The sequence below is a fragment of the Prosopis cineraria genome, unplaced genomic scaffold (assembly GCF_029017545.1).
Source record: "Prosopis cineraria cultivar Desert tree isolate PC_DT_omini unplaced genomic scaffold, ASM2901754v1 PC7, whole genome shotgun sequence".
NCBI lineage: Eukaryota > Viridiplantae > Streptophyta > Magnoliopsida > Fabales > Fabaceae > Prosopis > Prosopis cineraria.
In genome coordinates, this window is record NW_026555338.1 from 35,168,947 (window position 1) to 35,299,909 (window position 130,963).

At 34.0% G+C, this 130,963-nt stretch overlaps 11 protein-coding genes across 15 annotated transcripts; 6 read left to right on the forward strand and 5 right to left on the reverse strand.

Annotated features, from left to right (window-relative positions):
* The first annotated feature begins 9,695 nt into the window (after positions 1–9,695).
* Positions 9,696–10,481, forward strand: LOC129316796 (E3 ubiquitin-protein ligase RMA1H1-like). The gene has a single exon (XM_054961168.1). The coding sequence runs from the start codon at positions 9,696–9,698 to the stop codon at positions 10,479–10,481; it is 786 nt and encodes a 261-aa protein (XP_054817143.1).
* LOC129314975 (isoamylase 2, chloroplastic-like) lies at positions 10,479–19,903 on the forward strand. Its single transcript, XM_054958466.1, has 4 exons — positions 10,479–11,140; positions 11,240–12,568; positions 16,365–16,506; positions 16,976–19,903. The coding sequence occupies exon 4, from the start codon at positions 17,151–17,153 to the stop codon at positions 19,791–19,793; it is 2,643 nt and encodes an 880-aa protein (XP_054814441.1). The 5' UTR covers positions 10,479–11,140; positions 11,240–12,568; positions 16,365–16,506; positions 16,976–17,150; the 3' UTR covers positions 19,794–19,903.
* Positions 19,904–38,343: 18,440 nt separating this feature from the next.
* On the forward strand, positions 38,344–41,118 carry LOC129316119 (expansin-B3-like). Its single transcript, XM_054960388.1, has 4 exons — positions 38,344–38,675; positions 38,825–39,125; positions 39,585–39,714; positions 40,470–41,118. Exons 1-4 carry the CDS (start codon positions 38,495–38,497, stop codon positions 40,662–40,664), a joined length of 807 nt encoding a protein of 268 aa, XP_054816363.1. The 5' UTR covers positions 38,344–38,494; the 3' UTR covers positions 40,665–41,118.
* An 8,669-nt stretch (positions 41,119–49,787) lies between these two features.
* LOC129314796 (lanC-like protein GCL2) lies at positions 49,788–52,618 on the forward strand. Its single transcript, XM_054958218.1, has 6 exons — positions 49,788–50,104; positions 50,193–50,371; positions 50,453–50,564; positions 50,683–50,799; positions 50,894–51,211; positions 51,875–52,618. The coding sequence occupies exons 1-6, from the start codon at positions 49,919–49,921 to the stop codon at positions 52,211–52,213; spliced, it is 1,251 nt and encodes a 416-aa protein (XP_054814193.1). The 5' UTR covers positions 49,788–49,918; the 3' UTR covers positions 52,214–52,618.
* A 190-nt stretch (positions 52,619–52,808) lies between these two features.
* On the reverse strand, positions 52,809–58,613 carry LOC129314797 (uncharacterized). Of its 3 annotated transcripts, none has more exons than XM_054958219.1 (6): positions 58,198–58,613; positions 54,468–54,608; positions 54,151–54,365; positions 53,794–53,964; positions 53,479–53,714; positions 52,809–53,395 (listed from the first exon to the last, which is right to left on the reverse strand). In XM_054958219.1, the coding sequence occupies exons 1-6, from the start codon at positions 58,331–58,333 to the stop codon at positions 53,146–53,148; spliced, it is 1,149 nt and encodes a 382-aa protein (XP_054814194.1). In that variant the 5' UTR covers positions 58,334–58,613; the 3' UTR covers positions 52,809–53,145. The 3 variants fall into 3 exon arrangements, with proteins under 3 accessions (XP_054814194.1, XP_054814195.1, XP_054814197.1); XM_054958220.1 differs by lacking the exon at positions 58,198–58,613 and adding an exon at positions 56,076–56,103; XM_054958222.1 differs by lacking the exon at positions 54,468–54,608.
* A 13,067-nt stretch (positions 58,614–71,680) lies between these two features.
* Positions 71,681–73,804, reverse strand: LOC129315267 (ethylene-responsive transcription factor ERF053-like). The gene has a single exon (XM_054958855.1). It carries the CDS (start codon positions 73,413–73,415, stop codon positions 72,174–72,176), a length of 1,242 nt encoding a protein of 413 aa, XP_054814830.1. The 5' UTR covers positions 73,416–73,804; the 3' UTR covers positions 71,681–72,173.
* Positions 73,805–78,031: 4,227 nt separating this feature from the next.
* LOC129316797 (uncharacterized) lies at positions 78,032–80,187 on the reverse strand. Its single transcript, XM_054961169.1, has 6 exons — positions 80,147–80,187; positions 79,871–80,003; positions 79,565–79,668; positions 79,315–79,486; positions 79,092–79,226; positions 78,032–78,996 (listed from the first exon to the last, which is right to left on the reverse strand). The coding sequence occupies exons 1-6, from the start codon at positions 80,185–80,187 to the stop codon at positions 78,256–78,258; spliced, it is 1,326 nt and encodes a 441-aa protein (XP_054817144.1). The 3' UTR covers positions 78,032–78,255.
* Positions 80,188–81,822: 1,635 nt separating this feature from the next.
* Positions 81,823–85,117, reverse strand: LOC129314848 (uncharacterized protein At4g04980-like). The gene is made up of 7 exons (XM_054958289.1): positions 84,293–85,117; positions 84,085–84,196; positions 83,102–83,990; positions 82,801–82,966; positions 82,455–82,619; positions 82,207–82,359; positions 81,823–82,115 (listed from the first exon to the last, which is right to left on the reverse strand). Exons 3-7 carry the CDS (start codon positions 83,545–83,547, stop codon positions 81,918–81,920), a joined length of 1,128 nt encoding a protein of 375 aa, XP_054814264.1. The 5' UTR covers positions 83,548–83,990; positions 84,085–84,196; positions 84,293–85,117; the 3' UTR covers positions 81,823–81,917.
* A 7,787-nt stretch (positions 85,118–92,904) lies between these two features.
* LOC129315103 ((R,S)-reticuline 7-O-methyltransferase-like) lies at positions 92,905–99,792 on the forward strand. 2 transcript variants are annotated; one of them, XM_054958641.1, is made up of 4 exons: positions 92,905–93,091; positions 95,521–95,582; positions 98,422–99,198; positions 99,280–99,792. In XM_054958641.1, the coding sequence occupies exons 1-4, from the start codon at positions 92,959–92,961 to the stop codon at positions 99,580–99,582; spliced, it is 1,275 nt and encodes a 424-aa protein (XP_054814616.1). In that variant the 5' UTR covers positions 92,905–92,958; the 3' UTR covers positions 99,583–99,792. The 2 variants fall into 2 exon arrangements, with proteins under 2 accessions (XP_054814616.1, XP_054814617.1); XM_054958642.1 differs by lacking the exon at positions 92,905–93,091 and adding an exon at positions 95,038–95,113.
* Positions 99,793–100,973: 1,181 nt separating this feature from the next.
* On the forward strand, positions 100,974–103,451 carry LOC129315751 (uncharacterized). 2 transcript variants are annotated; one of them, XM_054959759.1, is made up of 9 exons: positions 100,986–101,246; positions 101,399–101,508; positions 101,685–101,753; positions 101,949–102,064; positions 102,303–102,357; positions 102,505–102,625; positions 102,780–102,827; positions 102,965–103,059; positions 103,239–103,451. In XM_054959759.1, the coding sequence occupies exons 1-9, from the start codon at positions 101,204–101,206 to the stop codon at positions 103,338–103,340; spliced, it is 759 nt and encodes a 252-aa protein (XP_054815734.1). In that variant the 5' UTR covers positions 100,986–101,203; the 3' UTR covers positions 103,341–103,451. The 2 variants fall into 2 exon arrangements, with proteins under 2 accessions (XP_054815735.1, XP_054815734.1); XM_054959760.1 differs by lacking the exon at positions 102,965–103,059 and having other exon boundaries at positions 100,974–101,246.
* A 3,344-nt stretch (positions 103,452–106,795) lies between these two features.
* On the reverse strand, positions 106,796–110,170 carry LOC129316317 (uncharacterized). Its single transcript, XM_054960673.1, has 6 exons — positions 109,254–110,170; positions 108,953–109,161; positions 108,495–108,717; positions 107,873–107,958; positions 107,684–107,775; positions 106,796–107,582 (listed from the first exon to the last, which is right to left on the reverse strand). The coding sequence occupies exons 1-6, from the start codon at positions 109,341–109,343 to the stop codon at positions 107,341–107,343; spliced, it is 942 nt and encodes a 313-aa protein (XP_054816648.1). The 5' UTR covers positions 109,344–110,170; the 3' UTR covers positions 106,796–107,340.
* Between the last annotated feature and the right edge of the window lie 20,793 nt (positions 110,171–130,963).

Genomic DNA, 130,963 nt, shown 5'->3' on the forward strand with positions numbered 1-130,963 from the left:
GAGAATAATTGACTGGTTCAACGGAGAGAACACGTCAAATCTAGGACAGCATTTTAATGTGGGCGAGTCACCGTTAATAATCATAGAGCAGACCACCATCAGAAAATAAATTTTCTCCATTTCGATCAATTTTTCCTAGTTTCATACACAACAAGTAATAAACAAATAAATTTCATACTCCATCTTGTTTTAAAATCATAATGCATTAATATGTTTGATTTGTTTATTTAATATACAAAAATTAATCTGCAAGTCTTACTAGTTTTTCTCAATATTAAATTAGATCACTGTAATTTAATTTGTTTTGATCGAGTCTTTATAATTTGATTCATTAAACATCTTAATCCCTTAAGGTCAAAATTAATAAAGAATTATTAACTTTCCCAAAACAAAAATAATTTTGGACTTATAAAAAAGTTGATTTAATGCACTGTTTTCATCTTTATTATTTTTTAGTAAAATTCTATACATAAAAATTATTTAAAGTATAATCTAATTAAATAAATTTTCATTTATAAAAATTTTATCACTAATTCTAGAGCTGTTTAATCTTTGAATAAAAATATAAAGTTCTCAATTTTACTTTTGAAAGAATAAATTCAAGGATCCAGGAATTAAAAAATTTAATGAATCAAACTATAAGAACTTAATTAAAATGAAATAAATTGAGATACTTTGTTTAAAATTGAGAAAAATTATATAGAGACATGTATATATATTTTCCTCTTAAATTATAATTGAACACTGGAATTTCATTTTCACCTGACTAATTACGAACATTGCTGACCTAACATCAATTAGGATTAGATTATCCTTTTTCTTATTCGGATAAAGGGATTAGATTGGAGTTTATATTATTTAATAATTTAAATTATTGTCAGGGTGATAAGTGTTGAGTGAGGGGTAAGCTTAAAACTTGCATTTGAGAAGGCGGCCACTTTAATTTAACTCGAGGAATCAGAAGCACACTGGCATTGAGAATCATGCCGTTTTAACGTAAACACCAAAGAAGCAATAATGTAAGATATTGTTTTTATAATAAACAATAAACCTGTGTTTGGCTTAACAAGAAACAATACAACTATGTTTGTAATCGATATGTAGAAGTGGAAATATAAGCCTGATTTAATGTGCCACCCATCTAAATTCATTTTTATAAAAATTTAAACTTAAAAAATTAAGGATTTTTAGTATAATAAGTTTTATAGGCCTGCTTCTGTGAAAAAAACAGGCTTGAATGGCTTGCCAAGCTTGTATTGATTTAAAAAAAATTGACAATTCATTTCTTGACCTTCCAACAAAGAGGAAAACATAAATGTTTTGTAATTTATTTTCAAATTAGTTTATGAATTAAAACGAGGTTTGTGGCCATCCCATTGAATTTGTTATTTCAAAATTAAATTGTCTCTGTGATAGTGTGATAATGTAAAATAAATTTTGGTTTGGTGCCTTGATCTGTTAAGTCAGCTTACGTGTGCAGTATTTGATTCCTTGACATCTAATTTAAATTTAAATTACCGCGACTCCGTGAGTATATTGGCTGTGCTGGTATTTTTGCAATGAGAGGCTATTGTTTTCAATATATAAGACTGTTTTGATAATTTAAAATTGTTTTTTATTCTCTCATCCTATTTATGTAAGATTTATACATGCATGCATTGAGTATTAGCATGGAAAAACTTGACTTATGACTGTGATATAATTAAAGAAGTGGATTGGTTTTATTTACTCTGGATTTTATAATATTTTAATTAATTTGTAATATTATATAAAAATCTTATTGTTGAAAAAAAAAGGTTTGTGGACTTGTCTCCAGAAGACTTAAGTTTTAGAAAATAGTCAAATTTTAAAAAAAATCAAACTTATGAATTTGAATTCGTAAGAAACGGCGTAATGTCATCTTGGGGGGATGTATGTAGCATGAATTTTCATATTTCATAATCATACTTTCTCACTTTTATACATTGCATCCTTTATTTTAATATTTTAAAATTTAAATTTATTTCAATCTTGCTTTTTTAACTCATATATAAAATTTAACTTTTTAATTCAAAATTTAATAAATATTAGCCCTTAATTTTACTATACTTAGATATTAATATTATCTTTTAAAAAATAGGAACCAAAGCTTAATTTGAGTAAACTAAACTTGCATCATCCTCGTTCTGAATACTAATAAGGTATTAATCAAAAAATAATAAAAAAATAAAAATTCAATGCTCAAGAGTTAACTCATCAAATACCTTTCATTGGCTCACTATATTTGCAAGGTTGAATTAAGAAAGAAATAAAAGAAATAATGAAAGAAGAGTAATGGACTTGAAAGAGATAGCAAAAAAATTTTTTATATCAAGGACCCTAGCTCTACTACTATCCCTTCTGATGTAAGATCTTGATTCTACGACTACATACTAGTGTCATTTTATTCCTACCCTCTTTGATAAATATAATCCAAGTCTCGAGCGATGATATAGATAGGGTGAAATGTAATTTATGCATAAAAAAGGAAAACACACCTGTATTGAAAAGATGAAAATAATTATCTTATTTTTTTTAAGACATTTCTTTTATATCAAAATATAGTTGACAAAGTGTTCCAATTATATCAAGTTTTCCCTAGAGACTATTGTATTTGTAACATATTAAATTTTTTTTAAATAATTTAACTCAACCATAGTTGGGTTGCAGCCATCCAACACATTCTATATCAATAATTTCAATATAAAATATTTTATAATTGGCTTCAACTCACACACTATAACATTTCAGATAAATTTTTACCTCCCACATGCCATTAGGCTGAATCACATTTGTCCATCCTTATACTCCCAACAAGTAAACTAAATCACATTTGTCCATCCTTATACTCCCAACAAGTAAAATAAACAATTTAGTCAATTTTCAACACAAGCCAGTTATTTGGCCTTATAATCATGCCATTTTAACTAATCCAAAGTAAACCAAATATTAAAATTACAGTCATCAAAATTGTACCAAAAATAGAAATAGTTTGAAAGGTATGATTACATTTATATATTCATATAATTGACAATAAACAAAAGCCCTAATATTAGCAATATAACACATTATAAATTATAAATAAATACCCAAAAGAGACAGTGGATCTATACTACTAAGCCTTTGGGACTCCTACGTGTCACCCGTGGTTATTCTCCTGAAAATTGTTAACCACATAATGAGACTCAAAAGTTCCAGTAACCAAAGTCAATTTATGATAGTGTATACAAACAGTTAAGTGTGTGCTTACTAAGTGAGAATTAAAAATAATATAATTCCAACAAATATAAGAAATATTACAATACACACAAACACCATCCTTATATCCCTCCATTAACCTCAAGCCGTAGCCCTCATTCGGTGCTAAATTACTCGGCCAAAGGTAGATTAACCCGAGCCCTTACAAGCCACCTATTGAGCTCCAATAGGGGCGTACCACGTGGCACATAAATATAATAATAATAACAAGTCTCCCAACACCTCCCACAATAATTAAACAAATTCAAATAATATTGCACAATTATACAATATTACAAAATTCATAATTTTCTCAATAATCACCCAATTAACATGAAGTAACACTAATTATAAATTAAAAGTATGGTTACCTTGTGGCTTTTTCAATAATTATTCCTTAAAATTTCTCTCTCACCACAATCTTCACCAGTAATACAATCTATAAATAACATATTATTTATAAATATTAGTTTTAATTTTTGAAACTAATAAAATAATTCTAATAATAGAATTAAAAATATAACATAATTCTTAATCTCAATCTTAATACAATCTATAATTAATACTATTAAGTAAAATTTTTAACTCCTCTTTTAATTATCAATAAACATTAATAATCTAAAATCAACTTCTAAACTAATTTTTATTATTAAAATTTTTTTTTATTTCATAAATTCGTATCTAAAATACCCAAAATTAAAAATTGAGTCTCTAACTTAGAATTATAATCCTATAACCATAATAATTCATTTATCATCCCAAATAATCATCTAAACCTCAATAAATCAATATATTTTCAGATCTAGTTTAGAATTTGATCCATAAGTCACAGATTCAAAGATCATCAATAAATTTATATTCTAGAATATTATTATACTACTGACAACCTAAAAAACCATATTTATTTAACATAAATTCATCCCTCTTCCGGATCTTAAATTTTCTACCACTACAAACTCAGAAATCAAAGAAGAAGGATGACTAAGAAAAATTTTTAGAACACTTACTTAGTCTTGAAAAGCTTAAAATCACACCCTAAATATCCTATTAAAAACTCTTACCTTAAAAATTTAAAGATTTCGCACCGGCGACTCGTGTCTCTCTGTCTCAGCACGCACGAAGGAATGAATGAAGAAACGAAGGAACATGTGAGTTTTTATAAAAAATTCAGTGGGTCCCACATATTTTTTTATTATTTCTTCTTTTCTCTCTCTCCTTCTTTTTTTTATTATTATTATATACATAATGATTGTTGTGGGGCGGCCGAAAGCAATTTTGTTCTTCTTCTTCTTCCCCCCTTTTTTTAATACCTTTTCCCTTTTTTTATTATAATCATAATTTAATAATATTTTTTTATTTTTTTAATTATTTTTTTTTATTTTTTTAGAATTATATCCTGAGTTAGATTTAATAATCATCTCTTACTAATTTTCTTACCTCTGAATATTATTTTTTTAAAATTTCTATTAACCTAAATTAACTATTAAAATTTAAATTGGGATGTTATAGTATTTGCCACATCTTGAACTAAGGGGAACTTAAATTAGAAAGGTTTAACTTATGCCTATTTTAATTGATCCGATTCCATCCTTAACCCCCACAACTTCCCCTTCTTTTCTTTCGTTATTGATGTTTTCACCTACTTCATTATCACTTCTTAGAGTTATAGCATTAATAGGTGTTTTTGGGTTAACAACTATGTTGCTCGGAAGTGTAGATGCTTACACATTAAATGAACTAATATAACTAAAAAACATGCTCATTTGAGAAGCTAAAGCATCAAGTTTATTATTCAAATTAGCTCTCCTAAACATGTTATTCATCTCTATTTTGCAGGAAGGAATGAGATATAGAATTGCTTTCAGGATACCTTATCTTATCTCATCCTGAATATTATATATATATATATATTATTTTTTATTTTAAAAATATGAATTGAATAATTGAATATATTAATATAATTTATATTTATATTAATTTCCATTTGAATACATGCTATTCTTATTTTAAAATAAAAATCTTTTATATTGATAATTTTAATGATAAAAGGTATACCTTATAAGGCAATATTTAGATATCATTTATAACTGTTATCATAGTATGTTATGTCTCATATATATTTAACTTTAAGTTACACACTTATAGTTGTGATTGATGCGCAATAATTGTTGTGATTTATATACTTACATTGTTTTAGTTTTACACTCAATAAGTTACGTGATTTAAAATTATAATTAATGAATGTTATTATTCAAGCTTTTTTTTTATGTTGCTTGATTTATTGGGATGGCAGAATGTTTTGATTTTGTCTCGGTCTCATCTCGATTTCTGACAGGATGAGACGACTTTCATGGCAGGATAAAACATGGAATAAAAATTTGGTTTCAATTATTTTTTGATACGGGACATAAAATAAAGGTGTATTGATCCCATCCCGTTCCATAAATATCCCTACTTAAAACTACAGTCTATTGATATTGAGCCTATAAGATTAATTTAATATAAATCCAGTATTAAAAATAATATGACTTTTTGTTTATAAATTTTCTATCAATCATCGATATAATTTAAAAACTTTGATTAAGTATAATTTAAATTTTACAATTTATCAAATTAATTAAAGAATTATATAAATTAAGTTATATGAAATCAATATATTGTAAAAAATGAATTTTTTTGAGTCAGGAAACTATAAATATTGGATAGGTTTTAATTAAATTTTAGAAATTGAATTAATAATTAAAAAAATATGAACAACTACGTAGTATTTGGGGGAAAAAACGAAGAATGAAAAAGAAGGGAAAGTTAAAGCTATGGACCCATGGCCCATTGATGGAGAAGTGCGTCAATATACTCTTCCACACCTATACGGCTAGTTGTCTGCAAGAATACGAAATTCTTTTGTACTTCTTTAAAGCGAACTGTATTACGAATTATTCAATGCCTGCTCATCCACCATTCTTTGATCACGCCTTCTGTGAAAGCAGTTACAAAACATTAAACCACTTAATTAAAACGATAACTTGATTATCAATAGGGATTAAGTCTGATATAAGAAGCTAATTTTTTATAATATAGTAAATTAAAATTTAAATTTTTGTTGTAAGAGCCTGAGAGATGCCTTTATTTAATATTAATTAATCTACTTTGAACAAGATGTTTTTTAATGCAATAAAAAAAAAAGTTGATAACTTGATTGGTGTTTAATTTACTGCATTTTTATTTAAAGTTTGATAATGCACAGTAATACTATTTTAGTTTGTCAAAATCTGATTAAAAAGATCAAATAAACAGCTTTTGATTTGATGAAATTTACAGTTAATAACCTTGTCACGTTTAAGTTTTGCTTAATCATGAACAATTGTTTTATTTTTTTTTTTTTATAAGTTGAAGTCCCGGGATTTAATTATCTAAAACAGAGAGGGAGGGGGGGGGGGGGGCACAATTCTCAAGCCACATGCCACAGGCATACATGAGAATGAGAACAATTTTGCTGATTAGAAAATTCAACACGGTGAACCGAAGGCCTGGAACTTGCATCAGCACTAAAATTTACAGGCAATGTTTAACAACTAGCACAAAAGTTTAGCCAGTATTGCAGTAATTTTTTTTAAATAAGCAGCACTTTATAAAAATAAAAAAATGACAAATAAAAATCTCATAAAAAAGATTAATATTAAATTAAGATCTTTTCACAATTAAAATTTTTGAATTTAATACTCTTTCTTCCACGTTTAAATACTAAAATTCTTTTAAAAAAATAATCTGAAATTAATATTTTCACTGTCTTTACTTTTTATTCTCCCTAAAAAAAAATCTTAAGGAAAAGCAATTGAATTACAAAGAACTTTGCCAAAAACTTAAGGTGCGAACGGGGGGCATAGTAACTCCTGAATAATCCAATCTGGTTCATTGCGCCCAGTTTTAAGGAATGATGTAAAAGGAGAACTAGGATAACATCAAAATTCAAAAAGATAACTTGTTGCAATTTTTATTTTATTTACTCTTAATATTCAATACTGTTTTTATGAACAGGGGTATAAGGTTATCAGTCATCTACAACTTTTTTCACTATTTTCATTTTTAATTGGATTGCTCTCTTCTCATTAACCCAGTAAACTTGGACGAATATAACATACATTTTAGTAAAAAAAAAAAAATACATTTTTGTTAGGAAATAACTATTTTTCGCTTCCTTTACGTGACGTTTTTTATTTATTTAATAAAAATTGCTTGATATTAAAAATAAAAAATTATACTATATATAGATCATCCATTGAGTAGGTTTTGGTTTTGATATCTCTCTTTCAACTTTTTCTTAAAATATATAACTCGATAAACAATAAACATTAATATTAAAATTTTATGAAGCCGTAATTCGTCAGGTTATTTCCTCATCAGGCTTCATATTACTATAAACCAATTAAAACTAATTCAATTTACTCTAAAAATTTGATTTCAAGTTTATATAAGTAAATTAATCAGAGTGCAACTTGCAATCTGTGGGTGCCACGTCACGATATGTATATCCGGGTGCGTGGAGAGAGGGTTTGAAACCGCAGAGTCAGTCTTCATTATCATCGTATATAAAGCTCCCTCCCTCGTCTCTGTTTTGCCTCGCCCTCTGTATTTCTCACTGCTCTCTTTTCGTTTAGTCCACTGTATTTCGCGCTTCCTGGTCTTTCTGCCTCGCCCCTTCTTTCTAATTGCTGCCATAGCCACAGGTCTTTCATTATTTCTCTTTGTAAGTATCAAATCATTTCGCTTTCTTCTCTCTTCACTCTCCTGCGCTCATTAGATTCAGCTTTTTTTTTTCCTGAACCTTGTGGAATGAGTCTGTCGATGCATCTGGGTGCATGAAGTTTCTATAAAAGCTTTGTTTTTTCTATTCCTATCATCGGAAAGAGTTAAACTGTGCCTTTTTTTTCCCGGAAAATTCGTTTGAGAAGTATCTTTAATATATATAGGATCATGGACGAGTGTGTGTGTGTTTTGAGGACATACAAGCCATGTCCCCTTCCCCCTCCCTTTGTTTTCTTCGGCATGCCTTCCTGTACCGTAATCAACGGATTCAATGTTCTTTTAATTGGACTCAATTTATCCGAATCTCGCTTCTACTTGAGAAAAGCAAAAAAAAAGGATTTTTTGTTGCTGACTGGTTTATGTTCAAACCATGTATTCTCATACCAATGTTAACCCCTTCTTCTCTGTCACATTCGTTCAGCACACGATAATTTGAAAAACATTTTTCGTATTCAGAGTATAAGGGATCTTGGCGCTCTTTTCTGTCTGATAAACTTCAATTCTTCTAAACTAATCTATTTCCATACAAAGAAGACTTTGCTGGTCTTTTGATGGCGGGTTGATTTAAAGATAAAAGATGCTTTGATATTATTTATGCCTAGCATTATTCGAGTATCAGTGTGCCAGTTCCTTCCTTTAAGATTTAGATGGACGATTGGCCAAAAAAAAAAAAAACAAAAGAAAAGAAAAAACAGATTTAGGTGGACGAGGAAGTTAACAGTCATATCAGGGCCTTGTGAACTTTGCTTTGATTATATAGGGATCCACTTTTGCAGTTGATTAAATAATCAGATTAATTGGTTAATCGTTTTAAATGATTGGTTCAATGAATGGCTTTCGATATTTGGGAATTGTTTTCTTCCACTGTCTCAATAATATATGTTATTTCTTGGATTGCTTCCCTAACATATGTGGTCGTGTAGTTCTGTTAGCCAAGTATTGAAATGCAACCAAATGAGGACAGCTCTGACTTGCTACCTAATTTTTAATGTTCTCCTTCCAATAAACACTAAACATATTATGCACCCTACAGAGAAGTGTTTGTTCTGAACAAATGAGAATGGTAGACAAGTCAATTGAGACGACCTATTTTGACGAAAATTAAATCAATTTTCTCAGAATTGCCATTGGGACCTGTATTGGGTGGTAGTTTGATTTTGATGGACTGATGGAGATGAAATATAAACTTGTGATTAAAACAGCTTCAAAATTAGTTTGGTGAACACCTACCACAAGAAATGGCCATGCTCTCTTAAGTTCTCAAAGAAACGAAGAAAATATATTCCTCTTCTGTCACAAAAAAGCTGGTACTGTTCTAGCTTTCCTTAGGAGGTTTAAAAGATTAAGGAATAAAGATGGCTAGACAAAATTTGCACCATGACCATCTCAGTGTTTATTTGAGTTCTTAGGAGGGCTTTAGAAAGTCTTTTCTCAAAGCATGGCTAATTGTAGATGTCCTCTTGTCCTAATCTGAAATTGGGAAGAATTAGCTACTATATATGATTGATTCAACAGTTTCCTTAGTTTGTTCAGATCTCTGTTATCTGACGTTTGTATAGTTAATCATGATTCTCACATTGAATGTTCATACTTGTCAGATTCTGGCATTCGAGCTAACACACAGTGAAACAAAAAGAATGGCCTTAGATCATCACTTTGAGGATTCTGGACAGCCAGCTGGTGCCTCTGGAGATAAATCTTATTTGGAAAAGTGGAATTCTGCCACTGAAGCCATTGCAGATGGTGATAGGGATGCTTCTGGCGACTTTGAATGCAATATCTGCCTGGATTCCTTGCATGATCCAGTGTTAACTCTTTGCGGTCATCTCTACTGCTGGCCTTGCATTTACGAATGGCTCCATATTCATAGCGTTTCTTCTCAGAACATAGAGCAGAAGAGGACATCCTGCCCAGTTTGCAAATCAGAAATCTCTCAATCCTCCCTCATTCCAGTATATGGCCGTATCCAAACGGCAACACCTTCCAAATGCAAGTCTCACCATGTAGGGACTGGCATACCTCCAAGACCTCACCGTCCTGTCTCAGTTCATGATTTTCCAAGATCATGTAATGCTGCAACTGCTTTTCGTCACTCACCAATATCACATAACAGTGTAGCTGCAGCTCATGACTCACGAAGATCATATAATACCACAACTGCTTCCCAACCAGCTTCTCATTTTCATCAGCCCCTTTATCCTTATCACAGTCAACAGTTCAATACACATGGAGTTTTTGGTCAGATGATATATGCTAGAGTCTTTGGTAATCAGTTGACAAACACGTACCCTTCTAATTCATATGGTCTCGTGGGGATCAGCAATCCGAGGGTGAGAAGGCATTTGATGCAAGTGGACAAGTCACTCAGCAGAGTCTGTATTTTCTTCTTCTGCTGCGCGGTTTTTTGTTTCCTCTTGTTCTGATATCCAATTGCTATTTCGTTTTTCTTTATGCCAATACATCCCTGTAAAGGAAATACAAGCAAGTGCATTTAGTGAGACTATGTACATACGTAAAAAAAGCTGTATATATGTTAATGCATATATATTTAATTATCAAATCACCTTGAGCTCTAGGAAGTAGTTTGTAGTTTTCTTTTTAAAATGAAACATCCGTTATATGCATGTTCCTAGCCTCACTGTTATCAGCATCAGAAAGAAAAAGATGGAAGCTTCTTGAAGGTTGCTCGAGTGCTAAGCCTTATCAATTGTGATAAGGTTCTGCTTTACTGCAAAGAATAATAATTAGGGTTAGGATAGTGTGTTTTAATTTAGGAGTGAGGGCCCATTTAAACTAGGAAGAATACTCGTGTTATTGAATAAGATCTCACAATTGGCGGTGGATGTAATAGCATTCAGGCAAACTGTGACATGACTGAAGATGATAATATTTTTAAAGCTCTAGCCTCTGGTTTTGTGTTACAAGGGAAAATGATAGGAATAAGGAGGGTATGTATGGGGTCGTTGTCTAGCTATGGCATTGGAGGTGAGGGAATCGCAAGTTGCTGCACGGCTTAACTTATTACAGATGACGACAGTAAGGGCGGGCCTGCCATTGCCAGCTGCACACCGTGAGCCACACGGTATCTTTATTCTTCACTACAGAAGGCGTCAATTTGTTTTGATGGATTCATTTTGACATTTATATCTGATTATACTTCCATTTCCAATTTCCGATACAGGTGTTGGTGTCGCCAAAAGAGGCCTATGTGCAATACTCATTTCAGCGTTGTTCCGGAAAGAAATGGAGGGTCTTTATTATAAATTATTTGGTGATATATTAATTAAATTGTTTTATCGCCATACTCCCTCCCATCTCATTTATAAGGTACATTTTAAAATATTCATTTGATTCTATTTATAAGTCAGAGTATGATTTTTTAGGTAATATTTAAAAGGTATTTTTGAAATTACTTTTTATAAAAAAAAATAATATGACATTACTTTTTAAATTTATTATATAAGAGTATATTTAAAATTTTACACACTTTTATTTTTTATATTTTTTTGTTTACTTTGATAGTAATTAGATTGGTAGCAATGAGATATAAAAAAGGCCGGAGGAGTACTTGTTTAAAGTTATTAATTATCAGAAAGAATGTAATGTGAATATAAATTATTGAACTTAATCAAATCTTCTTAATTTGGTCAATTTGATTTGGTTTTGCTTATCTTTGTTTGGTTCCTCGTTACTTTATTTACTCTGTTATTGGCATTTCAATTGTGGTTGGAGCAGGAATTTAGGTTGGCCAACCTGAATAATTTCCATAAACACTCCTGACAAACCAAAAACCAAAACTTGGGTGAAGTTCTGAACTATTGTTTTTAAGCTCGAAAAGGACTGACCGGTGGGCTGGTGAGCCTTTTGACTCGGTTTGAGACATTGGGCTGTTTCGCCATTTGACCCGGGTTAGACCACTTGAACTGGTAATTGGGCCGGAAACCAAAATCAGAGAGCAAACTGGGGGTGGTTTTGCAAACCGGATGGGTGAACTATCACCCTAAAAAAAAAAAAAGATAAATATAATTTTTGATTCATGTATTTTACTCGTATTTTGCTTTTAATCTCTATATTTTTTTTTAATATTTTAAGTCTTAACACTTTTATTTTTCATTGTTTTAAATCCTTTCAAGGTCCCTATATTTTAATTATAGAAGGACTAAAAATAATAAAAAATAAAAATATAGCGATTTAAAATACTGAAAAAAAATATAAAGATCAAAAGTAAGATGTGAGTAAAGTATAAGGATCAAAAGTTATATTTATAAAAAAAAAAAATTAATTTCTGCCGCCTGCACTCTATCACCGTCACTCGCTCAACCTCTTTGTGCCGTCCAGTCTCTCGACTAGGACAAATTGTAGGACCTTCAATGCCTCCATCCCACACTTCCAAACCCCCATTCGCGTTGATTCCCCTTCTTTAACTATCCAGCATAGCTGTGCCATTCCATCGCTCTGCGACTTCTAGATTTCTTCACATCACTGTCGACTTCAATTGCTGGTGTGTGAGGTAATTTATGCTTATTAGCTTTTCTGGTGGATTGCTTTTTCGTTTCTTTTTTGTATAGGGCGAGTTCATATACTAAATAATCTGGTGTTTGCAAAATCTTCTCTGTTCAAGTTTGAAATTTTGGCTGTTTATGTTTCGTTGAGGTTTATCATTTTAAGTTGGGGTTTTGCTTATTGTTTGAGATGTCTATTCATGTGAACAATGAGGAAGATTTAATATCTATAGATATTGGAGAAATATGAATTAAGCTTCACATTCATGCTATATGCCGAGATCCTTTGTTCTCCCTTTCTTCCAACTGTGCTTGAACAAGTCAAAAGCTGATACTATCTGTACAATATACATAGTTCTTTGTATTAGGTTGCTTGATATTTTTGTGTCTCTTTTCGATAGGTGATACTTGACTGTATACTCTTGTATTTTAATTTTTAAGTTGGAATTTTGCTAATATATATTCATTGTTACATGTGACTTGTTAACTCATTGAAATTTTTGGTTTTAGTTTTGTAGTAATGTCATATATAATTTTTATGTTTATATAATTACCCACATTATCTAGGACCCATTTGTTTTAGCTAATTTTATGAAAAAGTCACTTATTTTTTGAAAAAAATTTATTTTGTGAGTTTTTATTATGTTTATTTAAATTTTTACAAGTAATTAGAATCCAAAAAAAAATAAATTTTTGATTATTTTAAGAAATTACTTTGAGTAACTTATGAAAATAAATGAAAGAGAGAGTTTTAAAGATGTTGGATACCCAAAGATATCATACAATTTTAAAATAATATAATGATAAATTGTTTTTATAAAAAATATTAAGGAAGATATGATAAAATTTAAAAATAACTAATTAACAATCATTTTTTATTATTGTAACCAAATATAAAATATTTGTTTTTTTATGAAATCTCTATAAAATAAATATCTTTTTATAAAATCTCTAAACTACTTAAAAATAACTTAATCTTACATAAACAGTTGATTATTACATTACTAGTTTTACCTTAAGAATCATGTTCCATTGACTTCTCGTTTGGTTGCTGGTGTGATTTTAAAACATTGTTCTAGACTGTTCATTGCCTCTCCATGTTGTTTGCTCACCACCTCTCTTGGTCTTTGGTTGTCTTCTCTTCTCGTTTGTTGTTCAAGTCTTTTTGATTCGTGTTCGCCATCGTTGCCTATGCTATTGGGTGCTTCTTGTTCTCGCCATCATCGTTCTCATCAACGCTGCACCACAAGCTTCTTTCACGTTCTTGATCTTATCGACATGCAACTCTATTTGTCACTTCTTCCTAAAAGTCAGTTCTTTCTTCTCCTTCACCATCTCTTTCTCTCAATTGCTCACTGTCACAAGTCTCACATCAAGGAGCCTTACAAGTGGTATAGAGTTTATAAGTTTAATGGACTTTCCCTTATATTCGACTAGTCTTTTAGGATGGGTTTTTCTTTTGGATGTGTGCTCGTCACATTCGGACGCTGGCTCTTGAGGGGTGGGCCATGTTATGAGTCCTAAAATGAGAGGCCACATTAGTGAAATGTGGTTTATAAGTCAATTGCACACCCTCCTCTACGAGGCATCTTTTGGGGGTGAGTTTTACTTGAAAGACTTGTGGATATAACATTTATGTTATGAGCCCTGCATCGAGAGACCACATTAGTAAAGTATAGTTTATAAGTTAATTGGGCATCCTCCTCTTACAAGGTGTCTTTTGGGGGTGAATTTTACTTAAAGGGTTTGTGGTCGTGACATTGATACTCTTGTTGAGAGTTGCTGTTTACAGAAAAGGCCCCCTTAGAGGGATTGACTGACCAAAGGTCAAATGAAGTGTTGTGGAGCAATGTCATGACCACAAGCCCTCCGAGTAGAACTCAACCCTTAAAAGACACCTTGTAAGGAGAGGGTGCTCAATTGACTTACAAATCACAATCCACCAATATGGCCTCTCGATATAGAACTCATGACATAGCCTGCCTCTTAAGAGGGGCATCCCTACAACTCACACCCTATAATGCTTCACTTGGCCTTTAGTCGATCAACCCCTCCATAGGAGGCCTTTTTCGTAAATGATGACTCTTAATAAGAGCATCAATATGATGAGTACTAGTTTAAAGGGAGGGCTTATTTTAAAAGAGTGATCTAGCAGGAGGGAGAGCCTCTTAAACTTGTAAACCTTATATCACTTATGAGGCTTCTCGATATGAGATTTGTGACACTCACCATTCTCGTTGTTGCTTCTCTCATCTTTCTGGTTCAATCAAGCTACAATTTGCTCTTGGCATTTTATTTAATGGCGTAAATTTGTGGTGAATGATGTACTTGGATCAATTTAATTGTTCCTTTGAGATGATGGGGTTTCATACAAAGATTGGAGTTTGGGTTGCTCTGCTAAAATTCACTAAAAATTTGTCTTTTAGTTGCGTTTGATGCTTGGAGTTAGTATATCAAGGTTGTAATTTGAAACAACATGCTCTCTCCGATCTTATTTATAAAGCATCTTCTAAAAAGTTTATTTTATCCTATTTATAAATTATGGTATAATTTTTTAGGTAATATTTAAAAAGTATTTTCAAAATACTTTTTACAAGAAAAAAAAACATAATATTATTTTTTTTATTTTTATATAAAGATATATTTAAAATTTTTTATATATATTTTTTATATTGATATTGAAAAAGTTGTTAGAAGTAAATTATAAAGAGAGTCGAAAAAGTATTTATCTTAAAGCAATCAAATATGTAGTCTTCCGTCCTTGTCAGGTACGCCCTCCCCATGCCTGGCGACTGGCGGTTTTCATGTACCCCACAGTCGACTCCATAGTCCACACCCTGCCTACTTGTACTCCCCAATCGCTGGCGACTTAAATAACTCCGTGCCTTCTGTTTTGTCTTGTTTTGTTTTGTTTTGTTTTTTGTTTTTTAATAAGGGATTTGCGTTGTTAAGGTGTAATGGGTCCTTTTCAACTAGCCTCGTCACCCCATGAGGTAGGCTTGCTTTTTTTTTTTTTTTTAAATATTGTTGGATCAAGGAAAAAAAAAAAAAGAAAACCTATTAAACGCACTCCTCTCTATGTACCTCCATTTTTATGGCCTCCATCGCGGTTAGCTTTGATCTCTCCCACTCTGCGCTGAATCCCTCCGTTTCCATGGCCACCAACTTCTACTTCCCCACTTCACTGATCTCTTAGTCACCTGTTATCAATGCAATTTGAGCCAAATCCTATAAAAAATTTTACCAAATATATTACACTATGACTAGTTTTCTTCACTTCAAATGACACACTTATTCCTCATCTCAATTTGCAAGTGCTTGGTCCTTAATTCCTTATATTCCCTGTTTTTGTTCTTTTTTTTTGAAGCTAAAAAAGGTAGTTGACCTAGTTCGGTCTACTTTTCACGCAGCCCGTCGTTATGATTTTCTTTTTTTTTTAAATACCCTCTCTTGTTAAGAATTATTAAAAAGAAAAAAGGAAAAAAGGGTGGGGTTGAAGCTAATTTTCAGCAATCAGTTCACGTTTGCGAGCCAGCGACACCATATCCGCATGAAAAGGATTTTAAGATAAAAGAAAGCGAAGTGGTGCTATAGAATATAGTGCTCTTGCACTCTCCCAAGATTACGAAGGAGTGACGCTCGTAAACCAAGCCATGAACTGTTGTGCGAGAATGAATCGCGGGACAGCCTTCAATTGTTCTGCTCGAGAATTCCATCTGTTCTATGTGTGGCTCTAAAGATAATTGCTTTGCACATCTTTCTTATGTCCGGGGAACCCGAACTCACTAAATTTTTTCGATCTAGTTCCCCCGTTATTGCAGGCAGGATTTAAAAAGACTGGCTTATGCCCGATTTTGACTCATCACTGAGTGCTCGTTGCATTTTGGACCAAGCAAGCATTTAACTAAGTGACCCGCTCCTGTGGACATATATATGCCAACAGAATGTAAGTTCTGTTCACATGGTTGCTTAGCACTACTACTAATATCGATGCTATAAGCTCTATCCATTAATTTCATGAGGCCTTGAACTTGATCATCGAAGATCTCTACAGTTCGACTCTCTCTCTCTCTCTCTCTCGGATATTGTTATTATTTATTCATGTTCATTGCTGTGTTGGGTTGGGTTGTTCCCAAGTTTTTGGTTTTAGGAGTCAGTGTCTAAATCCAGGAAGATTATTTGTTGGAAACTGATTATAATCAATATCATCCCATCAGATCTTTCTTCATTAATTATGTGCGGCATACAATTTGATTTTCTTCTGTCATTGTTGAATGGTATACTTTTTGCAACTCAACTTTCTCTTCTTAGGTACTTTCTGTTATATTTTCATTGAAAAATTTTGATCAATGACGGTTGTACGATTTTCATTTTTCGATCAGATTGTAACACTGGCTGTATATGTGATTGTGTAGTTGAGTTCCTCTTGATTCTTGTGGGAAAGATTGGCTATCATGTCTTGCCCACGCAATGCTATAATTCCTATTATCAAGAGCAAAATGCTTCCTAAACCAATTGAGGACCCCCCTCCAGGCTTTTGAAGTTATTTCCTGCGTGCTTGTCTGGGTTCATTGCTCTCTAGCACCAAAAATGGCAAATATTCCTCTGTCATTTTCAATTCAAGCATGCCTTCAAAAACCAAAGGCCATCGAAGTATCTCAGCTAAGTGAGTGTAAATATGGAAGTAGATTGTCTGGATTTGAAATTCCAGGTACAAAAAGAAAGAAAGTTCGTACAGCAATGCAAAGTATCATTAGCCCCTTTTACCAGAATTCCACTGCAAGATTGTATGCTTTATCCCAAGTATCCATCGAGAAAAGTAAAAAGCAAGTCGCTACGTTTACTGAAGTTGAAGATTTAGGCAGGGCATTGAATTTTTTGTTCAGGACAGAAATTGGTGGTCGGGTGAAAGTTTATGTTATCAAGAAAAATGTCAAGTATTCTGTGTCTATTGAGGTCTCTTCCTTACAAGTACGTGGTGAAGGGCTGGTGCTGTGTTGGGGTGTGTCCAGGGTCAATTCATCATGTTTTGTGCTTCCAGATTTTAAAAATTCAGCTACAGATACAAGAATAGGGATGAATCTAAGCCCATTCCAACGGTCATTGTCAGGCAACTTTACAATTGAGCTGGAATTTGATGCAAAAAAAGTTCCCTTTTATTTCTCATTTATCTTGAGATCATCATTGAATGCTGAGTCAAGTGCATCTGATATTAGAAGTCACAGAAAAACAAATTTCTGTGTGCCAGTTGGTTCTCTTCCCGGGCATCCAACTCCTCTGGGTCTCACTTTTTCTCCTGATGGTTCTATGAATTTTGCTATTTTCTCAAGGCAAGCTGAAGGTATGGTTTTATGCTTGTATGATGGTACCAATCTTGAGAAACCTGCCTTGGAGCTTGATCTAGATCCTTATGTCAATCGATCCGGTGACATATGGCATATTTCATTTGAAAGTGCTTGGACATTTGTGAGCTATGGTTATCGTTGCAAAGGGGCTCTTGTTCAGCAAAACAAGGATGATAATTGTAATAAGCATGTTCTTCTAGATCCATATGCAAAAATTATTGGGAATTCTTTTCCTAATGGTTATAAATCTAGTTTAACTGCAAAGTTTCTTGGAAGGCTGTGCAAGGAACCAGATTTTGATTGGGGTGATGATTTTTATCCAAATTTACCAATTGAAAAACTAGTGGTCTATAGATTGAATATCGGGCACTTTACTCAGCATAAATCTAGCCAACTACCTGCTGGTTTAGCTGGGACCTTTTCTGGTTTGGCTGAGAAGGTGCAGCATTTTAAGGACCTTGGCATCAATGCAATTCTTTTGGAGCCAATCGTCACATTTGATGAACAAAAAGGACCATATTTTCCTTGTCACTTCTTTTCTCCAATCCATATTTTTGGACCGTCTGGTGGTCCCATATCTACAATTAACTCTATGAAAGAGATGGTGAAATATTTGCATGCTAATGGGATTGAAGTTCTTATGGAAGTTGTTGTGACCCATACCACTGAGGTGGGAGCACTGCAAGGAATTGATGACTTATCCTACTATTATGCAAATGGAGTTGGTGATTCGAAGATTCAGAGTTCCCTGAACTGTAACTATCCTGTAGTGCAACAATTGATTTTGGATAGCCTTCGGTATTGGGTTACTGAGTTTCACATCGATGGCTTCACTTTCGTAAATGCTTCACATCTGTCGAGGGGGTTTCATGGAGAAAACTTGTCTCGACCTCCATTGGTTGAAGCAATTACTTTTGATCCATTACTATCCAAGACCAAGATCATCGCAGATAGCTCGGATTCTTATGACATGGTTGTTAGGCGAACTCGGTTTCCTCATTGGATGAGATGGGCAGAAATGAATGCTAATTTCTGTAACGATGTGAGGAATTTTTTGAGGGGTGAAAGTCTTGTTAGCGACCTCGCAACTAGAATTTGTGGGAGCGGGGACTTGTTTTTAGATGGGCGAGGCCCTGCATTTTCTTTTAATTATGTCGCCAGGAACCTTGGACTCTCTCTTGTGGACTTGGTCAGCTTCAGCAGTGGGGAACTAGCTTCAGAATTAAGTTGGAATTGTGGAGAAGAAGGGCCCACTAATAATAGGAGTGTCCTTGAAAGAAGACTTAAACAAATCCGTAATTTCCTTTTCATCTTGTTTGTGTCATTGGGAGTACCTGTTCTGAACATGGGAGATGAATGTGGTCTGTCTTGTGGGGGTTCTCCTGCATATGGAGACAGAAAGCCTTTAGATTGGAGTGGTTTAAATTCAGGCTTTGGTAAGCAAACCTCGCAATTCATTTTGTTTTTGACTACACTTAGAAATAGACGAAGTGATCTTTTCCAGAGACGAAGCTTCTGGAAGGAAGAAAACGTAGAATGGCGAGGAAGTGATCTATCTCCACCAAAATGGGACGACCCATCCTGCAAGTTTTTGGCCATGACTTTGAAGGTTGAAAGAGGCTCCATCCCAGTCAGTTCTGAAACCTCTAATTTATCAGCGGGTGATTTATTTATGGCTTTCAATGCAGCTGATCAATCAGAAACTGTAGTTTTATCCCCACCTCCAGAAGGGATGTCATGGTGTCGTTTAGTTGATACATCTCTTCCATTTCCTGGGTTTTTCTCTTCCGACGGGGTCCCTGTCCCTGAGCAGGCCGCAGGATTGTTCACTTACGAAGTGAGGTCTCACAGCTGTATTTTGCTTGAGGCAACCTATCTCAATAGCTAAAAATTGTTTTGTTGTTTAATGAGATAAATAAGTTTTATGACTTATCTGTAAATAGTCAATAATTTGTTTACGGTGATTTTCATGCATTGAAGTGGTAATTCTTTGTCCTCTCTCCTGGCCCCTCAATGGCTGTAAATAATAATTAGGATCCTGATCCCTTATACAATATATGGAATCCAAGACTGAAAATCACAGTTATTAGTAGTAACTTTGTGAACAATGTGATTTTTTTAATAGCTTTTATATAAATATTCATATTGACTTCTCCGTGTTTCAAACCTGCTAGTCATTCCCGCAAGCCTATTGTAGGTCTAATCTTCATTGTCAATAGGCAACTGAGCAAACTTGAGCAGCAATTTGATCAAACATTACCAAAACATTTTTCTGTTCCATGCGAAAGCAACCATCCTGCGCACAGTAAGAGTCATGAAAGTATTATTGTATTTTGATCATATACTCAAGCTGCACAGGTGAATTAATAAACCTTCGCTGACCATAACAGTACAGAACCCACGTGCCGCTCAAATCCAAATAAATGACGAATAATAATATATTATGGTTTCGGTTTCTATAAATTTAAAATTATATTATATATATATATTATTTAAAAACATAAAGGAGAATTTTATTCAGAAGATCAGCTTTTTATTTCAATACCATAAAATAGTCATTTTTCAAACTCTTAGTATTATACAAAAAATGTTAAAATTTATGCATGACAAATATCTGATTTGGGAGAATTATAGGAAAGCGGTTTATTAAAAAGAAAAAAAGAAAAAGAATCGTAGGTAAGCGCTGTTTAATTGGCTAGGCAATTATGCTTGTTCTATCTGTACAAGTAGGCATTTGTTTTTATAAATAAGGAGATGATCAAATAAATAGGCAGGCCTGGATACAAACATGCTGAAAGGATAAAAGACGAAAAACAATCCAAAATGTGAAAGGTTTACAAAATGAATGAATGGACATTAATGGTGGACTGGTACGAGTTTGAAAGAGAGAATAAAGCTCAGACCGCAAGTATGGATGAATGAATGGAAGAAGGGAATGATGAGAGTGAGGCAGACTAAGAATGGATGAATCGGTTGATGCCAGGACTTGGGCTAGAGGATGGAACAGAGACTTTGGGAAGCATGGATGCAGGGGAGGTTCTGGGTTGGTGAAACTGAACCTGCCTTGCTTCTGCCACTGCACATTCCATTATCACACAAACAACACTCATGAGAATCACCAACCACCATATCATCCTCGGGCTTTCCTCTGAACAATAATGTGCCTTTCCCTTTTTGATCGCTGCTTTCGGCCTGCGAGGCCCAGTTCATTGGTTGTGTATATAAATAGATGGGCAGATAGATATGGTGACCGCAGGAGCGTGACACATGCTTACTGGCGCTTTCTTAACTGGGATTCTGGAATTCCATCATTCTCTTCAATTTGCCGGCAGGTTCGTAATCAAGTCAATATTTACTGTTTACAGTTGTTCAAGTTTTCATGTGTCGGCTTAACCCCCCTCCCCTAATTTCTTTTAATTTTTCTTCAGCTGTAGCTTCATCGGTCATAGCTTCTTGATCATTCGGTCTTGCCCTTTTCACTCTAGATATTTCTTTCTTCCTCTATACTTGTCAGACAGATTTTGTGTGTGCCGACTGCTTAGGTCGACTGTTGCTTGTCCTAGCATCTTCTCTCCCATGGCCGTTAGTTTCTTGCTCCAGATCAGCTAATACGTCGAATCGCGTCACAGATGTAAGTTGCTTGACGTAACATTTCAATTTAAATTTTAATAATTAATTTAAATTAATTTTAAAAAATATAAAGATTAAATTAATAAAAGAAAGGATTAGAAAAGGTATAAAAAAAAAAAAAAACAAAATGAGAAGAACAAGAAAACTTTCAGCGTGCGCGTGTAATCATTATATTTATATAATAATAATAAAAATAAAAAAAAAGAAGAGAGAGGAAAGAGGAAAATAATTAAAAAAATTATGGGACCCACATTCATTTTTAAAAACCACCTTTCTCTTCTCATTTTTTCTTCATTTCTCTTCTCTTTCGTGCGATCAGAGAGAGCGTCTGAGCCAAGTTCACGGTGCTGGGTTTTAAGGTAAGAATTTTTAATAGGATATTTAAGGTGTGATTTTAAGATTTTCAAGACTAAGTAAGTATTCTAAAAATTTTTCTTAGTCATCCTTCTTCTTTGGTTTCTGAGTTTGTAGTGGTAGAAAATTTAAGATCTGGAAGAGGAATAAATTTATGTTGAATAAATATGGTTTTTGAGGTTGTCAGTAGTGTAATAAATATTCTAGAGTATAAATTTATTGATGATCTTTGAATTTGTGGCTTATGGATCAAATTCTAAACTAGATCTGAAAATATATGTTGATTTATTGAGGTTTAGATAATTATTTGGGATGAGAAATGAATTATTATGGTTATAGGATTATGATTCTAAGCTAGAGACTTAATTTTTAATTTTTAATATTTTAGGTACGAATTTATGAAATAAAAAGAAAATTTTGATAATAGAAATTAGTTTAGAAGTTTATTTTTAGATTATTAATGTTTATTGATAATTAAAAGAGGAGTTAAAAAAATTTTACTTAATAGTATTAATTCTAGATTGAGATTAGGAATTATGTTATATTTTTAATTCTATTATTAAAATTATTTTATTAGTTTCAAAATTGAAACTAATATTTATAAATAATATGTTATTTGTAGATTGTATTACTGTGAAGATTGTGATGAGAGAGAAATTTTAAGGAATAATTTATTTAAAAAGTCACAAGGTAACCATGCTTTTAATTTGTGATTAGTGTTACTTCATGTTAATTGGGTGATTATTGAGAAAATTATGAATTTTGTAATATTGTATAATTGTGCAATATTATTATGAATTTGTTTAATTATTGTGGGAGATGTTGGGAGACTTGCTATTATTGTTGTATTTATGTGCCACGTGGTACGCCCCTATTGGAGCTCAATAGGTGGCTTGTAAGGGTTCGGGCTAATCTACCTTTGGCCGGATAATTTAGCACCGAGTGAGGGCTACGGCTTTAGGTTAATGGAGGGATATAAGGATGGTTGTTTGTGTGTATTGTAATATTTTTTATATTTGTTGGAATTATATTATTTTTAATTTTCACTTAGTAAGCACACACTTAACTGTTTGTATACACTATCATAAATTGGCTTTGGTTACTGGGACTTTTGAGTCTTATTATGTGGTTAACAATTTTCAGGAGAAGAGCCACGAGTGACACGTGGAGGAGTCCCAGAGGCTTAGTGGTATTGATCACTGTCTCTTTTGGGTATTTAATTTATGATTTATAATGTGTTATATTGCCAATATTAAGGCTTTTTGTTTATTGTCAATTATATGAATATATAAATGTAATCATGCCTTTCAAACTATTTCTATTTTTGGTACAATTTGGATGACTGTAATTTTAATATTTGGTTTACTTTGGATTGGTTAAAATGGCATGATTATAAGGCCAAATAACTAGCTTGTGTTGAAAATTGACTAAATTGCTTATTTTACTTGTTGGGAGTATAAGGATGGACAAATGTGATTTAGTTTACTTGTTGGGAGTATAAGAATGGACAAATGTGATTTAGCCTAATGGCATGTGGGAGGTAAAAATTTATCTGAAATGTTATAGTGTGTGAGTTGAAGCCAATTATAAAATATTTTATATTGAAATTATTGATATAAGAATGTGTTGGGTGGCTGTAACCTAATTATGGTTGAGTTAAATTATTTAAAAAAAATTTGGTGTGTTATAGCTTAGGTCCTCGATCGTGACGCATTGGGCGGCTATCAGTCAGGTTTCTTGGATTTTGTGAACATCTCGCGTCTCGCCGGAATCTTATGAACTCTCCGAACTCCTCCTCTAGCAAGTTATTGGTAGTGTCCGACTCACTCGTATGTTTTTTCTGATTTCCTTTCTCTTCCTCAAAGATTCTTGGAGTGGCTATACCTTGGTCATAATTTGGTCGAATTTGTGCCCTTGTTTCTTATAGGCTGCTTAGAGGTTTGATTCTAAGGATTTTGAGGGCAATTATTTTATTATGTCCATAACATCTGTATCCGAAACAGATTAGTTTTAGACTCTCATACTCCACTTTGTAAAGCTCATCTCTAATTAAGATTCTGGGTACAAGTTTCATTTACAGATCCACCTTAACCCTTATTCTCACAAATTTTCCCTATTCAGTTTTGCTATTCTTGTCTGTTGATTTTGCTTCTGATAAAGAATTCGAGTCCACCTTTAAAGTTCTGCTTATGCAATTGTCTAACCTCCAAAGGATTTCTTTGTCATAGCATTGAATGGGTATATTCGTTAATTTAACCCATAAAGCAATTTTGCTTAATATATTTGAGTTTGGGTTGAAGCTGGGAGACCATCTTTGAACTAATATGCAATAATCAAATATTATTCGGGGTCTTCCATTGAGAATTTCATTATAGGCAAAATTGTCTTTTATTCCAACAATATAGTAACAGTTAACTAGATCAATCAATTCAAAATCCTTAAGTTGTTACATTTTTGCTAACCTGGGCTTGAGTAATCTTGGGTTGAGTTGTAGACCCAATGTGTTAATAACAATAGCATCCATCCAAGGCATGCATATTTTCTTCCATTCTCCATCAAAAATCTGTAGTGCAGGATATTGGTCCATCAATTTCTTAGTACTTTCAGATAGTGTCCATTCTTGCTTTAATTCTTTAGTAAGAGATTCGTTTCAGTGTTTAATTTCTCTTCCTGGGTGGATTCCATAATCGCCATTGTAGCCTATTAGTGATTCTTTGTAGGAGATGGGTATTTTGGCTCCTTGTATCGATGTTGTTGGTTTGAATTGTTGAGCCTGATTTTCTAGATTTTCATCTAGTTGAACTTCCATAGGCTGTTCTTGTTGTGGATTACATTGTTGATTTTGCGTTTTTAGTAGAGGATGACAATTTGAGCCTTTGTCTATCAATTCATCATTTAGTTTGAAATGTTCCTATTGAGCAGATCTATTTCTTCTTTAGATGCAGGAGGATTCATAATTTCCATTTGGGAAGCGGAGAAGATGAAATTTGGATCAAGAGCATGGCTAGGATTCATGATGATCAACAAGGGAAAACAAGGCAGAAGAAGAAGAAGAAGAAGATGAACCTTCTCTCTAGGAAACTAGAGAGAAGATGGAGCTTTTAACTCAAGAACTTTTTATTTTTTTTTACTTGTTGATTTTCATTTTTTGCTTAATAATCATTCAACGGAGGGCGATATGGCTTCCATTCAAGAGGATGAGGGATTTCCATTGGCGGAGGGAAGAGTGACGAACGGAGTCCCAAGCTCCTTGACCTTCTAAAGCTTCCTTATGAAAACCAAATTTGCTGTGAACCAAATGAAATAATTTATTCATTTCCTTCTCATTTTCTCGTGCACAGTCCAAATTCCTCACTACTAAATGAGCCTTAAGGCCGATCACCGCTTAGTGATTTGGTAGAAATGGAAAATTATAATCAAAGCAACCTTTGAATATTATGATACATTGCGAGTTTTATTTTCATTACTATTTATTTTTTATAAATATCTCGAACAATTATATTCGAGATACAGTTGAGCATTATATATTACTACCTTTTCTAATAAGGATTTAATCCTTATGCTACGTTCGGATACAGATGAATATTAATTTGAATTTGAGTTAAATTCATTGTTTGAATAATTAAAAATGTATGGATTTAGATTTGACCTAAATTTAAATCTAAGTTCTACCTCCATCTCTTTTTAATTTGAAATTTTTTCTAAACCTCTATTATTTCAAATCCTAACTCAATTTCTTTTGTAATTTGATTCAAATTTACAAAGGCTTGATTGGCTTGCCAACGATAATTGGACTGAACCATCAAAGCTGAAGGAACAAAGCTGCCATTGCTGGCTGAGATTGGACTGCTGTTGCCAATGCCAACTGAGACTAGATGGCTGATCAAATTGCTTGAGCTGGTAAGGACCATAATATAAGAGACAATTAGAAAGCCAAGGCCAGACTGTTGGTATAATTAGGATCAGATGGCAAACTTTCATCAAGAATAGTCCATCAATGATGACCTGAACAAGGCCCCAACTTTTATTGGGCCGACTTCTATTGAGACTGCACCTAACGACAACCGAAATTAGACAGCTGACTTCCATTAAGATTGCACCATCGACGATAACCAGGACGAATGACTAACTTACAACAACAATTGGGAAGGGATGACAGACATCCATTGGGACAGAACCGAGAACAATGACAAATTCAAGTGGAAGTCAGTTGCCCTATCTTAGTCATCATCGTTGGTCTGATTTAGGTGAAAGTTGGCTATTCAGTCTTGATTTTCACCCTCAGTTTGATCTTTGTGGACCGAACGATCGAATTTCATCAGGACCCAGCGGCATGTGTTGACTGGGATCGGACGACCTCTTGCGATAGGGATTAGACTGCCAGTGTTGATCGTGATCGAACCATCAACGATCCAATCCTGATCCTAATCAAAGTCGTCTCACGTTGGGATCCAGTTATTCGATCCTGGTTGCAAGCACAATCCCAATCGACAACAGTGATCCAATCCCGATCTCTTTCCGATTAAAGTTAACCTTTCGACCCCAATCGTTTTTGTCAGTTTTGTTACAGTAAAAGTTGACCATCTAATTCCAATCATAATCGGTGCTACAGTTCCAATTAACATTGACAATCCAATCTTGATGAAAATTAACCATTCGAACTATCAACTTTGACTAGGAACTGATTGTTGATGTCATCAAAATTAAATTTAAATATAAAATTTTAAATTTCACTTTATATCCAAACAAATAATTTTAATATTATAATTTAAGATATTTTATATTATCAAAACAAATAATTTAAAACCTATGAATTTCAAGTGTAAAATTTTTAATATAAAATTTAAAATTTCAACTTAAATCCACTCATCCAATTAATTTATTATATTATAATATACTAATTTTTTTTACACTAGATTCAACCTTAAAAAAATATAGGGAAAATGAGGGCTCACTGAACCCATCTAGGTGGACCAAGGCCCAGTGCTCAGTGGATCAAAGGCTAGAAATCACAATCTCCCAATGTTAAAGCAACTTACAAGCTTTGCCATTGGCAAAAATAGCTGAATATAGTATTCTTCCTTGACTACTTGCGCCACATCACATAATCATACCTTCCACCTACTTTGAATAAAGACATGAGATACATCTCTTCATCTTCATTACGATTGGCTCTAAATGATTCATAATTTATATTTGTAAATAATATGCTTCAATATAACTTTTATTTAATTATTATTAACATTATTAATAATATGTTCACCAGTGTGGTGTGCTAAGCCCAGTGATGTCAATCCAATTGTAAGGATAGGATGGGAATAAAAAATTAAACATGACTGTATTGAAGCCTTGCCTCTAAATATGGATTCAGATCTCCGGTGTTGGAGAACCTTTTTTCTCTTCAACATACCATGCCCAAAGTTCCAGTTTGAATTCAATATTCTTAATCATGTTGCTCCAAATTAAATCCTCTATTTTTCAGTTTAAGTTGCCCCAGCTTTATCTTCATATAATGGAGAGCAAGAAGGGGAAAAGCAAATCAAAGCACAGATTAGATTATACATATTTCTGAATCAGTTCAACAGTAAAAGGAATGGATAACCCAGGAAAAAGCAATTACATAAATAAATTCAACAGAATCAGTAAGCTTGTTCAACTAATCATTTTAAACAAAACTAAACACCACACATGAAATCTATGATTAAACCGAAAAAAGAGGACCAAAACGGAAGCACTCTGAAAGGATGAAAACTATGTCACAAAACCTTCGAGGAAGACAGATTCACAATTTTTACATGGAAAGCAAAAGTATGATGAGGAAAGCTAATGGTACAAAATTAGAGACTAGTAAGGTAGACCACAAAGGACTCCAATCAACGTTTCATATGCTTGACTTTGTTCCATCCTTTCTTGCATGAATCGCCGACGATCTTCACTCCCTTCTGGAAAAAGATCTTGAGCTCCTTGGCCCTCTCCTTCACCTGCTGCTCGAATCCAGCCATAACCTGATTCAGAAATAAGCTTTGTCTGCAAATGACAAGTTGAGAAGGTGCTAGAAGCGGAGAGAATGCAGTCGATGGCGCGGCGTGGGCGAGTTGCCTAACCTTTTAAAGATCGAAGGAGGCTCGTGGGATCCAACGCATCACGCGACACGTGGCACATATCTACAAGTGGCCCCGGACCCAATTAATCAGGGCCGTCCCTTCTTGACAACGTTGATTGCGGCAGAAGCATGGAGCCCACGTGCTAGATTTTGATTGGCTATAAATGGATGGGGTCCAATGAACCTTGATAGTCTGGGTCTCTGGGACCCATCGTCCCTAACCTCGTTGCTGGCGGTGACGAGGACCCTTCAGTCTCGGCAAAAGCTAAAACATGTGCTCCCTCCTTCATTTTCCCGTTCTATTTGATGTATTAATTATATATATATATATATATATATTTCTTTGAATATTTATAAAGCTTGATAAATGGGCAATATTATTTATAAATTATTAGTAATAAATCATAATTTATTTTATTTTATGCATATATATATATTGTGTGTATACATATTTTAATATGCTTTACAAGAAAAAAAAATGCATCGTACTATTTATGATTTATAACTTATAAATGATATTGCTCGTTGCAATTTATAGAATATATTAAAATATGGATACCTCATAATGATGATTGCATTTAGCATTTATTATTAGATGAATTGTGGCGAAGAAGCCCAAAGGGCTCGCATGAAAAATGAGTTGGTGAGGTTGATATGGGAATTAAATAAAACAGAGAACATGATTAAAGGGAGCGATCGAATGGAAAGAACAGCTGGAACGGGGATAAAGAAGCAATTTTTAAATGCACTGGCGTTGCGAGAAAGGAGGCATGAATAGTGTGGAAAGTACGTCAAAAGCAAGAAAATTATGTGAGCCCGTCAAGCATTCTCATCAACTAGAATTTAAATAGCCAATGAGAGTATACAAACAGCCAAAGCCATTTTTCAATTAGCTCTGGACTCGTGTCATTTTTTTAAAACACTCAATTATTTTGTTGACAGCGTTAACTCATCTGCTAAATCAACACCTTCTTTCTCCAAAGTTATCTCTTAGGGAGTACTGAAAATAATGGGTTGATTATTTGCAATTCCGTTATTACATTGATTCAAATTTCCAGTTACTTGTTTAATCCACGAAAGCCAATCCCTGTTACTCACACCATCTTGAGTTGCTAGAATCTTTAGCAATTTAATGTCCACAATTTGAAATCTCCACAGTTAAAAAGGGTTCAATAATGCTTTGAAAACTAGAGTGATAATCTGACCAAATAATTCTTTTAGCACAGTGTAAAATCAACCGCATATTAAAGCTTTTCTTTTATGGAGACTGGTTGAGATGCAAGGGAACATGCCCTTACATTCTCACTAAAATTTTAAAATAAACTTTTAAACATTAACAAACATTTTTAAACATTAACATATTAAATTTAATTTTTTAATCATTTAAAATTAATGATATTAAAGTTAAAAAATAAAAAAATACTTTATAAAATTAATGAATCAAATTAAAACTTTACATAAAGTTAGAATATTAAAAATATATTTTATCTAAAAAAATATATACATACACACACATATATTGCCAGGGGCAAATCAATTCATCAAATTTTCAAAATATATTTAATAATTCGTGCTTTCAATTAATTTAGGTGGGGTAAGTCAATGACTTTTTGAGGGGGAGAGACAGAGTGGCTTTGCCCTGACCCAGTTTGATGAGAATTGATAAACAATGATGATAGTATGTAGATATAATATAATTATGTTTCCTTAAAGTCACCCATGGCTCCTGAGTAAAACCAACTTACTTTCACATATTTATACGTGATCTTTTGATAAACTGAAAATTGAGGGATATCTTGATTATTTAATTATGCTATTTAGGTCTATCAGATTTTCTTGTTTTAATTTAATAAATTGAAGGCAAAAACTAATTTTAAAATTTTAATTAACAACTATTTCTTTGAATTGCAAAATGATTTAATATATTCATCTAAACAGGTAATTTCTTTAATTGAGAGAAGATTTGTTTCAATAACTTAATAGTAAACTGTGATAATATCAATAAAAAGGTTATAAAACAGACAATAGTTGTGAATTGAGATAGATACATAACATTGATCTTGTCTCACATAAAAATGAAACACTGGTTATATTTTTATTCACTATATCATACACATATAACCATTGTAGAACACAATAGAAGATCAAGATCTTTAATTCAGGTGACAGCGGATGCATTCCCTTAATTAATGTTGATTTTTGATTACTGGTCTGGTTTGGAACCTCATCTTACTTGTCCATTTGCTCCTCTCATATATATATATATATATATATCTCTATTTTTTTTATAATAAACAAAGGAAAACTAAGGCATGCTAATGCCTAACATCTACTACCACTATACTACAATCAGATTATAGGAAAGAAATGAGCCTACGAGGAACCTAACTGATAACGTGAAACCCAAGATGAGTTGAGAGACCCTCATTTGCAATGAAGTATGCTGGTTGATTGAGTTCACAAGATACATGATGCATCTTCACCTCATACGTCCGATGTAAAAGATCTCGTGTCATTTCAATGGTGACATGATCTTCGTGCTCAACAGTAGAGCCCACTTTCATCGATTCCAACATCTTCATAGAATCTGTTTCAAGAATCACTTTTCTGTAACCCAAGTCCCAAGCTAATTAAGCCTGTGTACACACGTAGTAATCTTTGTTGATAGGCTGTCTCCCTTAACCAAACGTTAAATAAAACTAGAAATGAATTGACCCATACAATTGTGGAGTAGACCTCCACACGCAACCAGTTGTCCCTCTATTGCAAATACTCCATCACATTAGCTTTTATCCACTTATCAGGTGGGCATTCCCATCTTAGCACAAGGTGTGTTATGATCTCCTCGCTCGATTTTGACCTTATGATGTGCTTTTTTCAAGTTTCGAATAGTTGCTTGAGCTCAAGTTATGATGCTTGAATTGGTGTACTTGTATTTTAAAAAATAAAAAGGTTCTATCATTTTAATAAATCCTAACATACAATGGTGAAGAGAGTGCTCTAATCCTTGAACTCTCTCATTTCCTTGATCATAATGTTCTATCTCAGCCACTCAACAAGCTGTATGGTAAAGAAATAATTCCACAGTGTAGGTTAGATTAGTTTATGCCACAGCGAACGGGTTTGCGCACAATCATGCAATATATGAAGGATATCTTCACAACCATTTGTGCAGGTTGCACAAGTGTTTTCATTACAGAGTTTCTTCTTCTTTCATGAGATATTTGTTAATAGAACATTCCTAGCATCTATCCACAAGAAGGCTTTACATCATTGCAGAGCCTCATTTTCCAAAGCTTTTCCCAAAACTTATCTACTAAAGAGTTGGTACATGAAACCACGTCATGAGTAGATTTAACAAGGAACATACCATTCTTGTTCCATCTCCATCGCACATCTGATCCATGGTTCATCTATTCTACCCCATCTTGTACTTTGTTCCATGTGGATTTAATACCAAGCCAGATATTAGACTTAGGTCATTTGAGATCAATATAAGGTAGAATGTCTTCTTAATAGTCATACTTATTTCGAATGACTTTCACCTATAAATTATCTCTTCATTTCACAAGACCCCAACCAAGCTTCATAAGCAAAGCTTGATTTTGATATTTAGTATGTTGCACACCTAGGCCACCATTCATCTTTTTCTTACACAGTTTATCCCATGCAACTAAATGTATCTTCTTTTAATATGCTGGGCTACCCTAGATAAAGTCTCTATTGCATTTATTAAGCTTTTCACAAGTGCTCACTAGTAGTTGTACAGTTTGCATAACATGATTTGGGATAGCAGATATCACCGACACAGCTAAAGTCATACAGCTAGCAAGAGAAAACATGTTAGACTTCTAGTTCATGAGTCTACCTTTTACTTTATTCATGGTTTCCTGGAAGGTCATTTTATTGTCACTTTATGAAGAAGAGGGGCTCCCAAATATTTCCCCATGTTAATCGATTATGTGAAATCTAAAAACTGGCTAATCTCATTATGCTTAGTAATTATAGTATTAGTTGAAAAAACACATGCATATTTTTAGTAATTATAGTATTAGCTGAAAAAAACATGCACATTTTAGATGAGTTAGCTTTCATGCTTGAAGCATCATAGAAATTCTCAAGAGTTTTCTTGATAATCTGTGCTTGCTGCATAGTAGCTTCAAAGAACAAAATAATTTCATATGCAAAAAATAAGTGACATTAAAGGACCAGTCTTAATGAGATGAATAGGTTGCCAATCTCCCAAATTCATCTATTCCTAAATTAAATGGGCAAGCTGTTCTGTGAAAATAACAAACAAGTATGGTGACATAAGATCTCCCTGTCTTACTCCCCTTGAAAGGCTAAATTTATCTACCTTAAACCCATTTCATAGTAATTGCACATGTGGCTAGTTGAAATAGTAGCATAGAAGAACTCTATAAAAGAGCTAGGTAGTTCTAATTCATTCAAGCAATTACGCATGAACTCTCAATTAACACGATTATACGCCTTTTCTAAATTAATCTTGATGGCTATAAAACCTATTTTCCTCCTTATATTGTGTATAGAATCCACGATCTCTTGAGCTACAATGATATTATCAAAGTTATGGCAGCTAGGAATGAAACTATATTGGTTAAGAGAAATAATCTTGAGGAAGAAATGAATAAATCCTCTTAGCAACTTCCTTTGTAATAATTTTACTCCTTTCACCTTTGTCTTTGTGAAAGGAAGGATTTAAACAAACATTGATAGGGAATCGATGCTTTCTTTTTTTTGCTAAAAGGGTAAAACTATCATATATGAGAAAACCAAGTCAAAAACAGTGAGCCATCATCATTCACAAAATAGAGAGCATAAAGCAAGACAAGAACAAATAATAAAACTAATGCAAAAATAAAGGTCTAAATGAATAAAAAACAAACAAATTTTTTGATTTTAGACATAAAATTAGCTAGGATATTTGCTCGGGAAGAAAGGGGTTGCAACACCTACTCTTTCGAGCACTTCTCTCTAAGAGTAGTCTAAGCACACCAAAAAATAGCTGCAGTTTGAGATCTTGGAATTCACTCATAGCAGTTAGAGCCAAGAGTTTTACTAAGATTAAAAGAATCCACTAGCAAAGCAAATCCCTCCATAACAAAACATAGCATTGAACATAGCTTGCCTTAGTAGAAAACATACACATTCCTCCATAGCCTAAAAAAACTTTCAAAAAGGTCAAAATTGAACTAATTATTTCCAAGGGAACCTGCCTCATATTCTCCTTAATTTTGCTACCAATAATACTGAGAAGACTAACACAAATACTCGTAAGATGTCTCTAAACTAGATTATTAGCAATACCTCATTCAAGAAAACAATCAAACACATACTAGTATATAAAATCAACAATCCCCAAGTATTAAACTACCATATATAGATATACCTAGCCAGAGGAAAGTAACTTATGAAATAAAAAATCCTCTTCCAAATTGAATTCAACAACTATACCAAGCAAAGTGAATGCCCTCTTCTATAAAGCCAAATTAAAACTCACACCATAGAATGAATCAAAATTTCCATCTAGATCAATAGTACTTTCCCAGAGTAGGTGCACAAAGGTTACAAAATAAATGAAGGTAAGGAAAATACCTACACTAGATTTAAATTTAAGCATCATCGACCACAATACTTTCTTCAATGTCAGTGAGCCAGGAGGTACCTATCGTAAATCACTCATAATATTGACATAACATAAGAGATGAAACCCAGAAAAGATTTACCATATTCAGAAGCCCAGACTTTAGACTCTAAGGATGATTGATCAATAATGCTTCAAACTCTAGCATATCAATTAACAAACCTTCAATTCTTCCCTAAAGAGCCATCACCAATCCAATAGCGAAATTCATTGTCTACTTTGCCCCTTTCCTTGATTTCATCACATAAATTAGGGTCTCTAAATCTTGCAACTCTATTGTTTGTAATCCCAAGCCTGCCATTAATCTGATACTCTTAGACATCCAAAATAGCAATGGCAACCCCAGTCTTGGAGGAACTCACCTTAGATCAACAGCCCCAACAATTGATGTGAAATCATACCAGATTTGCATGGTTAGATTGTTTACCCTAACAAACACTCTCCTCTACTCATGATTTGCATTAGAGAAAACACATACCAAACCTGTGCACACACCAACCCACTTAGCCAACATGAACCCCTACTCATTCCCAGTACAACCCAAGAAAAGAGGATCGATGATCATAATGCAACCTCTAGGTGAACCCTCTAGTGATGAGGGAAAGGGAAAGGGAAAATTGACAACCCACTTACATTAAGGAAACTCCAGGAGAGAAAAGGGAAATTTGTTGGAGATGATGAGAATTGATACTTCCTTAAGTAAGGGGATAAGTCTCACATTGTTGAAGGATGTGATTCTTTTATTTTTTATTTTTGGTAAGAAAAGAGATGTGAATTTTGAAATAGCTAATACTACTTCCAACATTGGATTCACTATTTTGGCCCATAAACCTTTAGTTCATATTTTCTATTTCCAAGAATAATGTTGCAATCCTAAAGAGAAATAACAAGGAATATTAGACTCTGGGTCCAAATTACTTAGATGGTTTACTTCAAAAATTTTGAAAAGTTATAATCATTTTTTTAAGTTTTAAAAATTTCTTTTCCTCCCCCTTCAAACAAAATTCATAGAAATTTAGGATCATCAGAAATCACCCTATATTTATTTAATTTTTTAAATTCCTATTGAACTACTATGTATTTTCTTAAATCATAACAAGTAATCATTGGAAAAGGGTGAACATGATGAAAGCGAGGCCGTTGTGTTTATTTGTTTTCTTGAATAAAGTATTGTTCGTAATGGAAGAAACAAGAGATAGAGCATTCATGTAGTTAATGGTAGTGTCCTTCTGTTTGATTTCATGTTTAGTACCTTATTTAGGCTAAAATTGAAACGGCACCTATTCAAAAGGTCACTACGATCATAGCAAGAATTAGCTAATTGAGTGAAGCGTCAAGCCTAATAAAGAATCCAATAATGATAGGTTTGGTGCACAATATAATAAAATGGTTTGACTAAGCAAGCATAGGTCCTTGAATTTCTTAAGACTCAGAACTACTAGCTGGACCGTTGCCTTATATGAGATTTTGATCTAAACTAGCCTTGAATCTTGCAAGATTGTGACCCTCACCCACAAATATTTTGAAAACGTGGGCTGGCAGTTACAAACAACCAACACGGCTTGTGCACACTATAAATAGAATAACAGGAAGAGAGAAGGAGGACATGCAAAAATACTTTGAAACTCTAAGGAGCTTTATTAATCATTAACTTTTAGCATTAGTTTACCTTTTTATTTAGTTTATCTTATCAATTTATCCATTGTAATTTTATGCTCATGTACTATGTTTAATCAGACTTGTTCCATCTGTTTCAAATTGTTCCATTCTAGCACACTTGGTACTTCGATTGTTTGGTAGATTTGCTTTCTAAACGCGAACACACTCCTACATATGAAATGCATATTCATCCAGCCCCGATAATCAAGGAAGGATAGTTGAATACGATAATTATCGCATATAGATATCAAGCCTTCAGCTCTGCACCAGGAATTCAGGCCTTTTGCGCAGATGAATGATTTAGGCTTTTAAAAAAGCGGCAGTGTTTGCTGCATAAAGTGAAGAGAACTTGCATCGAGTGAACATTCAGTCTAGTTAGAGTAGTATTAAATAATTCGAGTCCCGGACATGATGAAAAAGTTGCACTGTGATTATGCCATAAATTCCTCTACTTCATGCTCTCAAAATCTGGACGCACAATGCCATTAGATTATCAGTCCAAGGACATTCAAGTATCTCGGGCAGGTTTCCTGTCGGCAATTTGTCTCATGTTCTTTCCCCCCATGTTTGCTCATAACAAATTTAATAGGTCCCCTGCTGGAGAGAGTGTGCCTGGGTGTACTAACGGAATTTGTTATCAACACTAAAACAAGAGTAGAAATAGAAATTATAATTTTAGTGCTGATTTTCGCCTAAAAAGATTCCACAATGGATGACCTCGGATCTATCACAGCACCCAGTGGCGGGATCTCTGGCAGACCAAAAACTATAGCTTTCAGGATAAAAATTAATCAATAATGTCTTTTATAATATATTATCAGTACACGTAAACAGCCACCAGTCGGTTTTTTGGTGGATTCAATTGAATTTTAAATTTTTAATATACTATATCATCGTGTAATGGAAGAAAAACGAGCTCAGTGCAGACTTAATAGAATATTGATCACGCGGACGTAATTCGAAAAATTGAGGGGAAACCGGGAATTATATGTTGTGTACAAGCCTACATGCGCGCAGGAGTATCTCTTCATACATTACAATCAAACCAAGACTAAAATGAAAAGTATGTGCAAATTGATATGAATAGCACAGTCACCAATGTAAAAGCTAATTATTGATATTAGTGATGAAAATCGAAAAATTAATAATATATACTCACTTTATTAAAAAATATAAGACATGTTTAACTAAATTTCACTTTCAATAAAGTAGTTACCTAATTTCAAATTAATTTTTTTTTTTTATATTTATCTCTATTAAACACCTTACAATAAATATAAAGTTCTTATAAATAGAGGTACTTTAAAAAAAATAATGATTACAGTTCAAAAATTAAAAATAACTTATATTTTTTAACATTTAATTTTTTAAAAAATATTTTATATTTTTTAACGAGCAACATTGAAGTGGAATAATTCGTGCGATAGAAGAAATTAAATTCGTCAATGGCCGTGTTCTTGCTGTCGGACCAATCAAGGTTCGTGCACTCATGGCATAACAATGGCCTACTAATGGAGGACGAGGGCGGAGGACCATGATTCACCGGATGATGAGAATCTTGACTAAGAAAAAAAAAAATATCACATCCCCATCTATTATACAAGCCACTTTTAATTAATAAAATAAAATTAAATTATTGATAAGGAAACACATAAAGATTGATTCCTATATTTTTAAAGTTATTTAGTAATCCCTCTAGTTTATTTTGTTTGTAATATTAAACTTTTTATTTTTGAATATGCTTAAAAGGATGATAAAGATATGTATAACAATGTTAAATATACTAACCTATGAGTTGTTGAGATGAAATTATAATTCAATAGATTAGCAATATTGTCCACTAGTTCTGTTTTATATTTCATGTTCCAGTTTGTTAAAACATAATTCCATTTCAACATAAAAATAAACAACATTAATCACAGTTTAACATATTTAACGACATCAGTGTCATCTTATATTCCTTTTGGGTATATTAAAAAAATAGAGACATTAATGTTATGGGCAGGATAAACTAAATAAATTCGAAGCAACAGAAAAAAAATACAAAACCTATATAAAATATTTTTTTATTCTATTTATAAGTCATTTTAAGTATATTTCATTGAAAGTAAGAAAAAATTTAAATTTTATTAATTTTATTTTAATATTTAATAAGTTTTTACCACTACTTCTAACAGAGATAAAAGTAATTATTCTAATAATTTTTTATATCATTTAATTAAAAACAAAAAAGTAAAGATGAAGATGTGAAATAATAAAATGCTTTATAAATAAAATTAAAATTAATATTCTCCCACAACCATTTAAACATGACTCATGGTTGTGTTTTCCTTGCCGGTATTATCTGAAAATTTTATTAATTAATTAATTTTATTAAATTGAGCGCGAATGATAACTGTAACAATTTTAAAAATACGTACTGTAATAAGTCAACACAATCCAGTCCGTCTTTCACAACATTGAGGGAGGGGGAGGACAGCGATTTAGCCAATGACGTACTACAGTAAAAAGGCCGCGGAATCTCGGGAGATGGTAGAGCGCCACACATGGCTGGGTCGGTCGGCCATATTTAATTTACTATGATGTTCTAATATTCATTTTTTCACCCCCAAAATAAGAAGAATTCGAATCTGTTATAAAAACATATGAATCATGATGCTTAGTTTTGCCCCCTTCAATCTCTCCCTCTTTTTCAACCAAAATATCTTTTATTGAGTAACGATACTATTTTTCTATGTTTTTAATAGATTTAGTCATTTAGCTAAGCAAACGCGCCCAGCAGCAAGTGCAAGGAATGGTAGGAATGGAGATTATAGAAGAGAGTAATGAATGAACCACTTTCCACGTCAAATGATCCGGTCACATGCAGAACCTCAACCGCGAGTGGGACCCAGTCAGTGGTAGCTCCTGTGAATAAACACACAGCCTCTGGCTAATGAAGTCAAGGACCTAATTATATACCGGGAGTGGGACCCACCCTCCCCCTCCTTTCGATTAATAAAACCACCAAAAGCCCTCCTTACCTTGCCGCCATCATTTTATAACAGTCTCTACACTCTACCCATCAGCTTCTGCCGCCACCAAACTGTCGGCAGTTCCCAACTGTTTTCCCGCCTCCAGCGCTCAACGGAGCTCAGTTTTAGAACTTTCAGCTGTGGCGCCTTCCCTTTATTATACAATGCACCCCTGCCGTAGATCTGCCGTACAGTTTTTACGCTGCTGCTTTTACTTGGCGCTGAAAGCTTCCCTGGTATGCTCGTTGGAACAGCTTCAGCACCACCGCATCCCGCTCCCCGACCCGCATTGGTACCAGGGCACCGCCACCTGGTATGGAGACCCCGAAGGCGATGGTAGTACCGGTAATTCCCTTGCCCGCAACTGCATTATAGTTAATTTCAAGATATTAAGTTTTAGAGTATGCTACATTAGCTATAGATTCGAATTTCGTTGATTTTTGCTATTACATTTTCTTTACAAGATTTCATTGAGTGAATGAGTTTGTGTGAAGGGGGAGCATGTGGGTACGGTACCTTAGTGGACGTGAGGCCATTGAGAGCAAGGGTAGGGGCTGTGGGGCCCCTGCTGTTCAAGAACGGCCAAGGGTGTGGAGCGTGTTATAAAGTGAAGTGCTTGGACGACAGCATCTGCTCGAGGCGAGCCGTGACGGTGATAATAACGGACGAGTGTCCGGGGTGCCCCTCCGACCAAACCCACTTCGACCTCAGCGGCGCCGCCTTTGGGCGTTTGGCTTTAGCCGGCGAACATGGTCAACTCAGGGACCGAGGTCAAATCCCCGTCATTTACAGGCGGTACGTATATATACTATGCCCAGCGGTGTAGACTGGTTGACTTTTCTCCACTAGGTAGAACCGTAAATATTGACATGTCACAGTGTCTCTTTTGTCTTTTGCTTCTTCTGGTCCCTCTGACCTCAGGGTAATTTGCCTCGGGGTAATTCTTCAGATATGATGAGCATGCCATTGAAATTTCTTTCCTATCTCTGAGGAATCAAAACTGCAAAACATACATTATTAAAAAAAGGACGGATAGGACTATTTGACTAGTTCATTTATTTTTAATTTCTTCATTGGCACAGCTTGCTTTAAAAGGAAAAAGTTGATCTCTAGTTTCATTCCCCTGTTTCCTCCTGTTTGTGCACCGCTGAGTTCTAGATGTTAAATTCACATTGTAACATTTTCAATTTCAAATTCACAAGATTGAGAAAAAATCTGAATGAATAATGTCCTTTTGGGATTGTATGCTTGCAGAACACCATGTAAATATCGAGGCAAAAACATTGCCTTCCATGTCAACGAAGGTTCTACGCCTTTTTGGCTTTCACTTTTGGTGGAATTTGAGGATGGAGAGGGAGATATAGGCTCTATGCATATTCAAGAAGTAAGCATCTTTCCTCTATTATTCACAATTCTTTGTCTAATTTTTGGCCCCGTGTAGTTTTTCATTTACCATCTTATAAGATTACGAGGTTGAAAAAGACAGGAAAGTGAACAACCCTGAATTTCTGGAGCCTAAAATCAGATGCCATTGCAACTAATAGCTTCTTGCTTTATTTAATTGAAGCGCGACCCACGAACACTGCATGTTAGGAACACTGCTTCTTGATAACTGTTGCGGATTTGACCAAAAAGTACTGCTTAAACGTGCACTAAAAGGCTTTTGTGGGGGATGAAGGCACTAAAGCGTTATGGACATTCACCTTAATGATTAATTACAACTTTAATGGCGATAGCAGGGAGCACCCTTGTTTTAGGTAACAATGGCAGGAGATTTTGTTATTTCATATTGGGGATGGACAAATCCATATAGTGAGGACGTGTCTCCTTAAGATCATGCGCAAGCTTACCCTATAACTCAATCCTTCAGTAAAAGAGAATCGCATAGTAAAAATTGAGATTTATGAGGTGATTGTCTTGCTGCTTTTTCCTGTAGAGCAAGTGACCAGGGATCTGTACTGAAAATCATATTCCCTCCTCTTCTCCCCCGTTTATGTAATACCTGTTATGTGGGTCCTGGAGATTGCATAAATACTTGAAACCAAAGCCTCAATCTTGTCATACCTGCAAATCTTACTTATCAAGTAATGCGAGTGACTAACTTTCTATTTTGGTGGTTTGTGATTTTGGGAATGACAGGCAGGGTCTCTAGAGTGGCTAGAGATGAATCATCTGTGGGGCGCAAATTGGTGCATTATTGGTGGACCTTTGAGGGGACCTTTTTCAGTGAAACTAAGCACATCCACTGGGAGATCTCTGTCTGCCAGAGAAGTTATTCCAGGCAGTTGGACTCCAAAAGCTACTTACACATCTCGTCTCAATTTCTACCCTTAGCAATGTTACAAGAAGAAGCACCGACAAGTTGCAACCAAAGGGTTTGATAAGCAAGCAGTCAATCACCTTTTTCCTAGTCATAGCTAGCCAAGTTCCATAATGCAAAGGCAGTCTTTTGGGCTTGAGCTTCCCATCTTTGTTTCCCACTCTTACTGTAATATCTTTTCTTCCATTCGGTTTTTTAGTAAGAAAAACAAGAGCTCGAGTGCGCAAGGGCATCCAATGTTTCTTCCTTTTCTCATTTTTAAAAGCAATACCTGCTTTTATGGCGTGCAACTCTTGGTAGCAGATTCATGTAGCCCTCTCCAAAGCGGAGAGAGAGCGTTTAGTAGAAACCAGTATGTACCTCTTTCCCTTGCAAAGCAAATGCATTGTGACTCGTGATGTGAGTTTGGGTTATTATAAAAAGCAAATGTATTGCAAAACAATGTCATTAGACTTATTGCCTTGTTAATCTGAGGAAGAAACTTCCGTTCTGGGTCCCTGCCCCTGGTTTGCTTTATTTGTACTAGTTAACCCACATTTGCAACCTTAATTAATTCAGTTCAATCAAAGCAAAAACAGGGCCACGCAATCAGTCTATCCTGCAATTACTCGAGCTGGTGGATTGTAACCAACTAAACCAAAAAAAGTGCAGAAAGCAATTACAGCTGAGATTATAGATTATTATGTGGTTCCTTCAGGTAACACAACAATCAACACGGTGGAAAGAGGCCATGGTATTCCCCAGCAAAAATAGCAGCACAGTTAGAACAAGAATTGGGTGATTGGCAGAATTTAATAGAGGGTTCCATATATAGCACGAACGTTGACAAACTTGTTGCTGGATTTAAGAGGGGAGTCCTTGAGTCATCTATCCGAAGATTCTAACGTGAGGAATGTATGAAGGTGGAGTGATGAGTTGCTTATATTCCAAAAAAAGCTAAGTTAATACTAATATAGTATTAATGATAATCTAGGTCATTCTTTAATGAGGAGGCTAACTAAAGTTACTTACATGTGAGCAAAACTAATCAGGAATTGGTTGATTTTTACCAATTACACTAAGTGGACAAATTTAATTAAAAACCTAATTAACTTGTGAAATAGAAATAGAAGTGTTTTAAACCTTTCTAAAGTGGAGTTTTAGGAGTTATGAGATGTCAAATTCCTTGTCTATTTTTTTCAATTAAGCTTAGGTTAATTTTCATTCTCTTGATCGAATTAAACCCTTATACAATTTTGCATAAGTGTGCCTTCCTAACCAATTCAATTAATTAAGTCATTGCATAATTTTATACAAGTTCCCAATCAATTTCTTAGCTAGGTGTAAAGTGATCAAAATTTTCCTTAAGTTCCCTTTAAGTGCAGCTTGACCTATGGTAATTATAATGCATAATTTTACACATAAGACATTTTATCAAACACTAATCAAACACATTTATGTATAGTCAATGTAAAATACATTCAACACACATAAAAAATATATTTATATGAATTACAATTTATTGAAAAAAAATTTTAGCAACTCTACAAAAAATAATCAAGTGAAAAAATAATAAACTGTCAAGTTAAATATCAATTTTGATCAATAGAGACAAGATATAACAATTTTCTTAATTTTAAGAACAAGATTACATTAACCTAGTTTTAATGGAGAGTGGCCACGACCTTCATCCTTCCTTGAGACATTTCAAGACTCTTTTAGCATCCTTCCCTCCTGGTACTCCTCATACTCCTTATATATTTAGTCTCTAATCATCTTGAAATTCATTTGAGCATAATCCTTTTACCATGGTTGAACTATACTCATGAATACCTTGAGAAAAAACCAAACCAGAAAACAAAACATTAAGGTTTGATGTGTGATATAAGAGAAGAAGAATGATAGAGTTGGATTAGAATTTTGATGGTTAGATCATGAGTGATGGAGGAGAGAAGGTGAGATAGGGATAGAGAGAGAATGGAGAAAGGTAGAGGTTGCAAAAATGTTGAATGGAGGCGGAATGAGTGCTGAAAATGAATTAGGATAGTTTGATTTTAGTTTAGAGTGAAAGGACCCAACTCTAATATTAAGTAAATGGGTGAAAAATGAGTTAGAATAACTTTATTATTTATTAAGGTAAAATAGACGAAAATTTAGAGTAAAAACGGTCTAAAAATTGAATTAAATAAAGATAAAGGTAATGAAAAATTAAGAGAGAGAGTAACTGAAATTAAAGTGTGGTACAATGTGTGCAAAATCATGTAAGACTTACACTTACACCCCAAAACTTAAGTATTTTGCTTCTTGACTCGTCTAGTATTTCAATCTAATGGTTCTCATGTGTCAAATTCAAAGTGTGTAACTCTATCCAAATAGATGTGACGCACAAAATTAAAGTTTAAAGGATATGAATAATATTTATATTTTTCAGTTAAAAATGATTCTTAAATATGTGAGAAAATACAATTAAATAATAAAAATCAACTATGACATCATAAAAAAATCTTTGGAGCGTGCAAAATAGCTTAAAAATTATAAGTCCACATATGCACAAACATAACCTAACCCAAGTGCAAGAAAATAAGTCAACCTGAAAACTTTAACTTTTTAAAATTGTCAACTTATAAAATTAATTACTCTCAATCAAAAATGAGTTTGAGAAATCTAATTGGACCATTATTATTTTGGACTAAAATTCATGTTGACTAATTTTATCAAACATTTTCTCAAAAGTTTAATTTTATTACTAAAATGCCCCTAATGCACATGATCCTACATTGTGGTGATTTTTCACAATCAATGTAATAAGTGTGCAATTTGAGTAAATATAATATAATTTTTGGTTAATAATAATAAGAAAAAATGTGTAATAAATGTGACTTATCAAAAGGCCATGGGGATTCAATCTCAAAGCTGTTTAGTGTATCATCAAGCACTTAGAAGCTCACATGAAAGCTGCTTGATAAAAGTCCCAAGCCATCAAGGGTGGAGCCAAAAAAATTTTACTAGGAGGGCTGTAATGAAAAAATATACTCTTTTTGTTTCTATATATAAGAGAAAAAAAATTATATCACATAATTTTAAAAAGTCAGTTATAATAATTATGTTTAAAAATGAAAAAGTGGGCTAAAATGCCCTGTATTAATCAACATAAGCAGATATTAGTTGTCTCTCATTAATGTAAATTATGAAAGGTGATTTAAAAACTGTGTAATAGATACTTATTGAAATAGACTATTTTCCTTAAAAAAATACAAGTTAAAAGTGGTACTTTCTCTAACAATAAAAAATATATCATAAATATTTCAACTGTACATTCTTATATTCAATTTTATAAAAATATAACAAAAATAAATATGTACCTTCACTTTTTATGTTTCACGCATCCATTTTTCATGGTATAAAAGTCATTAATTATCACATTTATGATAAAAATTTAAACAGTTTCCTTCTTAATATAAATTATTATTAAATTGATAAAAATATTATCTTTATTACGAGCACTGAATGATTTAAATGTATCATTGAAATCTATTACTTGCTTAATAAATTTACTTTTAATTCTTTTAATTGATAATCATGATAAATAAATATATCAATGCAATAATGATCTTGCTCAATTGTCACAAAGTCTTCACATTGATGAGATCAAATTATATAAGAACAAAAGCCATTTACATCATAAGTTTCATTACAAAAAAAAAAAATTAAAGAACATCCTAACTATAACCTCTTAAGCTTTTGGATAAGTAATTTTAAGATAGGTATCAAGCACATAACATTTAATATGTCTTGAAATTTTTGTTGCAATACTTTAAAAAATTTGTTGATCAAATGTAAAGTGAAAACAAAATCAAAATAACATCAATACTTTAAAAGAAAATATAGCATTATCTTGTTGAAAATAAATAAATTTTATAAAAACTATATCTCTAAACTATTGAAATAGTTACACTGTATATATATAAAAGATTGTATATAGAATTAAAATAAAAAATTTATTTAATATTTAATGCTTCTGTAATGTGTTAATTTAAAAAGCTAAAAATATATAACCTCTATATTTTATTAAAAAAAATAAAATAAAAAGTTAGAGGCTGTGATTCCTTGTCTCCACGACTCCACCCTTGCAAGCCGCGATCAGGCTGGCCTGAACAGTGACGCAAGAAGCGAATGATGACAGACCTGTGACTTGCGCATGAAAATTTCTGGTAGCTTTGCCAATGGCACCTCGCTATCCACATGGAAAATCATGGTGGGTTTATCCTTTAAGATATCGGGGTACCTTTAGTTGCCCCACCACCATCCATCCGTCCATGTCTTCAGCCTTCCTAGAAAATAAATAATAATAATAATAATAATAGAATGTTTTTCGTTGGTCAATTGACTCATGAAAAAACTGGCTACTCATGGAGATCATAGTTAGCTTTTCTACCTTTTCTATGTGAACAGAGGCCAAAGAGGAAGCAAGAAAAATGGAAATATAATACGTAAAGAGTACACAATTGAAAATGACAAGGCTCAATTATCACATTATTTACTACAACATGCATTATAACAGAAGGTCGAATCTTATATATATATATATATATATTGAATTTATATTCCTGATTATTAGCTACATTTTACACAACTGCATTCAACTGATCAACAGAGCATCTTTTGGTATGAAAGCCTAGTGGTCATGAGTATGATTAGGATTACAATTTGTTTGCTGCAAGAGACAATCACTAAATACTAAGATTCCAATAATGTTGCTGGGAAGCTGAATAAGAAACCCTTACTAAAAGTGATATTAAACAGTTATTGATTGGCGAAGTCAAACTGTAATTATATTACCCTGAGAGCAAGAAGGAAAAATGAGACATGATGAAATCTGTCTTAATGAGACAGAAGAAATTTATCTTAGTTCAGCCTCATTAACCCACATTTCATACAGCAAATGAGAAAATCTCAACAAAATTCAAACATCATGTTTGCTTAGTTTGATTGTGGGTCCTACCCCTATGTTGCGCATCTTGTTGGGGGCAATTATGGGGGTGTGACCCCTAGGCGTGTGTGATTCACACATTCTATGTGGTTACTTTTCAAATGGCTCAATGTAGCTCCTTTGTTCTTTAGATCTTTGCCTTCTATTCATTAAAAACAATTCATCTTATAATTCTGTCATCATAAAAATCAGGAATAGTACATGTTAATATTGGCTTTGGGAATGCGAGAAAAAAAAATCAAGGCAAATGAAAACCAAGATCTTCAAACACTGGGTGCCATCTGAAAACATTATGAATGATAAGGATTCAAAGGGGGTAAAACTAATAAACAAATTAACAAGCTTCTTCATTGGGAGTCAAGGTTCCACATAATGGAATCTTGGGCTTGACGTAGTGTAGAAATTTCCGCTTTCAGTGTCTGCCATCAGCACAAAGCCTCGAAACCTTCCCTCTCAATCCTGTCCAGGTTTGAAGGCCCCAGGCCCCTCCTTTCGAGTCTTCATTGCCCGCCTAAAAAGGAGCGACACAGAAGAAAAGATTGCTTCAACGAAGGGGGAAAAAAAGCATGGGAGCATGCCTCTTGGTCTTGGAATATGCAACAAACAGATTCCGTAGATTTTGGCATTGTTGAATGTCCCCACAATATGAAACAAGCGCCTCAAAAGTTTCTATCTTCATCATCATTAATTGCAGTTCGGAAAAGCAGGTTCTTCCTTCGTTACAAAATAAAGCCAGTAATTTAAATTAAATCTGACAGATCAATTCGAATTTAAATCTGAGCCCAAAAAATAATATTTTTTTAATATTTTATCTTATTTAGATAATTTGAATAGGCTCAAAAAAATTCAAGCCAAACCTAATTCATTTTAAATACTTAAATAAAAAATATTTCTTTAAAAATATAATATAATAAATATTAATTAATTTTTTAAATTTTATATCATTTTATTTTAAAATACTATGTATTTGAGTGTATTATTATAGTTTTTTTAAATAAAAATAGTTCTATTTTCCAATTTTTATTATTTTTAATTAAATAAAATATTTCAAAATAATATTTAAAATATATTTTAATATTTATTTTTATATTTTGAGATTCAATTTTTTTCAAAAAAAAAGTTAAGTCATATACATGATTTTCTTGTCCAAAAAATTATATTTTATATTTTTTATAAAATAAAATAATTAATTTTAAAATAAAAATAATTTTAAAAATAAAATTCGACCATATACGAATTCCCAACTCTACTCCTAAAAAAACATAATAAATAAAATAATATTCTTAAATAATTATTTGATTATCGTACCACGTTAAACTTAGTTAAAAATTAAGAATAAATTAAAGTAAGTAGGGCTTAAACAATATAAAAATTTAAAAAAATTTAAAAAATAATATTTTACTCATAATTAAATAATTTTATTTTTTATAATATAATGATGGCTATTTTTTCATATTTTTAATAATAAAAAGTATAGTTTACCCAATAGTTATTAAAATTTTTGAACTAATCAAGGCCATAATTTTAAGTTAGTGATTTTATTGTGACTGAATTGAAATTAACTTGATTATAATTAAAATATATAAATATTTTTATATGACCATGAAAAGAGTAATATTTAAAAAAATAACACATTAATTTACAAGTAAAGGAAACATTCATGAATAAATTGTATATAATACAAAAAATAATAACAAAGTTACTTAACTACAAAGTTAACAAGTTATTATTTTCTTTTTAAATTTAAAATAATATTTTATGCTGCATATAATTATTTAAAAATTAAAATTAATTAAAAAAATATTTTTCAAAAGTTTTGGGTATTCAGGCTGTTCTAAATAAACCTGAAACCCAAAGGTGTTAGAATTGGGCTTGGTTATATAGACTTTAAAAAAAATAAAATTCTTTAAGCCCGATTCGAATTGAGCCCAATTTGAATAAGTCTGACTCGTCCAAAATACTGGTTCTACTATATGGTCATATATTAGCAAAATGTGAAAAATTGGAGCATTTCAATTGAAAGAAAATGGCAACCAACTGGCAACCTTCCATTACGGCCTCTGTCCTTTGAAGAGATCATCAGCGATGGAAGAACACCAAGAAGTCGCATCTTAAAATGTTGTCCCCAAAAATTAAAATCTGAAAATACATTTGAACTGTAAAACCTTTTATCATGAATGAAGAGACGTTGAGTTGGAGGAGTTGAATTTTTGAACCAATGCATGATTTATGTATGATTTGGCCCAAGAGAGCGGAAAGCACACTTTAAGTTACTTGTATATTTACTCATGAGAGTGACTAAAAAACGGATTCTAAGGTAAAAACAAACATTCAAAACAGAGACCTAAAATTTATGGGCAAAGGTGAGGAAGGGTATCCTTATAGTAAAACCAAGCCACTCTTTTACATTCTCTTGATCAAAGAGCAGTAATCAATTAGACATGCAACAATGTCCTATATGATTGAAGAGGTCACGTAAAGTAAATGATTTTCAGTTTCTTTTTTTATTTTCGATCTCCTATTATTGTTTGAGGTGATTCATCCTGTTTTGGTTGAAGTCTGAATAAGTTATCCCTTATCTTTAAATCTTCAAGCTCTGAGGACTTTGTTGAATCTCTAGTCTTCGTATTAAGTACAGCATACTTCAATAGTTGAATCGGGCAATGATTCCAACTAAAATTTTTTAGTTACACATAGTACGCACATTTTCTCCCATCCTCAATGTAAGGTAAACTTAATCAATTTTATGCTTATTAAGAAATAATTCTTGTGCATCTAATCAAGATGAAATCAATATTTTCAATTAAAAAAATTTGTAACTATTCAATTTTATCTTCTTTATAACTAATAACTATAATGAATTGTTGTTTAGAAATTCAAATCATAATAAATAAAATTGAGGTAAAATTGAAAAATTTTATTATTCTTATTTTACTTTATATATATTAAGGACAATTTTTTTTCTTCCAAAATTTACATTACGCTCAGAATAAGAGAGAATAGAGCAGTGTGTGAGGGAATGGGACACCAAGAGCCACGGCCGTTGATACCAATAGCGTTGTACACTTTGACTCAAAAAAATTCATGGAAATTCGCTCGATGCTTATTGATATTAGAAGAGTTAACCCAAGCTTTAGTAATATGTTAATTAAAAGATAAACATTGGGCCCCATTTAATTATTAGAAAAAAATGAAATAGATTAAAAAATTAAAATAAAAATAAATTAAATCACTAAAACTTATTAATATATACTATAAATATAAAAATTATTGTAACATCAAAAAATTTTATGAATTATAATTTTTAATTTTATGAACAAAATTATTTATCTTTTTATGAATGTGATCACACATTTTTTTATCATCTTATTTTTTGCCTTTATTTTTTTAATGCATTCAATTTTATTTTATTTTTCAATAATCAAACAGGAATTAGATCTTTCAATGTGAACAAATTTTTGAAATAATTTAGAAGTTGGTGAGAATTTATGTTGTTGGACAAATGGAGCTTACTGATGCGTCGTATGGTCAAATCATCACGCTGGAAAGCCTGGGGGATTTTTCTGGTGGCTACTGCCTATTCTCCATGAATTAATCTACTTTTCTTTTTCGGGCCAAAGCATGAATTAATTTACTTAAGAAGAAAGATTGTCTCCCCTAATTCGGATATCGTACGCATGCCTTTTTTTTTTCCTTTTTTTTTCTAGGGGTGAGATCATGCATTTGGATGCTCTCATCATCCTTTCTCTTTTTTTTTTTCCCTCCTCATCTCATCCTCACCCTTAGATTAACAATTGAAATTTAATCAAATTCATTCATTTATTTTAATTATAGTATATAGTTAATTTACAGTTGTGAATTACTCCAGTTAAATTCGAACAGTTTAGATCTATCTATCTATATATTTTTATTATAATAGTTTTATAAAATATTAAATCCTAAGTGTTTAATTTTTGATCAACAAGGATCATAGGATGAGAAGAAGAAAAGGAGAGATAGGAAAAGGAAAGAATCCAGATTTTTGCATGGTTTTATTAGATTATTAACAACGTCTTCGACCCTTGTATTTGGGCCTATGGCCCATTATTGCTTCAGGAAACATAAAAACACTTGTAGCCTGCCACGTAAATGAAGAATCCATGACGTGTAAGTGTACGCGTTCTTTCCTAAATTCCCAGTCCTCTCGCTAAGTCGCTCTTCTCTCCCGTGGCCTTTGCCGTCCTCAGTCTTCAGTCTTCACTCTTCACTCTTCACTCTTCACTCTTCATTGAGAAGTCCGGGAACTGGGAACAGTAACGAATGGCGGATCGGTTCTTCCCAAACGTGTTGGCCGACTTCGTACCCGAATCTTCTCCTTCAACCCCTCAAGAACAACAAGACGCAGGTTCCATCGGTGCCCAAGATTCGCTCACCAAGCTCCTCGCCATGCCTTACGCGCCTCTTTCCGAGCGATTCAAGCGCGCTGCTTTGGACCTCAAAGAAACCGTGCTTATTTCTCATTCACCCTCACAGTTTTTTCTTCCTTGCTCTCAGTTCTTAGATATCACACCAAGTGTTTGTGGTTTTGTGTCAGATAGCTGTAGAGACTTGGGGCCTGACTGGGCAGCACATCCGGGACTTCACCCTTTATTGCGGGGTTCTTGGCACGGCTTTTCTGCTCTTCAAATCTTATCAAGTGACGAACAACAAGAATGATCTCAATCTCTCATCGCAGATTGTCAAGGCTTGTGATTCTGCCTCTCTTGGTTCTAGGTTCTATTAATTCTCTTCCATTTATTGGATAATATGCATTTCGGTAGTTACGGAGATGATTAAGGATTGAATGAATGCCAGGGACGCCACTTTTATCTGTGGACGTGCTGGAGTGTGTGCCCTTGGAGCCGTTGTGGCAAAGCACGTCGGTGATGAGCAGTCCCTGAGGTACTATTTGGCTCAGTTTGAGAAGGTATTCTGTTTGCTTTACTGGGGAAATTTAAAAAATGATGATAATATTGTGGAAGTAGCATCGCTTTCTTTGGAGTTCGGTGAGTGGGATTGGCAGACTAAATATTTGTGTTATGCAGATTAAGCTGCCAAACAATCTTCCTGATGAGTTGCTGTACGGAAGAGTTGGTTTTCTTTGGGCATGTTTGTTCTTAAACAAGCACCTCGGGCAAGGAACAGTTCCTTCCACTTATATTGTGAGCTTGGCCCACGAATACTCCTCCGCCATCATGTTATGTTAGGCTTACAGAATAAGCAAGAGTGGTATAAAATAACTGAAATATGTTTCAGGCTACGGTTGTGGATGAAATTATTAGAAGAGGAAGAGCATTGGGTAGGCAAGGAAGATGCCCGCTTATGTTCGAATGGTATGGAGAAAAGTACTGGGGTTCTGCGCATGGCTTGGCTGGGATTATGCATGTCTTGATGGATATGGAGTTGAAGCCAGATGAACTTGAGGATGTGAAGGGCACTCTTAAATACATGATAAATAATCGCTTCGCGAGTGGAAACTACCCTGCCAGTGAAGAAGATAGAAAACGTGACGTACTTGTGCACTGGTGCCATGGAGCTCCTGGAATTGCCCTTACTCTTGCTAAAGCAGCCAAGGTAAAGTTTGTTGTCTAAGGGTTTATATTGATTATATATGTCATTCAGATGGAATTTTTTCATGGGGACTTGAAATATTTCTGCTCTTTGGTTTCAACCTTCTAATCTCACTACTTTACTACATTTAATAGGTTGTTGTCAATACATTGAATGACTTATTCTTGATCACGTTCAAGGTTCCCTTCAATGTGATGGCAATAGTGCGGATAGTTTGTGAAATTGTCTGATTTACCGTTTGAAGTTTTTAAATACTTTGTTCTGGGAAGCATATTTTGGAGTGTTGAATATATTGCCTGGTCATTTCATTCAGACATGAGTACTGTTCAAACTGGGAATAGTAATATGGAATACAGTACATTGACATATTGGCATATATAAACTATAATCATAATATCATCATCATCATTATCATTATAACTTTAATTATGATTACTGATTTCTGCATGGTTATAGTTAAAGGGACCTCAGGGAAGCCAAATTCTTCTTAATAATTGATTAAGATTGCTCACGTACTCAAAAAGTTAAAACCACTGCACGCTGAATAAATGACTAACGCTAGCTCTCCTGCATAATAAAGCTGGACAAGATTCCTTTCTTGGTGAGTTTTGTTTAATATCTGATTATCTGGAGTACTTCTTCCAACTGCGCTGTGGATATTCTCAGGTTTTTGGAGACACACAATTTATGGATGCAGCTGTGAATGCAGCTGAGGTGGTTTGGAATCGAGGTCTGCTAAGACGAGTTGGGCTCTGCCATGGCATTAGTGGCAATGCTTATGTTTTCCTGTCACTCTACCAGCTAACCGGAAATGTAGTGTATTTATACAGGGGTAAGGCATTTGCTTGCTTTTTACTTGATAGAGCTCACAGGCTGATATCACAAGGCGAGATGCATGGGGGTGATAGGCCATACTCAATGTTTGAAGGGCTTGGAGGCATGGCATATCTCTTTCTAGATATGGTTGATCCTTGCCAAGCTAAATTTCCAGCCTATGACCTCTGACATTCTTGGAACGTACATGATATGGGAGCCACCGAGCCAGGCCTTATCTGTAACTGCTGTACTTACCGAGAAACGTTAGTGAAAATAAAAATGAGAGCCTTGGGTAGGTGACTTTTAATGAGCCCAGAGCATATGAGAGCTAAGATACAAACCTCATGGGCTTATGGCGCTTTCAATCTTTTTTGGCTTGCATATGATAGCAATCCTAACATCCTGTTTTGTCATCTAGTTTAACAAATGACATTTGGAGCTTCACTGCAACTTCATCTAACATAGCTACTTATGAGACCTATAGTGCCACTTTAGGCACAAGCTTGCAGAAACTCAATATTGTTACTTTGTGGAAACTAATTGCCAAAGCAAATCGTGAGGTATGCAAATATGGGATTCTGTCCTTACTGTCAACATTTTTATTTTGTCATAAATTACGCGTTTGCCCTATGTCAAACTAGATAATTCCATCCTTTCACCACGTCTTTTTTTTTTTTTTAAATAATATTAACCCTCTTCGGGTTTTCACCATCTTTGCGTTAATCATCTTACCCGAAAGCAGAGAAGGGGCGGCGCAAGAGCAGATTGCATGTCAGACAGCAAATGTCAAACTTTAACTTGGAAGATATCGAATATTTATTATATGTACACAGTATGAAGAGTATCAACCATTTCATGCTGAACTGCAGCTCAGGTTTTCTTTGTTGTCCGTTCCATCGCCGCGGACAAAATCTCGAACTAGCTTTATTCCCTAGATTTGAACTTTATTATATATAATCACAATGCAAGCACAACCCTGCTACACGCTCATACAAGTTTTACGACTGGATTGAAATTTTAGACAAATCAAACAGCTTAGAAGTGATCCCGACAGAAGAGGAAGAAAGAATCACATCTCATATGAAGCGAAAGCATTGAAGTTTTAGCGTCGAGGTAGATAATCAGCTGCTATGCTTGTTGAGGAACTGGATGATGTGGTGGTTCACCTTCTCTGGGACTTGTTCGTGCACAAAGTGGCTTCCATCCGGCTCGTATATGATCTCCAAATTTGGCACAAAATGCTTAACTGACCCGCTTCGTATATAGTCCTCCATGCCCGGAAACTTCAGAACATAATCTTTCTCACCCACTATCAGCAGTGCAGGGACAGTTACTTTAGGATCAGTTATGCCACAATCCACTGCGAGACTCCTGCACGATCATAAACAATCGGATGCAGCAAATAGAACAACAGAGGCTGCTGTCTGTTCAAGGGATGGTGAGAGCGTAATTACCTGTAAGGAACCTGCAAAGCAAATCTGAAACCAGACTTTTCATAAAGCGAGGCATAAGTTGCGAGGTCTTGCTCTGAGAACCAAGGTGGTAAGGCAGCAGATGGGTCGAACAAGTCCATGATTTCCTGATCATCATCGGCTATTGGGATGTCGGTTTTAGAGAAGAGAGTGTAGATGTTTCTTATGACAGACTTGACGTCAAAGCGGGCAAAGTCTGCTTCTGCCCTCCCAGGCTCCTGAATTCAGTTAACATGTTAGCATCAACCCTAGGAGGAAAATGAAAATGATGATGACAGCGAAAGAACGAATTTGTACCTGCCACCTAGTCATATAGAAGCCTTTGGGGAGAAGGTGGTTCTGGACAGCAGAAGGACCCGGGAGCATGAAAGGAACGCCTAAAGTTACGACACCAATCACTTTTTCTGGGTGCACAACACCTACAAGATATGCTGGGAGGGCACCAAAGTCCTTGCCCACAAGGAAAGCCTGATACAAACCAATGAAATAGCACATACATATGATTTTTTTTTTTTGGCTAATTTGGAATTGAAGCTCACAACTCACACGGAGGGATTCAGTCGTTGGCGATGAAATTTCTGATATATGAAATCGAGAAAGAGAGAAGCAGTTTTGAGCATCAGCAGGAGTTTAGTAAGCTCTAGGACTGCTTACCTTGGTGATGGTCAAGGAATCCAGAAGGCCAGCGACTTCATCAACGAGGTCATACAAGGTTGCTTTTTCTGGGTCGGCCGGATGGTCGGAAAGTCCATAGCCTCTAAAGTCAAAGGCGATCGCTCGATAGCCAGCGCTGGCCGCAGCAATCATCTGGTACCGCCATGTATACCATATTTCCGGGAATCCGTGCAAGAATACCACTGCCTTGGGACCTGCACGAATAAAGATGATCCATAAAAAGAAGTAGGAAGAAACGAATCAACAACATTGCTGTTGCAAACCGACAATAGCCTCGTAGGTTTTCAGGATCTGACCACTTCCAATCTCAGCCACATGCAACTTCACTCCCTTCACATCAACATGACTGTGCTTAATATTTTCCATCGCCGATTGAGAGAGAGCGAGTGTACAGAGTTTGAGGTTGAAAGGAAATGGTGAGAGCAGAGACCAGGAATCTGAAATTTGCAAAGCCCTCAGCCAAGTCAGTCTCTTGCGCCAATTCATTAGTCAATACTAGTCATCCTTCTCTGCTCAGAGTGACAGCGAGTGGGTTGTGGTTTTTCATTTTGATTGTGACTAATAACGATTTGTTTGTGGCTATAATTGTTCTCTCTCTCTCTCTCTCTCTCTATATATATATATATATATTCAACACTGTAATTGATAGTTTATCAATGAAATGAAGAATTGTCCAATACTCTGGTAGGCAGCAAACTCAGAGCCTAGAAATTGCATTGGAGGACTCGAATTATTGCATATGTTTTGACTTTTGAGGGAGATGAAATATCAATTTACTAGACATAATTGTGCCCATCAATCTTCTTTTACTCCCTTACTCAATATTTTTTAAAATTATCCTCATTAATTTTGAACTTTTGCTCATTCTCTTCTTTTACTAATACTCTTATTAAAAGAGGGATATTTTAAAAAGTGGCACATAATTTTTAAACAACAATAACAAATAATCAATTCAACCAATTTTTTTAATCACCTTGAATTAGTTAATAAGAGAGAGTAGCACGTTGGGCATGTGATATTAATATAATGGTACGAGTTGGTTTTTGGTAGAAACGAAAAATAACAATTAAACTAAGGATTAAAAGGTAAAATTATATATGAATTTTTTTTTTCCAAAAGCACCTAATTTATTTAGCTTCTATTTGGTTGGAGAAAGAGAAATTTTTTCCTCCCCTTAGAGGAGCCCCTTCCCTAGAACTGGGAATACGGGCGGGCCCAACCTTTAAGACCTTGAGCCCTAAAGTCTGGTTCTCTATTTTGAACTTTATTTCTCAAATCCGGCCCTTATGTAAAGAGCTCAAGGTCGGGCCCGCAAGCCTCTTTTTTAAAAAAATAAAAAAATAAAAATAAAATTAAACATTATAAATTAATTAAAATATTCTGAAATTAAAAAAATAAAATATTCATAATTTTTTAAAAATTAAATAACACACATTTAGAAGTCTAATAATAAAATTTAAATCTTGGTTAAAACATAATTTATTTTTTATAAATATGCAAACATAATAATTATAGAAAAATAAAAAATATCAGCAATTTTATACTATACACTGATATTTATTAAATTATATTAAATTAATTTTAAAATAAATTAAAATTAATAATAATATAATATGTGTAAAATCAAGTGAGCAAGTCATTAGCTTCAAATACGTGTTTTACTAAAAAAATAAAAATAAAAATAATATAACAGGATTTGAAGAGCTACCCGAACCTGAATCCTTTTTTACAGGACTTATCAGGGCCAAGCCCTTAATTTCAATTATTTTAAAAAAATTTATTTTTAAAATTTAAACCTTTTTAAATAGACCTTTAAATTTAACTCTTCAAATCTAATCTTTATTTTCGGCTCCGCCCTTTTCTTCCCTTTCCCATTCAAACAAGTGAAAAAAGGTGAAAAATACCAGTAACATTCATTAATAGGTGCAATCATGCTGAAATTGTTAGACGAGGAAACGTCCATCACATTCTTTCACAGTTATCGCCATGTGTTGCCAAATTAGCCATTGACTTTTCCTCCCCTTCTAAATCAGCCTTCTCTCTCTTCTCATTCTCTCCCTCGCACCCCCGCACTACTCATTCCCTTTCCGCTTCACCCCCCCGGCGGACCACATCGAGGTTTGGCCTTGGAGTCTACCATTCTAGAGTTCAAGGTCTGTCTTCCTCCCTGATTTATCTCTTCATCTAATTCTTGAACTTGCACAGTTTAGTTCACAATATGGCAAATCTTGACAGACGACAATTCATAACAATATGAAATTCAATTCAATGATTTGAAAGAGAACCGAGACGGCATGAAGGTTTCACGTTTTTGAAGATTATACTGATCGGAAAGACGAAGAAGGGAGAGGAAGCAGTGAGGAGGATAATGGAAGAGCTTGCCAAAGACTACAAAGGGAATGCGTACAATCTTATCACCTATAATTGCAACCATTTTTGCAATGACGCTTGTCCATTAAATTTAGTTGAATTTTGAAGCGCCCACAACATCCCATATACTAAAAGAAATTCCAGCTCCTCGAACAAATAGAGTCTTGCTCCATCTCGCGGATCTAGAATTTGATGATGTAGAATGCTTTAACCAAAGTTGCCATCTTCTTTTCCTCGAATTGAGCCAAAATTAAATTTTGATTAGTTTAGGGATTTGGGGAGTTGAGCATCAATGGAGAAACCAAAGCATTGAGCAGCAAAGACATCAACAGAGAAAATGGTAGACAATCGAAAATGTCACACAGGTAGTGGGAGTAGACCAGAATCTTGTCCTAAATGAACTGGAACAAACGACCAATAAAGAATACCTTTTCAAGGACGCTTAAGTGGACGTTGATCGAAACAATGTTCCTGCAAAGGTAAGTCATTTTCTCAGTGGTATTGTGAATGATTCTGGCCATAAGGGAGAAGAATAAAAGCTTCAAGTACTCTCATAGCTAATTAGCTGCTTACACGTGTGTGTGTTTTGTTTTTGTTTTTTTGTTTTTTGGGTTTCTCCAAAGGATGTTTAAGGGGAAATGAAAGGGAATGAGCAAAGTGAGTGTTGGGGTCAAGAGTCGTTATGAGTGCATCTGTTTGAAACACAATTGCAGCTAAGCCCATTGTCCGTTTCTGCCTATAATATCCGATGTTCTTCCGCCACCTAGACTACCAAGTAGAGAAACTATACTCAGAATACCAATAAGAAATTCTTCCTTTACCTCTGATATCTTCAGGTTTTCTTTGATAAGTATAACAGCTCCACTCGTGACACTGTCACGAACAGGCATGCTAAATTGATGGACCGTATCTATATGGAGGCATTTATTGGGCCTGAGATACTAATTTTGGGCTTAGGGCTTACATTGAAGGAAGTTATGGTATATTGAGGAGGAGAATGCGGCACGGAAAGGTGTGAATTATTTTGTGAAAATCGTCTCCCTCTGTCGCTTCTCTTCTCTCTGATATTTCTTCTCTGTTCCTTCTGCAATTTCTATTGTATCTGGTTCAAAACCTGTCATCAAATCCGCTTAACATCAATGAGAAGTATTTCCATAGCATAATATTTCAGTACCTGTTCTTATTGATTTATTTGAGCAAGAGATTGTGACAGACACCTACGTCTGTAAATTGACAGAATAAACCATATCAGCTTCTCTCTCTCCATTCCAAATAAGCAACAAAGCTAGCCCTCAACACGACTTCTCAATAAATTTCGTAACTCTACAGTTGAACAAGACAAAATCACTATCTGCTCTAATGGTTATTGGGAAATCCAAATACAAGGTAAATCAGATAATCTCTTGGCTATAACGAGCAGTTTTGAATTTCTTGAAAACATGAGTTCGAAGTGTTTTGAATAGTATACAGATAGAAGACAAGATAGTAAATATATTGTCTGAACTTCATTAACAATATGAATACCATGTTGAATGATAAAGGAACCAAAAACCAACGACATCAAGGCAAAAAGTGAAGATGATTGCAGTAAAGAACAGGAAAAAAGTACAAATTTTGAGGAAGCAAAAGGAAAAGGAGGGAATTTATGTGGCGTACCATAACCGAGAAGGACATTGTTGAGAGATGCAAAGACGGCATAGGCAAGGACATATTTCCTGGCTCTTTTGCTCCCAAGTTCTTGGTGGTATTGGTCGAAACCATCATGGAAATCCTCAGTATGGTCAGAGTCCATTCTCCTGTACTTGTTCTTCGTGTCCAAGGGGATTGCAGACAACCCCTAGTTCCCCATTCCCATGTTCTTGAACTCCCATCTCAGGCTCAGCTCATTCTGAATTGCTCTGCTTGATCTGATGGCGGAGAAGGAATTGTTGAGACTTGAGTTTGAGGTTTTAATTTGGACCCCTACATGTCTGGGATTGATAAAGCATGAATTGGGTTTTAGATCTGAAGCAAGAAGAGACCCCTGAATACAGGGGCAGGACTTGGAAGTCAGAGTCAGAACCAAGAAAAATAACCCCTCGGCGCAATATCACACGTCGATTGGGATTATAGGACACATCACAAGGAATTGACCGCCCACTCTGTCAAAGCCAATACCATGGATGACCCAAAAGGAACAAAAAAGGCTCAGTCCATGGAGCAGCTGTAGTAGGTCGTGTCGTTGCTCTTTAAAATATCCGCTTTCTTGGTTTATTCAGCGTATTTATCAAAATTAATAAGATTCAGTGACCACCACGGCAAAGAAAGGCACCATTCTTATCAAGATTTTTAATTTAACTCATCGATTAGAAAATATTATTTTTTTTATAAGTACAACTTATAAGTAGAGATGAAAATTCAAGCGGGTCGAGCCTGTTTAAGTCAGACTCTTTAAAAAGCTCAAGTAGTTAAGTCCAACTTGAATTTCTTTGAGCAGTCAAAATATCTGAATTTTATTTTTAATTAATTTTTTTGCTTTAAAATGAATTATTTATTTTATAAAAAAATATAAAATATATTTTTGGTACTTAAATGATGTATGAGACTCAAATATATGATATTTTAATATAAAATAACCTAAAACTTAAATAATTAATTAATATTCATTATATTTTATATATTTTAAAAAAATAAAATTTTTTATACGAGTATTCGGACGGGCCTGAATAGGCTTGAACATAAAAAAATATGTTTTTTTTAAGTTCAATCTTAAATTTTTTTTAGGTGAATTTAAATTTGACCTAAATTACCGGCTCTACTTATAAGAAGTAGACCTTGCTGGCTAGAAGGAGTATTTCATTGTCTTTTTTGATTATACGTGCGCTGCTGGTAAATATGACAGTCGACTTTTTGAATGCATGGCACGAGTAGCGTTGAGGTTTGTTTCTTGGTCTTTAAACAGTGTTAATAGTTGAATTCTTCTAAATGCAATCAGGAAAGAAAAAAGATGAAAAATAAGTTAAACAGGTTTTTTTCTTCATCACTGAACGAAATTTAAAGTACTGTGGACTGTGGAGTTGTTACATATAGGCAGGCCAGACTGGGGATGGGACTCATAAAAATCTGAGCGAGGGAATCTTTTGCCCTTTCTTTTCGATTGTTTTTCTGGTTTGTGAACCATCCAGCCAGCAACGACGATTTTTTTTGTCATTTAGTCATTTCACCACATTACCGCCATCTAACCTTATTAGATACCTCACCACGGAAAGAGCGTGGTGCACTGATCGTTGGTGGCTTTAGAACAAATTGATAGGGTGATGAAGTTGACCAAATTCGCAACAGTTATTCTTCCGGGGATTTTTGGACCACAAAAGACCACCTCATAAATTAGAATCCACCCCCAGCTGTGAAGTTGTTTTCCTTAATGAATATACGATGAAATTTGGATTGTTGATGATCCAATGATCATTGGAAAACCATGTGCATGTTTGATCCCCATGGGCCATGGCCATATGCTACAAACAGTGTCGGGTCACAACACTTACTATTGAGGAACCATTCTGGGCAGGAGCAAGCTGCTTGTGTCCTCAACTGTAGGAGCCCCATTCCAATTAATACGCTTAACTTTGGAGCGGGCCATAGTTAGAATGACGTGGATGGGTTTGGGCTGCGCCTGACTAATGCGGGATTACGTTGATTTTGGATGAGCTTTTGTTTTGGTGCACTTGACTTGCCAGCTCCCTCCGGCAATTGGGATTCAGGGTACGGCTTCTCTACTCTTCGAATTCATGTCACTCTCACTTTTCATAGTAATTACTTCTACCTGCTTAGTTTTTGTGCATTCAATTCAATTCATGCCCAATTTCATTTGTCCCTTCTCCAATACTTATCCCCCCTTCTTCTTGTCTTTTCTTATTGCATTCACCTAATTCATAAAAAACATTCATAAATCCAAATCATCCTTTTTCCTTCCACTTTATATTCTTTCAAATCACGACATAACTTGAGGCCATTACTTTGAGAGATGACAGAGGACAAATAATCTAACACGAATTTGAATTTTTCAATATCAGCCAGACATCATTTGCTTGAGGACAGATAAAAGGCAGGAAGTGAGGGGAAGAAAGAAAGGAAAGGGAATTTCACATACACACTACTCGTCCCTTTGGGGACATCCGATAAAATTGGAACATACATACTACTTGACATCACTCAACGGAATAACCATAAGTGAGGAACAATTTAAATCAACGCATTTCTCCTATTGTACAGTACATGCAGTTTGAGGTTTTAAAATGGTCCCATGCATTGATTTAAATAAACACAAAATATATATAGAAATTCATATAATTCCACTCAATTTTGAATTAAATTCCTGCAATTTATTTTGTTTTAATCAAACCCTTATAGTTTGATCTATTATATATGTTAATTTCTAAAGATTAAAATTAATAATAAATTATTAAATTTTACAAAGCCAAAATACTCTTGGAATTTACAGAAAATTTAATTTAATACTTTTAGCTAAAATTCAAAAATAAAATTTGATTTAATACACTATTTATATTTTTATAAATTTTTATGAAAATTCTATATGTATAAAAAATATTTAGAAGACAATATAATTATATAAATGTTAAGTTATAAAAATTATGTAATTGGATTTAAAGTCATATAATCATTTAATAAAAATATAAAAGTTCTTAATTTTGATTTTTTAAGGAAAGTTTTAATGATTTTAATTTTTAGGAATTAAAAAAATTAATTGATCAAACTTTAAGGGCTTAATTGAAACAAAATAAATTGTAAGCACCTAATTTAAAATTAAGTGAAATTGTAAGGGCCTAAAAATATATTTTCCCTTTAGAACATGATTTGGACGAAGTGATTGGGGAAAAAGGATAAAGAAGTATGAAAAATATTTTGAAATACCATACTCTTGTTATTGAAGTGAAGAGAATGGGAGCAAATCAAGATAGGCCTCATCACTTTCTAGAGACATCTATATCTCTCTTTTTCTCACTCATTTTGGCTGAAGTATAACTCTTTAGGGCATTCTTAATTTTTTGAATCTTGAAGAAATGGAACCCAGTTCTAGTCTTGCCCATAGTTCTAAGAAGTAATGTGTCTTGTGGGGAAAAAGAATTAAAAACTTTAATCAAACAGCTCCTGCTTAGAATTCATATAACGCAAAAACATTTGAAAAATCAGATTGTCGCCTTCGTCTCAAGTCATTGTTAAACTGCAAAACCATACCAAACGTCGTATGGAGAGGACCATAAACTTGGGATTTGGTAGGATAAGGACACAATTTGACATTTGATTTTCATTTGCAACGCTGTCTTTTGATGACAGAAAAATTGATGGCAGTAGCCGCACCTTGGTATAAAATAATGGGTTTGGTTGAAGTTGAAGAAACAAACATGAGATGCAAAACTTAGCCAAAATGGCTACGTCTCCCGAGCCCTTAGATATTTTTGGATCCATAATTATGACCTTCATTATGCTGAAGTTTAATTAATCACATGATTGTGAATTAACATCGTTATCGTGCCGTCGCGACTAAGAAATGTTGATCATGATCTCACGAGGCCGGTGAGCGGGCCCGCCTCCATCCATCATCCCCTTCAAATTTTTAATTATTATTCCGAACAATCAATTTGGAATAATAACATCCAAAATCACAAGTGCCTATATATGTGTGTGTGTGTGTGTGTGTGTGTTATGACAACTAGAAAATGATACATACTGTCATCAGAGAACGACAGACTAAAATAGCTAAGCACTAAAATAACTAAGCATAGAAACTACCAAATTTTGGAGTAATTAATAATAATAATAATAATAATAATATACACCATCCTTGGAGCAGGAAAAAAAAAGCTCATAACGGATGCACCATAAGCTAGGAAATCACAAAACCCTCTCCTTCAGCCCTGGTTTCAGCATTAAATGCATTAAAGGTTTAAAAGAGACCAAGAGGAAAAGGAAACAAAAAATAAAAATAAAAAAAGGAAAATGACCATGTGAGAGACGTGCTCGTGAATGGTGATTACAAGGCACAGAGGCTGTGTGGTTTAAATATCCACAACCAGTGAGAATTAAGAACCTATGCAGAAAGAATTTTATCACGACCTTTCCAGAAGAAGGGTCTCACGGGACAAGTAGAGGAGGAAGTGGAAGAATCTGGTAGTCCGGTATTATCTTCTTCCTGTCTGCGAGTATCCGCATCCTTAAATTCCCGGTGATTAGGATTGAAAAAGGAAGCTGCGACTGAAACGTGTCCAAATCATCCCACATAGGGCTGCCCGGACCCTAACCTACAACATTCTAGATTTCAATTCTAAGAATTTTAGTTGTTTAGAGGGGTATAATGGTAAAAATTAAGTGAATTTTTTATTAATAATGTTTTTAGGAGACCAATATAGCTAATAGATTATTGGATAACTTTAAAAGAGGATTGGATCGGAGTTTGAGCGGGCCATGGCATAGAGGAAGGTTCAAGTCGTGAAGGAAATTCTCTATGTTGTGTGTCATGGTGAGCAAGCCAATGAGCTGCGATGCACATGCAAAATTTACATTTATCAGACTCGCGAAATCGGATCAAAATGAGAAGTGCAAAAAGATCGATCGTGAGGAGCAAATGACCGATGGGTGTTAAGGCTCAACCTTTGGACTAATTTGGAAGCATTTGGAGCAAGATTTACTATTAGGTAAGCTTCCTACACCTCTCTTTCTCCCTACATTTTGAATTTCTGAAAATTTAGGGTATTTTGGGTTGAGATTTCAGTTGTTCTTGGTCAATGATCGAACCTATTGGCTTAGGTAAGTTCTTAAGAAGTTAAATTAAGCTTTTAATCCTAGGTTTATGGGTTTTGTATGGACTTGGAGTTTTTGGCTATGGGTTGGATGAACCCTAAGTAAGAATGGAAAGATTAAGAGCAATGTAGGTAAGTTTAAGTGTTTAGGTGTTAAATAAAATTAATGAAGTGTATTGGGAGGATTGTTGGGGATAAATCAAGGTTTTGGGCATAATGGGTACCCAAATTTGTGTTATAAATGGGGTAATTAGTATGTGGATTGATGATTAGAAGTTTAATCTTGTAGATTAACCTTTAATTAAGTGTTGTGGTGGTAGTAGACACGTGTAAAGTCATTATTGACCATGGTAACTCTTTTAGTGACAAAATGGTTGAGGTAACCGGATTGTTTAAACTTTCTATTTGCGTGTTCAAATGATTGTGTAATTACGTTTAAAGCTAATGCCATGTTTTGTACTAGTCTAGTATTAATATGAAATAATTATGATTTAGAAAACTTTATGTGAAGTGTAATGGAAATTGTGTTTTGAAAGACTAAACCCTATATTTAAGTATAATTACTTGCACAATTCTAAGGTTTTAATGGAAGCTTACTTTTTATGGTCATATGTGAAAACTATAGGTTATGTCTAAGTGAAATCACGAAATATGTTTGGCATGATCATTGTGAGAGGGTGGGAGTTTACCATAGTGTGTTGTTGAAAACATTGTTTGAAAATACTATGTATGGTAGATTAGGCATTGACACCCCTAGTATTCATGGATAAGGACGTCTGTGGTTCATCGTAGTTGAAGGAGCTCTTAGCTAGGGCTGCCTCCTACTAATGATGAACTTGGGCTAGCTCAATTACAAAAACTTGGTCCCATCGAGTTGTCAACTCATAGACTCAATCAAAAGACATAAAGAGGGTATAAGGTGGTATGTGAATCATGCATATCATATTATAACCATATGTGTGGATATAAGACTTGTTATATACTTTTAATGCCACTCCACATACACATTATCTGTTCTCTCACACGAATAATTTGATTAGACTATTTGGTTATTGAATCCTCAATTCACTCTGTGGTTATATTCTATAGGTGAAAACTCTGACAGGGATAGAGGAAAGAAAGGTACGATCGAGCATTGAGGGGGCTAACTAGTGTTTGTATAGTCCTTCTCATTCATTTTGGGTTTTGTAATGAATTTCTCATACATATGCCAACTTACGATTCATTTATGATTTTGTAATGCACTTGCATGAACTTTACTGTAAAATATAGGTATCACGACTTGAGATGTTATATCTGTGTTTTTATGGCTATAAGAGGTCGAGATACTAGTGTAAGTGTTAGTTGTGTGTTGATCTATGTGTTTGTTTGGCCATTGGAACGATTTTGTATGATTGTTACCCTTATGGAATTTATGTTAATTATGAGATTTTGGTAGCTAAATTTTGTCTGGATTGTTATTGTTGTTGAGGTTTGAATGTATTTACAAGTTTTTATGATCCATTTGAGAGTGTTGCAGTGAGGGAAGAAAGGGAGGGAGGGGTAAAGAGGGATTTATAAGACAGGAGAAGGAGGAGGAAGGGGTCCATTTTCTTAACCCCTCAATGCTGTTGTGCTCTGCTGCACTCATACTACATTTATTAATGTATGATTCATGTTTTCTCTAGAATCCCACATCCATGCTGTCGGCTAAATGAATAGTTTTACTTACTAGAGCCAGTAATTTGGCAGGCTGGGCTTATTAGAGCCTGGCTTAAAGTATCCTACCTTTTTTAAAAAATCTATATAATCAAGTTCGACCCTAACAACTTTGGCCTTCGAGCTTATTCAGATCGGCCCGAATATCTAAAAATTTTTAAAAATGTGTTTTCTTTATTTTTTGAACCAATTTTAATTGTTAAATAATTATGTTAAGTATAAAATATTACTTTAACTTCAAAATAATAAAATAAAAAATAATAACTTATGAACTTTGTACTTAAGTAGTTTTGTTATTGTTTTGTTATATTATGTGTAATTTATTCATGAATGTTTCTTTACTTATAAATTGATGTTTTAGTTATTTAAATATTACTCTTATCACGATCATATATAAATATTTTAATTAAATTATATTATTTAAAATAATTAGATCACTAACTTAAAATTATTGCCCCAATTAGTTTAAATTTTTTAATAACTTTTGGATAAATTATACTTTTTATTGTTAAAAATATGAAAAAATAGCCATGATTATATTATATAAAACAAAATCATTTAATCATGAGTAAAATATTTTTTTTTGGAATTAGTTTTTTTAACTTTTTATATTGTTTAACCCCTACATACAAAGGGTATTTACTTTAGTTTATTCTTAATTTTTAACTAAGTTTGAGATGCATGATAATCAAATAATTATTCAAAAATATTGTTATATTTATTATATCTATCTAATAGTAGAGCCAGAAATTCATACATGCTCAAATTTTATTTTTACTTTAAAATTAATTATGTTATTTTATAAAAAATATAAAATATATATTTTTGAATACGTAAATGATGTATAAGACTCAACTTTTTTAAAAAAATTGGGTCTTAAAATATAAAAATTAATATTAAAATATATTTTAAATATTATTTTAGGATATTTTATTGATTAAAAATAATGAAAATAAAAATATTTTTAATTTTTTTAAAAAATAACTATAATAGTGCACTCAAATATATAGTATTTTAGTATAAAATTACATAAAAATTAAAAAATTAATTAATATTTATTATATTTTATATATTTTTTAAAATTTATTTTTTATTCAGGTATTTAAGCTAAGCTTGAACATTAAATAATATTATTTTTTTTGAATTTGGCTATAAATTTTTCAGTCAAGTTTAGGCTAACTTGTTGGACTTAATCCAAATTACCAGCTCTACTACTTTCATAAATAAAATTTTGGGATTTAGATGCAATCATTCTTAAAATATATAAAATTTTATTTATCAAGTTAAAATTATCATCATAATACACACACGTATATGAATTAATTAAGTACGTAGCCAAGAGCAATGATTGGAATTTATAGAAGATATTAGCGTAGGTTGGGATGAAATGAAATTAATGTTTGGGAAATAAATTATGTATCACTTCATGGGGAACCAGTTAAATGAGAGGTGTAGCACATTCCCACCATCGTATTCCCTCGTAGAGTCCATTCAAAGCTCAGAGAGAAAGGCTATGTGGATGGTGCATGGCGTTGATTGATTTCATGATGTGGCCGTGAGGGAAGGGGCGACACTCACTAATCCCGTACATGTTGGGTTGCCTGCCTGCGTGTCTCTCAGGATCTCGAATGATCGATCTAATCCGAGGCTGCAGGGACAGCACAACCAAGCTCCAAAAAACTCGGGTCGGGACGCAACCTTTGATTGATTAGGTCGGGAACATGCATGTTTGCTTCATGACACTTTCAATTATGGATCCCTCTTGCCGGGACTGCTGCTCCTCATCCTTCGTCCTCCTAGCCTATCAAGGCTTCACGAGCTCACTCATCTTCCCAAATACTCCATTTATGCATAGCCTCCAATAATTCTTACATAACTAAATCCAGTCTTTCTCCATTTATGCATGTTGTAACTTGCGACCACTCCCCCATTCATTTCTTTGTGGAAAAAACTTGCATGCTTAATCATACATATTTTAAGTGTTTTTTTAATTAAATCGACACGTATGATTTTTTTATATATTAATGCTTGTTTTTATATATTATTTCATGACAAAAGTTTACTATTAATGTAATAAAATTTACTTATTGTAATTTAATTTGACAAAATATGCTAAATATATTAGATTAATTAGTGTCTAAATTTTCACTCTTTCATACTCCGTCTACTCCTCCTCCTCTCACGCACGCATAAAAAAAATTTTGTTAAAAAAAATTTATTCTTCTTAATTGTATTATAGATTGATTTTCCCCCTAGGTACTCCTGGTTTAATGTTCAATAATGTTTTAAATTTATTGTTGCTCATTTATAACATCATGAATGAAGGGTACAAATATTATTGTTATTAAACTTTTGAGTTGATTCTCTAAATTTATCATTTTTATATTTATAATTTATAAAATTATGTCAACTCGCTCATAAACTTAAATAGCTAAATGTAAATTCAATTAAACTTGTTAAACTCATCAATTTTTTATTGAGTTAAACAAGTTAAGTATATACCATGTAAAACTTCATTTATGGAAGTGATAAGATTCCATTCAAAGAAAAATAAATCTCAAAAGTCAAAAACTAATATTAAAAAAAAAACAAGAAGTATATACAAAAAATAAGCTGTCCTATTTTAAAAGTTCTTTATCAAGTATAATAATATATCTATATTGATATACTTAATTTTAATTATGTGTATTTAAAATATATTTAAATTAAATTATGGTCATATTTTATATTTTAATTATTTAATTATATATTTTTAATGATTATTTATTAGTATAAGTAAATTCTTGCAAATTTATGATTCAAGTTGACAATCCAAGTTTTTATCACTATCATGAATTTATTTAAATTCACAAGTTTACTACTTATGTAGAGTTGAAATAATCTATTAAATATACATTACGTAGGGTGGCTTTGTTATAATTAAGATCAAGGAACTCCCTTAATGGGCTCATTCGCAAACTCCGCGATTCATGCATGCGATAATCTTATATTCCCTCTAATTTCAGATATAAATAAAAAACAATCAACTCACGTACGTCTATTATTAATAAAAGTTGTTAAAAGTGATTATTCCTTATAATTGTATTGTAAATGGATCTTTTTTTTCTAAAATATCCTTAGCACTATAAGGGTTACTCATTTAACGATGTCAGGGCTATTTAAAATTATTTTTATTTTATTATTTTAAAAATTAATGTTTTGTAAAACATATTCTGAGAATAATAATAATAATAATAATAATAATAATAATAATATGTGTTTTTTTCATTCTCTATTATTTTTTAGAATAATAATTTCAAAACACTTAAAAGTTATTTTCACTTTTTTATTCTCTTGAACAATATTTTATTTTTTTAAATACTTTTTGAAAATACGTTACTAAAATTTTTTTATTTTTTTCTAAAAAATAAAAAACTATTTTTAAAATAAGTTGCCAAACAAGTCCATATACTTTATTTAACTATTTGCTATACATATATACAGGTAGATCCAACTATCCCGGTTGAATGAAGGGCAGTGTAGAAAGGATGTCTTTAATACACACCATAGACATTACTTACTCCGTTTAAAATTATGATGTATTTTTTGAAATATGCCATGCTTGATAACATAAGATATTTTGTTATTGTATACACAGGAATAATTAATGAGGCTTTTTTGGGTCAAAAATCCCTTTATCCTCATATATTTTGCTCTGTTCTATCTTAAATAGGGTAGTTTAGTGTGTGTGTGTGTATATACTAATATTTTAACCTTAAACAACAGTAGATACAAAATGGTGATGTAGTAAGGTTCTAAAAAAGCGAGTTGAGTTCATGTCTTAATGTCGAAAAGCCCAGCCAACTCGCAGTCTGAAACACAAACCACACAGAGCCAAAGTAACTTGATAAATACAATTTTTTATATTAAAAAAAGGAATGGAATACCTGTGTATATATTTTTTAACTTGAAAACATGCTTTTTAAATTTTTAATTGATATCGAGCACTTAATGGAGTATAATATGCATAAATTATGAGATATAAAAATCTATATTCATATTCTCCCTCCACTTAAAAATATATAGTATTTTTTGAGAAGTTGAAGGTTAAAAAATTTAAGATATTTTTAATCTTTTAAGGTGTAATTATTATTTTTTTAAAAAAGTGTCCCTATTGAATAAATTACTTTATATTTATTGTAGGGTGTTTGATAGAAATAATATAAAAAAATTAAGGTTAGTTCAAAAGTAGATAATTACTTTATTAAATGGTGAAATTTGATTAAAATTATTTTATATTTTTTAATAAAAAAATAATAAAATATTCTAAAAAAATCTATATGTATAAAAAGAAGTAAACTCTTACTCGTCTGTTTATTTGATTTAAAAAAGAGGAAGATAGGGAGAAGGGAGGGGGTGGCGTGTAAGAAGAGGAGGGAGGGGGAGGTTAGTGAGGGGGAAGGCATCCACGTTGGAGGCGGTGAGCCACAGCAGAGTGACACTTTCGGTGAAAGGCGTTGTAAGTGAGCAACACAAACACCATTCTGAATCTGCGTTGCTAAAGTCAACACCATAACGGTGTCTGGTCGGTGTTCTTTCGTCACGTGTCGGCGGTCCACCTTCCCCCCTTCCCCCTCCATCATTTTGTCCTTCTTTCACATCTCTCCCTCCCCGTCTTCCTTCCTTTCCTTCTCTTCTATTATTCGATTTTTTTTTTATATTCTCCCTTTTTACTCTACTTTTCATATTCAAACAGCTCCTGCTTAGAATTCATGTACCGCAAAAACATTTGAAAAATCAGATTGTCGCCTTCGTCTCAAGTCATTGTGAAACTGCAAAATCATACCAGACGTCGTATGAAGAGGAACAGAAACTTGGGATTTGGTCGGATGAGGATCCAATTTGACATTTGATTTTCACTTGCAACGCTGTCTTTTAATGACAGAAAAATTGATGGCAGCAGCCGCACCTTGGTATAAAATAATGGGTTTGGTTGAAGTCGAAGAAACAAACAAGATGCAAATTAAACTTAGCTAAAATTGCTACGTCACCCGAGCCCTTAGATATTTTTGGATCCATAATCATGACCTTCATTATGCTTAAGTTTAATTAATCACATGATTGTGAACTAACATCGTTATCGTGCCGTCGCGACTAAGAAATGTTGATCATGATCTCACGGGCCGGTGAGCGGGCCCGCCTCCATCCATCATCCCCTTCAAATTTTTAATTGTTATTCCAAATAATCAATTTGTAAAGTCTGTTTATTAATTTTGTCGTCATTTGTAACTCCCCACTCCTTCCTCTCACGGGAGCGACATTTCCCGGACATGGATACCAGATTTGGTGGGATTCATCAGTCTTGTAATTACGAACTTTTGATTGTTATGATTACAATTAATGCTTCAACGTTAAAACTGCGGGTTTTATTTTATTTTTTATTAAAGGGTTTTAGTTTTAAAAAACTATTCTTGCTTGACTCTTCCCTCTTTAGCAGTCAATCACGTCACATCAACGAAAAAAATATGAATTTACTGACTACTGAAAACAAAAATCTCATAGTACCACAACAAAACAAATAGTGTGAATTACATTTTATTTATTTTCATTTTCTCCTCAATTTTAGTCAATAATAATGTTTGTCAAAAAATTGAATTCATAGCAAATTCAGATAATATATGATACACTGATGATGAGTTTATTCCCTAAATTTCCAAAAAATCAATGCTTCAAATGCAATATTCTTGATTGGCTCATTCCTGGCCGTACAGCGCATCGCATGAGTACAAATGTGACATTCTACATTTCAACTAATTGCACTTCCTCCTCAGGCCGGAGAAGAAAGTAATTATATGGACTTACCCCAAACCAAGCGGGTCAATTACTTCAACTAATAAAATATTTTGTAATCAATATCAGTATTATAATGTAGTATAAAATTTTGATGACTCTGACCTATTAATAAGTCATAAATATTATATGCTAACTCAGCGCAGGAATATTTTGTTTGGCAAAGACATGAAAATTTTCTCAAGAGAGTATTTCCTCTCATCGAGGGATTTCGTATTAATTACTATCCTCAAAAAATTTGGAGAAATAATTCAAAATTGAATTTTATCAAATCTGTTGTTTAAAGAATTATAGTTTATTTGAGGAAAAAAAAAACACTTCTAAACTTAACAAACTTGACTAAGTTAGTCAGAGATATCATCTCTTTTGGGTTTCTGGCAGCGCGCTCTAGTGCCATTCAACTAAACACTAAACAGTTGCTTGGACAAAGAAATCCTGTATACTGTAAATGAATTTCCTTTTCAATCCACAAAATTTAAATGTATTTTGCATGAACTTGGGTTTTTTATTCTTGGCAGTTCAGCCAGATATTTTTAGTTCTCTGACGACAGAAGGTCTTACGATTATTACAATTATAATTCTATTGAAATTATCAGAAATCCAATAATTAGAAATTCATTTACTTTTTTTGTTTATATTTGTTTTTGTGTGATAGTCATGTTTTCTTAATTTTATAGTGAATTGACCCTTTTGGGAATTAATTTTAGATCCAACATTCGAAAATGATAGGCTTCCACGTGTCATGCGAGATGGGAGAATAACCAAAACGGTCGCAACATACATCACAACGGCACAGTCAAAAAGTTAACATCCAATGAACTCACAAATCACAAGTGCCTATATATATATATATATATATATGACAACTAGAAAATGATACATAGTGTCATTAGAGAAGGACAAACTAAAATAACTAAGCATAGAAACTACCAAATTTTGGAGTAATTAATAATTAATAATAATATACACCCATCCTTGGAGCAGAAAAACAAAGCTCATAGCGGATGCACCATAAGGCAAGGAAATCATAAAACCCTCTCCTGCCCTGGTTTCAGCATAAAATGCATTATAAAGGTTTAAAAGAGACTAAGAGGAAAAGGAATAAAAAAAAAAGGAAAATGATCAACTGAGAGACATGCTAGTGAATGGTGATCACAAGGCACAGAAGCTGTGTGGTTCAAATATCCACAACCAGTGAGAATTAAGAACCTATGTAGGAAGAATTTAATCTTGACCTTTCCAGAAGAAGGGTCTCACGGGACGAGTAGAGGAGGAAGTGGAAGAATCTGATGGTTTGGCATTATTTTCTTACTGTCTGTGGGTATCCGCATCCTTAAATTCCTGGTGATTAGGATTGAAAAAAGGAAGCTGCGACTGAAATGTGTCCAAATCATCCCACACAGGGCTGCCCGGACCCCAGCCCGTCGGAATTGCATTGAACCAAGCCGCCATTTCGCCCCAAACCAGTTCTTGCGACGTCGAAGTGCCCTCCCCTGTTCCAGCATTAGATGCCGCCTGTCCTTCGTCGCTCATTGTAGCATCACTCGACCCTATTCCAGAATCATTGTCGGTACTCTCTTCCGGCGGCCGTTGCGGAGGCTTCTCCTCCGCAATTGGAGCTTCTGGGGCAGAGTCAGCGTGTTTGGACGTTGATCCTTGATGGGGAGTGGAGGGAGAAGAAGCAGATGAATCCGGGGCTGCTGAGGATGGCTTATCCTTATTGAGGAAGAGGTCGGGGAAGTTGAGCCTAGCATTCTCTCCCCTCAGCTTAAAGGCCTCGCGATCATAAGCTAAGGCAGCATCTTCCGCCGTGTCAAATGTTCCCAGCCAGAGGCGAGTCCTATTGCGAGGAAGACGGATCTCTGCCACCCATTTCCCCCAATGACGCTGCCTCACCCCTCTGTAGAGCTTCGTAGTATTTATAGGCTGAGGAGGGGGCCTATACATTGGCCTCCCGTCCGGTCCCACGCTGTTCATCATCATCATCCTTCCTCTCGGACTCAGATTCAATGCGTCTCTCCAATACTGAAGAAGCTGCTGCTGCTGCTGCTGATGATGATGATCATGATGATGGTAATGCGGGGGTGCAACTCCAGAGTCTTGGGCCGGGAATTGTGGGTACCCAATGTTTTGCTGCTGGGAACCGAAAGATATCATCTGTTGCCGAGTCTGCATGGCATGAAATGGCGGGCGAAACACGGGCAAATTTGCAGAACCAAATTGTTGAGGGGGAAATTGCATGGGTTGTTGAGAACCATCGAAGGCAAAAGGGAAGACGATTCTGGAAGACGAAGAAGAAGGAAGCGAGGAGGGAATGGAGGAGGAAGGACGCGGTAGAATGGAAACAGAGGATTGATCCTGGTTTGAGCTGTGGCGCTGGGGGCTCCGGATTTTCTTGAGAGGCCTGTTGGTCACGGAAGCATCCTCAAAAACCGGCTTCCATTGCTGCCTCTCACCACTCAAGTCTAAATCTTTACCTCTTTCAATCTCCCAATCTCGACTTTCTGCACCACCGTCGGAGGATTTGCCACCGTTACTAGCTGTGGCCATCCGCACTGATGATCAATATCCGCTCGCTCTCCCAAGCTCAAAAGCGGAGCCTTTGAGTTCTACGCAGAACTAAGAAATGAGATGAGATGGGCACATATGTAGGGTTTGAAGAAGAAAGATTCAAATAAAAACGAACTAAAATCTCAAAAGGGAAGAATCCAAATTCAGATAGGGTCAAAGATTTAAGAAGCTAAAACTGAATTTTAGTTTGGACGGTGGGTTCTGAAATGGAGAGATAATCCGATCAAATAAAAAATAGAATCGGATACCAGGGACCCATCTGAAAAGAGTTTGCGAGAGAGGAGCAAAAAGCGAGGGAGAGAGCGAGCGGGAGAGAGGGGGCGAAAGCAGGGGAGAGAGTGTTGTGGTGAGGGGAGAGGGAGAGGGAAGGGCGGAGAGGGATTTATAAGAGGGGGAGGAGGAGCAGGAAGGGGTTTAAATCAAACTTTTTGCAATGAAAGAGGTCAGTGGTTGGCTGAAGGGGGGCCCACACTGTTGGCCTTTGCTTGGCCTCACCCACTCCCTCTCGTGCCATGGTGTGCCATGCATTTCACAAAGTCAACAGCACAATGCTGTCTGGTCGGTGTTCTTTTGTCACATGTTGGTGGTCCACCTTCCCCCTTCCCTCTCCATCATTTTGCCCTTCTTTCACATCTCTCTCTCCCCATATTCCTTCCTCTCCTCCTCTTCTATTATTTGATCTTTTTTTACTCTTCTTTTCATATTCCTGCAACACTCTTTGCAAAATTCATTTCTAAAAATGCTCATATCTCTTCTCATGTTTCTTTCATTCCCCCTCTCATGAGTTATAGTATACTCCCCCTGTCTTACATATAAGATCTACTTGAGATATTAACCAAGTTGGTTAATTTGGTTAATTGCAATGTTGTATAAAAAAAAATATGCATGAATTTACCTACAATACCCCCGTGTCTAATTTAACGAGTGAGTACGTAGAAAAGGAGAGAGACTATTGAATTGGCATAAGAAAAAGTGCGCGTGAGCGATTATAGAGCCAAAGTACATTTGTCTATCTAACTTTTATATTTAGAACCGGTCAGAGTATCAATCAAAGGATAATATTGAAAAATTCTAAAACATTTTAATATTAAACTAATTTGTGAAAAGGCGATAGGTCGTATTATTATTATATTATATTTTATTTTTTTTTGGTTCCCATCCTGCCCCTAACGCGCTCTGTTGGATGTTCTTTCACAACTTCGTCCACTCAAAAAATATCTCACCCCCCTTCGATTAGATATTCCCCCACGCTTCACCTCCCTACAATCACCAAGAACCTTCTCCCTTAGTTTGTCTCTCACATTACATCCTCACATTTTATTTTCTTTCTAAAAAATATGATTGAAATAATATTATACTCTTTTTTACTTAAAGATATTAGGCATCCTGGGAGCAAAGTTAATTAGTATTTTTGTCTTTTAATTTTTATTTTTTTGGGGCCGGAGACGTCAAGTCAGTGACGAGGAATTTAGTATAACGAGGATCAAATGTTCAAAGTGGGCACTAACAAAGCTTTCCTTTGAAGCAGGACGACTCTTTGATTGGACACGTGGCTTCCGTTCCCTGCAGTTTTGACTTGATCAGATCAACATATATGCGTAGCCATGATAATGGAAGACCCATTATACTTCATAGAGATATAGATAGATATTTGTACACATGACTCCCATTCAACTCATACAAGACAAGTCGGGGGTCTCTTCCGTCCTGAGACGCAAATCACGTATATTCTACCACTCAATTAATTTACCAACTCTGCTCATGCACCACCATGTCACTCAATCCATTATGGGCTCTCTGTTTTTTACAACACCCCTTCACAGTTTTGCCCAGCAAAACTAAAACATGCATGTACAGCTCTCTTACTGTATACATGCATACATGTCACAGGTTATTACAACCCGCATCTTTTATCTTAAATCCTTTTTTCCTTTAATTTTATTTTGATCTCTTATGCCTTTTCTTTCTTAGTTAAAAAAAAAATAGAGAAAACATAATCATTGATCCCTATAATTTTATTAGGTTTATTTTTAATTCTTGTATTTTTTTAGTCTTTATAGTTCTAGCAAGATCTTGAAACTTTTGTTTTTCAGGTTCCTAATGATATTAAATTACAGAGGTTATAAGGATTGAAAGCAAATTATAAAAACTGTAAGGACTGAAAATAAATTACAGGGATATATTAAAAGTAAAATTTGATAAAATTACAGGAATCAATGATTATATTTCTAAAAAAAGTATTTGCCTCTTATTAATGGACAATGAATTATATATAGATTCGAAATGATTTCCAGCTATTGGTAAAATTATGATCACCCTGCATATATCTATTTACCCTAATATGAGCTGATGGAAAATAAAAAAAATGTAGACACGGGCATTAATTGGTACATAAGGCGCACCCTGATGACACGGAGGATGCAGTACTGAAGATGGAAATTTCTTTGAAGCTTGAACAGTGGATGAGTGGACTTTGATTCATGGTGGAGGTGGATCCCTACTCGTTACGTTTCTATGTTATCGGTGCCATTATGGGCATAGGGTACGAAAATAGGCCAGGTCAACTCCCTTATGGGAGTGCCCACAACACGGCGCGCATATAACATAAATATATTCAATAAATATATATATAGAAAGAGTTTCCGTGTGCGAATAGTAATGTATAGTTTAATTAGTTCCTTTATTATAATAAAGTGATCAAAGTACAATCTCTGCATCTTAATTATTATATATCGCCCATTAATTATCCTAATATTCAATATTATCCATCCATTTCACATTTCGGCGTCTCTCTTTCTGATCTTTTATGTGGCAGAATTACTTTAATTACTAGTGATGATTTATAAAACAAATTTAGCGGTTGGTACACGCAATAGTTTTTGTCCGATGAAAGGGACCGTTATTTTGGAGCCCCATTCTTTGCTGCAAATCCACCGGTAGAAAGATCACCACTATATGTCCAATGCAGCCCGGCCACGTGTTCATGTGTTGTGAAGTGGTTGCACAATGAACCTACTTCCTTCTCTATTTGTCCGTCTCATCTAAGACCGCGCTAATCTTCTCCGTATCAAGTGAATCAAACTTCCTTAATTTGCCACATGAGAGGCTTAATATGATGGAGGGATCAAGGGAGTAATTGAGAATTGGCTAGATCGAGGTGTTAGTTAGCCATTGGCACACACATAAATATTTTTTTCAATTTTATTCATAAATTACTTCTAATATTTTATTAAAATTAATGAAAATCTTAAATTTTATTATCTTCATATAAAAATTTAACAAGTTTTTAAACTTTATTTTCATATATACGCACTTTAAAAATAAAATATTCTGACACTTGGTAACATTTTAATATTTAATGAGGACAAAATAATAAAGTTGGACAGAATAATTATTAAAATGTTTTATAAATAAAATTAAAATAATTTTTTTTATTCTACCCTATAAATCGGGTCATAAGAGTATCCTCGGAGCACGAAGGTTGAAAATGGCAAAAGGTTTGGAATTTTGTCTGCCTGATGAGGTTCACTCTTATTGGCTCAAGATGTTTGGGTTTGCAAATACATTATGGTAATAATCATTGCTGGCCCGTTTATAATGCATCCAATGTCAATGCCTTTCTCTTCGCAGGGTATTTGCACTGATTAACTAGACACTCTCTCATTGTGGTCCACCTTCTTAACAAGAGTGCGTGAACTATAATACATCTTGATGACCCCTATTCTAAGAATTCAGCTGGCTTCTGCTTTGGATTTCATATTTAAACGAGGAAGACGGTTGGTGAGACTGGTCCCACGTCACCTTGACCATAATGGAATTATTTATATTTTTCATTGATTACTCAATATATAATATTATACTCATTCTTGCTTATCAAGTATTAGCTGGACATCATTTCTTCAGGATATGTATAGGCATACATGGATGTGTTTGAATGTGTTTTAATTTGTTTCCCCGTTTAATTTTGGTCCTCTGACTTTTTCTTCCTCAATCATGGGGAATACTTGCATTCCATTCTTCCATTTGATTGTGGATTTAGACAAGACGCATTTTCTTCTTTTTTAATTAGTGTTTGGTCCTATCTAACAAATTTCTAACGCTTAATTTCTCCACATCAGGAACATGTTGATCAAGAAAAATCCCGTGGCCTTTAACATGTTCTTAGACTTTCACTTTTATTTTCTAATATTGGTAGTTGAAGCTTCTCTTTTAATTTACCAGCAACCGTATTGACGCTACTAATTCTGCCATTCACTTTCAGCCTAACACAGTTATTCCTTCTGTAACCGTAATGAAAATGAATATTGCTTCATTCGCTTATTGTTTTCGGCTTCCAACCTTCCACATTAATTATCGTATATCACCATAAGCTGTATATCACCATAAGCTTACACTTGGAGGACTGGAAATTAGAGACATATAAACGCTTGATGAGACAAAATAGATATTTCTTCAGGACTTTGACCGAGTTTTATGCTTCTACAAAACTCAGTCTGTGTGAAACAAAATTTACAGCCAGTCATGAATGGAAGCCCTTCTTTTTCTTCACTCAAATTCAGGTATTACTTTGAACTATTAATTGTGGGCAGCTAGTACTCACTCATATTCGAATTTCCCAAACAGCACTAATAATCAGAAAAGAAGGGTGGATTGCTGTATTCTTACCATATTGTTCTAGAAATGATAATGACTACAATTATCTAGCGATGACCATCAAAGAATCTTTAAATAGTCATCCATAGATAGCCTTACAGAAAGCTACTCAAAAATTTGAATGACGAATGCAATATACCTCCTACTCTACTTCACTTGAAGGTGGCTACAGCAAATTTTTTGGTTTCAGTTCTCTCTTGAGAACAGAGAACTTGGCAGCCAGATCATCATAGTCAGGCAACTTGGGATGAACATGCTTGGGATGAGGAGGGCATGAATATGTCCTTAACATCTTGTCTTTGTAGTTTTTTGGAACCTCAGATGAAGCTAACCTGCCCATGCGCTCTGAGGCCTCTGCTTTTCTCTTGTTTTCTTTTTCATTCTTGCAATCTGGGTAGGTGAAGGCATTATACACAGCTACACTATTGTCACTTCTATCTGATCCACGAAGTTCGTATACATTTTCATTCCAAAGGAAACATTCTCCACGTGAAACTTGCTGAATTTGTTCAACTATGATGGCTCTCTGTGGATTCATTGGCAAAACTCCCAATCCCAAACTCAAGTTACCATCATAAGCACAGAAACAAGGGTGGTCCAAACTGCAGCCACTCATTTTAGGAATGAAAGATGGTCTACTCTTAGTGTTTTCTGAGGAGCTATGCTGCTTCAATCTCTTTGGATCATAACTTGATTGTTGAATACCTTCTGATAAAAGCCTCTGGTGTTTTCTTTTGGAATGAGCACCACGCTTATGATCAGCGGAGAGACTTCTGTAGGGCTTGTGATAATACAACATGCATCCAATATCCATTATGCCTTGTTTTTCAAGTGAAACTGACCTCCTCCTTGTTCGTTTCTGAGGTTCCCTCTTGCTAACTTCACTGTTATCTTTGTTTCCTTTCACCTGAACAAAGGAATTTACAATACTTTGGAGATATTAAACAAGGCAGATCATTAGGTGTTAATAATATCACAGTGAACGGGGTACAATAGAATTACCTGTTCTTGTTGCCAATCAGGGCAGTACTCGATAGCTAAAAGCTTTGACTGGAGGCAGTAGTCCCTAGCAATTTCATCCACCATTCTGTACTTGAAATCATCTGACACAGATTTCACCGAGAGGTTGTCTTTCAACTGTCAAATTTGAAACCTGATGAACATAAACGTGCATTGCTGAAAGAGCAATGATATCAAAGTTGGAAGTTGTTTTAGTACAAGAAACCTGATGGTTTACTAGGTTTCCAGGAAATAGTTCGGCGGCAGCTGCTGCAAATTTCTCGCCGTAACGATGACCAAAGAGCTTCCTGATGGCACAGAGTTCGGGAACATCCCCACATCTCGCTGAGGCAAATATAACACTGGACACTGCTTCATTAATGTCATTCGGACAGTCCCTGCAATTGGAAACCGCAAAGATTACATCAATGTCTTTCATAGAGAAGAGATAGCTAGAAAACGCTAGGGAGTCATACTTGTGCCTTCTGATATAGGAGAGTTGGGTAAGAATAAATTCACAGAAGTAATCTAACAATTCATACGCAGCGGCTAAGCGTTCATCTTGAATGACTTGCTCAACCTGAAAGTTTGAGGCTGCAAAATGAGATGCTCAATGGAATGGATATTTTATATTTGCATTATATAGCAGTTTGCAACCCGGCGGACATAGATGATAAGTTAAGTCACTAAATCAGAATATCCTTTGATCAAGAAATTCTGGCAGATCGTATCTTGATATTAACAGTATACATAGTTTTGGACTTCAAGGATTCAGGGCATACCCGATTGACAGCAACATGTTGATGGCCATTCTTAATGAGCTCTGCTACATCCTGGCGTAATAGCCTCGCTGTTGCGAGCCTCCTGTTCTTGAGTAGCTTGAGGCAGCACCGAGCTCTTTTGATCACCTTCTTACTGTAGTTTAATGTAGTAAAACATAAAAAGGAAGTGAAATTAAAATTACTAGAGCAGAGAAGAAAACACATGATTGTATCTGTCATGAAAATAAATATGAAGTTTTGAACTGAAACTAATGGTCACCAACTAAAACTAATTACCATCTGGAAGCTTTTGACCACCCAAACAAGAAGTCAAACATGTCTATGATAGAGTAGAGGTTCCTGTGCTCATAATGTAATGACAAACGTTATAGTTGAAGCAGGTTTTGCAGAACAGGGAATGAAAATGTAACGGAAGAGTGAAGACAGCAACCATGAGAAATGGCGTACAGCGTTGAAGTTGTGGAGATGGTGTGTTGAGAGTGGGAGAGAAGAAAGAGTACATCTCCTTGAAAAACTGTTCCACTACACTGGATTTTAGGAAAAATCAAGAGTGGGGTAGACAATGTTTTCCCTAAATACGGAACGATTTATATATACTTTCATTTATAACCTACATGCTCTAACATATTTGAATTAATTTAGTTTTATCATAAATCACTTTACAAATAAACATTTCCCGATGCTTTTTTCTTTGTGGAATTTTTTTTTTCATTTTTGAATAAGGAAAACAAAGGAAATTTACAAAGTTAACTAGTCATAATTTTCAAGACTCTTTGATTGGATTAGTATAAGATAAAAGATTTTTTTTTTGTTGGAAAAAGGGAAAAAGAATGGTTTTGGAAGCTATAAGTCAAATGGAACAAAATGAAAATAAAATATGAAGATAAAATTAAAAATAAACACATGAAATTAAAATAATAAATAAATCGTTAGAGTAACACTGAAAAAATTAATGAGACAAATCAGTGTTGCTGTACAAAAAATACGTATTTGTAGTAAATAAAAGATGATTTTTTTTTTTGCAGTAAATTTTGCCGCATATATTGAGAAAAGGATTAAAAAGATATTAAAAGGAGAATATTAAGGAATTTTCCTCTACTAAAACTTAAAATCTAAAGCATATGGTCTTAATGTTTAATAATATTTCATCTATATTATATATATATTTATATTTTTTGCTGAAATATATACATACACATATAAAAGTATTCATATGCATTACGTATATTATATCAATAAATCAATAAATATTTAAAAAATAGTGTTCGAATAGCCAGTAAATAATAATACTTAGAATTACAATTATAATTTTCGCCACCCATGTTACTTCACTCTCTGGCCTCTCATTATATCAATTTGAATTAGAATATAATGCTTGTCTCTATCCGTTGACTCTTCAAAGTTTTTAACCTTTCATGCTTTCTGTAATAGTACGATTTACGTATGTATCTAAGAGAATTTAACGGTGGGAATCGTAGCTATACTTCAAGCGCCAAAAGCCTATATTGGCATTCTGCATGCATGAAATCTCTGCATTTAATTACTTACCGCAAAATCTGCTCTTTGCAATTATTGTTTAGGGTTTGTCCTCCTTCTTGTATTTATGATCTCGCGCCTTCAAAACTTCAGTTTAGGGTGCTTTAGTTTGGCTCCAATTAATATTATTTGGAAAAACATTGTTTAGAATAGAAGGCGAATTCCATAATTGAGTTTCTTGGTTTAATTTGCTCCGGTTCTCTTTTGAAACGTTTGCAAAGTGTTTTCTTCTATATATTAAAAAAAGTCAGTCCAATAATATATTTTCTCATAGCTCTTATGCCTTGTTATTTACAAATTAGGAATCAGAAACGAAACAGTCTCCCATTTTTTCTAACCAAAAAAAAAAAAAAAAAAAAGGTTCCCATCACCCAATTCAACCACCATCCCTTTCTTGGCTACTTTAATTTCTGGACTATGATCAATAAAATGCCTCATGAGATTTTATAGATTGTACATGGCTAATAATTATTAGAACTAATGACGGGGAGGAAGGTAGTTAGCCTCACTTCTAATGGGCATCAATCTCTATTTCGTGTGCTACTTCCACGCTCAGTCTGTCAGCTCGATCATCTTGTCCACCTGCGAAGCTATAAACTCGAAATGCAAGCTGAAAAGCCCTCCAAAGCATTTTAAAGCTGGTCTTTCTTTTACTTTGATTTTTACCCCCGGATTGATCTGCATCACTAGCCGCTGTCTGTCTAACTTCCTGATGCAAACATCCTACGACAGGTGAATTTTTTTTTTTTTAATCGGTGACTGGGTAAATATCATATTGAATTAGCTAGAGTTATTATTACCTTGAAGGCCAACTCCATGCAACTTGAAGAAGCATCTACCAAAGACTCTTTGATATTTACCAGGATGCCAAAATCAAAGTTTATATTGTTGCTTTGAAATTTTTTAGCATCTTCATCTTTTGATCCTTCCATTGCGTCCAATGCGCCTTTTATCTGTCCAACATCGTGTTGTCAGGCTCATTTTACCGTATTGACAGGTAAGAGGTAGGGAAATGACTGGCGTTTTGCCACAAGCCAGAAGAGTTCACCTTGTTGAAGTAGGATTCCACCTTGCTGAGGAGCTGCTCCACAGGAGGCATTATTTTCCAATCCTGTAGGTCCGTGAGGATCCCATTCAACTTCAAATACAATGCTGCTGCAGCCCTCAGTGATTCAAACTTTTTCATAGGAAATCCCTCAAACCTTGATAACACCTGCATCACCATTAAAAGCCCACATCTTTTCAATTCTTTTTCTCTTCTGTCGCCTTCCAAATATGCGGGAAAAGAATATTTTTTCTTCTCCTCATCATTCATGGATTAATATTAATAGTTTCATTAAGAGAAATATATGATGGATTCATAATCGAACTGAAAAAATTAAGTAAAATATAACCTGAGTCTCATCAGTCAATTTCTCCAGATTCTTTTCCTCGTGCTTGTGAAATTTGACGAGCTCATCCATATCCTTTGTTTGGAAGGAAGCGATCGCAGCTTTAAGTTCCAAGATTGATTTTTCATGCTTCGCTACATCTTCCTCAATCTTTTTGAAGTATGATGATCTCTATTAAATAGAATGAAGCAAACTGATAGTTAATTAGTAACAATAGAGTTCCTGTTTTATAGAACAAATATTCTAAGAATATAATAGATGAACAAAGATAATTGTTGTTGCAGCTGGTGGTATGCTACAAGACCTTTTCGTTATCTCCGTTAGCGCTTCAGCCATCCCTTCTTTCCCTTTAGGAGATGCCCCGAGCTTGATTTTTATCTGTGGGGAGGTTCCATTCCCAGGCTTTAAACTAGAGCCTTCAACTTTACCTTTCAGATGCCTGTACAAAGCGCCCATTTGGCTTGACCTCCTTAGTTTTGAAGCTGCTCTCTTTAAACGCACGATCTTCACCAGATTAAGCTGAGAAGGGGAAGGTGGCGGTGGCGCTCCCTTAGTCATTGTCATGGGAGGAGGAGGCGGCGGCGGAATTATTGGTTTCTGATCCATTAGAAGGTGGAATCGGTGGTGAAGATGATAGTGACACTCTAGGTCTTGGTGGAGTAGGTGGTGCTGGAGGCGGGAGGACAGCTGCTGGACGTGTCGCATCAGGCTCTTTACTCGCTTCATGTTTTGGACTTTCTGAATCATCATTTTTAGTGTTCAAATGTTCTTTCAGCCCTCCAAAGCTCAGTTTCTCGGGTCCTTCTTCGAGTTGGTCAGTTGCAGTTATCTGGGTTGCCATCTCGCGAGCTTCACCGACGACACTGGAATCCTGTTCTGGTTTCCTTGGGAACGCGTTGAGTTCTTCCAAATTTCCAATCTCTTGATGATTACTGAGGTGAAAAGTATGAGTTTGAGAGGAAGAAACATCAGAAATTTCTTCGAGATTCGCAGCAGCGTTGCACAGGGGAGAGATTGAAGGCGAGGCATATGGATATGGAGAAGAGATATTGTTCCTTGAATAGATGTCACTTAATTTGTTCTGGACTTCACGGCAACTTCCATATTTCCATTGTCCTCATCTTCATCAGTAACACTAAACATCTCTTTTGCAGATGTATTTAGGAATGAAAGCTTGGCCATGAGTTTGCCAGCTTCAATGCATATCATTAATTATTATAATTAGAGCCAATTAGACAGCTAGTTAAATTTTCTCCCATTCAATTTAGAAATAAAAAATTTTCTTACCAAGTTTATCAAACTCAATATTCTGCAGGCTCTCTTGTTCTTCATCCAGGGAGTTGCTTATGTCCCATAATTTCCCAACAGACTTCAATGCAGTGTAAAGATATACTAAACCCTGTTCGATAAGACATTCCGATCTTAATTATTACCATTAATATAATGAAGCAATATTTGAGTTGTCTAGATCAATATGTGAATAGTGAACCGCAACCTGAGTCACTGCATCTTTATGGGTTGCTGTGGAGAGATCGAAACGAACCATATTGGGGTACAGCTTGTGAAGATCTACTATGGTTCTCACAGCCAACTGCCAGAAAAAACATAACATGCATCTCTAGAGTCAGAAAATATTGGTGGCCAGGTTATGGAAAGGGAAATTTGACCCTACTATGTTTTGATATTGTCATATAGAAAAGTTTTCCAGTACATGAGTAAGATCGCTCGAGTTAGTGTACGAAGGAAGTTCGAGAATGTCTCTGAAAGTTAATATCTTGCTGTTCAGCTCCATCAAGGTGTCTGAATCTTTCTTGAAGTTCTGAAGCCCTTGTGTCTATATAGTGGGAAAGTAGACCAAAATCATGGCAGTGCAATTACAAATTATAAATATAGCAGTTAAAGAACTCTACTATTTCTCTTGAGATTCAACAGAAACACATCTAAGAGAAAAGTATGTGTAACAGTGGTGAGCCATGAATAAGCGGACATCGAATCCGCTGGAAGGGTTGTGGCCAAACAATGGCTCTTCCATAAGTAATGAAGGCGCCATGTTTTGATGATTATGACAATACAAATATAACTGCCGGATGGAGTTCTGCGAGATCCACCACCAATCATGCGACCATCTTCTTATCATCCAACAATGAAGAAAATAACTTAAAGTTATCAGCGAGAATGCGAAGGTGACGTTTTTAAGAACGGCGACGTGTGGAAGTTGAAACAGACAAGAGAAGAATCTAAATTTTCCAGAGAAACCAGCAGTGAAAAATTCATTAAAGAACGCAAGAAATTGGAGAAAAAGCAGTCAATCCGAGACCGGCACCGGCACCACCCCCTCCTTCTCACCGGCTTCACCACCGGGGATAGCTGCGCAAGATTCCGGTAACTTAATATGGCCAACCTACGACTAGCCTGAAGTTTCGGAGTCCAAGTGTAGAACAGCTGCCACATGTGCAAATGCCGGAATCTATGAGCGTGAAATGGAAAGTAGTTTCTTTCCCTGCAGTATAACAGTTTTTTTTTTTTTTTGGGTAGGAATGCAGTATAACAGTACATTAGCTTTTTAAATTAAACTATAATGAGTGCCGGGGCCATTTCCATTCTTTGGCAGCTGAACAGTGATAAATTAAAAAGTGTTAACAATGTTGTAACATCATTTTAACAAATGAGTTAAAAATTTAAATATATAGCAAACGAACCTTCAAAGCCTGTTTATTTAAGCTTTTTTAAGGGGAAAAAAGCACCTTTTTATAAAAAAAAATCACTCTTAACAAATTTTTATCATCTTTGAATGTGTTTAGATTCAATTGGGAAAACTTGATTAGCAAAACGTAATGATGTTTGGATAATATTTTTTGAAATTAATTTTGATTATTGAAGATGTTTGAGTAATTTTTTAGAATTAATTATAAAAGTGGGGGAAATAGAACATGTTTAAAGATTAAGAATTAATTCTCAAATGGAGAGCAAAGTAGTTTTTTCAAAATAGAGTTTCACAGGCTATATGAAATCTTGCAAAATTGAGGTTGCTTGGATAATTTTTTGCAAAACTATAATTTTGGTCATATAATTGATTCCAAATGAAAAGACTTTAAAAATAATCAAAATTTAAAAATAATCAGAGATTAAATTAAATATTTGAAAAAGCTAAAAGTAGTTTATTAAAAATAAACCATGCGGCAGATGAAATATAAAATAACAAAAACACGGCTATTTTCACATAGCCTTTTGAACGACTTTTTTACTCTTCCGCATCATCTTCTGTCTTCTCTTCCTCTCAAGTCTCAAGTTTGAAGAGCTGTGGGAGCTTTGTGTTGCCATCCAATCTTCAACCATAACTACTCGGCAAAGACAATTCATATACCTGACTTTGCCATATTCTTTCTCCAGAGGAACTCCGCGCTTGTGCCCGAGATTGCTCTGTTTGAGAGCTTCCTTGCAGGGACCCAACTTAGAATATTCATCAAGATCTGATTTTGATTGGTCAGTTGATCGGTAAATGGCCTCAAGGAAGGTGAAGAGCGATGGCAGGAAATGTCAAAAGCTGAGAGAGACATCAGTGTGTGTTCATAGCATTAGTGTGTGCAGACAGCAAGTAGAATTGAACCAGCATGTGAAAAGGAGAAGTTAAAAGAACAGAGCAACATTGCGTGCGAGATTGGAAAGAGAGTGTGGGGCCTTTTCATCCCTCCCTCTGGGAAAAATGATCTTTTTATATATATGGTGGCCAAATACAAAATAATTTTTATTTTTTTAAAATATCTGAAAAACAAATTACTTTTTATAAAATTTCTAGCCTATTTAAAAATTATTTATTTTTCAATTTGGGCCTTAGTTTTCTTTTTATTTTTTTCTGTATTTATTTTTCATTTTGAATATCTCTTTTAAAGATAAATATTTTTTGAATATCAATACTAAAGACTTATTTGATCAATAAATTTTAAAATTCGCTGTTCTGTTTGACAAAATTATGTTAATTCCATGCTAACATCATCATCATCTTCTTCTCCTTTTTTTTTTTGCAAGAATTATTTTTTGCATATATATGGGGTAGACTCAGCCAATAGTAAAAAATATCTTTCAAGTTATTGAGATCAAATGATATATCTCTCTCAAGTCTCAACTAAATTGCTATATAATGTTAATTTTTTTGGTAATTATATAATGTTAAATTTATAACAAATAAACCTTGAATTTCCTTTTAATTTTTTTATTTATTTTATAGATTTTTATGATACATATCTATCATTAGTTAATATTAAATAAAATTGTAACATTTTAAAAATTTAAAAATAAACAATTGAAATGATAATCACTCATATACATTTAGTAATCATCCATTCAATTTTTTTAAAGAAATCGCGCATATTAAATAAGTTTCCTTCTTATATATTTGTTTCTTTGTTCTTTTCTTCCATAATTTCTTCATAATCCCTTTTTATTAAAAATAAAGAATAAAACAAATTTCAACATATGAATAATTTTTTAATAAGTAAAATACAATTAGCTCTCTTCCGTTTTGCTTAAATTAGTCTAGTATTTAATACTGTTAGGAATATTCTGTTAAAAATTCTCAAATACTTTAATTTTTTATTTTAATTATGTTAAGAAACTAAAAATTATTAATTTTATCTTATAATCAAATTGTCTGCTCCCCCCTCAATTTAAGTAACGTTAAATAATTAAGTATGACAATATTAAAATAAGTAATTTAAAATAATGTCTTCAAATTAATCAAATTTAAAGAAAAATAAGCATAAATTATGCTAAATAACTTATTTCTAATTATATTACATCCCTATTTCATTAAGTTTTTTGCACATATGTATTTGAAATATTATTTTAGACAAGTTCTATGTATTTATATTTTTTAAAAATAATTCAATATATAAGTTTGCAAAACTAAAAAGTTTAAAATATAAATGAATAAAGTTTAAAACATCTATGCATTATTATTATTTTTTGATATCTTGAATGATTTTTAGGTAACATCTACATTTAAAAAAATATTTTGATCTAATATATATGACTTAATGGTTAACTAATCATGGAGTGGATAGAAATAAAATTTTAAAATTAAAGGAAGGTTTGTATTTTAAAACTATTAATTTTAGGAAGAGATACCTATATGTTTAAAGAAAATAAAAAAAATATAATATTATGGTAAATTAAAAGAGAAGTGAATATATTTTTAAAAAATACTTGTTATGTCACGTGTTCCACTTTTTTCCTTTTTAATTTTTTATCTTATCCATTTAATACCCACGGGTTTTGTGCCATCACGTCCGATAGTCACCGGCTTCAATTCCTGTGGAAGGCCAACTCCACTCCTTATCTTATCAAATAGTGCCATAACGAACGATGTAAAGGCATTCTTGTCGTGTTAATAATGGGATCATCAACCCTGTTTTTGGCGCTCTATGTCGTCAATTTATTTTTTTAATCACTTAGGCCTTATTTGATATATAAGTTTTAATTTAAAAAAAATAAAATTGAAATTAAGATTGAAATTAAAATTGAGAATGAAAATGAAGTTTTAAAATTACAGTTGGTATTGAGTAAGATTTAAAAAGAATACTTGCTTTTATTTTATTTTACATTTAAAATAAATAATGAAAAGACTACAATGCCCTTCAAATCATTAAAAGAAGATCTGTAACTTATGGCTTATAACTCATCCACACGATTCCTTCTTACCAAAGAGCACGGTGGTGGTGCAAAAGACCACTATTTTTGCTATTCTTTTTTTGGTTTTTCACCATCTCGTTGGTGATGTATGTCAGTCAAATTGATGTAAAGATCTTTCTTTTCTTTCTTTTCCAACTGGTGATGTAGATCAATTAAGACCTTCCTCTTCTCCTTTTCTAGTCACTAGCAACTTATGCTTAAACCCATCATCATTATCACCTTACGTCATCGTCGTTGTTGTTCGTGGTTCAAGCATCGGCATTGTGCCTGTGTGTGGCTGCCGTAGCTGTTGCTATCACTCACTGTCATTGTTGTGATTGTGAGGAGCGGTGGAGGCTAGAGGGCGAAGGAAGAGACAAGAGATAGCAAGTGGAGGGCAGAAGCTTGCGTCATGAAGGCTGAGTAACTAAAACATCAGGCCCAATATAAATAAAAGGGGTAGGCTTCGAAGCTTGATAAATGCCACAATAAATAAACATATTAAAATTTCGTCAGTTGCAAACATTGGATCGTTGGAACGAAAGGACACAATCTCAAGCAATGCCAAAACCTACGGACTTCAAGCCCAAGTATCTTGGTGAAACAGGCTAATTACCAAAATGGAGAGTATGGAATAAAGACTGTGTCATAAGTTTCGCGAGATCTCTAATTCTTCAGCAAAACATGCTAGGTTTTAAAGAAAAGACTACCACCACTCTAATACTATAAATAAAAGATGAAGAAACTAGTCAACACTCAACCAAAGACTCGCATTTTTTACTTTTTAGTCTTTTAGTTTATCAGTTAATCATTCAGTTTAAACTTGTAATTTTTTTACATTTTAACAAAATCAAACACTTATTCTATTAAAATCTTGTATCTTTTTACATTTGAATAAACTGTGATAAGAGAACTCAAAACTCTTTTATTATTAATTGAAACTCAATATCTCTAGCATGCTTGATGTTTGTTATTCACCACGAATACATACTAAACATAAAAAAAATGAGGTTGCTCAATACCAATCTCATTCCCATTTTATGAGTGCTTTATACCAAACAGGGTCTTAATGTTTTGTTTCATAGGTGTTGCAGCCTCCTAAGTGAGATGTTAGTCATATAGCTGGATGTGGAGATGTCATGAGAGATCATGGAGAAGAAGAGGTGGCATTATTTTTGCAGTATACAAGGCAGATCATGGAATTCAAGATAATTATGCTCGAGTTTGATGCTAAATTCGCTGTCGTTATATAGTTTAAATCACGATGCAATGAATAGCAATGGAATTTGCTTCACCTACTGATATTGTTCATGCTTTGATTGAAGTGGGAGGTATGCGTCTCATACATATAAACTAAGGTAACAAAACTGCGCGGCCGATATGTTGGCAAAAGGACACTCATCACTTGAGGAACCATCGGGTTGTGGACCCTGGTTGTGGGTACAGAGTGCTTGGGTCTAAATTCTCTCCATTTTTAATCTCACTTGCTGGGCCTTGCCCTCTTTTGATTTTGTTTGCAAAATTTAATTCCTAACCAACCTTATTTATCTTCAACCCACGCATTATATTAGAAAAGGTTTGAACTAACTTTAAATACGCCGCGCCCTCGCCACTTGTATAAGCGCCAACTTCCTTCCTCTCACAATTTTATTTAACGTCTTTGTACATATTTAGAACTTTTTTCCCGCTTGTTATTATATATTTTCTGTTAAAAAATATAAAATATATTTAATCGAATCTCACCCTTTTATAAAGTAGTTACCTACTTTCAAACTAATCGTATCTTTTCATGTTTATTTTTATTAAATACCCTACAATAAATATAAAGTCATTCATTAATATGAGTACTTTTAAAAAAAACAATAATTATACCTCAAAAAACTAAAAATACCTTACATTTTTTAACATCAAACTCCTCAAAAAATACCTTATATTTTTTAAACAGAGGGAGTACATTTTAACTAATTTTATTTTAAAAAGTTAGTTATTGAAATTTAAAATTATACATTATTTTTATATTTACTCTTGTTTAGTATGTTTTTTCAATTAGAAAACATCATTACTTAGATCCCTAATTAAGGGAATTTTTTAAGAAACCATATTAATTATACCCTAAAAAAATTTAAAATATGAGATAATTTGATAAAAATAAGATTTTATTAAATATAATTTTTTAATACTATTCTTCTATATTTATTATATTATCTGTCCCTCTCTCCCTATTTAAATGAAACGTATTTTTTTAACAAACTTATATTTTTTAAAAAAATAAAATTATAAAATTTATTTAATAAATTTTATTAATATTATTTAAAAGTGTCTTATATAATAAAATGAAGAGAATAATATATAATAAAATAAAATAATTTATATATAAATTTAAGTCTTGAAATTTTGAATTGAATTTTGAATTGGGGTTTGAAGAGTGGCTCCTCATTCAATAGTAGTAATATACATAAATTGTATGATAAGTAATTAAGATGCATGGTTGAATAGATAAGGATGCATTTACACAGGACAAGGGTTGAATTCTAGTGGTGGACATTTGCTTAAAGTGGCGAGACCTACCCTAATCAAACCTACCCAGGCTGATCAAGTGTAGCCGTCTAGGTGAGCTAATGTTTATTGTAGTACGATTGAAAAAATAGATTTAAGTCTTCTAAAATTGACATTAGTGAGTTTTTAAAAAGTTTTTTTTAAAAAAATTATTTTATAAAAAAATAATTACATGAGGGAAAATATTAAAAAAATTTATGGAAATTTACCATTTTCAATCTCGGAATTTAAATTCTGAAAAGACGAACACAGGAGTGATAAAATTGGAAAAGGCATGCAAATGGAAAGAATGGGAAGTGGTGGAGTGGGAGTGAAATACGCGCGGCAAAGGAACGTGACAGTCCGACTCAAACCAGTACGTCAATCGTCAATCATCAATCATTGAATATTTGAATCTGAATACGGTGCGCTGATCCACGATCCATTTCCGTGGACGTGAACTGAGACCCACAAAAACACCGGAAAACCCCTTTTTATCCCCTACTCCTTCCTCTGCCCTTTCGCTTTCACCTCTCAATCTAACTTCTTCACTCATTCCCTTGTTCTCCTCATCCCATGTCTCCCTCCACTTCCCATGTTTCCCCTCAACCCTTCGCCCTCCAGTCCCCACTCCATTGCCTCATCAGCTTCAAAACTCTAATCCATGCTCTTCCCCCTGCATTGCCCCCTTTGTTTAGCTTTTGCCCAAGTAGCAAGCCCCCCGAAAATTTCCAAAGCGCCTATCTTTATCCACAAACACTACATTTTCACTCTAGGATTTATTTGGAATCCAATGTCTCAATTACAATTATTGAATTTTATCAATTCTTAATAATCATGGAAATACATTTTCCTTCAAAAATTTAGAATAATTTGTACCCTTCTGTTTAAAAATATAAGACATTTTTTTAGGAGATAGATACATTTTTAATCTTTCGAAATGTAATCATTACTTTTTTTTAAAGTGTCACTATTGATGAATGACTTTATATTTATTATAAGATATTTAATAAGAGTAAATATAAAAAGAGAATATTAATTTAAAAGTAGGTAACTACTATATTGAATTGTGAGATTCAGTTAAAAATACCTTACATTTTTTAATCAAAAAAAATATAACTAAAAAACTCCTCACATATATTATGTCATTTAAAAATTTAAAATTTAATACCATTTAAATAATATATTCGCTATTTTTGTTTCCAAAAATTATAGATAAAGATACAATTTTTATTTAAAAAAAATAACTCTCCTTTTGCATCATGCGCCTGTTAAAATGAAAAACAAATATGAAGAAAAAGGAATAAAATGTGAAACATAGAATCTAGGGGAGCGAAGGGCCCTCCAGTACGGCGCTCACCATCTGGGAGCAAAATTTGGAGATATTTGGTATGGTGCGGGGTAAATTAGGGCTTTTTGGAGCTTCTGGAGAGGTCACCACCGTCAAATCGGCTACAATGATGTCAAGGTCATCAGCATTCATTAGCTTCAAGCTCTGTCCATAGTCCATCATCTCCTAGAGCCCTCCAGTAATCTCAAAACCGCACTTCCTCTTTTGTCCTCGGTGCGTGCCTTCCCCAATCTATCCTTCCCACTTTGACTAATTATGAAATTTGGGACTTTGTTTCTTTTGCCTCAATGGCTGAAAGTCCAGTTGATGCGTTGATTTTTATTTAGTTGTGAGCGATGTCCTATCCCCACAGCACCGTAGTCCCCGTCTGATTTTGGGCATGTTGACAACTTGACAACGCATGCTTGCGTGGATCCTAAAATGAAAGCTCAATAGTTTATGCATGTACGCGACGCTACAGCTGTATCGAACTCACTCTCCTACTATTGGCCTCAATTTAAGATCAGGATTCCTTTGTTATGATCGATGCTCCTCCATTTCGTGCGCCTTCTCTGAGTGCACTTGCGTTTCATTCCTTCTCTTCATTCCTTTACGGAATCCAATCCCAAATGGAGCTCCTTTCAACCATATGTGCCTCTTTCTGCCCTCTTGGGGAAGGCTTGCTTTACGTGTGCCCTATGAGCCGCGCTCCGTCGTCCGACGTCACCAATTTTTGGACGACCATGCTTGTTTCACAGAGAGGTACATGTTCCCATCCCCTCTTTAACTGTTTCTTCGTTTCTTTGCCGTTTTTGGGGTCTTATTTATCCTCACTTGCACCTCACACGCATAAATCGCGGGACTAGCCGTCTTGTAGTTTACTCCAGATAGTGATCATGGTACAGCGTACTACAGGGCTCGAGTTTCCGGCCGCAGATGCCTTTTTTTTTTTTTTTAATAAATCGCTCTTTGAGAAATCTTGGGATGTCCAAACAAACCGCACCACCCCTTCTGGTGAAGCCTTCACGTGACTTGCGTAAAACCTTCGTATTTAAAGACTAGTCTCTTCTGTAGTCTGTTCTTTCCAAGGTTATCGAGGGACACCCACGTTGGAATGGAACCTTACACCATGTTTCTAGATGACCAGTCTCTGTGATCGATCTCTTTCACAAGAAAATAATGACATATTATGCATCCAGTCTCATCCCAGCTTATTCAAGAATTCATCTACTTGTTATTGATCTCTGTTTCGTGGCAGCAGTCAATGTTATGGCACCTGGAATGGGGGAGCAGTACAGTGTTAAACATGTTAGTCAATAAGGTGACAAGAAGTCCGCTAGCAGTCCTCTAAGGTAAGATCTGCAAGCGAATCCTCTTGCAGTTCATAGTCTGTTATAGCTTCTCTTCTGAAATAAGACTCTCTGTTTGTTTATGCTTCCATGCTCTGCATTAATCCTTGTCATCAATAAATTTATGTAAGCCAGGACATAAACTTGCAAAACTAATCCTTCGGATAAGCACAAACCAACTTCCGATTAGATTTACGTGTTGAGGCGTCTTGTTTGGGGTCGCTGTGATAGCTCGTTTTCATATTTTTTCACACACCCCTTCTTCAGTGAATCATGACATTCTACTTGCATCAGAATTATCCTTTCATTCTTATCTCTTTCGCGCCGTGGCAATATATATATATATATATATATATCTTTCGCTCATGGCCATAGGCGCTCATCCCATTGAACTGCACGTATAAATCTGGCTGTTTAGTAAGGATGGGGATCCCAGCTAGATCGGATCATTATCTTAAAGTTCCTTTTTTGGTGTGTGTTTTGACAATTTCCCTTAACTTGTTTTGACAGATAGAGCATTTAGAGTGCTCTGACTCCAATTCTCTTTTGTTTGGTTGTACCATCCCTCTTATTTGAAAAAAAAAAAAAGGAAACAAAAGAAAAAAGGAAAAAGAATGGAGATCCTAGAACCCTCTGGCTGCTTTTTTTTTTTTTTTTTTGGTGTGTATGGGATTGAGAGCGCTTGGATTCGAACTCCTAGCTTGACTTGTTAAAACAAATCACTTTCACCACCAAGCCACCGGGTTCACCTGGCTCTGCGTGTTATTTTGATTTGCTATTTATGGGTCTTAAATATACTTTCAATGGACGCATACATAATTATATTTGCAAGATAAGAGATTGGCTGGGCTGAGCCCAATATTAGGTCCACAGACCCAAAGGCAAATATAAAGACCCCAGGGTGGGGGGACAGAGTCGCTATATGATATACTGTGTTTCCAGAGTGCAGTTACAGAAAAATATTGATAATTGCTACAGATCAGACCTATGTTTAATGTGTGTTTGTTTGGTTCCCAGTTGGGAATTTGATTAAATAACTTTTGAGATAAATTTACCCTCATATTCCTTTGGTTAACATATAGGTTTGACTAAAGCAAACTGGATTCTAACACACAATTGCGTGTGGAGTAATGTTCACACACACATGTATATATTTATGAGAATTGTTTGGTTTTGTTAAAGGTTAAGAGGCTAAACCATGTCATTTAATCTTGTTCAATGAAAAAATAAATCAGATAATGCTAGTCAATGGTCATATTCACCGTTTTGTAAAGTTTATTTTGACGGTAGATTCTGTCGCTTTCCAGTGAAGTTGGTAATATCATATCAGAGGACATGAATGATGGCTGCAATTGATTAAAGCTGCTCTTCATGATGCGTGCTTTGTCATGCAGCACCAGAGCTGCAGGACTAAAGAACAACACATACTTTGAAGGTTTTAATCTCTACCGCCCACCTCACCCCTCCACTTTCTCTGTTTATCGTTTAAAAACTCAATAATGCAATAACATAAACATCGATGCTTGCCTTTGAAGATTTCAGCCACCCACGTCTCTCTATCGTATCAACTCAATAATCCAAGGAAATCTGCAATTTTAATTCGGACCACACACTGTCTGCCACCTTATCTTCCTGTCTATTCAGCTATTGTCATCAACCACACACGCTCCTTGACCCTATCGTCTTTATTAACCGCTCGCTTGCAACCCAACTTGCAAGTTGCAGCACACAGTTTGGCGACAACCGAAAGCCTTGTTGTGTGTGAACTAAGCCTTCTGCGCTTGGAAGGCAAAAGTATCTCTGTCCGGAACTGACTTATTTGCTTTCTAATTTGTTTTTTAGATTCAGGGACCAATACCATGGAGAATGTTTTTTCCAAGATGTGTTCACCAGTGGCATTGAAGGTATTATGTAAAGCTAGAGAAAAATATATAAGTTGCTTTATGATTGATTGGTCTTGGGGTTTGATTACTGCAAATCCGTGTGTGCTTTTATGTTTGTGCTGAGAAAGAAAAATTTAACGCTTTTGTCTATTGGGAAAATATATAGTCGAATGTTTGGCATGGTAAGATAGAGGCCCTGACTGAAAGAGTTGAAACAGGACTGGGCTGAGAAAAGAAAGAACTTTGAGGCCTTAAAATTTAAATCAGTACAGACTAAAACAATCATACCAGCTATTTTTTTTATCTAGGATAGTAAACAAGGCTATTTCTGGGTCTTCCCACAGTAGTCAAGTTTTAAAATTGGCCAGTGTTCTGGCATATTACAGGAGTTAGTGTTATGTGAGTGGTTACAAGTTTGCGTTCTTCTAACCTTGCTTTTGAAATTATTTTTGTGTATTAAGTTGTTGTCACTCTTTGTTGGGGTGTGATTTTATGGCGAGACTAGCTTTGATTTCTGTGTTTGATTGCGAAGGACTCTAACTGGATGATAATGGATAGGTGGCCGCATGCGGTTGATGGCAATGTCATCAGAGAGCAACCCACCCAGCTTCATCCTTTGTATTTTATACTTAGAATTAGAATTGGAATCTGATTAATTGCTTGTATTTAAAGAGATTTGTATGGTGGTTATAGTTTATTACGAAAACGATTTTGATACAGGAGCAGCAGAATTAATATTCATTTCTGCTATCTTTTCGCTTGGATGACCAGCACAAACTCGTATTTCTTTAGTTAGGCTTCTCGTGTGAAACCGTTGATTCCTTCTAATGTGAGATCAAGAGCGACCGAAAATATTTCCCCCCTTTTTTGGCCCAAAACATATGCGTTTTTAAATACTGAGCTTAAATTTAAGTTTTTAAAAATATTTTTACCATTTAATTTTTTGACTAAGCTGTGACTGATATTTAATTATTTTTCAGAAAAATAATATAATGTTGAATAATGATTTTTAAATAAAAAATTTATTCGATTATTTCATATCATCATTACTAAAGTTTCATATGGTTTTTTTTTTTTTGGTTTGGGTAATCAAAGTTTCATATTTTTATTATTATATTAAAAAAATAAACCTTTTTTGGACAAAGATTTCAAAAGTACATGGAATGGTAGGTAATTTTTTATAAAAACTTTTTCTTTATAAAAAAGGCAGTCCCTGACAACGGGAATTCACTCGCCTAACCGGAGGTGCTTGCCTAATTTCAATTCAATTTTCAATCTTAATTTCAAAAACTGTTTTTTGAAAAAATGATTTTCTTTAATTTGAGTCGCTTAGATAATTCTAGATGCTGAACTTTTTGTTTATTGATCACGAACGAAAAACACAGAATGATGCGGTGACTGATGGAAAGTTAGATTAATGGTATACTTTTTGGAGTTTGAAAATTAGGATGTTTTAAACTTCACTGAAATTCGGCCAAAAAACAAGACTACCATAATTGCAAAGTCATCAGAACTTGCGTTTCTTGTCGTGTTTTGGAAAATCACCTATAACCATGTTAATTATGTATTCCGCATGCCTCTTACACTCACAACACAACCTGCCATACCAACCTTTGAGTCTAGTGGCTCAGAACCTTTTATGGAGGTCATAAATTTAAACCTATGTTATATATATATATATATATATATATGGATGGATGGATGGGTATATTTGAGTATAGTAAGTGTGTGTTTAATTAGCTCAAAAAAAAAAAAAGAAAAACTTTCTGCCGCTAGTCGCAGACCGCGCTTGCCTGACCCAAGACAGTGACGAATTTGAATGTTGTATTGCAGCAAACTGTCTTACAAAATCACTTATTGAAGAATTAGAATTTTGAAGTGTCTCGGCACCACGGTTTTACCGCGTCCGACTTATAGTTTTTGGGAGATAAAGTCCATTTTGAAAGTAGAAAAGTCGCGGAAAAAATTCTTATTTTCTTTTGGAACAGTTTTTGGCAAAATATGATGGTACAGTATTTTTTTTTTATGCTGGAACTCTTGACACTCAATTTTACATTAAACTAGATTTATACTCTGAAAAAAAAATCACAAAATTTTAGGAAATTATAAAATTTTAATATAGAATTAAAGTTTATTATGCTGATAAATTTTTTTGACAACTATTATGCTGATAACTGATGCGAAGTTTAATAGTATATATATAATATCTATTCAACAATACATGATAAGTACTGTTTAAACTACTCTTTTGTTATATTTTTATTGCTTTTTTTAATAAGAAGCATGATGAATAGTTTTATATAAAAAATCTGTTTTTGATTCTATTTATTTCTCTATTTAATTTTATTTTTTATTTGAATCCGGAGAGTGGATCATTTAAAACACGGCTAACACCAAGTTTTTGACCGTAAAAAATTTGAACACGTACATCACAAGTAACTGCAATGGTCAGGAAAAAGATACAAAATATCTTTGCCGGAGTTCGTAAGAGAATTTACTCATATTGTGTTTTATGAAAAAATAAGCTGCTATATATATATATATATATATATATCTCAAAAAACAAATCCTAGAAAAGTGTGGAGAAAGGGTCGTGAAAGTTTCTCCATGGACGCATGCACTCTTGATTGCCGCTGCGCTTTGTCTGACATGACTAGCTCGGCATCAAATTTTATGACATCCTACAATATTATTCTAACTCTTCATCTCAGATAGTATCGCAGTTAATTTGTTTACTAAAGTAGTTATCTTCCTTGCTCTTTGGTATAGATCAGATCCTAGTCCATTTCTCCATGCTCTCGGTTTCTCTCCTCCTGGAATACTCAAATAAAGATATATCTCCTGTTGGTCTGATCTGCAGGGCCAGCCCGTGCAAGCTAATCCGGAGGAAGTTGACGAATTGCTGGGACAGGTTGAAATATGGCACTTTATGACTAGCTTCACCGACTCTGTTGCCCTCAAAGTTGCTGTGGAGCTCCGCATAGCTGACATTATCGACCACCATGGCCAACCCATCTCCCTGCAAAAGATTGTCGACGACATTGCCGACGCTCCCAACCCTGAAATCTCCTTCCTCTATCGCATCATGCGAGTTCTCGTCCGCCGAAAGATCTTCTCCACCCACCAGTCTGAATCCGGCGAGACCCTTTACGGATTGACCCGTGCTTCCAAATGGCTCCTCCGTGACACCAAGATGACCCTGTCCCCCATGATTCTCCTCGAGAACCACCCCATCCACCTGAATCCCGCTCACCACATTGGCGAATGTATCAGAGAAGGCACCGAAAACGGCACTGCTTTTTTCAAGTGCCATGGCCACGAGCAATTCGACCTCACTGGTTTGGAACCCGACTACAACAGGTTGTTCAACGAGGGCATGGTCTGCACCGCTAGGATTACGTCCAAGGCTGTTATTTCGGGGTACAAGGATGGATTCAACAAGATTCAATCCTTGGTGGACGTAGGAGGTGGTATCGGAGGATCACTGTCTGAGATTGTTCGAGCTTACCCCCACATCAAAGGTATCAACTTTGATCTGCCCCACGTGGTTGCCACTGCACCAAAGTACGACGGAATCACTCACGTTGGAGGAAACATGTTCGAGTCCATTCCTAAAGCCGATGCTATTTACATGAAGGTACCAGATCCAAATTGTTGCTCCCTTAAATTTCTTTTTAATCAACGCATTGTATGTAATAAGAAGTTGGTGTGAGTGCAGTGGATCCTGCATGACTGGAGCGACCAGCACTGCATCCAGATATTGAAGAACTGTAGGAAGGCGATCCCAGAGAAGACAGGAAAAGTGATAATAGTGGACCATGTTCTGCAACCAGAAGGGAACAATGGGCTGTTCGATGAGGTAGGGTATGCATTCGACATGATGCTGCTAGCACACAACGCTGGTGGGAGGGAAAGGACTGAGCAGGACTGGAAGAGGCTGTTTGAAGAAACTGGCTTCCCTCGTTACAACATCATCAAGATCAAGGCTCTCCAATCCATCATTGAGGCCTTCCCAATCTAAGCTCATTAGCTCTCCCGCCATCCATCCATGCACTTGCCCTTGTTTAACCTCCGCTATATTGAATAAAACATCCCTCTGGGCTAGGAACATTTGTAAGCGTGTGCTATGATCCAGCGGTCTACGGTGTGTCTCGTGAGACACCGTGAACCCTATGTGAATTGTAATGCTTCTATTTCTACGTAATGGTAAAATATCTTTTGGTGTGCAAAATTCTCGCTTTTGATCCTCAAATCTCACTCTCACGACTTCACCATTTTTATTCCCACTAATCCCGTAATTTATCAATTCAAGTTCTAAGCTAGCTTTTGGCTCCAATATAATCAGGCTACCTGATATTTAACAAAATGAGGTATAATAAAGCGTATATGGTCCCTCCTGCCAAAAAGACATCTTACACATAATACTTCTTCATAATTTTTTATTATAATAACCAAATATGATTTATTTTGACACTGTGCTATCTTCGCGACAAAATATTTTTTGTTGAATACTTATTACAAATATTATTACCGTACTTAAATATCATCGATTATTAAGGAGATACCCAAGCCCAATACAGAGAAGTTCAATAAGAAGATTATTTCTCATAAACCCAGTAGATAGCACACACTATTTTTGTATTATATGTCCTCGTATTTTATCTGATTGTTCATGCACATGTATGCATTCTATTATTTAGGTTTTTGTACAGAATCTCTATTTAAAGAATAAATACAATCATTGTGCGCCGCATCATCTTTATTCCCACCTCTATTGCTTTTCTTATCTTCGATTGTTGCCAAATATGTTTACCACTTTCAAGTTATGGGGACCAAATGAGATTAAGGGTGAGATTTTCCCCCTCCTAATACTGCGTGTATTCTTATTGAGAAAGAGAAACATTTTTTATTAATTAAATAATGGTCCGTACTAATTTTTTGGGAGGTGGTATAATGATAATCGAAGCGAAGTCCATAGAATCAATATTTCAGAAGCAGCAGCGAGCTGAAGAAGAGGAGCCAACAACCGCATTGGATTGTGTGTATTGCTCTTACATACATTTATATAATATGGCCCTCAAATTGTTGTAGAAAATGAAGGAATGACTGTTAAATATTAAAATAATAAATTAATATTAATTAAGTTTTTTAATAAAATAAATTATAAATATCAATTTAAATAATTATAAATAAAATTTTTTATTATAATTTAAAATTTATATTTGACATTTAAATACTTATTTATAATTAAAACTCTTAAATTTATAATAATTTAAATCGATTTTTAATTTATTTTTTAAAAAAATTTGTTAGAAATTTAATTGGTATTAATTCGCTGGTTTGGATATAATTGTCCTTTTTTTTTCCCTTAATCATACTCCCAAAATTAGACGCAGCTGATGCGGTGCCGTTTGACGACGTACAATTCCTGCAGCCAAGCCAATCTCTGCTGGGCTGTAGGTAGGCAACGGACAACCACCAAAATTCAGTTTCTAAATCGGCTGTGGCTTCCAAAGCCACTGACAGAGAGACAGAAACAAACCCCGAGTCTCTCTCTCCATGATTGTTGTTTTTATAGCCTCTCCTTTTCCATCTTTGTGTTTTATGGCCCCTGCTGCTCTCATCCTAACCTTCACATCGCCATGAAAAATCACCAGCGTCGTTTCTCTGCCGATGCCATAGCAGGTCCTTTTCTGTCCTCTTTCTCTCCCTCCTTCGGGAGATCGTTCCAGATCTTTCAATTTGCTGTGTTTACTTATTCGGTCACTCACGAAAACTTATCAAAGACATTTACTGCGATTCCAAGTCTTTTTCGTTGGTGATGCGTGTTTTATTAGGCGCTGCTAGTGCTATGGTTGGACCCCGATCATGGATTGTTGGATTCTTTCTCCGCCCAACCACCCGACAAAATGACAGGTTTCCTGAATGTCCTTTGCATCCTCTTCAGGTAGTTAAGGATCAGACACTTGATGGCCCCAATTCTTTCCCCGTCATACTTCATTACCCTGTCAGACTATATGATTCTATGGGCATCCGTGTACTATCCATATATGTATAAAATAATGATTATTACAGTATCTACAGATTCGATGATCTGACAAAGTGTTTTCATTTTTTTGTCAGGAGAGAAGGCTTCAGAGGCTTCAAGAACGACTGCTAGTGCCTTTCGATGAGACTCGCCCTGATCATCAGGTGCGCGCGCGCGCGGGCTTGTACGCTGCTTCATGCCTTATCATCTTAATTCATTTCCTGCACACCCTTTCTCTATTTTGTTTAGAACAGACAAATTCAATTGACTTGTCTAGTTGTCGATCAAACAAAATTTGATCTTGAAAAGCTTCGACTTTTAAGCGAGATTCCATTATCTGTGTTGAGAACTCTGAACAGGAAGCGTTGAGAGCATTGTGGCGTTGTGCCTTCCCCAACGTTGCTTTGAGAGGGTTGATATCTGAACAATGGAAAGATATGGGATGGCAAGGTTCTAATCCATCGACCGACTTTAGGTATTCATTCATCACATATTTGCCATTCTATGCTTCGTCTTTTGAACAGTCTGCTCTGCTTAGTTAATTCAATATTCTCGCCACCATTGTCGGGGTCTGCATTAGCGGTGGAATTCTGAACCTTCCTTCTTAGTCTTCTCCTTACTTGAATTGACAGTATTAAACGAAACCATTTACTTCTGTAAGCTTTTCGTTTTAATATTCACAGATTTGGCTAAATAAAGGTATTCTGTCTCAGGGGATGTGGTTTCATTTCCCTTGAAAATCTGCTGTTTCATGCACGGACATATCCGGTATGCGCTTCTACCTTCATCTTCTACTTTTTTGGCGTGTATAGAAGAATTTGGTGTGACTTGTGCTCTTTTACATTTTTAGTTTCCATAGATCTTCCTTATCTAAAAGATGAGCCACTACTAACTTTTTAGCAATTCAAAATGAAGGCATCTTTTCATCGGTTGTTACACAAGAGAGACGGAGATCGATCAACGTGGGAATATCCATTTGCTATCGCTGGCATTAACATATCGTTCATGTTGATAAAGCTGTTGGATTTGCTCTCGGGTTTGTACTGAATAATCTTGACTACGTTATGAGTACATACCCTTGTCTCTGCTTTCAGAAAAACAGTACGAAAAGAATAGCACGCTATGCGCTTGCAGAAAAAAATAATTAGTATCTTTTTTTCTTTGGCTTGTGTGCAAAACGACTATTGCAGACAAATCTCAGAGTGTTGCCAGCACAAACTTTATCAAGTTTTTAAAAGGTAATAGTTTTGCATCTCAGTCTCTTCCTTGGCTTCACACGCACACGCACACGCTCTAAGAGACCAGGTAACCACAGTTAAAAATTTGGATTTATGCCACTTCAAGTGCTTAGAAGTGGAAATGGTGGGTATTGCAGAAGATGAAAAAGCATTCGATGTTTTATACTGTATAGCTTTCGAGATGATGGATGCCAAATGGCTGGCAATGAATGCTTCCTACATGAATTTCAATGTATGTTTCTTTCTTTCCGTACGTGTTCTGTGTATATGTATCTACCCCCCTGTGCCTCCTGCTGCTGCTGTATTATTATCTTTTTTTTTTTTTGGGGGGGTGGTGGTGGGGGTCGCCATCAACTTATGCCATGCACTACCATTGTATTGACTCTCTTTGAAATAACTTGATGGCTACAGGAGGTTCTACAAGCAACCCGAGAGCAATTAGAGAGAGATCTATCTGTAGAATGCATTCACAGAATACGAGACCTTCCAGCTTACAGTTTATTGTACCAATAGCTTTCTCTCCAATATCATTCAGATTGCACATTCTAAGTACTTCCTTTGTATGTAGTACCGTTTTATACACAGTTCCATGCCAATGTATCAATTGAACTACTATCGCCAACCCATCAGGAAGACGGAAGTACTTGAAGTTCTCTAAAAATGACATCATCACACAACTATTTCCAAACTAGAAAGCAATTGCTAAAATTCAGTTAAGCATATTCAAGCTCTCAGTACAAATTAATGGAACATTGTTCGACAATAAATGGATAAAGAAAAAGAAAGCAAAAATCAACGTGTGTGTGTGTGTGTGTAACGCATGACGTATAAGCCACAGATAATGCAACTCAACTTAAATTCTATATGTACCTAGTTTATGTTAATTTGAATAACATGACCTGTGTCAAATGTCTTCCGCCTCAGTGAAATTTTATATTTAATCAATCAACTTACGTACAATGACTAATTTTCCCAGCTCATCAGCGACAACATGAACGTACGTGGTCCCCCCTGATTTTAGCTCCTTCATTGTGCATTGATCTTCTCTGCATTTAGCGTTGCCATCCTCTGCCGCTGTTTTTGCCCCACTTGAATTTAACCAACGCTTTATATGGAGGGACGCAGACAACCAAATCCCAGTACTGGAAGAAGCTTCTTCAAGAGGCTGCTGATTTCTGTCTTTACAATTTTACTGCTCCTTCCCCAATTGAAATTAACATCATTATATAATATATGGTACACCTATATCCAAATCTATATTTGTATTTTTATCAGTTAAAATGGATTTTTTTTAACATTGATATCTAAGAAGAAGAAGAATGATACAAATTCTAAACCCATTTTGGTTACGTATATACTACTGGCTTGTTCAAATTGATTTTCCTGATATATGGGATCCATTTTGCCATGTTATTGTTGTTATTGTGAGGAAATTTTCATTTTACTTTTCAATTTAGGGTTCGTTTTCAGGATTTGTATTTGATGAAGAATTGGATCACTGGTGGTGATTTATGACAGGTCCTAGTGACTAAATGGGTTCAGGTTGTCTTCTTCAGCTGAAATGATACTGTCTTCTCCAAGTACACATAGACACAGAGCACCTATTTTAATTTATATGCAGGGGTAGGGGACAGACCAAAAGATCAAGAGAGAAGCATGTCCCCAACTAAATCAAAGATAAAATTTCTAACACGTTCCCTCCTTAATCCTAAGGAAACTGTTCTTGTGAATATTTTTTAGGGTTCATATCAGCTTGGGCAACAAATTCCATAACATTTAAGCAGGTCCTCGTAAGGCCTTGAGCACATCTAATCGCTTGGACGAGTCATATTCAAATTTCAACATGCATACATAGCTTGCACAAAGCTGAACACCTGTGCTTAGCATATTAATTGGACTTTCACGAGTTCCGAGTTCACCTGCCTCATCCATGCTGTGTATACATTAGATATTTCTTAATAAGATATATGTAGTGGGATTCTAAATCAGCATTAGGACTACTATGAATGTTAATTATTTATGAAATTGTAGATAAGAATGGTAGTGCATTTTTGGGGAGTAATAGCAGAATGCGACAAGTAATTGGAAGCATGTGAGTGAAGTAGAAAGTGGTAAGCATGATTGAAAAGGGAACTGTTCAAGGTAGGAGAGCTCAGCAGAGTCATGATGCATGGCGCCACCAATTAGTGGGAAAGAAAGAAAATAAAACAAAGTCAAAGAATTTGGGTCCAAACAATCCACTTGCCTGCTGCATAACCCACTTTCTTGCATTCCATTATCCTATCCATTTCCATGTCGGTCCTCCTTTTTTCTTAATAGCTAGCTTCTCCATTTTCTAGTTTTTAATTATACATATCCGATCCCGAGCCAGGTCGTTGTGTTGACTTGATAGTCAGGCCCCCAGATTCTGGCACCAAGTCGGTTGATTTTATGCGTTGGGCTCTTGTGACTCGAACAAAGATGAGTGCATAAAATATTTGAGGTGTGGAAGGAAAGGATCCGATATTAGGATGCCATGATGAACAAGGTTAAGTGAGGGGACACAGTTTCTATCTATTGTTGGTTCGCCCACCTGGACAGTGTCGAGACCACAACGCGCGAGCTGTGAATTTTCAATTCTTCCACTTGAAACGTCATTGCACTTCAGTATGAAGCAATCATTGTGCCATCACTACTACTTAATTTATACACTTGGAATCTATCGTGCCATGCTCCTTTCTAATCCCACGTTTGGTTTGATTTAATATTCAGGGTCTTCACTTAGCATTTCGACAACTCTCCTATAATACTATAAATGCGTGAACTAGTTATGATCAAAAAACGATAAAAAGGACGGACATGTCCCGCAAGTCTCAATTAGCCATATATTCAATATTCACAAGGTTAGAACCTCCTCCTCCACTGGACTATAGCCATGTACGAGACTCACAGGGCGATGGATTCCTCTAGACAGAGAGAGAATTAAATTATTAATCATTTGAACTCTGCTTGTAGTAAGGCTTAGCCTTCCCTATTAATATAGATTGAAATTCACACTTTTAAATACAATTGTTTGAGATAATTGTTTTTTTTAAAAGAAAATATCAAATTATGGTGTAAACCGATGTATTTATGAGCCGGCTGACTTGAAATAAACATTAAACAACCCATTAATTTCACTGGTGATGACAAATGGCAGCCTACTTGTGACGGTTTTAAAGTTCACTTTCATTTACCATCCACCGGCTTGCTACACTACAGTTCCTGTGCACTTGATTTTCTAAATTTGATGAGATCATTAACAGTGATCTGATTATGTTATTGGAAGAGCGATCGCTACCAGGTCAGTTCAATTCGTTCATAAATTGTCTGGGTTAATTAAATGAAGTCAAACGTACTAACACTCATGGAAAGACACGTGTGAGAAGTGAGAAGTGGCGAACAGCTAATTATGATAGTGATGCATTTGACTTGGAGAAGCCTTCTGTAAGTGTAAGGCCTTTGTTGGTCGCTGTCTCTTTCCCTGTTTTTCATCGTTTCCCTCAAGTTGGCCCATTCTCGAATTCTGCATTCACTTCAAGCCAGAAAACTTTCCTCCCACTCACCCAAACAAAATAAAAGGAAAAAGAATAGAAAACTTTATTTCAGTCCGTTACATACTTTAACTTAATACTTTAAACTTAATATTTTATAAATGAGCATTCCAAAGAATTAAAGGCAAAGAAAAACTAATCTGATAAGGGTTTCTCGTAGTGTTATCATGGTACGAATGTGACCATAAATGCTTGGGTGAAGCTCTTCACGCGTACTTCACAACCGCGCCTATTTACAGCTATTAAAGGTGTTGCAAAATTGTGTTTTGGATTTGTTAGTCATGTTCGAAGATTTTGATTATACCACAGAACCAGCATCGAAAGCCATTTTAAATGACCCAATAAAAAAGATGGTGTTGATGAAAAGCAAAAGATGCAGAGTGACAGAATGCACAATGGAGTTCAACACGCGGCTGACTGAATCCGTTATGGCGAAAATCAAGTGATCCACACAATCCATATTCCAAGTTCTATGGCCTCGCCCTCTGACTTTTGCCCTCGCTCACTCCACCCCTCTCTCTCCTCTTTACATACAAAGCCTTTCCTTCATCAGAGGCTGTTAAAAAAAGAAAAGAAAAGAAAAAGATGAACACATCCCTCTCCCCTAAATTGCTCTCTAGCCTTGTGTAACAACTATCACACCCCTCAGCACTCTTCACACCCAAAAGAAGAAAAATGGAACAAAGAAAAACGCCAAAATAGTCCAAGGCAATGTCATAGCGAAACTTTGCATCCCCATCCTCTGCAAAACTGTCCTCGTGCAGTCAAAGAGAAAGAACGAAAATGTGGAGCCAAGTATCTAAAACACTTTCAATCTTTCTCCTTTCAAACGCCTCTCCTGCACTGTTACAGAGGATCCATCCTGTAAAACCTTCAGATTCCACAAAGAAGAGATTGAGTGGTCAAATGCGTGCCAAGAACGGATCATACGAAGGATAGATTCAAGGATGGCGAATGCCATTAAAGTAATTGAAGTCATGATGAGAGACCCTTAGTTGCTTCAACCATGAATCTGCCACGCTGAGTAATGACAATATTCTCTCTTGGTCCCTACCATAATTACCCGACACCCACAAACTGCCTTGCATCTTATACGTAGCCAATCCAAATGCTGGCAGAGACATGCCTTCCCCTTCTTTTCTCTTCGCGTGCCCTCCCTCGCTCTCATCTTCGATGTCCATATCTGCACAACAAATCACAGACACACACACCATTCACTTCTCATTCTTTTACAATTCCCCAATTCATGACTCATAGGGATGCACGGAGGACTGCGCTCACTACCTTGGAATGAAGATGACAGTGTGTGGTATGTGAGGAAGCAGGTGGACAGATCTTTGATTGTTCTTCCCATAGGGATATGATATATGGGGTACCTGAAACAGCAGTGCTTATTCATCAATTGAACGTAGGAAATGCTTAGAAATCTCAGTACCCAGATTTTGTTGAGATCAAATCCAATGACAAGCTTACCAGGCAACGGCCATCCAGCTAGCCGGTGAAAGATCCACACTTCTCAAGGACATCAAACCGGGGAATCTTTGAGCTAACCCAGTAACCTGTAAGTGAACAAGAATGACTCAATCATGGAATCTCTTTGGTGCAAGACATAATATACTGGAGGAATTTGTCTTATTCACACAGCAAAAACTATTGACGGGCATCGCATTCAAGGAATAAAAAAAAAAAGTGGGAATATATGCTCACAACTCACAAGAAATATAACAATTGCATTTAAATAAGAAATCAGAATATATATAATTCCTGTTTCCACTTGAAAGAGATAGAAGTCAGTATGGACACAGATAAGGGAATAGGGTATCTAGGTTCATATTGAATAGTCAAAAGTTTATCTTTTATGGATGTCTTTCATGAAAGGAACTCCGGTGATTATACCACAACCAAGTACAAAAGCTTCTTCCCTGTTCCTAAACTAAGCGAAGCACTGAAGCCATTTTAATAGTATTAAGAACAGAAATGGCAGAATAGATAGAGGTGAGGTTGTAATCAAAGTTTAAATAAACAGAGGACAAAAAAGATTAAGGTAAAATGAAGTTAAAAATGTCTAAACAAGGACAAGAACAAACACACGGACCTTATCCATCAAAGGGACTCTTCCATAAGGAGTTGATCTCTCAAAATACTGGAAGTAGAGATGACCCAATCTGTCATTCAGATGCCAGAGACAATCTTGCTCCAACCCTCCTTCCTCTGAAGAACTCCCATCCCACCTCCATAACTTATCACTCTCACTCTCCTCGCTGAAAGAATCACTACACGAATCCCTTGTCTCACTGTCCCCAGACTCAGTCTCTTCCCTGGAAACATCATTCACATTCATCCATTTAAGTTCCCCTCACAAAGCTATTCAATCCAAAGTTTATTGACAACAAGCCCATTTCATAAACATTAAGCAAAGCATGATCTCTCATCGACGAAAACGAGACCCTTTCCGAGTTTAACGGTGTCAGAAAGCATGGGAAGAAACAGGTCTTGATTAAGTCAAAAAAGACAAAAATGATTCAGTATGGTTTCTGGTGTTGGTATGCACACCTGTAAGTATTGCCCGTGAATATCTGAATTGCAGAGAGGTAAGGCACGTAGTACTGTACAAGGGTCTCCCCATTGTTCAAAGTGATCGGAACTCCAACTCCGTACGCACTCCATTCGTCGTAACGATTCCAGAGATCACGCAAGGTGAAATACTCAACGGTTTGTCTCTCCCAGGGATGCCATAAACGATTAAGGTTCCTAATCTCAGACTGTCGAAATATAAATACAATCAGAAATATTTTACAAGCGCACTAAATTAAGATCAAACGTTTCAGGACCACCGGGGGCAAAAAGCACCTACCTTTGGTAGAAATTGGGATCGAACCACAGGTGTAGTACGTCTGAGGAAGCAGTCAAGGTTAGATTGCATTGGCCCTTTATCGAAAATCATCGTTTGGACGGAAAGGAGAAGGACAAAAAGAGGGTGATAAGAAGAAGGTGAAAGGGAAGGGGGTGTGTTTCAGCTTCACTCCCAACCCTGAAAACAGAGACAACCCAGAGGCGAAAATATAAAACCAGGGGATGGGGAGGGGGGGAGAACGAGAAATTGCTGGACTCGGAATGATCTGTTTGGAAGGAGGAGGAAAATATTTGAAATGCAAACGGATTTCGTAAAGACTCCTATTCTTTGACGTTGGGACGCCGAATTTCCCGGAAAACTAAATCTTGCTGTCAATTTATCTATATCTCTCCTTCCTTGTCTCTCTGTTTCCCAGAAAGGTAACTTTGCCGGCAATCTTGTAATTTCACCACTAAAACTTCGGCCGGAGACACTAATTTTCCCGCAATTATAGTCTTAACATTGACTAGGTTCTCTCTCTTTCGCTATTCGACTAAACCTTCAAGAAAACTCAAACCTACTCGTCTTTGTTGGATACTTAAGAAACCCACTTCTCGGACACAGACAAGCCGACGCTTTACCCTTAAACCTACATACAGAAAGAAACACCCAGTAGGATCACAAACACACCCGTACAAATTCCCGGAAAATCGAATGAAAATAGGGGTAGTGAGGGAGAAAATTATCCTAGAATATCCAGAAGGCTTGCTCTGTTTTTAACATGAATGTTCTGTCGCTCCCCGGGAAGAAAGAGCTGAAGAGATGAATGGGAAATTCCCAAAGAGGACAGGTTGAGCTGTGTATATAAGAAACGAATTGCGAAGAAGCGAGAGTGAGGAAAGATATTAATTAGAGTAAGATGGGCAAGAATAAGCACGAGCACTCACGCCCACATAAGATTGCAATATATATTTATATACATTTATTAGATTCATCCGTCTCTCTCGTTCGTCTCGGCCCTTAAAATTCTTAATATTTTACATTTGTATTTTTAAAATCATTCGAGGCCAGGTTTGTTACCCATTCCCAGGGACGCAGTCGTGTGTTTTGCATATTCCTTTAATTTTTTATTATCTCAAAGGTCACCAGTTTTCTTCAGTATAATGCAGTAAAATTTATAATTGGAGATACAACATTTTTTAACCATATAATACTGTAATGTTTTATTTTCAAATTATTCTTTATTTACACTCCCTCCCCACTGAGCTAGTTAATTAATTCATCTAGATTAAAAAATTATATAAACTAGCTATTTGCTAATTATCTACCAATAAAAAATTTTGTATTTTCTAAATTCATTATGATATTGAAATTGATTATGTATATATTAACATTAGACATTGGGCCTTCTGCACAAATAGCCTATATTGTAAAACCAAGTAAAGAAAATAGTATATCCTTTCTTAAATTTTAAAAATAGTTTTTTTAATATTTATATGATAATTAATTTACAAAACTATTCCTTTTAATATCTATTTTTTTTAAATACCAGAGGATTCAAAATGTAAAAAATCTCTAAAATGAGAGACACAAATGTGAGAGAAAAGAAAGAACTCAACGTGAGAGAGACAAATGCAAAATAGTAGTAGTGTGAGTGAGGTAAGGTCACAACAGTGAGAGACAAACACAAGGTGAAATACAGCGATGGTCCTCGACAAAATGGAATAAACTGGCAAAGAAATGGAGGTACAAATTCATATTTTTTATTTTATTAATTTAGGTGTTTGATTCTCTGTAATAAGCTAAAAGTTCAAAATTTGTTATGAACTATATTTGATCTGTTTTGAGCAAATGATTATGTATTTTTTGTGTTACTGATCTGCAATATTACATTATTAATATATAACTGTATATCAATTATAAACAAGTTTATGTCAATTGTCTAGTTATGTCGATCCAGATACTATTATATATCATTGACATATAAGTCATATGAGTGAAAACTTACCAATTTATTTATTATTGATATATATTCATATATCAATGATATAATATCGCAGATTAATAATGGTGTTTCCTCTTCAATGTAAAATACATATCCTCTTCATAATATTTGGAAAAAATAGAGAAGGAGAAAGATAAAAAGCTTTGTGATGAAGATGGTGATCCAAGCAAATCAAGTCAAAAATTCTAATGAAGAAAAACACTTTATGAGAGATGAATATAATGATCCAAGAAAATCAGATCAAAAAATTTGATTAAAAAAATATTTAAAGATGATAAATCAGAGAGGAAGCATGCACAATATGATTTTTGAAATAAAAGATCTTATCAGTTAAAAATTAGTTAAATCAAATTTATTTTGTTTTGATAATAAATTTGTTCTAAAGATAAAAAAAAACATGTCTAATTTATTTTATGAAGGGATTATATTTAAAACTTTCATTCATAATTTATGGGGGTTATATTTTTTTGATATCATTGAGCTAATTTCTCTTGAACATTTATAATTGAACATTTGTACAGAAAATGTGCTTTTGTTTGCTTCCCACGCAGAAAAGAACATAAGGTCCCTGGAACTTTCTTTGCATATTATTTTGCTCTGAAAAGATTGAAAATATTTTTTACCGACAACTTAGACTAATTTCGCTTGAAATATATAAACTAAAGGGCTAAAATTTCTACTAAGACCATATTATCCTTTTTTGTTTTTTTGTTTTTTTTGTTTGCCGACACCATGGTATCCATTTTTGGGGAAAAAGGATGAATAATAAGAAGAAGCAGAAGCGATTTGAGTTTCTTCCCTCGTGTAATTCCATTGCAATTTAAATATTTATTTTCTATAAAATATGATTGGATAGATAAAGGTAATCAAGCAGTACACTTTCTGAACCAGCTGCATACTCCTCTCGTGTAAAATATAAATATTTTTTCTTAATTAATTTTGGTCTAAAATACAAGAAGTTTAGTATTTGTTAAGAACAATTATTTTACCTTATGTATTTATTAAATGTATTCTCGTGCAAGTTTATAACATTCTTTTCACTTACTACTTGTATACAGAGTATTATTAAAAAATGATTATATTTTGGACTGAGAGGAATATACTTCTAACTATTTTACTGGAGTCAATGAAAATTAATTAAATAAGTGAAATTGTCAACAAAAAGAAATAAATTTTTCAATTCATCCTTATTAAATACATGATTTTTAAGAACGTTTTCTCTATTATGTATAATATTTCATTTTGTTTGTAGAAAATTGTGAAAAGAAAATAATTAATAGGTCGCCTTTTTACTCATGAAAATGACTACCAATTTCTTTCTATAAAATAACTCGTATATAGTATCAAAGTTAAGTATTCCATAATTATGCAACAATGTAAGATGAAATTTCATGGACAGATAAAATCATGTCGACAAAGTTATTTTTATTTGGATGTTAATTTCATCGTACTGGCAATAACCAATAAATACAACCCAAAAAAAAAAAACAAAAGCATAATTATGGAGAGAGAAAGAATGAGCAGCTTAATTAAACGAAGTAGAAATCCCTATGGGCCCGTTAAGTTCAATGAAATGCTGCAGAAGTTGTTTTAAATATTAGCATTTAAGAAAACGTATTATCACTAATTAGCTGGAAGTTAATAAAAATGAGTTAGAAAGTAGTATATCATGCATTCATGCTGCCTCTAATTTGGATTTTATTTGACTGGTAACTGTTAAGGGAACGATAAAATTAGGGAGGGAAGCCGCGTGAACGTTAAGTGCTGCAAGCCTATAAATAGTATTCGTCCCAAATCAATGTAATCCGTGCTATTAAGTTGAACACTCAATTAGACCTTATATCTGTTTTCATTCTTCTTCTTTTTCATGTAATATATATATATATACATATATAATTTTCAAACTCAACTCAAAAGAGTTTAAACATATTAATTTGTTGCAAGACGCTAAAAATATTTTTTGCCGGTTTCTTTGCAAATGTTTTGATAAAATAAATTAAAATTGTAAGTACGTATTAATTTTTTTAATAAAAGATCGAGCAAGGTTGAAAATTGACGATGATTGAGACTAAACCGAAGGAGGAGCCCCTGGTTTGTCCACCATGGTATGCCACGTACATAAAAAAATCATAAATATCAAAAACTTCAACAAATGAGGTTACCACCACTCCATGGTGCTTTCCTGACAAGGCAATCGAAAGAAATAATATATATATATATATACATATATAACGACAAACAATGGGAAAAAATTGGGGGAAAAATGGGGGGAAAAAATGAGGAGCCAAACACACGTCTTGCCCCTCTCGTCGGTGTGATAACTGATTTTGACTAAGATTTTGTTACTGTACCCCCGACATATTATTATTATATGTACCTTACATTACCTTTTTGTCTAATAAGTAAGCCATATTTACAATCTACTCTCTCTATTTAAAAATATAAAATATTTTTAAAAAATTAAATATTTAAAAATATAAAATATTTTTAATTTTTTAAAATATAATTATTATTATTTTTTAAAAATATTCCTATTAATAGTTATTTTATATTTATTATAGGGTCATTAATAAGAATAAATATAAAAAAATAGGACTAATTTAGAAATAAGGAACTACTTTATTGAGAATGAAATTTAATTAAAAATACTTTATATTTTTTAATAGAGGGAATATAAATGTTTCAACTTGCTACAATTTATAAATATAAGAATATGGATGTGTTTTAATTTGCTTTTAATTTATATGACATATACTTATAAGGATTTTTCTATTCAATTTTTCCTCAAAGCGAGTCAAAACAAATTGAGCAAGAGACTAGCATACCACTATATTGTAATCAAGATTCAGATCCTGTAAAAACTAAGAGATTATACATGACTGAAAAAAGTTTAGAAAATATTTGATTGTAGGGAAAATTACGTGGAAGGATCAAAGTTACAAGCTCTTTTCCCATTGACCCTGAACATGTCGTGTAAAACTACTAAGTCCATGGTATCTTGCCATGAAAAACAAATGATGTGTGAAGCCCTGATTGCCCCTGTCATGTGTAAAAGCTTTACGAGAGGTAAATTCTCCAAGTATGTAATTACAAACAATGAAAGCAGTGTGGCTGTAATTTTTTGTTATCTTACTGTTAAACAATTGGATTATAACGGGCCTTGTCAATTTTCCTCAAGTGGTGAATACTCGATGCAATTTGTGAATCCTCAAAGCACGAGTGTTAAATAATACGAGTGAAAATTGTAAATGCACGTAGTCTTAATATTTTTTTTTTCCTATGCTATTCTTTTATTTAAAACAATCTTATTTGAAACATATTAAAATATTAAATATCGGCACATTTTCTAATAAGGATTCAAATTTTGATTCAGTATACTGTAAAAAATTAACTAACTTATTTTGTTAAACTGAATCCTCATAAAAAATGGAATTGACACTTGTTAATTTTTCAAGTTTTAAAAACTTGGTGCAGCTTGTAAATCCTCGAAATATATATGAGTGTTAAATAATGGAAGTGAAAGTTATAAATATTTTTAATCTTAGTGTTAAATAATAGAAATGACCCTTGCCAAATTTGTAGTCTAAGTGCTAGCAAGGGAATTAGCACTTTAATTTTTTTTTGGGAAACAATTAGCACTCTATAATTTAATTTCCGTTTGGTAATAAAAACTCGGCGCTACTTAGCTTGTAAATTCTTGTAAATATGCATGCTGCTAAACATGTAATTGAAAATTGTAGATGCTGTTGTTAAATACTACACAGGAGCGCACGCGCAGGAAAGGCTTAAACCTTACATTATGTTTATTACAACTTATTGGATTAAGATACATATCAATCCTTACTTTGACATGTTAATTAACATGACTTACATTATTACATACAATGTTAAAACCTTATGATAATACCTACCGGGACAAAAATTTACATATTTACGCAACATAAATCAACAACGTCCATCCCTGAACATATCAATCCTCGTCATGTCGACTCTTAATATATGGTAAGGGAGACTAGCCCTTCTTCGACCTCTTGTGTTGGTTCTTAATATCCATGTCAGCTTAACCAATCACAATAAAATAGCAATCCTCATCATGTTGACTTCAGCCTGCAGCAATAATGATTATAAGACATAACGTAAATACCCATTGTTAAATTGAATCCAATTTAGATGAACAACCAGATGTAGCTTTCTAATTAATTACTATATATAAGTTCTTTCTAATTACGAGGAGACAGCATTCCCCCCCCCCCCCTTTGAAGCAAATTTCAGCCCGATACCATGGAAATGAACAACAAGGAGACAATAAAAAGATATCATCCGTGCAAGCACCAACAGGAACAGGAACATTGTTTAATTAAGAGGGAAGAAGCCGTCCCCTGATCGTGAAAAAATGAATCCTCCTTCTTGCCGTCGAACCCCATCTCACAATGAATTTCTCCCGAGAGAGAGAGAGAGAGAGAGAGAGAGAGAGAGTTGCAAGCAGGATTAAGGTATGGAACAGAGAAAGATTGCGAAGTTTTTGAGCTGGAATTGGTGGAACGAAAAAGGAGGGATGACGCATTGTGAACAAAACTGCACGTACGGACGCTGCGCGGTGGTTTTGGAGTTGTGAGGTCTGGTGACAGAGGCAACCGGACGAGAATTCATTGCAAGATGGTAAAGTCACAATCATGGAGACGGAAGAAGAGACTCCAACATGCCCTCTGCGCTTTTTCCTCTTTCATTCAACGCAAATTATTTGTTTTCACTTTTCACTTTGAAACACCACGTGCCTTACTAACCATCTCAACATTTCAAAATAACATATATACTTACGAATTTTATCGTTGCTTGTCCTCTGACTATTTAAAATAGATTTTAATCCACTGCCGTGCACGGGAGTATTAACATATCATTTAGTTTGAAAGAATCACAACGGAATTGGCAAAAAAAAAAAAAAAGATAAGTGATGTTATAAAAATTTAATAAATAGAAAATATAAGGAGAAAGACTAAGAATAATCAATTAAAAACAATTTAAGACCGTTTGTTTCTGTTTATTTTATAAAAAAATTATTTATTTATTTAAAAAATTGAGTTTTTATGATGATTGTTTAAATTTGTGAAAATAATTAAAATAAAAAATATATATTTTAAATTATTTTTAAAATTTATTTTGATATTAGTTTAAAAATAATAACTAGTTTATTAGAAATATAATTCTATTAAAAATGTCTTATCTTTTAATGAAAGTAGTATAATTTATTTTAGTTAAGGACTTATTTAAATCTAGAATTAAAGGTTAAAAATATCCTTAACGTACATACAAAGAGTCATAAGTGATCTTAAACTTAACAACAGGTCATTTATATTTCTTAACTTTAAAAAAATTTTGTTCTATTACCCTGCAATCTTATCCATTTATTTTTTCTATTAGCGAAGCCTATGATTAAATTTTTTAATACTTTTCTTCTCTCCTTCCTCTCTCACCACCCTCCCTCTCCTCTGATTTCTCGACCCTTTCCTTCCTTCACTTATGTTTGCTTAGCTTCATTGTCATGCATGTCCACAGTGCACCGTCATCTTTGCTCACACTCTCATTTCCACCATGATAAGGTTGTGCTTCAAGACTAAAGGTTGTTGATTTATGTAAAATATGGCCGCCATGCCCACCACGTGCCACACACAGATGAAAGTTTTTTACACCCATAAACTATTTACTATTTATATAAGGAAACTGCAAGTACACCAATGGAAAAGAGAGGGAATGGAGAAACTTGTATCGAGCCCAACGAGGATAAAGGAGATGGCACATACTTCGTCTCTCTTCCACTCCTCACTGAACTAGCTCTCTCTCTCTCTCTCTCTCTCTTGTTCGCGGCCACACTCCTTGTCCATGGCACACACTCCGTGTTTGTGGCTTCATGCGCACACACTCTATGCACGGGGCGCACGTGATGCCGCATGAGGTGGCAATAGAGATGTTGGTGGCAAGGTACAGGAGGTTTGGGAAGGCAAATGAGGCCATGAGGGAGAGAAGGGGAGAGAAGGGGGAGCGACAAAGAGTGTGAGAAACGCAGTGCATCCGTGTGTGTTCAACCCGACCAAAGAGGCTAGCGGCAGTGCGAGCAAGCTTGCATAGGTTTAGTCGGACCAAGGAGGCATCCGTGCTCATTCTATCCAGCCCATCCACATCAATTGTCGAAGCTGTCATGGCATTGGTGAGGATGAGAGACAAAGAAGGGAGGGAGAGGACGAAAAGAGGGGGGATGGAGATTGAATGGAGGAGAGAGAGGAAGAGGGGGAGTGAGAGATGAGAAGCAAAGAAAGGGAGAGGAGAGAGAAGGAGAATTTGAAAAAAAAAAAAATTGATGTAAGGCTCATAGGTAATATTTTATAATAAAAATTAAAAATTTATATGTAGACCCCACTAATAAAAAAATGAATAGAAAACTGTAGGATAACAAAACAAAAATTTTGTGTGATTGAAAAATATAAATAATTTATAGTTAAATTTAAAATTATTTATAACTTTCATGTGTATTTTAAAGACATTGTTCACCCGTAACCCTTAAACTTATCTTTTTTTTACCATAATCTCACATTAACTGTTTACTTTTATCATGGGTCACACATTTATATTTTTAATCATGAGCCCCACATTCTTTCAACTTCTCTTAATCATATAAAAATAAAAATATAAAATAAAATAACCATGAAAAAGGAAAAAATATATGTAAGTTACTGTTTAAACTACTGTTGATCAACAGTAAACCCCGTCACACTTTACCATATATAATAATAATAATAATACTAAATATTCTTGATTTATATTTTTCTACTTATTATTATTTATTATTTACATTTTATTGATTGCTCCGCTGAAGTAAGGGCATGTGCAAAATTTGATTTGTTTATTCATTTGAATAACATAACTAACATGGCGTGGTCTCAATTAATATAGATATTAAATTTAAGAAAAATAGGTTTATGTGAAAGAAGACAATGATGCCCATGTTTTTTTTGTTAAAGTTTAGTTTTGTCCATATACTTATTTTTTAGAACTGTTAAGTACTTTATACTATTAAATATGATAATTTTTTTCTAGAAGTTTCTTTTTAACTTCAAAAACACCCTCCCGTTCGAAAACTTTAAGTTTTCCATTTTCTGCCGATGAAGATATACATGAGACCCACGCACAATAGTAGATAAGATTTTAACCATGTTTTTTGATGTTAATTTGTCCTTAAACTCTTTTTCTAAAAACACCGGGCACCTTAAAATTTTTTTTCAGGAGAATTGGGTACCTTGAAGTCTTATTAAAATAAACTTTAATAAATATTTTCAAAATATTAAATATTTTCATATTTAATAAGTTAAATATTATTATTTATAAATATTTATTCAAAATTTATAAATTTTTTTAAATATTAAAAAATCATCAAGTTAGCATTTTATAAATTTATAGATGACTTTTTATTTTTTATATATCAATCTTCAATTTTCTCTCATAGATAGTACACAAATCATTACACTTTTTGTGCATATCAAACTTATTTATATTTTAATATCAGTTAAATTTCTTAAATTTTTAGATTATTTTTTATAAATTTTTTGACCAACTAATGATATTCCTCCAAAATATTATACTACCTAAATTTAAAACTCACTGTACATTGTAGTGTTAGGAGTACAATTAAAAACATGAAAAATCAAGAGTAACAATATGTGAACAAAAATGTTAATTTAGAAGATATCGCTTAATATGTTACAAAAAAGTTACTTAACAATATAAAAATGGAAAGATGAGAAGGAAAAAAATCCTTTCGTTAATTTAAAAGTTCATTCCCTTCATTTTTAATATAAAATTAAAAAATATAAAAATATATAAAAATATTAAATTAGGTGGTGTAATTTTTTAAATAAAATACTTAATATTTTAATAATATTTATTAAATTTTATTTTAGCAAGACTTCAAGGTATCCAACGCTTATAGAAAAAGATTTTAGGATGTTAAATGCTTTTAGAAAAAGAATTTAGGAGCAAATTATCACAAAAAATATGGTCAAAACCTTACAAGTTATTGTGCATGAGTCTCACACACATGCCATGTCGGTAAAAAGCTGAAAACCTAACTGTTGACTAGTGGAAGGGAGTTTTTGCTTGTTGAAAAAAATAATTTAAGGGTAAAATTATTTTACCTAAGAGTATAAGGTGCTCAACGCTCCTAAAAATATATATAGGGACAAAATTGAATCTTAACCCTTCTTTTTTTAATTGACAAGTAGTCATTTACAAATTAACAAATACTTATTTACATTTAACAAAAAGCAATTTGCTAATTGATAACTTTAAAAATATGAAATAATTTGCTTGTGTGAGGGGATAATTGTTGACCATGTTTTGACAAGTAATTATTTATTAATGAATAAGTACTCACTTGCATTTAACAAAAATTATTTGCTAATTGATAAATTCAACAATCTAAAAGAATTTGATTGTGAAAAAAGATAAGTATAAATCATATTTCAATAAGTAGTAATTAGTAATTCATTAATTAACAAGCATACATTTGTCTTTAATAAGAAGTTATTCGCTAATTGATAAATTAAAAAATTTAAAACAATTTGATTATGAGAAAGAATAAGTATAGATCATGTTTTAATAAGTAGTAATTCGTTAATTAACAAGTATTCATTTGTATTTAATAAGAAATTATTTATCAATTGACAAGTTTAAATTTAAATTAATTCTCCAATCCTACAGTGGTATTTTATAATTTTTATCCATATTCAATAAATTATTTTCATGGTACTTGAATAATATTTTTCCCTCAAATTTATGAAAAGAAAAAAAGCTCTTACCTTAAAATGCTCGATCAAATCAAACTCATCCGGTGACGTAACCCTGGTTAATAGTTGGTACACGAGCATTAAGCCGAAACATTTAGCAAAAATAATAACTCATTATTTTTTGTCCAAAAAAATCTAACTCATTATAATTTTTTAATTTTATTTTATAATAATAATAATTATAAATATCATGGTAATATATATCACGTCTAATTATAAATTTAATTATTTATTTTGAAGTTTGGATAATCTTGAAGATTGAATTTGATTTTTTTTTTTTTACCTGAAGATGATGAAATATATGTAAATGTGTGCTTCTGTTTTGCCTTCGCTTTTGAATCGATACGCCCGACAGGGATGCGAAGCAAAGCATTTGTTATTAAAGTGATATAATATTTTAATTATATTAATAATTTAAAATTGACTATTGAACATTAAAATATTTCAAAACAAAGTTTTAACTTAAGCCAAAATTTATTTACGTCCGGGTAAATGTCATTTTCTGAGGACCACATTTTTCTCGAGGGCGTGGGTAAACCAAAACTACCTGCGACACAATTTAAGAAGTGGGGCCCACACTCAGGCCATAGATTAAAGAAAGCCAGAGCAGCTTGTTAGTTGTTTCCTTTTTGTGACGAGAAGGATCGCATCCTTTTACGGTTTTGTTTTCTCGAAGCTCAAACACAATTTATTTGGTTCAAATAAAAAAAAAAGTTAATATAATATATAATAATAAAAATTGTTTGGAAAAAGAAGCACATGCACAATGGAATGACCAGTTCCAATACTGACTACGATGATCCTTGAACTTCTGAGAGGTGGTTGGTTTGTTAGGCCTGCGAGCTTTGGAAGTTTAGGTGCTTCAGCTCGTTTAGATACATGACCTTTGACTTTTGAAATATATTTTTATATTTTTAAAATGTAAGATATTGTTTAAAAAATTTTTTAGTTGGACAAAATAATTTTTTAAATATACATTAAGAAAGTTATTATAAATGAATTTGAGAACTTAATTTTTTAAAGTTTTTTAAATTAATTTTTTAAAATTGAATTTTTAAATTTACTGTACTATTCTTATTCTCTTAAAATACTTATTACATGTTCTATTTTATTAAAATTTAAATTTAGTGCAATAACCACAAGGCCAAATAGACTATATAAAAAGATAATTTTATAAACCTTTTGTATATGAAAAAGAAAGAGAATAATATTTTTAATCTTATTTATAAGATATACCATTCAATATTAATAATTGTTGAATTATTTATTTTATAATTTTTTTAATATTAAAATTTATATTTTTTATTCTTATTATTTAACATATTAAATTTTATGTTATTTCAAAATTTTTCTTATTTTTAATATATTATATTTGTATAATAAAAATTATAAATTATTATAAATTAATATCTTTTTTGATCATTATATATTCAAAAATACATTTCAAAAGCATAAATCATCATTAATTCAAATAATTTTTAATTTATTAAACTGATTTTTTTAAAAATATATTTAAATATAAATTTTATTACAATAACTAATTTTTACTAAATAAATTTTTAATAAATTAAAAATCAAACACACACTCACTCACCTTTGAAGAGTCTCACAAAAAGAAAAGCTGTATATTCATGTACGCATTCATATTATGTCAAAAACAGCCTCTTCGACCCCTCTCCCCCAATTGCGTGACCTTGTACTGTAATTTGCTTGCCCACAAAAAAAAAAGTCGTGGACTCCACGTCAACGTTTCCCTTATTTATAGCCTGAGGGGCGCTTCATTCTTAATGTGATCCTTTCAATTTTGCTGGTTTCTCAGCCACATCAGAAATGGCCTTCATGATATTGATTTCTGCGCACAACCTTGAATAGTTGTGCACATTCTATTTCTATAATCATATCTATTGGAATCAAAACCAATCAGCAGCCCATCTAGGAATATAATCATTCATGTGGGGAAGGCCAAAGTTTTCCTTCAATTAATTGCGGGGGCAAAATTCAATGGATTTGTTTAAGAATCATTTTCAAGTTCCCCACGAACAATTTAAATTTAAAATATAGAAAAATATTTTAAAATTATTTTAAAATCTTATATTTTTATTAAAGCAATTGTGAATTACTATTACTAGTACTATTCGATAATTATCAATTCATTATTGCTATTTAGTTGAAATAACTATTTTAATAATTACTCATCTCGTTTTAAATTATAAGATATTTTTGGAGAGGTTTTGCATATTAAAATATAAAAGACTTTGAAAATATTAATATTAATGTTTCATTAAATATGTTTATTTTAATATTATCCTTTCTTTCTATTTAACAATTAAGTGTAGATTTAAAGTTATTGAATGAAGGATTTTTTAAAAGTTTATATTTGTATTTTAAAAAAATAAAATTATTAAGTGTATTTAATGAGATTTCTCTATATGCGAGTTTGTTTAAATATACTTCATAATTTCAATAGAGGGAGTATTTAGCTGCAATTAATAATTAATAATTTGAGATAGAAGGATAGCTAAATGGAGTTAATGCTAATAATCAAAAAAATTTAAAAATGAGATTGCTCTTGAATCAATGCTTTCATGAAAGAAAATTGAAAATACATGAAAAATAAAAAAATAAATTAGATCTCATTAATCAAAAAAATTAAAAAGGTATGGAAAAGCATAACGAATAAAAAAAGATAGCCGGATGGAGTTAATACCAACAATCAGAGAAATTTAAAAATGTGACTACTGTTGAATCAATACTCTCATAAAAATAAATTAAAAATATATAAAAAATAAAAAATTAAATTAAATCTCAGATCAAGAAAAATTTTCATATTAACATTAACCTAGACCTTATTAACCAATGAGAGTTAATATTTGTTAACCAATCAGAGTCGAAATGAAAAACAAAACGTCTTTGAATTCAATTATTGTCTTATTTTCTCGGGGCGGAGGGTGTGGCATATTCCATTTCGGAAGACCGGCCGATCGCGAGGAAGAGATGGCTTGAGACGGTAAGACCACCTTCGGAATGTCAGATCCAATTCAACTCTTAAGAAATTATTACTAACTTTTTCTTAATCCTGCACGAGAGAAGGGGGGCACATGAAGCGCACGTGACAAATTGATCCGAGAGAGGTGATTTGTGGAAGAGAAGGACGTGGCAGGATAAGTCAATAATTGGGGAAGCAGGGTGCTCACATCCACAAGCTCCTCCATCCCTTGTTCGCCTTTGTTGTATGCAACAGGACAGTGGGCCCTGTTTTTTCATTATTAATTGTCCGCCGAACTCTCTGAATTCTCAGCACCTTTGTTCACACTTCCCAGCTTCCACCCCTCCTTCTTATCCTTTTGTCCCAAATCCTATACCACCTGACTTCCAATGTATTTAACCAAAATAAAACAACAGATAAACTCGTTAATTCTAAAAATTTATTAAATTTTATTCAACTTTATTCCTCTTATATGAAGGAATTAGCGAGTGAGAAACCCAAGAAAATTTTCAAATAATGTACATCAACATTTAATACATCATGGGTGATAAAAAAGAACCTTGTTATAAAAAAAATAATAATAATAACATGACTTGAGACTTGAGAGTAATAATAGGACTTGAGAGAGTAAATGCATTGTTTGACTTTGCTTCAAATGGCATGTCCATCAGATCTCCTCTAAACACGTTACACATATCCATGTCATCAAGGATTACGCTTTACCTTGTGGGTGTGTGTGTGAACCTTCATCTTCGTGAGAGAGGACATCCAGACAGTTCAAATGAAAAGGGAAGCTTAATAAATACACACACGCACACTTAGTTGGGAGACGAGAAATTATGTTGAAATGCAAAGAAAAGGTGTACCGACAGCAAGTGCATTGCATTAATTAAGCACGCTATCCATAACAATATGAATATATGAAATCATAAAATATAGGAAGCTATGTTAGGGTTATATGGTAATGCAGCACTATCCATATAAAATTATGAATTAATATATGCCATCCATGTTACTTCCAGGCCAGTCGCCATTGATGATCTGGTCTTGTTTCCGACCCTTCTTTTCATAAACCTGTACTCAAATTTTTGAATGTGAGGGATGATATAAGCCGCAAACATATTAATCGAGAGGATGGAATTGATATATATTAGTTGAGATATGCTAGCAGGGAGATAGCAAGGTGCATGTCGATATAATGTTACATCTCCCTTAAGTTATTCATGTTGTACTGCATCAAATACTCTAAGGCATTGGATTGTGATGCAAATTTGCTTCTGAAGTATCGCATGAGAAGCATCAGGTATCTTAAACTAATGAAAAGGACAATATTGCTCCCAATCTTTTAAGAACATGAGAATGCTTAATTAGGCAGCATATTACTAATTTGATAAAAGCTTGTCTGGCACCTTTTTTTTTTTTTGGCTTAAAACACAAATTAATAACGTTAAAAAACTTCTTTCTTCAAGTTGGGACCAACACCTCTGATCAAACCATCTCCTCTAATTCTTTAGGTTTGGAATCATTTCCATCAGCATCAAACCCCATCTTCCTTCCACCCTCTACTACATCTTGTACACAGGAAAGATGGAAGGTCAAGTGAAGGATGAACAAAGACATATATATTGTGTTGTTTTTTCTAGGAACCTTGTGCTCTTCATCATCACAACCCACAACCTCTACCCTGCCCTCTCATCTTCAATCCCCTATGCTAGGACTAAAATTGGAGTAAAAGATTTAAATGGGTTTGAAGGACAAAATACTCTCCATCAACGTCACTCGATCACTTGAGAAATAGGACTTGAACCCTTGCCTACCAAACTATAGCTCTATGGAGAGGCTAGTCTGTGCAGCAACGGCATCATTGTGTAAAAAATTGGAGTCAAATTTGAGAGTTTCAAAGAGGGAATTGCTCAAGGCCATGTTGGATAATCCATTGATCATTTTCTCTCACGTCACCATGAAAGTGTAAAATCTCCCTTGTTATTCCCTGATCAACTCCAAATCTCAATCTAATTAAGAGATTTTTTCAAAGTAAGTTACAAATTTGTCAAGTTTACAAATGGGCTATAAAAATGGAATCTCAAGTTTTCAATGTTTAAAACATCCTAAAAGGACTCATTAATGCAAAATCATAGTTTATTTATTATGTGGAAGCATTGGATTTTGAAAAGGATTAGTGCATTTGCTCAAAAATGAAAAATAGTGAATTAGTGCAGAAACAGAGGTGTACACCACGACTAGTGTACAATGCGCCGCAGCGCATTGCACGCTTTATGACAACAGAGTTTTACTGCCATTTGAAAGCATCTGGGGCAACTTCCAACACTTCTCATTTCTCCATCCGACGTCCTGTTAACATAATCTAGGTATCTACAAAGAGCTTTCTCCTAACTTTAACTAATGGCTTAGGTTTCACCTTTAAATTATTTTTCAGTAGAGAGTTGGACACTCATTTCAAATTTTTCCTCTTTTTCACCATTTATACAAAACCTAAGTGTCCAAAACATGTGCCAAAAGTCATAGACACCACTCAGACCAAGTACAATAGACTAAAATAGACCTGTGAAATGCATTACAACATTCACAATATTTATAAAATATATTTTCATTGCTCAACTCCTTAATATAAAAAACGAAAGGAGAAGCTCTAATCACATATTTTATCAAATAATCCACATAAGTTACATGTCATACACAACTCTTACTTACACTAGTATTTTGGCTTTAATATAGAATTCACAATCCATATCCATATATTATAAGGCTCAAAATAAACTTTATAATTTCACAAAACATACAATACAGGTAAGTCACAAATAGATTATTCCTAGTTGGCAAAATCATTTAACATATACACATAAATACTTAGAAATAAAGGAGGCCTACTAATAGGACGATAATTCTATACCTCCGGCTGTTTTACTTTATTTTGTCCTCTTAAGATGTTTTCTGTAATATTAAAGATAGTGAGGTAAGTATAACTACTCAGTAACCAAAGTTCATCTAACTCACACTAATGCATATCAATTAATTTAAATGCAAGTGGCAAGAAAAACATTCTAAACATGAAACATATTCAAGCACACAATTCAAAATGCTCATTCGTAGAAACACATAACCATGAGTTAATGATATAGTAATACTATCTTTTACATGGAAACAAGATCCAATCACAAGATCTACTTTCAAATTTTCACATGGATATAATAATAACTCCTGATTTTCATTACTAGGGTCATAATACAATCAATCATGTGCCCTTTATTAATATATGAATGATCATCCCTCCCTTATATCTTTCTTATTCCTCTGACATGAAACCATAGGCTATAACATATTAAGATCGTCTATACATTAAGATTACCCTAGCTTAAACATGCATGAAATGTTACCTGGCTAAGGTTTTCAAACATATTTATGGTTCACGGTTTTCCCCATTTCTCATACTATAGGGTGTCATTCTCCCTAGACTAACTTCCTCATTGAATAAATGAATAACTAGCTAGGTTCAAGTCCCTCATTGAACCAGTAAGACAGTTCCTCATTAAACAAGTTAGACAATATATATACATATATATAATAAATTCAAACAAACCATTGAGCTCGGATGAAAGCCTTATTATGTAGATTTAATTCTCTATTTCTCTTTTTAGGCAAACTTCACCTCTTATAATCATGCAATACATAGATATGCAATAACTTGTAGCATGCAAGTTTTCACTACTTCAATATACTTAATCATTTCATTATACTCTCATTTCACATGTTTACAACTTATTATAGAACTTCACATGAATCAAAATCATTGAACTTTCTAAAAACACATAATCACATAACTCCATTTATATGTAATCATTGACCTTCACATATCATACAATCATTGAACTCCACTTAACATCCTAGTCACATTTCATGGAACTCCCATAAAACACAATTTCATTGAACTTTTCACTTTTTCAAATCATCAAAGACCTCATTATACCAATCATTGAAAATCCATTTACAAAGCACATCATCGAACTTCAAATGAAAAATACTTTATTGAACTCTATAAGATTATTATAATAGATTTTCAAGTAGTCATGTCACACTTACATTTTCATTCAATTTCACATATTTAAATCATCAAATAAAAATTAATAAATTAATTAACACATAAAAGCATGGAAAAAAGTTCCTCCCGATTATCTAAAACCTTTGACAGGTAAATGTTTCACCTTTTAATTACACACTTTCAAAGCTTTCATGAAATTTAAATGGTGCCAATATAATCACTCTACAATAAATTACAATACACTTCATCAATGTCCATTTTTGGATAGTTTTTCACTATCAACCCAAATACTTTTTCAATCCTAATATTCATTCTCTTCTCATATAAACATATTCATAGGATTTCTTAGCTTCCTCTATTTCACATTACTTCATTGAACTCTTATATAACTATTAATGGAGCCACATTGCCCCAACCATCATATTTATGGTGAATTTGGGATATTAAATGCTCTCTAACCACCAATCATCATAAAACCATAAATGTTAAGTTTCATTAGCTTAATCAACTCTTATTAACTCTATTTAAATTAATGAGTTTGGACTCATAGTCTCTATGGATCGAAAATCATTATTCTCAACCAAATCCTAACTTTTAACATCAAGAAAAATGGAAGAAATAGGTAGATTTAAGCTTGAGAATCTTACTTTTATTGTTTAGAAGCTTCAAAAATCTCCAAACGATTTCAAACTCCAAGCCCTAGCAGAGCCTCTTGGGTTTTCTTTAATCCATTTTCTCTTTTGTTTTGCTTCCTCTCTCTACATCAGTTTCGTGACTGTATTTCAGCAGAGTGATTTGGGTTTTTGTTGTTGTGGATCTAGGATGTTGTTGTCGATCTTTGTTTTCAGTCTAGGATATGTTGGTCATCTAGGTTCTTGTTGATTTTATTGTTATTGATGATTGAAGCTGGTTCCAAAAAGAATTTTTGTAAAAAATTTATGTTTTAATCCATTGAAAGAAGAGAAATATTGTGGTAGCCAAGTAATCTTTATTAAATTAAAATAATTTTTCTCAAAGTCAATTAATAATCAACTAATAATGTATGTTAAAATTAGGTAATATTGTCCTCATTTTAAAAGATTGAGAATAACATTGCACTTTTTTTTATGTTAGTATACCTGACACTCCTCGTAGGATATTTCAAAAGCAAATTTGCTCCTTAATCCTTAGATATTATATTCTTAGGGATTAATAAATATAAAGTATCATGTAATATTCCACCTTCACTATTTCAAATGTGCTGTGAAGTTTATCCTCATCAATTATTCTTGGCATGGGACCCGCCAAGGTTCGCGTTTATATAATTATTTTAATTTTTATCCCAATAGCATTTGTGTTAAACATAGTTAATGGAGTGCCACAAGACCAACCCTACAATACATGCATAGTTTGGATCCGATATTTGAAAAACACTGCATTGCAAAATGGTGGGGTGACGTGATAATGATCGCACCAAAACTTGGGAGGGTCCTATCCTATTCCTGTTTCAGTAACATGCCAATATAAACTTGTTCCCACACCCACCCCCACTATATATAGTGTTAATTAAACAATAGCTTGATGGATAAATTAATCATACATCCAGGAACAACGTGTCATCGATCGGTTTCAATGTTCGGATTAGACTAGGGCGTTGAAAAAATAACAAGTGAGGGATTGAATGTATGAAGTCATCATCAGAAGTCCAATTCATTGGCCAAGGTTTTTCGTTAGGTTAGATTTGTGAGGTCATGTACATGGATGATCAACTCAAAAATAAGCAAAAAAAACGTGTAGTCATCAACACCAAAATCAAACTACTTAAATCAGAATTATAATTATAATTGTGTAGTAGAAATTAATAATAATATAACTAACGGTACTCTTGACGGTGCCTGAAGGTTGCGGCAAATGGTATTGATTCCAAGCGTGGTTGACACTATTGACACCGTCAGTGTGTTTCAGTGTACGTGTTTGACATCACTGGTGTTTATGTCATGCCAAAGATTTGAGTTTGATTTTTGAGAGTTGAAGATTAGTTTGGTGACTAGGCCATGATGGTGTGTTGATGCAGAAAAGTCAAGCAAGGGTTTTTCCTTCTTTATTTTAACCTGCCCCTGGTGTTGGAAATTTTAGTCGGTCCCCAACCATCAAAACTTATCTCTTTTCCTTGCTCCACGCTTCATCTTCATTACGTATCATTTGGAGCCCCTTTTGTTAACATTTATACATGTTGTTACATCCTTTCTGAAAATTATCACATTCACCTCAAAATAATTAGTATACGCGGTGACATTAAAGATTCAAATTTGTGTATAGATGAAATCATGTCTGGAGTTACTCCTATATGAACCCGACAACACTTAGTTTAAATCTTACATGTAAATTAGTTAAAATTGCTAAAAGCCAAGATTTTTTTTTTAATATACGTATATCCTCCTTCTACTTTGACAATATGTTTATCTTGTCATCCCACTCCCTCGCTTTGTACGAACATTTTGTTTACATATCTATTACTTTTGCTGGCTCCCCTGTCTTTGTGGTTCAATGTTGGACCTGGTATTGTAATTGCACATATCTATTTTCTTTTTAATACAGTAGAAGTTAAATTGACTCAAATTAACGGGCCATAACCAATCTGTAGTTATCTGTATTGAACTCGATATGATACAGAAACAATAAAAAATATTATTATCCAACATGTTTCAGATGATTTTGATACCATGCAGTTGGCTAAAGTTAATTTTCTATATGATTATACCTTAATCAGATTCACTTCTTCAAGTTTAAGCCCCCCATTTTTCAATCACTTAAACGCGGGATTTTTTATAAATTCCAACAGAGAAAAAAAATGTTAGGAAAAAACATCATGTTCCGGGATCATTTCATCATAAAAAGGCAACCTCTCGCGCGTCTCGTGTAAAGAATTAAGATCCGTTACTGAATATTCAGATAAAAATATATATAAAAGTTGAAATTATACGGGATATTTAAATTTTATTGTGCTTTAATTTTAGGAAATTTTAGAATAATAAATTATAACGAGTTCGATGCAATGCAACGAGTGATATTTATGATTTATAGTGGCCAAAAAATAATTGATGGTTTATAAATGGCAAGTCAAGATACGGATGATTTAGAGCGTAGCATTAGGAGAGTTCATGGTGATGTAGGCCACGTTCTCCGGCGCTAATTCGGTGGCCAGGCTCCGTGATATCTGTACATTCACCCCTTGGAAACGGTGAAAACGACCCTTGCTTCTTTATCACTGATTACCCGTCGAAATGTATGCTACGATATTCTAAGCCTAACTCTTTCTTTCTTGTTGACTCCTTCCTATTATTTCCAACCAGTTTGGTTGTAACTGAACTAGTTGTAATATTCAATCAAGTCGTCTTATATATATATATATATATATATATATTCTTTTTTCTGAGTTTTCCTTCCTTCCTTATCCGTATCGGAGAACAAGCAAACACGTAATATTCAATCTAGGCACGGATAAACTGGGCAAAAGACATATCTTTAAACGTAGGCCGGAAGAGTTTCTGAAACAAACCATGGATTTGCACCTTTGAAAATTCCCCATAATGATGTTCACGCTCCAAGCCAATGAATGGTGATTTCGTGTGAGCAGCGTACCTTAGCTGGAGGTGTGGGCGAGTTCGGGTATTAAAAGGCCTAGACGTGACCAAGTCGGTAAGGCCCATCAAATTTAAACTGCGCTGGGCCAATCAATTTACGGGGAGAGTGAACAAGCCTGACCCAAATTCTTTAGAGAAGCATTCGAGAGTTTTTGCCAGACTTGGTGCCTTCCCCTAATTGATCACAATCTCAAATCATCATTACATTTATTATAGCAGTCTAGCA

What these genes read in the sequence shown, in the direction of transcription:
- LOC129316796 (XM_054961168.1), top strand. Translation starts at nt 9,696, where the DNA reads ATGGCCTTAGATCATCACTTTGAGGATTCTGGACAGCCAGCTGGTGCC.
- LOC129314975 (XM_054958466.1), top strand. Translation starts at nt 17,151, where the DNA reads ATGGCAAATATTCCTCTGTCATTTTCAATTCAAGCATGCCTTCAAAAA.
- LOC129316119 (XM_054960388.1), top strand. Translation starts at nt 38,495, where the DNA reads ATGCACCCCTGCCGTAGATCTGCCGTACAGTTTTTACGCTGCTGCTTT. An exon ending in ATCCCCGTCATTTACAGGCG is followed by an intron (nt 39,126 to 39,584) that starts GTACGTATATAT and finishes GTATGCTTGCAG; the next exon opens with AACACCATGTAAATATCGAG. An exon ending in GCTCTATGCATATTCAAGAA is followed by an intron (nt 39,715 to 40,469) that starts GTAAGCATCTTT and finishes TGGGAATGACAG; the next exon opens with GCAGGGTCTCTAGAGTGGCT.
- LOC129314796 (XM_054958218.1), top strand. Translation starts at nt 49,919, where the DNA reads ATGGCGGATCGGTTCTTCCCAAACGTGTTGGCCGACTTCGTACCCGAA. An exon ending in CAGTTCCTTCCACTTATATT is followed by an intron (nt 50,800 to 50,893) that starts GTGAGCTTGGCC and finishes AATATGTTTCAG; the next exon opens with GCTACGGTTGTGGATGAAAT. An exon ending in CTCTTGCTAAAGCAGCCAAG is followed by an intron (nt 51,212 to 51,874) that starts GTAAAGTTTGTT and finishes GGATATTCTCAG; the next exon opens with GTTTTTGGAGACACACAATT.
- LOC129314797 (XM_054958219.1), bottom strand. Translation starts at nt 58,333, where the DNA reads ATGGACTCTGACCATACTGAGGATTTCCATGATGGTTTCGACCAATAC. An exon ending in TGTGGCTGAGATTGGAAGTG is followed by an intron (nt 54,366 to 54,467) that starts GTCAGATCCTGA and finishes TTATTCGTGCAG; the next exon opens with GTCCCAAGGCAGTGGTATTC. An exon ending in ATTCCTTGACCATCACCAAG is followed by an intron (nt 53,965 to 54,150) that starts GTAAGCAGTCCT and finishes GGTTTGTATCAG; the next exon opens with GCTTTCCTTGTGGGCAAGGA.
- LOC129315267 (XM_054958855.1), bottom strand. Translation starts at nt 73,415, where the DNA reads ATGGCCACAGCTAGTAACGGTGGCAAATCCTCCGACGGTGGTGCAGAA.
- LOC129316797 (XM_054961169.1), bottom strand. Translation starts at nt 80,187, where the DNA reads ATGTTTGACTTCTTGTTTGGGTGGTCAAAAGCTTCCAGATG. An exon ending in AACATGTTGCTGTCAATCGG is followed by an intron (nt 79,669 to 79,870) that starts GTATGCCCTGAA and finishes TCAAACTTTCAG; the next exon opens with GTTGAGCAAGTCATTCAAGA. An exon ending in CTGATTGGCAACAAGAACAG is followed by an intron (nt 78,997 to 79,091) that starts GTAATTCTATTG and finishes TCCTTTGTTCAG; the next exon opens with GTGAAAGGAAACAAAGATAA.
- LOC129314848 (XM_054958289.1), bottom strand. Translation starts at nt 83,547, where the DNA reads ATGATGATTCAGAAAGTCCAAAACATGAAGCGAGTAAAGAGCCTGATG. An exon ending in CTAACGGAGATAACGAAAAG is followed by an intron (nt 82,967 to 83,101) that starts GTCTTGTAGCAT and finishes TATTTAATAGAG; the next exon opens with ATCATCATACTTCAAAAAGA. An exon ending in AATTGACTGATGAGACTCAG is followed by an intron (nt 82,620 to 82,800) that starts GTTATATTTTAC and finishes ATGGTGATGCAG; the next exon opens with GTGTTATCAAGGTTTGAGGG.
- LOC129315103 (XM_054958641.1), top strand. Translation starts at nt 92,959, where the DNA reads ATGGAGCTCCTTTCAACCATATGTGCCTCTTTCTGCCCTCTTGGGGAA. An exon ending in GTTCACCAGTGGCATTGAAG is followed by an intron (nt 95,583 to 98,421) that starts GTATTATGTAAA and finishes TCTGATCTGCAG; the next exon opens with GGCCAGCCCGTGCAAGCTAA. An exon ending in CCGATGCTATTTACATGAAG is followed by an intron (nt 99,199 to 99,279) that starts GTACCAGATCCA and finishes GTGTGAGTGCAG; the next exon opens with TGGATCCTGCATGACTGGAG.
- LOC129315751 (XM_054959760.1), top strand. Translation starts at nt 101,204, where the DNA reads ATGAAAAATCACCAGCGTCGTTTCTCTGCCGATGCCATAGCAG. An exon ending in AATCCATCGACCGACTTTAG is followed by an intron (nt 102,065 to 102,302) that starts GTATTCATTCAT and finishes ATTCTGTCTCAG; the next exon opens with GGGATGTGGTTTCATTTCCC. An exon ending in TTCATGCACGGACATATCCG is followed by an intron (nt 102,358 to 102,504) that starts GTATGCGCTTCT and finishes TTCAAAATGAAG; the next exon opens with GCATCTTTTCATCGGTTGTT.
- LOC129316317 (XM_054960673.1), bottom strand. Translation starts at nt 109,343, where the DNA reads ATGATTTTCGATAAAGGGCCAATGCAATCTAACCTTGACTGCTTCCTC. An exon ending in GAGTCCCTTTGATGGATAAG is followed by an intron (nt 107,959 to 108,494) that starts GTCCGTGTGTTT and finishes GTTCACTTACAG; the next exon opens with GTTACTGGGTTAGCTCAAAG. An exon ending in AGCTGGATGGCCGTTGCCTG is followed by an intron (nt 107,776 to 107,872) that starts GTAAGCTTGTCA and finishes CTGCTGTTTCAG; the next exon opens with GTACCCCATATATCATATCC.